The sequence below is a fragment of the Epinephelus fuscoguttatus genome, linkage group LG1, assembly GCF_011397635.1.
Source record: "Epinephelus fuscoguttatus linkage group LG1, E.fuscoguttatus.final_Chr_v1".
NCBI lineage: Eukaryota > Metazoa > Chordata > Actinopteri > Perciformes > Serranidae > Epinephelus > Epinephelus fuscoguttatus.
In genome coordinates, this window is record NC_064752.1 from 23,404,866 (window position 1) to 23,535,056 (window position 130,191).

Sequence of the window (130,191 nt, forward strand, 5' to 3'; positions counted from 1 at the left end):
TAAATGAAGAGCCGTCTTACAGAAATTACCGTTGGGAAAAGAAAGTTATGGACATTTTTCCAATTTGAGACGAGTTAAATACAACAGGACAACAACAAATGCAAATACTGAGAAGCATTGATTTTGCAAAGTTTATTACTCTGTTGTTAAAATGGCATTACATTTGGAGAGGAGTGCATTATGACTTGTTAACTCAAAGTTAAGGACTTGGGGCTTGGTTTGGGACTCAGGACTTGATTCCAAAGACTTGAGACTTACTCGTGCTTTGAAAAACAATGACCTGGTCCCATCTCTGCTTCTATGTGACCAAATCTGTCAGTATCACAGTTAAAAATACACCACGTGGACAAAGGAACACACTCACATCACACAACATCACACATGTTTCTGACCATGTTTCTGTAGCACTTATTGAGTCTGTCTGTCAAATCCATAATGTCGTTTCGTAATGTTTTGTCCCAGCTATACGCATCACCTATACTGTCTGCTCTTAATGAACAAACACCCTGCTTCCCTCGTGAAAGCCATAGCCCTAATTTAGATTTATAAAAAATTCAATTTTACAAGAAAATAAAATCAGAAGGGGCATCTAGACAAAACAAAAACTTAACTTAAGTATTTACTGTTGTCATTCACTTTATGCTGCTGTTGAATCATGTGCAAGTGGTCTTTCACTTCCTGAACATAGCATCTCTCTCACACAATGTGTCGGTGAGTAAACCACACTCACATCTGACGTCAGCCAAACAGCCAATATAAAACCCTGAAGACACAAGCTGAGCACTGGTCATAATGATTCCTCTGAGCTCTCCTCTGGCAGCCCTGTGCCTACTGATTATTTGGACTATAGGACGCGCCGCAGGCTGTCGTGATGGGCAGGATGAGGTGGATGGTCGATGCTGTGACCTGTGTCCCCCAGGTAGAACACATGATTAATATTTACAACACTTACATAGAATGTTGTATTGTTGTATGGTTTTATATCAATATGTTTATCTGTTTCATCTAATCAGATGTGAGTGAATGTTATGTATAATCTTGAGAGTGACTGATTTGATTTGTTTCTTACTTTGAAGGTAAATATATGACTGAGTTCTGCTCAGAGCACAAGCAGACCGTCTGTAGACCCTGCAAGGAGGGCTACTTCGCCGACCAATCCAACATGTTTGACAGATGTGAGAAATGCAGGACGTGTCAACAAAGTAAGGCTGAAGTTACTGATGAAAGATCTGATTTTGATGCTCTTTGAGGCTCTCTAGTGAAATAGTGGATAAAGAAGATAGAAGAAAAGCACACTGTTGTCATCTGAAAGTCCTGTGGTTTGAATTCTTGACTGTCTTTAGAATATGCTGAGAAATGTACACCGACCGCAAATGCGAACTGTTCGTGCCTCCCTGGTTTCCTGTGCTCCAACAATGTCTGTTCAAAGTGTGAGGAAAACAAATGCGTCAGCGGGGAGAAACCGATGAGAACAGGTGAGGTTTTCATATATCAAAGAAATAAAGTGTGCTTTGAAGATGAACTGCAGCTGGCACAACTCTGGTTTTAACAGATTAGTATTGCCTGTGTTTGTCTGTGGGTGTCGAGGTGCACAATGGAAATTAAATGTGGGTTAGACACAGCTATGTACTAGAACTGTGGGCTGGATTAATGCACCCAACCCATTTTTCACCTGGTAAATCTAATTCAAAGCCACATCATTAATGCAGACTTTAAAAATGACATTTGAGTATACATGCAATACTTTGAAATCTATTAATATCTCAGTTAACACAAGGTTTTACCTAACTGTTGTCACATCTGTCACTCAAACACCAATATGGGTTAAAGTGGTCCTGTGTGACTGCTTGGACTTTTAATGAGTAAAATGAGAGCTGTTCATAATGTCAGGGAAGCCCCAAGGTGTCTGTCAAAGTGTTTAGAAGTCTCAGGTAATGCAAGAAGTGTTGACTGTTCCTGCTCCATGATCACACATTAATCTCTATGTTGAGTTTTGGGAGCATTCGATAAGGGGAAGACAACACATACTTATCATCACAAGACTTTTCACCAGTTGTGTCAGCTGTGGTTTGACTTGAGCAAGAGTCCGCAGTCATGCTGGTGGCTCTTTGAGGCTGCACGAAAGGTCAAATGTTAAGGTAATAGAGTGCACAAGGAATGATGTTTTTCTATAAGTCGACCAGGAGTTACCATCGCCCTGGTTCCCCTGTCAAAAAGCCTATGTTTTGTCCAGCAAGATAATCTTTACAAATGAACTTATACAGATACTATAGATGTACTTATACTTTAGACTTATAACTTAAGACTAAATGCAATCGCCAAAAGTAAAAAGCTAACGTTGGGCTATAAACTTACTACACCATGGTCGCATGAATAACCATCCCTACCACAACAAAGCTGTAAAGCCATGTTCGGCAACCACCTTTTTTAAGACACCTAAAAGCTGAAAGTCTCTTAAGCTTGTGTTAACCACAGACCCTATTTTAGGCATCTAACCAAAAACCCATTCAAAAAACCCATTGATTCTGAGACCAGGGAACCGGAGTGCTAAAATACTCACTCATTTCTCAGTTTTAGGACTCATTCCTGGAACACTCTATGTCAGCATGCTAATGTGTTCACAATGACAATGCTAACATGCTGGAGCGCGAACAGCAGGTGAGTCAGGGAGAGCTGGCTCATCTGTGTCACTGATAATAAGGAAATACAGCAAGTGCTGGACAGAGCAGTGAGTGACAACAACCCTGCCCACATTTAATGGCAGGGCATGCAGTGGAAATGCAGATGTCTAGGTACCATGTCTGAAGGGTACTTTTGGTTCCAGAGGTACCATACCGAAAGCGTTTGGTGGAAACAGGCCTGTAGCCTGTAGCCAGACAAACATGACAGACAAGGTGCTCCCACAGATGTAAAAAAAAAAGCACACAGAGTCCGCTTATACCATTTACACACACATTTTCTTGCTGCTTTGATTGTCTTGATCTGTCTCATTAAAACAAAGGTGAATATGCTGTGATTGGGTAATCACCAGGGTGATTCTCGTTCATAACTCAGGAATAAGACAGGAGCTTCCCTATCAACATGATTTGCTAAGATTTAGGGGGTCTCCAACATATTGACAGTGTGTTATTTTTGCCATGCATTTCTATTTTCTTTGTATCTTCATTATCATGGATAATGCATAAAATTAGGCTACTATTGATGTAAAATTGGTTGATGATAATGAGTGGGAAATTATTGCTCTCATCTGTGATGAGTAAGTTTAACCATTTTTGATGAGGACTCGACTTGATTTTGATTTAATGTTCACACAAATGTGTGTTTATTGGCTGATTTCCTATTTGACCCACCCATAGGTTATTTGTGCTGATAAACATATAGTACATCACTCTGCAGACTACACTGTACCCGCTTTTAGTTGGCGATATGTATCACGCGCGTCAGCGGGGAGCTGAGATGTTTGGTTTCAATACCCATGTGGAGGTTTTATGTGATCAACTGATTATTATATGCTGACATAAAGCAATAAGGCCACATGCTTGCAGCTAATGTTTCCATGATTAATGCTTCACCCGAAAGCCCTGCTATAGTTCCCACACTGTACTGTTTAACGTATTAGCATGCAAACATTTGCCAACTAAAAACAGGGGATCATTAATTCATGCTCTGGCTACTATATTGCAAATAAACTTTAAGTCTGGAGCAAATTTGGGACAATATTACACTAAAAATGAGAATTAATTGTTGATAGAAAACATGGTGGTGGACTCATCTATCTACCTATCTATCTGTCTGACTGTTTATCTGTCTGTTGCAGCCAGTGTCCAGAGTGACGGGTTGATAGAGTATTCATATCAGTGTGAGCCTTTATGCACTGATAACACACGTTTTAATGAGAAAGAAGGAATCTGCGGTAAGTGGGTGCAAAATAAATGCTTTTGCTTGATGACAGTGTATGTAGCTGAGCTGAACTAACTTGACTCTGATTTGATGTTTCACCAGAGACACACAGAGAGGGCAGAGACTCTATTAACTTGATCCTCGGCATCAGCTTTGTTTTGCTCTCTCTCATCCTCCTTGTGTTTCTGTCTAATGCCTTTATAAAGACCCTGAGGAAGCACAAAACATGTAAGTCTGCCTTAATGGAAACACATATGATGAATATGATAAACAAATTTTCACACATCAGTGAAGGTTTTCAAAAGTATCAGATCTGTAAATAAGGATTTGTTCCTGTTTTTACAAGGCTCAACTCTTTAATGTTTGAGTAAAAACAGATCACTGCAGAGTAGCTTGTGTAGTCAAGGGTTAGGTGTAAATACACTTGCACAGTATCTGAACTTCCAGCTTTTAATCAGTTAGTATTATGATTAAGCACACACCATGAGGACAAAGGAACACACCAAGTAACTCTGTGACAAAGTGACTGAGAAGCACAACTCAGGACGAATACAAAGAAATGTCAAAGTCACTGAACCACCCTTGGTTTGCAGTTAAATAAGATATTAACAAATTAAAAAAGGGTGGCACAACTGTAAATCTGCCGTAAGTAGGTCACCGAGGAGACAATTTTGACATGTTGCATATCTGCACATTTTCCTGTTCTTCTTTGCGAAATATTATAAATATTATATATACATATATATATATATGTATATATAATATTATAATATAAATATTCTGTCTGCTCCAGATAAAACTCCGGTGGAAGCAATCTCCACCAACGCCACTGATTTTCACCTGTCGAAGGAGGAGAGCGGGGTCACGTTCATCATGCAGGATGAAACCAAGCAAAGCAACAGTTTGAGCCTCATGGATCTGGAAAAAGTCAGCAGTTGCTACTGTTCAGGTGTCCCTGAGCAAGGCACTTAACTCTTTGTTTGCTCCAGTAGAGCTACTCAGTGTCAACAGATTAGATGTCCAGGTTTGAATGTGTGTATCTGGTAATGCAGAGTGTAAAAATTGGATGTGCCCATTGTACAAAAATGTCTCAAGGAGGGCTGTGGTGTGACTGCACAGATTATTTTGTAAAACTTATTAAGTCTATGAATAAATATATCAATACTTTTCACAACACTGACATTTCTAATTCTTTTTTGTGTCTGATATTTAATAATTTATACACTCACAGATGTTTAAAGTTTGCACTATTAATAAGTTTAGTTTCATTGGGCTCATTATGGTGTTATGGTGGTCTAAAAAACATCCTCCCTGTATTAAACATTTCTGTCCATGAGCTAGTGCTATAAACAAAACTGTGCTTTACAACTACGACATTGACACCAATTCTAAAACCAACATCAAAAAGACAGTTCTTGTTGGGCCTGCATTTTATGTAGGGTAACAGGAAAACTTGCACCCTACCAAGACCACATGAAAGAATCTGCTGATGTTATCTTTATATCGAGAAAAGTTTATTGTACCAACTTCTATGAAAAATCATCTTGCCCAATGTCAGCTGTGATAAGCTGCAGCTCCTCTGCCACCCCTAACAAGATGAGCGGCCAGCTTTGCCTGCTTTGATTTAAAAAAAAATACTCACCAGAAGGCTTACTGTTATAGACAAATTTCTTAAAAGGTGATTAACAGTCTTATATTCTAACGTAAATACTGTAAAACACATGCTTTAAAGCAATGCTGTGCACTTAAAGGTCCAGTGTCTAAGATTTAGGGAGATTTAGTGGCTTCTAGTGATGAAGACTGGAGATTGCAACCAGCTGAAACTTAAGTTAGGATTCCTTCAGTGTTCATTGTTCAGGAGTTTTTTGACAGGAGCTGAATTATCCACATAGGTGTCTTCCTCTCCAAAACAAACACACCAGAGTTCTCATTATAAACACTGCATACACACATAATGAGGCCTGAAAGAGGTGTACATCACTTCCCACGGAAAAGTTTTTATCTATAAAAACAGACTTGATGGGAGAAACTTTGACCCATGCTTACAACATTTTGGAGACAGGGAATTGATGAGTTGGTGAGGTGGAAGCCTGACTGTAGAAACTGTCAAATATTTTTTGCCGCACGCCATTTTTGGCTTTTGTCTGTATGCACAAATTTAGTGTGGATCCTATGCACTGTTTTAAAAATGAGACCCGAGATGAGTGTCAGAGACGGACCCCTAGCCCAGCATCGGGTAATGTGTGCTATCTGTTCTCTGATAACTTGGTGATGTGTGCTCACATCATGTCTGATCCAGACGTCCAGGAGGTTTGGACTGTGAGCCGAATTATTAGTAGAGGTCTCCCCTTCTTCACAAATAAAAAACAGAACAGAATTGGTGATTTAAACTGGTAAGAAGATCGAATAAAGCAGTTTTACAAATAAAGCAGTTTCACAAATTTTTACAAATCTTTCTTTGACGTTGTTTGGCACATTGAAGATGGGCCGCTAGGTCAGCCCGTTAACCTGTGCTCACCTTTTTTCTCTGATAACTTAAGATCCAGATGTTCAGTAGGTTTTTACTGGGAGACACATTATCTGCAGAAGTCTCTTTCTCTTTACAAATGGACCCAGTGATTTAAACCTGTAAAAATAAAATCTTTTCACTGCTCTCATCGTGGAGGGGCTTCTGACTTCAGTGGCTGATGCAAAAATGTGACTGGCCCCTCCCTATATAGATATAAACGGTTTATTCTATGGTAACAAAAACACAACAATACAATATGTCTGATTATACACCAAAGAAAACATACTTACTATATTACAATATATTTCTTTTCTGCCAATATATCCCTTTAAATCCTACACACTGGACCTTTAAATGTCTTAACTAATCCATAATTTTTATAAAATGTTGTATCTACAAACATCTTCCAACCACTCCAAAAACAAACGGGTAGCAGTGACATCTCACTGACCGCATCCTACCCCCGCTGATCCCCTTCTCCCCATCTAACAAGCTGTGTGAGTTGTGAGAATCTGAAACCTGTCTGCACAGGACCAAAGAGAGAGCCATTTTTAAAGTCTCTGTGTGTTCAGCTCTCAGTACATTTGTAGCTTCTAACTGAATCTCTGGCATTTAGTTTCTCTCCTGCGTCCTGTTTTTACTTCAGAAATCTGCTTTATTTTACTGTTTTATGTTCGGTATCTGCCGTATTAGAGGTTTTGTGAAGTTGCTGCTAGAAAACTTAACATTTCTTTAATAAAAGTTTTTGCATAACAAAATAATGGGGGACTTTAATTGTGAAGAATGTATAGGAAATGAAATGTATTTATCACTGAGGTAGCAGAACTTTGTTAGCGGCTTTTATTCAACAAAGGCAAGTCTAATAACACCACAGGGAGGAACGTAAAAGCAGAAACAGCCACAGTGAAACGTTAGATGAGGAGGTGCAGACAACAGACTCTTACTGCTCCTCTGCAATCAGCTGACTTCCAACAGGTAAACTTCTTTTACCTGTGGAAAGATGTCATCACTCAAGCCAAGCTGTCATCAGTTAAAGACACACCTTCAAGCAGGTGGGCCTGCTGTGCTGGGCTGACGGCTCAAACTAAACCACACCAAGCCAAGCCAGCCCATGACTGTCGAAAAGGGGTATAAGTAGCCTATTTACTCTCTTGATATATTGGCTCCTTTTCCTCCAACATTTCCAGGAACTTTTAATTCCAGGAATTTATTCACCTGGGTAAAATAATTCCTGGTAATCTGTGTGGTTTGCGTTTCCACCCCACCTTAAAGTTCCAGAAAATTTACTCAAATCAGGATGATGATGATGAAGCTGGCAGGCTTGTCGGCTATTCTTCCATGGACTCGGTCGTTTCGAGTCGCCGACATAAAGTCCCGCTGATCTTGTCATCCATCCACTTCTAATGGCTCTAGCTCTCCCGGTAAAAGTCATAAACTCTGGACACATTTTCCCTGTATGTTGACATGATAATGGCTGCGTTTCCCAGATTGCTCTTATCTTAAGAAGATCTTTCACTAAGAAGGAGTTGTAAGATCGAGCTGACCCCCTCTTAACACTCTTCTTAGCCACCAAACGCTCACAGATCCAGCCGCGGCAGGCAGGTGAGCTATATATCTCACATTTTTCACGTCACTATATCACTGTTTTCTCGTAATATTATGACTTTATTCTCGAAATATTACGACTTTAATCTCGTAATATTTCGACTTTTTTCTCGTAATATTATAACTTTATTCTCGAAATATTACGACTTTAATCTCATAATATTTCGACTTTATTCTCGTAATATTATGACTTTTTCTCAGTTATGACTTTATTCTCGTAATATTACGAGTTTTTTCTCGTAATATTTCGACTTTATTCTTGAAATCTCCGATTTTTTTCCTTCAATGTGGCCCTAATACTCCGTCGTAGTTTTTCTTAATGAAAAGTGTTCTATTTCTGTATCTAATAAATGTCATGAACAAAAAGAAATCCAGGTCTTCATGCTGTGTGAAACTGGGTGTAGTTCCCCTATGTGGCCGTGGGGGCGCTGTGGCGCACGTCTCGGCAGACCGGTCATATGACAGCTGCCTTCGTCCCACTTCCCTTCCTCGCTGGAGAGACGCCACATCTGACAGGGAGGGAGAGACAGACACAACCGCAGGGGAGTGTGAACACCGACACCTCAAGATGCTGGCACTAATAAACCGGCTGCTGGACTGGTTCAAGTCTCTGTTTTGGAAGGAGGAGATGGAGCTGACGCTGGTCGGCCTCCAGTACTCGGGGAAAACTACATTTGTAAACGTGATCGCTGTAAGTCTTCAGCTGCTAGCCGCCTTGCTAGGTGTAGTGCTAATACTATTAGCGCTAATAATGGGATAAAAGTCAAGCTAATGCTAAACTGTCTGGTTTTCGGGTCCGGAAACGGTGTAAGGTGACTCTGTTGGGAGCTCAGCATCCATACAAACAAACCTGAGACTGAGTCAGGTTGTTGGACTTGTGTCAACAAGTCAGCTGAGCTAACGAGTATCCTGCTGGTGGATCCTCCTTGCCGGCTAGTCGCATACTGTGGTGTATATATATATATGTATGTATATATATATATATATATATATATATATATATATATATATATATAAATGTGGCATGCTAAACCCAAACACAGCACCACATATTAGCTTTGTTTTGAGTTAGATTATCACTTACAAACCGTGGGGTCATTTTACACTGAGCTCAGAGCTGTCAGCCACCAGGAAATGAACCTAAAAACATGCAGACCATTTACAACTGGTCACACTCAGGCAATTTCACATTACAACCCAGTGTGTGTTGTGTTCAGGTGTCCTGCAACAGGTGGAAATTCAGATTTTAGGAGGCTGTTTCAAAGAGTTAAAACTGGAGCTGGCTCACTGACAGTAAACACACACAGGGTTAAGTATTTTTAAACCTTCTACATCTAATTTTCTCAGTTATTGCCTTAATGCAGGTGGCCAGTGGCATAAAGAAGTTCAATGTTGCATATAATGTAAACAGTAGTTGATGTCTCCTGTTGCAACCATCTAACATGACTCACACTGCAGAGGCTTTGGATGCAAATTTGTGATAAAGTCTCACACACACAGGTTGCATCTTTAGCTGTGACCTCCTGTGACTGAGGCTGCAGAGCTTCTGTTTTTTTGCAAAATGTTTCTCTTGAGCAACTTTGTGCAACTTTGCAGGGATTTCTCAAAACTGGCCATTTCTGGTGGGGCAATTTGTCCTTGGCTAATCACTAGAGAGCAGCTGAGTTTTTAGCAGCAAACATGAGCTTCATGGTTTTCTTTGAAGTTGTTTATGGGGTTGTGGTTGTGATGATATGTTGCAAACATGCACCAACTATTCAAATTTCTGTTGAGACTATTGCAGTCTGTTCTGTTGTTATTCTGGCCTGAGTGATTGTTGTTTTTTCACAAGTGTGTTATAAAAAACATTGAAACAATACATTTATTAATTACCTGAATAAAATTAATTGAAAAATGATTATTGCAGCAGTTTTGTAAATCAGTTTATCATCAAAAATGCCCAAAATTCAATTATTCCAGCTTCTCATTTGATACGATCTTCTACTTTTCTGTTTCTTAAATTGAATAATTTTGTCTTATATTGTTAGTTGGACAAAGCAAGTCATCTGTAGATGTATCCATGGGCTTTAGGAAACTGCCAGGCCATTTTTATGCATTCAAAAGAACAACTAATAAAAAAATTTGTTAGTAGATTAATTGATAATTGAATTAAAGAAACACAGAATTTCAATAAAAATCTCAGGAGCAACATCTACTTTAGAAACTTGTGTTACTTTTACCAGGCGGGAGTTATTACTACCAGTGTTGATGTAAGAAAGAGCAAACCACCAGTGCATGTTTTATTGTGCATTCAGACAATGATCTCTTTATAGAAAAGTTAGCAGTTTGTCAAACTGGATTTCAGTGCACTCTGAGCATCGGGTAACAGTGCTGGCATCTGAGGAGGAAGTTGGGTTTGGGTTTGGGTTTGGGGTTGGAACATAACCCAGATCTTTCCTTTTTAAAAGATAAAAAAAAAAAATGCACCACCAGGCAGTGACACAAAAGAGTGAGTGAATGGTTGTTGGAGGGATGGTTCCTCCTTCCTTGGTCATAAGACCGCTGCACTCATTTCCACTTAGCTTCATCAGGTGACTCCGGCGAGTCATGTGCTGTAAAATGTGTGTACAGCAGACAGTGCATGATTTTGGGTTGACAAAGCAGCGCAGGGAGAAGGAAAAGACACAGCTTGAGAGTTTTGTTGTTAAAAGGGGAATGCCACTTCAGTTTGCAAAAATGAGCACTGACAAAAGCCAGAACATGTGGAGACACAGTGTTTTGCTTTCATGTTAAATGATTTATTCTGTTTATTGTTTTAGCTTAAAGAGAACAAGCCACTCTTTCATAGTTAAATTAGACTTTTTTTGGAGTCATGTATTGCAGCATATTGTCTGCAACTTTTATGAACAGATTCTGGGGACCATTAAAATCTGAAATACTGTGTAATGAGCCACTGCACAGCCACTTCATATGCTCATAAAAGTAATTAAAACTGTTAAACTAAAAGTAGAGTGTCTGCAGTCCTTTAAAAAGCCTTAAAATGTCTTAAATTTAATTTTAAAAATACTAAAACTTAAAAGTCATTAAAGTCAATAACATTACCACAAACATTTTATCTGATCTTCTTAATCTATCTTTTAATTTCTGTATGTCAAATGAATCAAGCTCTTCTGTGTAAAAGTCCACATTTGTGATGTTAAAAATATTTAAAGTCTTTACTTTATACTTGCACTTAGCTTTTGGCAAAATCTAGATTGACCTAACTCCTACAAACAAAAAAACCTTCCAAAAAACAAGGAACCTTCCTCTGCACGGGCTCACAAATACTTACCTTATTTACCTTTATTCTTACCTATGCTGCTTGATTAAGGAAAAATGATTTGTCCAAAATCCAGTCTTAAATTTGATCAAAATTATCTGGAAAATGCCTTTTAAAAGCATTAAATTTAAGTGTCCCATACCTATAGATGCTCTGAGTACAAGAGATCCTGTGCAGCATGTCATAATTATATTAATTTTTTCCTAATAATTACAAACAGCTGCGCATATGACTCTTATTGTTTCCTTGTTGGAAACTTTCTTTATACTTTAATAGGAATGTATGATACCATTAAGTGATTGGTTACACTGTTAGGTTTTGTTTTCCGTCATCTTACTGGGCTGGAACTACAATTATTATAGTGTTGTGTTTTTTTTGTGGTTTTTATTTTTGTTTCATTTTTTATTTTCATTTCATTTGAGTTTCATTTAGTTTTCAGAGTGGCTTTGCTCATTTCGGTTTAGTTTTTATTATTAAGAAATGTTTAGCTGTAGTTTAGTTTTGATTAGTTTCAGTATTGGTTTGTTTTTTTTTATAATATGGGGGTGTGTCGGGGCAGGATTTCAGAAGTTCAGAATACGTGTTACAATACAAACACAACACTTTGTGAAGGTAATTGACTCACAGTCACTTAGACATCTCTGTCTTAATGAACATATATACTAGTGCCTCCTGATGCTTGTTGTGTTGACACATCTCACCAAATTTTGAAAGACTGAAACTAAGGACATTTCCTGTACATTTTTATTTAAGTTAGTTTTGTAAGCAGTTTGCTTTTGTGTTTTTTTTTCCCCACCTAGTTTTAGTTTAAGTTGGGCAGAACATATAGTATTAATATTTTAGAATGTGAGGAGTGGCTACATGTTGCTTGATTATACTGTGAGACTCATGAATTAATTGTCTACAGGTGCTTATTAGAGCTACAACGATTAATCGATTAGTTGTCAGCAAGTAAAGTCATCGCCATCTAATTTAATAATCGTTTTATCTGTTTGAGTAAAAAAAAATAAAAAAAATAAATTCTCAGATTCCAGCATCTTAAATATGAATATTTTCTGGTTTCTTTACTCCTCTATCATAGTTACCTGAATACCTTTTGGGTTTTGGACCAAACACGACATTTGAGAAAGTCACCTGGGCTTTGGGAAACACTGATCAACATTTTTCAACAGTTTCTGGCATTTTATAGCCCAAACAACTGTTCGATTAATCGAGAAAACAATCAACAGATTAACTGACAATAAAAATAATCGTTAGTTGCAGCTCTAGTAACCCACAAAGCTCTCTGCAGTGATTTGCTGTGATACTTTCAACAATTGAAAGTCACACCATTTTATGACAAATGACTTATACTTACGTGTTTTCTTTCAGTCTGGGCATTTCAGTGAAGACATGATCCCTACAGTCGGGTTCAATATGAGGAAGGTCACCAAAGGAAACGTCACCATCAAGGTATGTAAATCTTTTTGCTGTTGTCACAGTGTAACTGCAATGAATAAAAAATTGAAAAAAGTAGCGTGCTAGTTTTACATGGAGGTGATAATGATTGAAACAAAGATACTGCGTGATAATTTGCCCCTTCACTCTGCAGATCTGGGATATAGGGGGGCAGCCGAGGTTCAGGAGCATGTGGGAGCGGTACTGTCGGGGAGTAAATGCAATCGTGTGAGTATCTCGGTTTCAATTTTCATGTTTGTCTGAAAAAACAAATGAGAGGAAATCGAGTAAGCACTTGGCGCTGAACCAGACATAGTGTACATTTCTGTAAAACACCTTTTACTAACTGTTTCGCATTTCTCGTTTTTTAGGTACATGGTTGACGCAGCAGATCGAGAAAAGGTGGAGGCTTCTAGAAACGAGCTTCATAATTTATTAGACAAACCTCAGTTGCAAGGAATTCCTGTAAGTGTTCTGCAAAAACCAGTTTGTAAGATTTGTGCGATACCTGCAGCAGCCATGCAAAACTGCGTGTGGGTACTGACGACGACTTTTTGCTGCAGTTGCAGATTTCAAGATTTCAAGTGTAATGTGTTTTTCTCTAGGTTTTGGTACTCGGTAACAAAAGGGATCTCCCCACTGCTCTAGATGAAAAACAGCTCATTGAGAAAATGTAAGTATGAGAAATGATCCTTAATGTGTTTAATTTGATTTAGTCTTTTTTTTTTTTTTTTTTTTAAGTGTGCAACAATGCACGACACACTCTCTTTCATGATGATGTTTTATGTTTAATATTCTTGTTTAGACTTTTAGTAGAAGTATAATTTGGGATTTAATTTTAGAATATTATTATTTTTATCTCTGTCTGGTCTGTGCATATTAAAACCTTGTATCTATATATTGTGCTGTTTTCTAATCCCACATCAGTTTAACCTTATTTATCCTGATGAGGGGTTTAAAAAAAATCAGTATTTTCTCTCTTTTTTGTATCAATGAAATGGCTCCCCCTAGTGTCCAGTTGGAAACATGTGCTCATAGTCATGTTATACAGTTATAATGTGCAGTTCCCCATGATGATCAGTCTGAGGGCGCACTTCTTGAATTTATTTGTTCTTGCACCTTTTTTCCCTTCAAAGGAATTTGGCAGCTATTCAGGACAGAGAGATATGCTGCTACTCTATTTCCTGCAAAGAGAAAGACAACATTGGTGAGTTGCCGTCAATGATTGTATTATCATTCTGTGTTAGCGCAGGAGCCTAATTTCCATTGGGGGAGTTTCAGTTCTCCATAATCTCTCTACACAGTCAGTGTCCTCTTCCTCTCCGGCCCCCTGAAAATCCAGATAAGAGAAGAGACTGTTGTTGTTTTTTTTTTTCTTCCTGTTTAATCTTCCTGAATTTCATGCTGCATTCCTCTTAATATCCATGAATATGAAGGTCACTGAGAGTCTAGGATTTGTTATGAATTTATAAAATGAGATCATGTGCCATCACAGTTTCACCCATGTTACACAAGGAAACTTTGAAACAACACACACTATCTGTAGCCGTCAACAGACTTTTGGTGATTTCACCTCAGGTGATTCCTTATCGTCTTTCATCCTTCCACACCTGCTGCACCTGCCAACTGGAATTCTCAGTTACATATTAATTAATGAGAACAACTCGCTCCCAAATTCCAAAGCTAGGGTGCTAAAACTTAAATTTGTAATGTCATAGGGTATAAAGTCTGCAGCTGCTCCATAGACAGTGAATTGGGGAAGATGTTCTAGATGACCCTGAGAGCACACGGGGCAATGTTCTGAGTATATGGGTTTATTTTCTGTTTCAGAACTGAGAGTAAAGCTCATTTGTGTATGAAAAAGAAAAACATTCTGTGTGACCACAAAATCAGTCTCCCATTTACTCGTCATCAGGAGTACTGTCCTCTGTAGCTTAGAGGAGCTTTCCAGAGTCTGAAAAAAAAATAATAGTAGAATTCAGTGTTTTCAGCCTGTTCTTATTCCCACGTTGTCAAATACTGATGCATTGTCACCCCCCTTGTGTGTGATGTCGATGCTAAAGGCGCCCTTTAGCGTCTTTCTGCAATGCACCAGGCCTTTAACCAGCTCAAGTGTAAACCCAAACGCAGCAATACTTGACACTGAGAGCAACTGATGTAGTATAAAAAGTGAAAAATTCTGAGTAAGGAGGGAAGGACGGGAGGTGAATGGGTCAAACAAGACTTTCACCTGACTTTCACCCACAAGACAGCAATTTGTGTCCCATGTGAAACCAAAAGTCGGTGTCATTTAAAAGTGGCTTGCATACAGTCATCACGCACTGACACCACTCACTACGTAACAAACGTACTTTCTTTAACCCTAAACATGATCTTTTTTTCTGAACAAAACCAAGTAGTTTTGTTTGCCTAAACCTAACTGCGGCCGTTTCACAGCATTGAGCAAGCGTTAGAATGTGTTTCAGCTGTACGTCGCATACATACACATACACCAAATGGTGCCCCCTGCATCACTATTACACACCGAGGGGTGTGACAAAGCGCTGGGGATGAGAACAGGTTGGCGTCTTTTGAACTTCAGCTCTCTTGTGAGTTCGCCAACTTAATTGACGTGCAGTATTAAATCACTGAAGTGGCCCTTTAACCAACAACAAGTGATTTTCTAACTTTTTTTCCCCCTGAGTTTCACCTCTTAGTCTACTGTACATACAGGTTGGGGCAGTATGCAGCCTGCAGGTAGGGCTTGGGGCTAAAGAAACACTTCTAACTCCTTTGCATGTTTTGGAGTTAAAAAAGAAATGTAATCAAATGTTTGATTCTCATGAAAAGACACTGCAATTGAACATCAGTCAAGGATGAGGCAGAAGAGAACAGTTCTCTTTGTCATTAAATTGCAAAAGCAGTTAAGTTGGTTAGTCCATTATTAATACATCAATTAATACAACATTTATTTGTTTATTACTTTTGTACCTGGGTTTTATTGTGTAACTTCTACGTCTGACACTAAACCTCCCCCCTTTTGTTACTTTGCAGTATAAGTGAGGGGAATCATTAAAGCAAGCACTTCATACGATTATACCACAGTTTTAATGGCGTTCTGTGAAGCTTCATCTGTACCAGACTTGTTTGCAATCACATCTAGTGAGTTAGAAATGCCTGAATCATAAACTGATTCTCAAATTGACCGAGTGTTTCTTTGATTCCAGACATCACACTTCAGTGGCTCATCCAGCACTCAAAGTCCAGGAGGAGCTGAAAACGCAGGCGCTGTTTTCCAACCGTGTTTGCCATGTTACTGTCATGCCACACCCTCGTCACTCTGCCATGATGTAAAGTCGTATCTTCAGTTCACATGCTGCTCTGTTCTGCTTGTGACACACAAGTTTGTTTTCTTTCCCCCCTTTTCACCTTGTGATTCTTCTCACAGACCCTGAGAATGCACTACTAAAAATGTGATACCAAATTTAAGGATTGTCATTGGCATTAATCGTCCTGTAAAGCTGTACTTTAACTTGGAGTCAGAACCTAATTTTGGATCTACCGTTTATCATTAAGGCATTACCCAGTTGATCATACCCAGTGGTTTATAACACTAATCTTGGGTATGCAACAACAGACCTGCACGTCCACCCTGATGTGGATGTGCAGGTGTTCCCATTTCTGTCAAGCTCTACTCTGTGATTCTTTAACGATGGTCTCCTTTCACTCGATCAGGTTTTCTTCTCTCAAGAACATGTCTATTGTTTTAGTAAACTGTGCATTTAAGCAAGTCAATTGATGCAGGTCTGTACAAATATCAAGCTAGTATGATTTTTACTGATGTGAGATGTGCGTGTATGAATATATGATTCTATTTAAAGTCTGAATGTACTAAAAGTAAAGCTGTACGGGGTTGTGTGGTTCATATTGGCCTCTGTTTGTAAGTAGCCTCAGTGGTATGATGTCGTTTGTGCTGCCTCGAAGCTGAGAGAGTGGCAAATTTCAAAGTGCCTAATGCAGTGTCTCTCACCTCTGAAGCAAAGCAGCATGCAAGGTGTGCCTACCTGGGAAGAGTTTAAAAAACACCAATATATTCAAGAAATAAAAAGGCATGCTTTTTAATTTAGACAGTGTCTTGTTATTTGTACACCGACTTTTGAACTCTATCCCTCTGTGTAGGTGTATGGCGACAGGATTGGCATGGTGCTGTGAAGCTACTCCTTTTTCTTGTTGCAGGACTTGTGAGAACAGTAAAGCTGTTTTGATCCATTTATTGTAGGAAGGTTTTGAAGTGATCCATTTGGTCAGTGTTACAGAGATTGTGTTGGAAGAGAAAAATTAAATACTACTAGTAGCTCTATACCACAATATTTTTTTTGTCTATAAATGTGTCTTTCTATACAGATCATTAATCACACATATCTTGCTCCCCTGCCAACTATTCCAACTAACTCTTCCCTATCTGTACTTGAGGGTTATTCCATATAGAAGAGTAAACTTGTCTATATTTATACGGCAATATTGAAAATAAGCACCACTGCTCAGTGGAAGGAATGTAGGGCATTACCTCAGGTTACCTCTATGTACTAATAACAGGTGCAGCAAAGCTTACAGGAGAGTCAGTCAAGCACAGGCTGTACAGAGTACATTGCTCAGAGTGTTTAAACAACACGTTAGTAACAGTTTGAAGCTTTATATTACAAAGAATTTTGTCCCAGACTTGTTGCTGCACCAGTACGTCCCCTAAAACTATTAAAATATTGTTTAAGCTGACCAATGCTATTGTATAACTTTTCTTACTAATCCAGGTCACTCTACACAAATGGCAACTAAATTACAAGTGAGCAAAAAATTGACATGCAATATGTGAATTTAAAAACACTTATACATTCCTGACAGGAGGTCTAATCAGGCAAAGTGACAACACCTGTGCAGGTGTAGCATGGGTCTTTAAAAATCCCATTAAAAACTGACATTCAACTGCACTTCTTAAAAGAAATTAATTCTTCATTCTGTGGAAAGGTCCATTTCAGTGTTGTGTATACATGTGGTGATGAGTATGCTATGAGATATATTAACTTTACATATGGAAATGCATTATTTCCTACTTGTGTTTTGCCTTTTTAACTCCAGTCTGCAAAGCCATTAGTAGCAATACCATTATATAAAAGTAATGCATTATGAAAGTACAACAGTAAAGTCACTAAAGTGTGTGCAGGCTACACACGTGCATTTCATCCAGTATTTTAAAATGAATTTTTAAAGACCCAAGACACATCAACACGGGTGTTTCTCCATCCATCCATTTTCTACTGCTTATCACTGGGGCAACAGGCTGAGCAAAGTATTCCAGATGTCCCTCTCCCCAGCAACACTCTCCGGCTCCTCCTGGGGGACCCCGAGGTGCAGGTGTCTCTGATTGGCCTTATTAGACCTCTTGTCAATACTGTACTTGATTGACTCTTCTGTATGGAGCCTGGTGGCCTCGTGTAATAGACCCTTTTCACAGCAGATACTCTGGCTTGTCATGGCAGGAAAAAGCACTAAGAATAGATGACATGGAAAAATAAATGCATTCCATTCAGGTGAGCTCCTGTCTTTATGTTGTGCATGCTGGCTCACAGTCACAGCTTACAGGAACACTTGGCGGAAGTGAGCCGTCTTAAAGGAAATTCGATCCACTTGGTATTTTCCTGCTATGACAAGTCAAAGTATCTGCTGTGAAAAGGATTTAAAATGTTTCTCTGAGGTGGTAAGCCACCTAGTGATATATTTATTCAGCAGATTTGGGTCCTAAACGAGAGCCACACTCATTAAATATATGACATTTACTTATTGTTTTGGCTGTGCTTGTATAAACTGTTGAGTAGATTAATATGTTACAGACCATCATACTTTATAAACGCTTTATGTATGTTTTGTGTGTAAGAATTTGAATTTGTAAAGTACCTAAAGCTGTCAGACAAATTTAGGGGAGTAAAATCACAATATTTCTCTCTGAGATGAAGTGAAGTAGCAGTTTCAAGTGGCATGAGGACAAAAAGTACCTCACATTTGTTGTTAGATAGCCCAAAGTACTTGAGTAAATGTACTAAATTACATTACATTTGACCATACTGGCCTAAACTGATCAATACAGCTTTGATAAATTATTCATTAACTGTCAATAAAGCCAGCACTTAAACTCTTAGGGGTCTTATCAGTAAGCCAATATTTTATTTGCCAATATTTCTAATTATACAGATAAATTAATGACACCTTGAAAACACTAGGAGCGCTGCAAGGGTCATGTTTTTTGCAGTACAGCCAGCACTGCTAAGGGGGAAGCTGGAGAGAGCAGGAGTGGACTGCTGCCTGGCTGTGTGGCCCATCAACTACCTCACCAACAGACCCCAGAATGTAAGGCTTCATAACTGTGTGTCTAATGTGATGGTTTACAGCATGTGGACCACAGGGTACTGTACTCATGTACATCTGTACACATCAAACTTCAGACATAACACGGACATCTGTCACCTCTAGAAAATCTCTGATGATACGGCAGCTGATGGATGTGTATCAGAAGGGAACAAACAGGAATACAGGGAGGTCAGCTAGTGTGAGCTCAACCAACACAGACACCATGTACAAAAATGGCCAAAGTTATCTCTACTTGCTGATGAGACTGACATCCTTTAGAGTGGGCAGGACGCTGTTGTTGCATGTGCAAACATCTACACAGTGGTCTGCTGGGAGCTGGAGGCATGGAGACGAACAGACAAAGACTAAACAAACTGGTTAGGTGGGCTGGCTTTGTCTTTGACTGCCCTCTTGATTCCATAGAGGAGGTGGGTGAGAGGAGGATGTAAGCCAAGCTGACATCAATCATGGACTGCACCTCTCTCACCCCCTTAACCAGCTCCTTCAGTAACAGACTGTGACACCCACAGTACAAGACAGAGCACTACCACAGGTCCTTCATTCAAACAGCAGACAGATTTATCAACAACACAGCATATCATAGCATAACATTTGTTGTCTCTGTCTCCATCACCCCCACAACAGCTAATCTGAACTATTTCTACCCTCAGGTTATAAACACATATTCTCATTACTGATAATCATATATTCAGGGGTGCCTAGTGGCTTAGTGGGTGGGGCAGGCATCCCACATACAAAGGCACTGTCCTTGCCGCAGCCTGTAGCCCCTTGCTGCATGTCATCCCCTCTCTTCCCCCCTTTACCACTTAATGTGCAACACTATAGGCTATATTTCTGTAGCTTTACAGTAAATATACGATGCACCATGTGTGTATTTTAGTTATCCTGTGCAACTTTTTACCATGGACATCCAATATCTGTATACTGAAAGGTGTAAATAGGGCTTAGAGATTTTATGTTTTTTTCTAATTAATTTTACTTCAGTTATATTTTTGTAATATTTTAATCCATTTTTTTGGCATGCTATCACTTTTTCTTTTCCCATCTCTTGCTACTGACTCTTGCGCTGCTCCCTGTTGTGGGATTTAAAGTCTTCCTTATCTTATCTTGTCTCAATCTGGAAATCCATCGGTAAAAAAAAAAAGAAATTTTTTTTTCCTCTACAATGTACATTGCAGAATCTGTTTTGAGAGATTGATCTTGTCTAAATATGTGTTATAGATTATGTGTTGTTATGCTATATTTTGTTGTGTGTAGACCCCAGGAAGAGTAGCTGTTACCTTAGTGGGGATCCAAATTAAAAATAAGAATTAACATATCTACTTTATTTCTGAACTAAGTGTGAGGATTTGAACCTTGCCAAACCATGTTTGTGTTTTAAAACTCTGTGCCCCTGAACGTCTCACTTTTGTGGCTGTTTTCTATTGGAGCAGAAGTTGAGTTAAGACACGTCAGGACTGCCACGAAACGCAACCCGGAGATTGACAGCTCTTCGACCAATCACAGGACGAGTCTGCTTCGTTATGTAGCGTGACGACACAAGAGAAGCACCAATCACAGCTCAGGATCTGGGAGGGGCTGGTCTGTTGACAGGAAGCGTACGGGGCGGAATCGCCACAACCTGTGTGCTTGTAGTTTAGCCTGACAAACAGAGGGATTCACATTCGTTCACCCGTCGGACGTGTGTGGACTTAAATTATGCGTTTAAAGACCGAGCCGGGGCAAAGATGCAATGGAGGTCAATAGTAGTTGGTCTGGTCGTATTGAGACTGTCCCTCAGCTGTGTGCTGTGGCTAGCTTTCGGACTGGGACCTAACGTTAGCTGCGGGTTCAACTTCCCACTCAGTTTCAGTTTGCACAAATTAGACTTGTTATTCAGGGACGAAAAAGGGACCGACCCGAGGGCTAACTCGTGGTCTCAGCGAATACACGGCCACAGACATGAGGAGGTGGCGACCACCTGTGCGAAGGTGGGAGAGGGGTCCCACAGGAGATCCTACCTGAGCTTCTTCGATGGCAACAAGGACGAGTACGTGCGGAGATACAGCTCCTTCCCAGATACCCTGAAAGCCAAAATGAAGGACATGGCGAAGGAAATGTTTTATTTCGGGTATGACAATTACATGAAACATGCCTTTCCCGAGGACGAGCTGAATCCCATTGACTGTGAGGGGAGGGGACCAGACGTGCAAAACCCGTGAGTCATTCAAAGCTGACTACCTGCACCTGCAGGTTAATGCTTTCTATGAAACAAGAGTGTTATTTGTTGTGCTGTCAGTGGAGTGGCACCCTGAACTGCACAGCACACCCAGGCTGCATGACAGACAGTTGCATCCTAACTGTCCTCTGCAGACTCTATTTGCATGTACTTTGTAATCATATTAGCCTGTAGTGTAATCCTACTGATGACAGTGCTGCCCGCTGCTGCTCACTGTTTCAGGCACCTTTGCATAAGACACAACACAAGGTCCAAAACTGGGATCCAGGTACCACTGAAGGAGCCTTGATGAGGGTCCAGGGGGGCTCTGTCACATTAAGGGAGTGCTGAATGTCTTCATCACATCATGCATTTGATATTTGGATAGTGAAACCTCATGGAAATATGAAATCTTATGAAGGTAGAAAAAATATAATATAAACATAATTCCATTATTAATATAGTTGCTTTAGTTGATTGTTTGGTCTATTAAATGTCAGGAAATAGTAAAAAGAAATGTCTATCTCATTTTCCCACAGCCCCAGGTAGGAAGGACTGCAACTAACAATTATTTTCAGTATTGAGTAAGGCGGCGATTATTTTCAGGATGAATCATTATAAATAAATATATGATTATAATTATATGATTCTTTATTATTATTTTATTTTATTATAAAGTATCATTATAAATAAATATGATTATAATTATATGATTCTTTATTATTATTTTATTTTATTATATTTTTATTTATTCTATTTTTTAAAATATTTTATTTGTATTTATTATATTTTAAGATATTTTATTTTATTATACTATATTTGTTTCTTATTCTTTTTTATTTTATTTATTATAATTATATCATTATGAATGAATAATTTAGTCCATATAATTTCAAAAAAAAAAATTAAAAATGCTCAAACACTTTCCTAGAGCCCAAAGTGACGACTTCACTTTGCTTTTTCTGTCCAACCAGCAGTCCAAAATCTAAAGACGCCTCATTAACGATCAAAAATGAATTAAAAAAAGCAGCAAATCCTCACATTTAAGAAGCTGGAACCAGCAAATGTTTGACAGTTTTGCCTGAAAAATGACTTAAACAATCAATCAACTACCAAAATAGTTGGCGATTCATTGTCTTTGAGTCCACCAGTCGTTGGAGCTTTATGGGTGACATCTTCAAATTACTTGTGTGCACAATCAAAACCCCATGGATAATCTGTTTTTTTTTAATTGCAAAAGTCTAAAACTGCCAGGAAATGTTCAAATTTGATAAGCTGGAGCCAGTTATTATGTGTCATTTTTGTTAAAAAATAAAAAGACTCAAAATGGCTTGAATGATTTATTGAATATTTGTCGATTAACTACTTGGTTAACCAACATCACACTCAACCAGGAATGAAAAGAGAGAAGGAAATTGAACATGCAAGAGAAGTGTTACCCAGTGTTGCATACCCAGGTCCCCAGTTTTATGTCTCGCTCAGGGGAGTAAAACGCACAGATGCTTCGTCTTTCAGTGTAGCTGAAACACCTGTGCATGTTATTCCCCTGTGCTGAACATTGAAACAGAAAGAGTAGGATTACACTACAGTATGTCAGCTATAAGATTTCCCTCCCTGTACTGTTAATTTAGACGTTTAGAGTACAAGCGTACAATGTGACACTCATGCAGTATTTGCATGAAGTGTGTAATAGACCAAAAATAAGATAACTGAGGTTAAGATATATTAGATTATTGTTTTAACAGAAGCAAATTTGACCTTACATAAAAGCAAGTCTGTATATTAATTACAGGAAAACATATTTTGTGCTCAGCCATTGTGGTATCTGACCATGCAGGTAGTTTCCAAACTCTTCTTTAGATGCAGCAGGACAGAGAGGTTTTCAGTTAAAATATGAATCTGTGTTTTTATTGTTTTATTTTATTGCTGTGTACAGTGTCCTTGAGTGTTCTGAAAGGCGCTTATAAATAAAATGTATTATTATTATTATGTGAATGATGAAATAAATCCTCATTATCTGCAGCTGTGATGTCAGCAATGTTACCCATCAACATTCTTTTCAGTCACTTGATGGAAATGTGCAACATTTTTGAGTAGAAATGAAATTGCCCTGCCACATGAGAGACACAGAGTTACAACAAAATAATGATGCCTGTGCTGGAGCTAGAATAATATATCAATATTAGATCATCAGAACATTTATCATCAGTTATTTTGATGATTTGCTTTCCAAACAAAAATGCCCAACATTTAATGAATAGAGAACATAATCATTAGATAAACTGATAATGAAGATAATTGTTAGTTGCAGTCTTAGCCTGTTTGTGAGGGGAATAACCACCTATTGTCTTCACATCAGCTGTGGCTGTTGCTTTAATAGTCTCTCAGGAGTCCTGAAGTGTTTGCGGTGTGATGTCAGATAATTCAGGAAGGAAACCCTCTACTCATGATGCTAATTACAATTTACATATATTTTAAATGTGGTGTTTCTGTTCTTCTCTCCATCCCATCTGCTAAGATAAGATTTTGCCCTCACTGCACAATGTTGTTGGATTTAAAAGGTGCGATTTCACTTGTCTGACACCAAGTCTTTTTCACTGCTTTAACTTCAGGTCGAACATCAACATAAATGACGTTTTGGGGAACTACTCCCTTACACTGATTGACACCTTAGACACCCTACTGGTAAGTTATACTCAGTTACTGTGTCTTTATGTCGCATAATGTCCTGCAAACTCAGCAGAGTTTAGAAACTTCTCTAAGAGTTAAAAAGAAAAGAATCTGTGCAGAATTTATTAAAACATGTTACCCACTGTAAGATTAGAAAGCAACTTGATCCATTTTGTGAGGTAGAAAATGTTGTTTTTTCTCCTCATGACTTTAACAGCACCTGTTTTGCAAAAGCAGCGTTTTGTACTGTATGCAGTGGCACAGTGGCAAAGTGGAACAGTGGTTAGCATTTCCTGTGTTGTAAGTTGGGTGTTTTCTGCCAAACTTAACACTTCCTGTGACATGGAGTCAGGTGGAGCAGAGTTTCTCAACTGCCTGTGTCAGTCCAGGGTGTCTCCTGAGACACCAAAATCACTTCTGCACACAAACGAACACGCACCAGACTATTTTGTGAAGTTGTAACTGGATGGCTTCAGAGCTTCTTTACAATAGTTTCTATCTATAATGGGAAGAATATAATTTGAGTCAAATACATGGAAGCCTCTCAGTGTAAATGCCAAATGAGCTTGTTGATAGAGTAAACTGTGGTTACGTAATGTGGTGTTTCTCTGCAGGTGCTCGGCAATGTGACAGAGTTCCAGAGAGCTGTCAAGCTGGTTATAGATACTGTATCTTTTGACAAGGACTCCACTGTGCAAGTTTTCGAGGCAAACATCAGGTACAAATGTCGCTACACAAGAAGAACTTTACATGAGTGATATTTTGGGCGACATTCTCTAAATTTCTGAATTATTTAAAATATGGAACATTTCAATACACAAATTATGTGAGACTTTCTCAAAAACCCTTAAACTGCTTTACTGAATGTGCTTTTACTTTCTTTATGCACTCAGTAAACTTATACTTTGGCCTCGCCCTGTCATGATAGCTACATTACTGACTTATCGAGGTCGCCATAAATTATTGTCATGTTCATATATTGTGCGGTAATGCTGTTGTGTTAACTTGCATTTTTTTGTCGTTGTTGTTTCACATTTATGAAGATTGTCGCTAATATTTTAGCCAACATGATCCTGCAATAAACTGCAGGGTTTTCCCGACTGTTGTAAGAGTTGGACGTTTTTTTTCCGCAGTGTCCAAACTGAGCGAACCATGTGAAGTAAAGATAACATCAAGGCTCATAGTTTTTGATTACCAATTCAAGTGTCTGTGCTTTTAAAATGTGTAATTGCATTGAAATGCTATTACAGTATCATTATATCAGTAGTAAACATAAAAAAAGATCTTAAAACGACAATAATATCGTTTATGGTAAATATTTCTGGGACATTATATCGTCCAGCAAAAGCAGTTTTTATGACAGGCCTATTGTCACATGAATAGAATTGCTTCAAATATCTACACTCTAAAAACACTTCAAATAAACTCATCAAAGTTTAATTGCAAAACCCAAAATCTTGATTGTGATCATTTTATGATTAGGTGTGTAGCCCTAACCTAATTGGACTTTTTAATTGTTTCTGAATTAATAAATAATGCTGGCCAAAGATGACAGTTTCAAATTGACGGGCTGTTTCCATGAGGTCCATAGTAATAAACAGTTTGACATGTGACATGTTTGACATTTTTTTTTTTGCCCGATTTTTTTCACAATCAGTCTCTGTGTTGAACCCCAGATGAATATTTCTCTCATCTTTTGAAGGATCCTGGGAAGCCTTATCTCATCTCACATCCTGCTGACAGACCCAAAACATCCATTCGGCAAGGTCAGCTTTGACGGTTACGATAATGAGCTGCTTCACTTGGCTCATGACTTGGCTGTCCGCTTACTGCCGGCCTTTGAGAACACCAGCACAGGCATTCCTTACCCCAGGGTGAGTGAGACTGTTAGAATTAGAGGTTCACTATACAAGAGTCCTGCTAAAATACAGACAAGGGTTTCAAACTGTCATAGCTCTGCTTAAAGTAGTTATGGAAGTTGCATGACTTAGCATCTTTATTGATTTGTACCTGAAATGCAGGTGAACCTAAAGACTGGAGTTCCTGCTGATAGCATCAATGAGACGTGTACCGCAGGAGCCGGGTCCCTGCTGGTGGAGTTTGGGATTTTGAGCCGCTTGATTGGAGATTCCACATTTGAGTGGGTGGCCAGACGAGCTGTCAGAGCTCTGTGGAACTTGAGGAGCAACGAAACCGGTCTGTTAGGTAAGTAAAGCTGTGTAGCTTTACCACGTGTAAGAAGATTTCTAGGGTGAACTGTCCCTTCAAGTCCACAACATATAAACGCAATACCGACAATCATCATAGCATTTAAAGCATTTTTCTCTGATACCTGTTTCTCCCTCTCCAGGGAATGTAGTAAACATCCAAACAGGCCAGTGGGTGGGCAAGCAGAGTGGTCTTGGAGCCGGTATGGACTCCTTCTATGAGTATTTGCTGAAATCGTACATCCTTTTTGGTGAGAAGGAGGACTACAGGATGTTCCAAGCTGCTTACGAGAGCATTCAGAACCACATGAGGAGAGGGTGAGTCCCACACTGAAAGAATGTGACACAGTGCGTGCACTCTGGGTGTTTTGGTGGCTTTAGGGAGCTTCACATGAAGCTGCACCTGAAACAGGGAAACTGTTGCAGCTATGTAAACCAATCTCTCTCCGGGATTGGCCAATAAAAGAGGAATTAAAACTGCCGACGTGTTTAACAGTATTGTGTTTCTTATGGAGGGATGTGGAAAGCTAGCTGAGACTTGAGGATGTCATGAGATGTCTGGTGGAACATCTGCACTCACATGTAGTCACACAGGAACGCAACACTTTGTTTCACCTTAGCAACTGCTGATAAATAGCCTTCAAGTAAGAGACAAGACCTTCAGCTGGTCAGTGTCAAACAGCAGGAGAATGTCAGGAGCACTGTGGCTGCTTTTATATGAAAATATACAAACATATAATTAGGATTATGATATAAATAGAGCAAACATACTCAGACTTTGGCTTTGTTCACATTACAAGCAAATGTGGCCTAAACATTTTTTTTGTTCTCATGTGACACAGATATCATTTCTAGTAGTAGTGAGTAGTGTGGACACAGAAATATGACTTTTATTTTCAATCTGATCAGGGCCACTTTCATGTGTGGTCTTAAATCTTATACATATATCTGATCATCTGAGAAATATCTCCACATTAGGTCACTTCTGTCCTTTTAATAACACAGAGAAAATCATACATGCTCTTATATCCTCCTTCCTTGGTTACCTTAATGCCTTGTTCACCTGCCGAAACAATCGCTTTACACACCAGCGCCAAATTGTTCAAAATTCAGCAGCTAGACTTCCAGAATGTTCCTCACACATCACACCTATTTTTGCCTCCCTGCGCTGGCTTCCAGTCTCTTTCAGAATCCATTTTAAAGTACTTTTAATCACATGTAAGGCCCTCAATGATCTGGCATAGGAGTATATAATCAAATCAAATCCAAATCTTTAATTGACTTTAATTGTCATCTCAGGAAACATACAACAGTAATGCAGGTAAAACGAAACAGTATTCATGAGGGGTCGTTCCAACACTGAATTTAAAATAGACATCAGTAAAATATAAGAAACCCCTAACTGTACAGCAGTAAATCACAAACTAAAAGCCCAGTATGACACTTGCACATCACACATCAGCTGTGACCATATAACTGAGCTTCTCAAACTGTAACATCCAAACAGGCCCCTCAAGTCTGCTAGTCTGGGTCTTCTAACTGTTCCAGAGTCCAGGTTAAAGAAAAAGGGCGATCAAGCCTTTTCATTTCTCACGTCTCAGCTTTGGAACAGCCTCCCATTGAGCATCAGATCAGCTGACTCCATTCACATCTTTAAAGCTCATCGGAAAACTTACTTTTACATATTGGCCTTCCCTGAAAGTTGATAAGACTTATTGTGTGTATGGGAGTGTGTGTATTTGCAGCCATGTGTATATGTATGCATGCTTACAGGTATATATGTTGGTATAGGCATATGTATATGCTTATGTTTTATTAGTTTCATTTTTGTTTTGTATTTTCCTTACCTTTGTGCTTTCAGCTCGAGAAGTGCACTACAAATACAGTTATTATTATCATTATCACCATGCAGCTGCTGTCAGAACAGTCATATTGGAATTTATGTGTTTTTTAAACAACAGATTTCACTGTGCATGTGCAGATAGTGTGAGAGCAGTCTGTTGAAACTGAAGAACGTTGCTAGACACTTTCTGATGGGGACAGTCTTGTTGTTAGGCACCGACAGGGATCTTGGAATGTAGTCCTGAGCATTGCTTAAGTTTTGGAGTAATGGTTTCTGTGTGAAATCTTCCACATCGCAGCCCCACTTCTATTGCACGCACACCTCTCTCCCTCTTTTCTAACCCTCATCCTCAACATATGACAGATTGACCTCAGCAGCAAATCATTCGTAAAATGAACACTTGTACCGCTATGTCATTAATTTCTTCCCAAATGCCTGTCTTGCAAACGTGATCTTTCTTGTTGTCGTTCCAAAGTGCATGTGTATGATGTTATTGGTTGCATATGAGATGTTTCAGGGCAGAGATCCATTCACACTGATGTCAGATATGGGTGAAATGTGAATGTGAACAGTCCAGGCAAAGGGAAAAAATTAGACATTGAGCATTAAGTCCTGTAGTGTGAACATGTATTTAGTCATATGACATATTGTGAACCCTCTTCTGTCTCTGTGTTTTTCCAGGAGAGAGTCGTGTAATGAAGGGGAGGGTGACCCGCCTCTCTATGTTAATGTGAACATGTTCAGCGGTGAGATAATGAACACCTGGATTGACTCCCTCCAGGCCTTCTTCCCTGGGCTGCAGGTCAGATTATGTGCATGTTGTGACAGATTTAAAATACGAGTGTAAAATATGTGTTCAACTAAAGTGGGGTGTTGTGCACTAGGTGCTGAATGGGGATGTAGATAATGCAATTTGCCTGCACGCCTTCTACTATGCCATCTGGAAGCGCTTTGGGGCTCTGCCAGAGAGATACAACTGGCAGCTCCAGGCTCCTGATGTGCTCTTCTACCCCTTAAGGCCAGAGCTGGTGGAGTCAACCTATCTGCTGTACCAGGTACCGACCTGCTAACACAACATGGCTGCTGGTGGTTCGTTATCTTTTACTCAAGAGTTACTTTTCTTCCCACAGGCGACCAAAAATCCTTTCTATTTGCATGTTGGAATGGATATTCTTCAGAGCCTTGAGAAAAATGCCAAAGTCAGGTGAGGAACATGTGAAATATACTTTTTATTGAAAGGTTCACAGAGCTTTGATGTCCCTACTCTAAACTCATCTGTGTCACTTGCAGATGTGGGTACGCCACTCTCCACCATGTCGTGGACAAATCCAAAGAGGATCGCATGGAGAGCTTCTTCCTCAGTGAGACATGCAAATATCTTTACCTGGTAAGTTACAGCCTTAGCACGTCAGATATAAAGTTATGTTACATATGTGAATGTGAAAGAATGCTGTATGTGTGGGTTTTTTGGTGTGTCATGTTCAGTGTCATGGACTGGCCAGAAAACAGGGTAGTAATCAGTAGAAAGCAGCTTGGAGCCCTGTGACAACTTCATGGAGGTTACTTCCTTTTATATATCTCTTACTTATTTAGCCTCTCTTTCAAATGATGTTTAAGTGCTGCTTGGGCGGAGATGGATGGTATTTTGTTGTGACGCGTCATTGCTTCTTGCTGGTAAACAGGCTAAAATTAGCGCACACAGCAGGGTGTTTCCATCAATGCAGATTAGAGCTGGAGCTAATAAATACCTGTGACTACTGCAGAGGCATTTGACCTGGGTGTGACTGCTGAATGTAACCTTTCCTGTTACATTAAAAAGTCAGATGTTAGACACATATATTAATCAGAAAAAGACACATATTATGCACACACACTGTTGCTAATACACTTTTAAACATGCAAATCATTCATTGAGTGAATTGTAGAAGGGCCCCTGCATCTTCCCAATCCACTGTGCTGCTTCCTCTTTGAGTAAAATCACTGCAGTTGGAAAGTGATTTATCAGTGGCTGCCATACATACGTATATGATGCTGCTCTCATTTCCCTTTTTGGAACTGAGTCTTTCCATGGGGAATACCCTGAAGATTTCTTTGTACCAATTGTGTTGCCAATAGATGTTTTTTTCTTGGATCCAATTTAAAAAAATATGCATTTTCTTGCAAGGCAGAGAAGTTTATTCAGTAACTTAGATTTTTAAGAATCTAAGACTCTTGCTTTGGAGGGCAGTCCCAATAAAAACTGCAAGGATCTTTACAGATAATACATTTCAGAATCGTACTCAGCTCTTTGATTTACATGAGCAGAGCACAAGTTTGATAAAATCTGGGATGTTCTGTGTTGTCTATGTCGTGTCTGATAATGCATTTCCTAACATCTATTACACAGAAGGAAATGAGAGGCTGATACGTTATTCCCACCTATCCCACAATTTCCTATAGCAGACTGTTCAAGCTGAGCAAAGTGTTCACTGTAACCTAATTTCACTCCATTATCATGTTGTAAATCACTGCTGAAATGAATGTTTAGTTTTCACAGATTAAGTGATGGATTTTTTTTTTCAATCACTGCATTCACTCTTAGGAGCTCAGTTATTTTTCCAAGAACTTAATGTTGCATTCTCAAATTACTTTTTTCAAGCAGCAGCTGCAAACCCAGACATATTTCATTTACAATGACATAAAACAGATAAAAGCAGCAAACTGATTGTTAGTGTCTCTTAGAAACATCATTAGATCCCCTTTAAATGTCGTCACATTATTAATATGTCAAGATACTCAATCAAAAATATAATCTCATCTGATTTTGTCAGTGTCACACAGCCATTGTCAGAATACAATTCAGACTAGGGATGTACGCGATTGGTTGACTGGATGCATCCTTTGCTCGTTGCCACCAGAAATACTAGTCTGAAAAACTTGTTATTAAAATGATCATTATTTTATGTCATTTTGTTTCCTCAATGAAAATGCCTTTTTAATAATCAGGCACGTTTCCTAAAGATTAATTCTCTTAAATAATATTATTTTAAATAAATGTTATTGTTAGCTTTTAGTTAGTGAGTTGTTGTTTTGTTATGTAGGATAATGCAGAGTGTTCATAAACCACTGCGCAAAGTGCCACACATTTCAGCTTTATTTAAAATACGATTTGAAAAAAGTAATTTCGAATGGCTCATATAGGCAATATATTTTTATTTATACTTTAAATTGTGCTCAATTTTGACTTTTCTGAGTGTTTTTCTCACTTTTAGGACTAGTAGACTATTTTAATAATAATAATAATACATTTTATTTATAGAGTGCTTTTCATGGTACTCAAAGACACTTTGCATTAGTTAAAACAATTATAAAATAGAACACATAAAATACACACATCATTCACACATTTAAAGACATTTTGAAAAGATAAGTTTTGATGAGTGATGTGAACTGGAAGAGGTCAGTGCAGTCTTAAATTTGTTTTGGGGAACTTCCATCTAAATGTCAGAGAAATCAGTCATTAGGCACATTCCCAATTCAGAACCACTTTTGGCTCAACTCTCTCCACACTGTCATATACACAAAAAATGTCTCTTGCATTGCAGCTGTTTGATGAGGACAACCCACTTCACAAATCCGATAACAAGTACATCTTCACGACAGAGGGCCACGTTGTGCCTATAGATGAGCGTTTCAGGGAGAAACAGTGGAATGACTTGTCTCCTTGTGAAGAGGGAGTGCTGGCAGCACGAGAGCCAAACAACAGGCCACCACCGAGCAACGACAGCAACGTAAGGCTTTCGTCCTTGCTCACTGTTCACCATTTTCATGTGCTACTTACAGCGTGATAATATTTCTCAAAATCGATTTTCTTAAAATTCACTTACATCGCCTTCATATACATTCTTTGTGCCTTTTCTCTCTCTCACAGTGTGACAGGATTCCTGAGGAGCGACGGTACACTCTGCCATTAAAGAGCGTCTACATGAGGCAGATCGATCACATGGTGGGACTTTTCTGAGTAAGAGGATGCATGTGGTGATATTGACATGAACAACAGACCTTCAGTACACACACCCCTCAGGTGCAGATGTGGATCCACTGTCGGTCAAAATCCTTGTCCCGTCTGCTCTGCTGCTCAGGATCCAGACAGGAAACTGACACTAAAGGAAACCTGAGAAAGCAGCTTGATTGCTTGCTGTATTAATTAAACGTGTGTGTGGCTGTTTTCGCTCTTTGATGGGTGAGCATGTGGTCAACTAAGGTGAACAACTTTTCCTCTGGAAAACGAGTAGTTGTGCTCCAGTACTTATTGCCCGGTGACAAATTGAGACTGTGTGAGTGGATTTTAGAATCGCTGGTGTGTTTCTGTCTGTTAAGGTGTTGGTTCAGGTGTGAGTGTACCAATGTGTGTTTTTTGTGTGTATGCTTATTTGAAATTACAGCTGAGCTGTGAATCATATTGTGTTTATGGGAACAGTGCCATCTAGCCACACATATGTACAATGTATTGCCTATAAAAACACTTGCCTCTGTATAAACATGATGATTAGTGCCTCTCTGCAGTTGATTCACTCGACTAGATCAGTGCTTTTAAACAAGGGCTCCATATTAACAGTTGATGACAGTGAGACAGAGGCTCAGGCTCTCGCTGTTTTAAAGTGCCTTTATTTTTTCTCGGTCTTTCTGGAAACTGTACAGTGCATATTAGCTGTGGATAACATAGTCAAGTATTTGTTTCTTTTGAGGCCACTGTCAATATTGCACAATAGATGTCATTCCATGTGTATGTACAGTTTTACACTGATCATGACATTGAGCTCCTGTTTTTTTTTTAGACATAACGAAACAAGCCATAAAGTATATTTTTTTAATGTCAATGAGCAAAAACGTTTGTTTTCCATCATTTTTCTGTCTGACGTATTTAATACACAGACTCTCCTGCGTAGTTTATTCTTGTTAAGAGTTGATGGAAGTTGCCATTTGCAGTTTCTTTTCTGTTTCTCTGTCACATACTTGCACATCATCATACCTATTATTGTCATGTGGTGAGAACTCAGGGTTTAAAAGAAAAACAAATATCAATTAATTCTTTCATAAAAAAATAAAACTTTCTTAAAATGTTGCCTACAATGTCTTAGGATAGTCTTAGGTATTTATATTGCAAATCTTCCAACTTGGTTATGTGCGGTCAAAGAATAACCACACTGAACTTAAGTACAGTCGTACTGTGAATACACGTTATTGTTCCACACAGACACAAACTGTGTGTGGTGTCTCCTTGACTGTGATGTTGGATTCATGTACAGTTTAACCGAGGTGTCTCCTCTTTTTACCAAACATCCCAAGTGTCTGTAAAGCTCAGCAGAGCTTCAGGCTGCACGGCTCCATGACATCACAGCATCGGCATCTTCTTTGGCTTCGGGAGACAGCTGTTCGTATTCTCAAGTGTTGTCTGAACTGCTTTAGGCCATAGAAATGATAACTCTGAGTTTTCAAATTGGCTGACATCACTTCAGCGCTTTGTCTCAGATTATCTTTGAAGAAATTGTATTACATTTTGGGAAATATGCTTGTTCACTTGATGCTGAGAGTTAAAGATTGATATTACTTGAAGCCATTTCCCAAATATGAGTGCAGCAGATCACAAATGTTTGTCACTCGAAAATTGCAGTCCTGCAGGACCCTTGCGTGCTTATAAAGTGGTCAGGAGTATGGTGTTAGTTTTGATGAGTTCAAAACATCCCAATTAATTCGCTAGAAATCGATCTCATATTGCAAATTTGGTGACATTGGCTGCATATAGTAAACATAAAGCTACCAACAGCAGCTGATTAGGTTAGTTTAGCACAAAGACAGAAAATAGGGGTACAGCTAGCTGAAATTGAACAAGATGTAACCTCTTAATGTGAACTGTAGAGATGCTCGTAGGTAAATTTTGTACATGGGCAGAGCCAGGCTAGCTGTTTACCTCTGTCCGCTGTCTTTGTGCTAAGCTATGCTAACTGGCTTCTAGCTGTAGCTTCGTATTTCCCCTTCAGGCATAAGAGTGGTATCGATCTCCTTGTCTATCTTTTGGCAAGACAGCAATTTCCCGAAATGTTGAACTGTTCCTTTAATCAGTCTGAAATTACTGGTAAAGGCTGTTAAATTCTCAACATGAGTGGTTTCATAATGCCAGAAATGGAACGTGAAATATCCTGTGAAATTAATAAATGACATATTATGAACAAGACAGGAGCTGTGTTGGTTTTTATTTGTGAAAAATGGGAAAGTACTCAGTTTTCTACAGAAGCTTTAATAGGTTTACTCAAGGTTTACAATCATGGGTTTCTGTACAGGATAGTTGGCTCAATGGCCCGTGGATTCAGTGAACTTTTACACAAGGGCTTTTCAATTGAAGTATATTACATCTATCACTCAGCAGCGTTACAGATCCACATGGTATCACCACACTTCATAAACTGTCCAATAGAAAACACTTTAAATATTTACACTGGCCCTTTTTAACTATTGCAAAAAGTTACATTTTCTAATGCTTAACTTAAAAGTTCTGTTTGTTACCTCTTTGACTTGCGGCTTAATTTGTGCTGTAGAGTTCTTGTACATAAATGCCATTTCTAGTGACGAGTTCTTTTTATTACACATTTTCAATAAAAGTTGAAGTGCGTCTGCAGGTGGTGAGGCCCCCTTGTTTGCTTCATAGCTGTACACTGACCAGTTACTGGAGCAAATATACATTATTAGCCTGACATCTATTCACATTAGTGAATGTGAGAAGAAATCACGTTATGCTGACAAAGCTTTTGATGTCTTACCTATAGATTGCATAGCCCTCCAAACGAGAAGTTAGCTCGACTAAAATTCAACTCATCTGAAATCTGCACAGGATTTTCTGACTGAGGAGCTGTCTCCTGGTCTCAGGTGACCCGAAGTATTTTGTCAAAGCTACAACTTATTTTTGAACACAACAAACTGATATTTAATTCTTGCGTTCGCCGGTGTGAGGACGGCTGTTTGAGGGGACGGTTTTCATCTTCAGTCCTCAGCTTGAATTGAGAGGGGATTTTTGGAATGTGACAGGGCTACAACATCACCCTGCAAGAGACAGAAAACAAGTCTTATTAGCTGGTTGAATTTGAGTCATCATTACAATACTGTGCAAACTTCACTCACCTTAATCGGGTTTCTCAGCATGGCTCTTAGAAGAGACCACAATCTTTGAGGTTTTCTTTGATGATAATGTCGGTTACGGCGTCAAACACAAACTTGACGTTCTCTGTGTCTGTGGCACAGGTCATGTGAGAGTAGATTTCTTTGACATCTCTGCGCAAGTTCAGGTCCAAGAACTGTACTTTGATGTAGTTACCAGCATCCTCATAAGTGTTGGGGCCTTAACCAAAAAAATATCAAAGAAAAGGTTGTTTTTTTAATCAACATGTCACTTTTTAAAGTCTTCAAATGTGCTGCAGTTTGTGTGCTCTGATAAACCTCACCATCGTATTCAGGGAAGCACATGCTGAGATGAGCTTTCTTGATCTTCTCAAGGAACACGTCTTTCTTGTTGAGGAAGAGTACAATGGAGGTGGTGGCGAAGTAGCGGTGGTTGCAGATACTGTTGAACAAGTGCAGACTCTCATGCATTCGGTTCTGAAATAAAGGATTTGTGTATTTTATGAAGTCCCAAAGAAAGGCCTTTTAAATGAACCAACTGTTGATTGTCCAAAAAAGATGAGACGCAAATAGTATAAGCATGAAATATCACTGAAATCATACCACTTCATCGTCCTCCACCAGCACCATGTCGTAGGCGCTCAAAGCAGCAATGAAGATGATACAGGTCACACCTTCGAAACAATGGATCCACTTCTTCCTCTCGGACCTCTGGCCACCCACATCAAACATTCTGCATGGAAACAGAAGCACATTATCGTCATGATTGAGATTCAGTACAGTGGGAGCATTGATGATAAGTTATTGGTCCCATCTCTCTTGAGAAATACCGTAGAATAAAATTCTATTTTCTTCTTCAAACCACGGGTATGTAACATTTGTACAGTTGATGCGTATGACATAGTTCTGATTACATCTGTAAGAGCTGAGTTTCTTATCAGGACCACAGTTCAAGACCAACATAAGTAGGTATTTTTTAAGAAGTAGGGACATTTCCAGCTGTGATTATAGTGAAAAAACTGAGTACTTTTAATGAGAGGTCAGGACATTTCCAGCCTTGTTTGTGGCAACAAAATCAGGTATTTTTTAACAAAAGGTCGGGACATTTTTAGCCGTGTTTGTGGCATCAAAATCAATTTTTTTTAAACAAAAGCTCAGGACATTTCCAGCTGTGCTTGTTATGTCAAAATTGGGTATTTCTTAATGACAGGTCAGGACATTTCCAGCCTTGTTTGTGGCAACAAAATCAGGTATTTTTTAACAAAAGGTCGGGACATTTTTAGCCGTGTTTGTGGCATCAAAATCAATTTTTTTTAAACAAAAGCTCAGGACATTTCCAGCTGTGCTTGTTATGTCAAAATTGGGTATTTCTTAATGACAGGTCAGGACATTTCCAGCCTTGTTGGTGGCAACAAAATCAGGTATTTTTTTAACAAAAGTTCGGGACATTTTTAGCCGTGTTTGTGGCATCAAAATCAATTTTTTTAAACAAAAGCTGAGGACATTTCCAGCTGTGATTGTTATGTCAAAATCAGGTATTTCTTAATGAGAGGTCAGGACATGTCCAGCCTTGTTTCTGGCAACAAAATTGGGTATTTTTTTAACAAAAGGTTGGGACATTTTTAGCTGTGTTTGTGGCATCAAAATCTATTTTTTCAAACAAAAGCTCAGTACATTTCCAGCTGTGCTTGTTGTGTCACAATCAAGCATTTTTAGTGAGAGGTTGGGACATTTCCAGCTGTGTTTGTGGCGACCAAACTGGGTATTTTAAGCCAAAACATGATGTTTCCTAACCCTAACTAAATGGTTTTTGTGCCTAAACCCTAACAACAAGTGAACCACAGCACATTCACAACATAAATTGAAAACTGAAATGTAAAGAACCACAAAGGTTCATAATATCTGCTACATAAGAAACGTACAAATTTAGAATATCCATTGTTTGCAGAAGTGTGCAACACCACCATTTATACCGGCGACTGGGTCACTGATTCACCTGAAGTGGAGATCTTTGAAGGAAAACTGGGTCTCGATGATACCAGTGGTCTTCACTCTTGATCGCAGCACATCCTGCTCAGTGGGCACATAGCCTGGTTGGATCAGTCGCTCCAAGTCATTCAAGTAGCTGAGGGAAAATCAAATTCATTTAATGACAAACACTAATGTGACTATTTTAATTCTTAGTTCGGGTAATTTCTTACTATCCAGCAGAGTCGTTGAGTTGGTACTCCGAGGCCCTGTCAAAGCACGCCTGGATGCCAGAGTCCTTCCACAGGCGCAAAATGATGTCTGACATCTCCTTGGGCATGGTGCCCTCCTCAATGGTGTCTGCAAGATGCATGAGTTTACGGGCATCATCCTGCAGGGTGGATTTAAGAGGACAGGGACACATACGATCCATGTTTAATAGTCTGCTGGAAACCTAAAATCAATTCATGCAAAACACATTAAAATCAACATCTCAGGTGTCACCTGCTGATCAGTGTGTCCGTAGTTAATATTGAGTGTGTTCATGGCCTTCACGATGGCCATGATGGACTGCAGGGTGTTGCTGTAGATGATGACAATGAACTCCAAGCACTCTTCAAGTGAGTAACCATCTTTGTGGATAATTCTGATGAGAGACACAGCATTAATTTGTGATTTACAGTCAGTCAAAGAGGAAAATAGTTGAAATATCAAATATCTTACTTCATCTGTTTGACGATAGTGCTTTTGCCTGATTCTCCAGCACCTGTATGAAAGTAGAAAAAAGATGTTTGTATTCCAAACTTTATTTCAAAGTTTTCCACATTTATGAGGATTTTAAAAGAATATGACTTCTTCTGATTCATAGTGTTTGTGCTTTAATTTATGTTTTGGGTTTCATGCATGTGAGCGGAAAATGACATTAACTGCAGGTAATGGCTTTCATCAGACAGAGGATCACAGCAGGTCATAATACTTCTTACTTCAGGTCTAATCGCATTCAAAGCTGATGTCAGAAAGAACTTTCCCCATCCCTGACCCACAATGTCATGAGGAGACGATTAATCTGAGTGTGAAACAATATCTATAATAACCTTAGAGACATTATAGAAAATTATATACCGAGCTGCATCTGTATAATCTTGGAAACGCTTTTGCTTTTAAATCCAACATTGGTCTATACAGATTTCGTTGGCCCTTAAATTAAAAAATATTTAATGTAACTTGAAAATTTGTGCTAAATTTTTCATCCCAATCAGCTACTTACATTGTGCATGTTATGTATTTAGGTTATTGTATTTGACAGCCACAGGTCCTAGTGTATCTATGTCCTTCAGGGATAAGCCCTTTGTGATGGAGGACCTGCTGTTTTAGGATTAACAAGGGATTGGGTTGAGTGATTATCAAAGGGTCTGAACAATTCAATGACACGTGTTATTAAGCCTTTACTCAAACATGTTGCTTGTCTTAATCACAGTTAATATAAATGAACACGCTTTTAAATTATGTAATCAAAAGATTATTTAGATTAATTTCGTCCGTCCTTAACAAACTCCAGTCAATAAGATCTGTCTGTGTTGATAACTTAGAAATAAGGTGACATGTACGAATGATTTAATCAAACTTTTTATAAGAGATAAAGTAATGCACCAGCTATAATTATGTCTCAGATATGGCTTGTGGGATTTAAGGTAAAAAATAGCCGCACCATGGAGCCTTATGGGGCCCTTAATTATGTGTCACCATGGTGATGAAGTTTCCTGTTATTTAGTGTCTTTACCTAGCAGCAGCAGCTTGACAGTTCTCGCATCCTTGTCGGCATCCTCCTTCAGCTTCTTCTCCAGCTCTCTGGAGTGCTTCTCCTCTGCGCTCGCTCCAGCCCCCATCCTACTTCTCCCGGCTTGGGCCCCTCTGCTCAAAAGCCAAGTGTCAGGAAAATGGAAGTAGGTCCTAGCCGATCACCTGCTCTCTGACTAACCGTGCAGCTGATGCGTCAACCGCCTGCAGCAAACACTGGAGAATGTTGGAGTATTTTCCTGTCTTAGGAGAGGATTTCGGGCATCCTCTGCCCACCTGACCGAGGCGGGCCAATGGAGCACAAGGACAGGAGCGTTTTAGGGCAGAGCCAAAGGTGTGAGGAGAGGCAGACATACATCAGTGTAGGAGAGATCTAACCTTTAGGGGGACTTTGCTGTGCTCAGCGGAAGATGAACATCGGCTCAAGTGCTTATCTCTCTATGCTGTTCTTAGGGTGCCTTTAAAAGAGAAGCATGCAAAGCTGAATAACTTGGTGCTGAGCACTGAGTGTGCCTATAGCTGTTACCACAAACTAGATTCATCTCACATCCGGACCAGAATGAAAAATACACCAGATGTGAGAGTAAGTGTGATCTTGAATGTATCATGTTTGCAAAACGGTCAACTAGACGTAAAACATCACAGTCTCTACTCCACACAGTACAACAATCACAGCAAATGGGCCAACTGAAATAAATAACCACACCACTCATGTCTCACGCAGAAACATGAAGAAACACAGACTGACATTTCTTCTAGGATACTGCAGACTGAAGTGTGAGCTCTGAAGTGCTTAAAGAGCTTTGCAGTTTCACCTGACAAATCTCATTGACCTCAATCTGAGGCTGGTTAAGGATCCTAATCTACTCACTTTCAATTATGCATGCATGCATGTACAGTATGAGTGTGTGTGTGAGCACTGCACTGCGTTTCCCTCCTTTTCACTTCTGTTTGGAAAAGTGCGCTGAGAATAAACTTTATTATTATCACTTTAGCTTTATCATGGTCTTGCGTGTAGGCAACATTGTTTAAGTAGAGATGGGACACTCATTTTTTAATCTGGCGTGGTATCATGTGAAATCAGACAATCTAACATCCGTTGGTACCAACCTTGTCAGCATGACAAGATCAAAATCACTATATATACCAGTATGCAAAATGTTATACTACCTGTGAATATAATCCACTTAATCATACTTCCACATGTATTTTGTATCTACTCTGTGTGAAGACCTTATAATTTGAAGAACAAAGGCAGTCACATGTGTCCCGGGCTGAAAAAATGCCATCCAATGAATGATTGGAGACAAGTCAAATCAAACACTGATTGAAGAAATTACTGCAAGATATTGAATCATAAGATCAAATCATAAGTGAATATATAGGCCTAATATTTTCTCCTCATTTATTCATTCAATCATGTGGCTTACTTTAATCATATATTGGTCAAATTGTGTGCAGAACTGAAAAGGTGTAAAGAATACATGGCTGTAAATCAGGGGTGTCCAAACTTTTTTGAATGGAGGCTAGATAAAACAACGTGATTCTCGCATTACATGGGTTTAAAAAAAAAGTGAGACAAATGCAGCCATTTCTATCTTTTAATGAAGTATTACAACATGATGCCTGTCTACAAACTGTACAGTAGTCCTATCATTGTGAGGTGAAGGGTAAAGGTGGGAAGTGATCTTGCTTGATTAACCATTATTGTGTAAAGGGCCACATATGGTATATTTTGAAAGTCAAACCGAGGGCCGATTAAAATTGGTCTGCGGACCAGACATTGGACATGCCTGCTGTAAACTCTCAGTTTTCCAGTCATACCCAATGTATGTTATTCCAAGACTGTTTATAGACCCCAGTATTCAGAACTATTTAAATATGCCATTTCAAAAAATGACAATGATCCCTTTTTCCCTCGCCAAAATATAAGGTAACTTTGGAGCATAATTTGGCCCACTTTCTGACAACATAGCATAACATGGTTGGTACCGATGGATGCTTTAGGTTGTCACTGTAGCTTTAAAATTCAGCCCACAGCAGGTTTTATTTGCTAACATAAGTCTGCCTCACTCCTCACCATCAGCTCTGCCTGTCATACCTGCTGCTTCTTTACTTTTGTTTTTGGACAGACATTTGGTCACCACCTCTCTTCTTCTTTCATTGTATTATTCTTTCTGTACCCTGGCTTTTAATTATAGGAGCCCCTGAATTTTGGTGAGGCATTCTGACTGAGCTCATCAGGCTGCAGTCTGCCTCACATATTTACATTAGCAGCACTTGTGATTTCTGCACATGGCGACCTGACCCCTCTCTGTTAGATGGGCCGAACCATTTCACAATACCTCCCAATTTAATGTTATATATTTAATGCCATTTTTCTGCAGTGTATCCTACATCTACCTGGATATCTAGGTACATTTTGATGATAATACTTTTAAATTTTATTTACAGCAACACTTTCAATGCAGGACCATTACTTGCAATGGTTTTTAGAGTGGTATTGCTACTTTTACTTAAGTAAAGAACGTGTATACCTCCTTCACCGCTGCAGATCAGTAACACAAGAAGCGCACCCTGCAGATGACTGTATGTGCTCACCAAGTGCAAACAGAACAGAACCTCTGTTATTATAAAATATAGAGCTTTAATTTATTAGTCAGCAACATTGATGAGGAAGAAAAGATAGTAATTTTTTTACAAGTCATTACAATAACATCAACTGTGCATTATATCATACATTACTTTACCTCAGTGACCCAGAGCAAAGTCTGCCAAACGGAGAAAATAAAATAGATGCACGTTTGAAATATATGCAAATATCTGAGACCAGAAGAGGAAAAGAATAGAGACCAAGAGACATAGATAGATAGATAGATAGATAGATAGATAGATAGATAGATAGATAGATAGATAGATAGAGACTGAGAGAGAGGATTTAAAATCACAATCTGACCTTTCTGTACTTTCAGCATCTTCCTTGCACTGACAGTATTTCCATATTCCCACGACAAGAAAGACATTCACTGACATCCACAGCAACGTAGCATTTTAGACAAATACCATATACATTACACTGTACATGCCATGCACAATGAAAAGCCACCTTCTGAAGATTTTGGTACATTTTTCTCTTCAGGTGTGGTGGTGATCAGCTTGTTAGTGGTTGTACTTGTGACATTTTTTTTTTTTTTTTTTTTTTAACTGTATGGAAGTTTTATATGACGTCTGTGGCACCACATTGGACTGGCTAAAGTAGCTGTGAAACCTCTGTGGTTATAGCTGAAACAGAAAATACAGAACCAATTCCCGAGCATTGCAATCAGCACATTTGTCGCTGTGATCTAATGGAAGTGTAGACCGATTATATGATTGATGTCCCCTTAGTAAAACTGGCAGGAATGCAAACTTTGGATTCATTGAGAGCTAAAAAAACCCCCAGCTTGTATGAATATGCTGCATGTGCCACAGATGCATGTGAAGTATTTACTGTTTTATCTAGATTACCAAATTTGGCAACAGAAGGTGCTTTGTCTCTAATATATATATATATATATTTTTTTTATCACAAACTGTCACAAACTCACATATAGCTGCCTGCTGGAATTTCTTATCTCATGAGAGAAAAGAGAAGGCAATGTTATATTTTCAGCTTTTGTGTCGTTAAAGGACCCTTTCCCCCCGAAAAACAGCTTATCACAAAGATCACGTCTGTTAAGGATACAACATTGAGATGTGATATTCACATATAAACAAAAACAAACACTTGGCAGCAACTGATTTTGGAAGAATTTGTGTGGGTGATGCAACATCATTACTTGAGGCCAGGCTGGACCACAAACAAAGGAGAGACCTGCCATTAACATGTGACCGTGTGACCATGACATGTCACAGGTGCAGTCTGTGGGCATTTCTTTCATCCTCGCGTGTCCCAAGAAATGCGATCGTGATCCTGTCAACAGCTTGTATCTTACAGTAAGAAAAAAAAACTGTCCGATAAACAGTAGAGAGTTCTGGTGAAGAAGTTTTGGGAAGTTCGAGAGTCTCGACTTCCAGCTTAGACACTGAATACTGCCAGCAGTCAAGTGATCCAACATGGTCGCCTGTAACAGTTTCTGAATACGTGTTCATCATCGGTCCTCGTCCATGTGTGGATACTCCCAAAGTCCTGGGTTATTGTTGCTGTTTCTCAAAAACACCAAACATAAAGATATTCTCAACATAATAACACATTGTAATAAACAATAACACTAACAATATTATAATAACAACAATATTTGCACAAATTTACCTATTCACAAAAAAAAAAACAAAAAAAAACATGTTTTCTAGATAGGTACAAAGAATTACTTTTTACAACCTACAATAAATATTGTGTATTTTTTCCAACAGTTACATAGAAACTGTTTGATGCTGTTGCTTTGGGTTGCAGTATCTGTCTTGTCCGCTCTGATAATTTCATCTTTCTACCTGGAGTCATTCCCCTTCAATGGAGGGTTGCAGTGTTTAGGAGGTGGTGTGAAAAGGTAGACTGGGGGGAGTACGATGAAGTGTGTAACCAGCTCCTCATGTCTCAGCTGGAGTTGTTTGCTCATCATGATGCCGGCGGTTGCGAGGCTTCTTCTGTTCTTTCAGCTCCTTCAGGCTTTTGGCTTTGTTGTCTCCCAGGCCGCTGTCTCCGAGCTGCCAGTAATCCTGGCAGTACTGGTTGATCAGGCCCATCTCCGGCTGGCTTAGGATGGTCAGCAGGTCTTTATACTGACCGGCGCTGGGAGTCCAGGCGCTGGACTGCAGAGGAGGGAGGGCGGGGCTGCCGGTTTCCACCAACACGTTGTTGACCGTGCGACTGGAAAGGACCACAAGCTGCAGTTTGACGAGCGTGTGTTTGAAGTTTTTCTCTGTGGATGTGCACTGGTAGATGCCGCTGTCGGAGGACTGCAGTGAGCGGATCAGGAGACCCTGTTCTGTTTTTAGGATGCGGCCCTCTGAGCGAATCTGGAGGGAAACACAGTCAGGGGACAATCAAAAACTCTGATTCTGGAGATGTTAGACATAAAATTTTAACACACTTGGGTTGGGCCGTTGCAAAAATGATCGAACCAGTTTGGTATTTAGCCAAACACCAGATGGGACCGGTTTACGCAGCTTTAACACAAGGTGTCACACTTGACTCAGCAGTTGCTCCAGAGTGGAACATAATGACAGCATCCCCTTAACAGGAAATGATCGTCAGACTATCGCATTACATCATGTAGAATTGGAGCTCTCTGTCCACATTGAATCCATTAAATATGCACCTTTGTAATGTCATGTAAACAAACCACATAAATACCAGCTGTGTGCAGGAGGTCATACTGAAGATTTTAAACAGAAAACATACACTGCACAAAAATATAAACGCACCACTTTTGTTTTTGCTCCCATTTTTCATGAGCTGAACTCAGAGATCTAAAACATTTTCTATCCACACTAAAGACCATTTCCTCACAAATATTGTTCACAAATCTGTCTAAATCTGTGTTAGTGAGCACTTCTCCTTTGCCGAGATAATCCATCCCACCTCACAGGTGTGGCATATCAAGATGCTGATTAGACAGCATGAATATTGCACAGGTGTGCCTTAGGCTGGCTACAATAAAAGGCCACTCTGAAATGTGCAGTTTTGCTTTATGGGGGGGGGTTCAGAAAACCAGTCAGTATCTGGTGTGACCACCATTTGCCTCACACAGTGCAACGCATCTCCTTCACATAGAGTTGAAAAGGTTGTTGATTGTGGCCTGTGGAATGTTGGTCCACTCCTCTTCAATGGCTGCGCGCAGTTGCTGGATATTGGCAGGAACTGGAACATGCTGTCGTATACGCCGATCCAGAGCATCCCAAACATGCTCAATGGGTGACATGTCCGGTGAGTATGCTGACCATGCAAGAACTGGGATGTTTTCAGCTTCCAGGAATTGTGTACAGATCCTTGCAACATGGGGCCGTGCATTATCATGCTGCAACATGAGGTGATGGTCGTGGATGAATGGCACAACAATGGGCCTCAGGATCTCGTCACGATATCTCTGTACATTCAAAATGCCATCAATAAAATGCACCTGTGTTCGTTGTCCATAACATACGCCTGCCCATACCATAACCCCACCGCCACCATGGGCCACTCAATCCACAGCGTTGACATCAGCAAACCGCCCCCCCACACGACGCCTCACATGCTGTCTGCCATCTGCCCTGAACAGTGAAAACTGGGATTCATCCATGAAGAGAACACCTCTCCAACGTGCCAGACGCCATGGAATGTGAGCATTTGCCCACTCAAGTTGGTTACGACAACGAACTGCAGTGAGGTCGAGACCCCGATGAGGACGACGAGCATGCAGATGAGCTTCCCTGAGACGGTTTCTGACAGTTTGTGCAGAAATTCTTTGGTTATGCAAACCGATTGTTGCAGCAGCTGTCCGGGTGGCTGGTCTCAGATGATCTTGGAGGTGAACATGCTGGATGTGGAGGTCCTGGGCTGGTGTGGTTACACGTGGTCTGTGGTTGTGAGGCCGGTTGGATGTACTGCCAAACTGTCTGAAACGCCTTTGGAGATGGCTTATGGTAGAGAAATGAACATTCAATTCACAGGCAACAGCTCTGGTGGACATTCCTGCAATCAGCATGCCAATTGCACGCTCCCTCAAAACTTGCGACATCTGTGGCATTGTGCGGTGTGATAAAACTGCACATTTCAGAGTGGCCTTTTATTGTGGCCAGCCTAAGGCACACCTGTGCAATATTCATGCTGTCTAATCAGCATCTTGATATGCCACACCTGTGAGGTGGGATGGATTATCTCGGCAAAGGAGAAGTGCTCACTAACACAGATTTAGACAGATTTGTGAACAATATTTGTGAGGAAATGGTCTTTAGTGTGGATAGAAAATTTTTTAGATCTTTGAGTTCAGCTCATGAAAAATGGGAGCAAAAACAAAAGTGGTGCGTTTATATTTTTGTTCAGTGTATATTCTATATCGTGATATTTACAACAGCAAGTAGATTGTCGTATGTGATGGTAATTTACCAGAAACTTTCAGCTCCCTGGCGATCTCCCTCCAGGCAGCTGCCAAATTATTTTGGGTTTATAGTGAAATAAAATTCTCAAATCAGCTGCAGCAATTTCAAAGTGAGCGACAGGAATAAATAGAAGCAGGGCATCAGACAAAAGTTCAGCTCCAAACAGTGCACTGTGTCACTCATGGCCAGTTAGGACACCTCTTTTGTCAGCTTCAAAACCAAAATGTCGCCATATTGGCATTTAGTTTTCCTGAGAAACTAACTCTGCCTTGTTTTGTCTTGGCCCCCTCCAAAAAACACATGAGTATTCAAACACCACATTCACTGCTCTACTGAAATTTGGTGTCCTTCATGTTGCCTTGCTCGGTTCACAGCCTGTCAGACACTAGTGGCTCCAGTAGTCCGTTTATAAACAAAAATAATATCCTGTTAATCACACTGTCACATTGCTTATCAATAATGACTATGATTACTAAGGCAATATGAGTTGGATTTAGGGGCTGTGACACCATCAGCACAGGTTGCTGATGTAGGCCATTTTATTCAATTTGCCAGAATATGTTACAATGACAAAGGCCGGTTCAGCTGGTTTACATAAAATTTAATTTAAGCTCACGTCTAAAACACTACATGTAACTCAAGACACAGACATCAGATATCTTCCATGGACATGATTATAAAGACAGCTTCAAACGACTGTGGAAACAACTGTAACTACATAACAATGAAGGCTTTGCTCACCTCTTTTCTCCTGTCGCTGTTTTCCTTCTGCAGGTGCCACTTCAGAGACACATGAGGAGACCTGGCCTGGCACTCCAGGAACGTAGTGCTGCCCTCCACCCCGTACTGCACAGTCTCCAGAGTATTCTTATTGGCTATAAAATAGTACGTAGAATAGATTTGATGTATTATTCTTGAGGAAATGTACACAGTATATGAAACAGATAGATGGATAGGTAGAGTGCACTGATAAGAAATAAAGTAGAGTAACCATCCAAAGGCACAATGATGATAAAAACACATGTTTCTATTTCCATTTTAGTTTTATTTTTGTTTACAAAGTTGGCCTGATACTCACTGTTAGAGTTGTAACCTCTGCACTGGCGAATCGGGTTGCCATACTTTACATCCTGCCGACGGCTCCGTCTAGAGGGGTCAGATCAACAATCCAAAATAAAAAGCTTAACTTCAACATATTTTGAAAATATTATGAGCTTAAGTCAAAAAAGAAAATGTTCTGAACACATAAACAAGCACTGTACCCACTGCCTGTGTATACTATCTTAATCCTCACCTCTTCTGTGAGGATGAATATCTGGAGCAGGATTTGCCGTCCCAGGCGCAGTACGGGTCTCTGGCCAGGCAGCAGTCAGCGCAGACCTCCCCGTACACATCACAGCGATGCAGAGCCAGGTGGGTCACCCCCAAGACTGATCCCACATACAGTTGTTGCTATTAAAGAAAGAGAGGTGAAGATCATAAAATCATCAGATAAAAAGATTTTGGATACCACTTCATTATACAAAGTCACAGTCATACTTGTTGTGCTACACTTTACTTATTTAACCATTGGGTGTAAGCCACATCACAGTAACGTACCCGTTTTGATGAAATCTTCATGGTGGTAATCGGTGTGGGAACCTGCAGTGGCACATTAATAACAGCTTTAACTGAGCACACAAGGGATATTTACTGTTTTATTTATTGTCTCAAATAACAAACACAACGTATATTAACACTGTTGAGAGGACACATAGAGAAGAAGTAAACAGAGTAAGATCAGAAGACCGACCTTGAAGACCTCCACTTCCTCTAAGACCAGCTCCTCTGTCTGCAAGTCGTCTCTTGGCAGGACAATCACTTTCTGGACCGTCCCCCGATCTGCAAAACACAAGAGAGAAAGAAGTTTAAGTCCTGTTGACATTTTGATCCATGGACCTGTGACCTCAGCTGTACATGTCATCCATCCACTTCATAGACATTCTGCCAAAATGTTCCTTTAAATACCTGTTTTCTTAGTGTGGAACATAATATATGGTATTATTTGTCAGCCTGCTGGCACTAAGGTTGATCTCAGTTAACTCAATTGGAAACAAAGAACTTCATCAACACATTCCCCTCTCTTTCTTAATTCCTTTAATGCTATGCATGATTGTTGTTATATACATTGTTTGTAGATATGTATGTGTGTATATATGTGTCAAGTTTTATATGTACGATACAATATTACTGTGAGACCATAAAGAAGTTATTAAAAAAACAGAAAACTGCTTTTAAATTATTTATGATTAGGAGGCAAGGCAGCTCCTCTACTTGTATGCGAACTTGGCGGACAGCGCCAAGGCTGGAGGACTTGACACTGAACTTCAAAGTGATGACTGGATTATCAGATAATGTCAGTGAGGGCCCTCGAGCACTGACCTGTGCCCAGGAAGAGCACCTCGTAGCTCCCGTCTGCGGCTGTCACCTGGTCCACTGCAATTGTAGTGAACTCATAGTCCACGTTGGTTCTGACCACCAGGGGGCGCTTGTGTACTGGGTATACAGCATTGTACATGGTGGGGTGGTTTCTCATGAAGTTGATCACCTCGTCTGGGTAATCCTTTGTGGATTTCATGTTGGGGGTGAAAGTGCCTCCAGGACACTGTTGACAAAAAAAGATAGTGTCAAACCTGTTATTTCCTTTAGCGGTAAAAACATGTTCTTATATCAAGGATGACAGACAGTTTTGTTTGTAATGGGAGGAGGCGTGTATTCATGGTTCTGTTATTGTTTACAACTCACAGTGCCAGGTCGTGGGTAGGGGATCTTCCCAGTGTACGCCACCCACTGGTAGTTGGGCCCCTCCTTGTGGGCAAAAGGTCCGTTGAAGACCATACGGATGTCGGCCATGGAGTAGACGCACACAGCCGAGCCTTTAAACACAGCTCTGGAGGGGGGCAGGAGAAAAAAGGGTGAACACACAGAGACAACAGCCAGAGGATCCAGATAGACTCACTCCCTGAGATAATTACTACGGGTGCTCTCTGTGGCTGGTAGAATCTACTTCCTTCCCACGTACTCAGCCGGCCTCTTACAGGAACGCACTGAAACATTATGACGCACAAACACACTCTCAAACCGACTCAACTAGAGTCAAGCTGTCTGACACACTGACATACAAAACACCCACGTACTGCAGAGAATCGCCAGAGCTCAGGCTCTCGCTGCTGCGTGGTGGGTGTACTATGTTTGTAACTCCTGTCATGGGCCTCTATCATTAGCGCCGCGTGTGTTTTTATCAGCTGGGCTTAAACGTGCCTGATGCCTGAGGAGAGGATGGAAACAATAACAGTATTTGTTTCTCAAATACATTAATCAAGACATGTTTATTATGACTCGGAGCGTGCCTCTTCCCGCTTGCGCGCAGTCGGAATCTCAATTTACATGTCAGGTTGGTACCCTTGAATTTTAATGCTGTGTGCAGAATGACAACTCGTTATCAAACCTGACCTATGAGGAACTATAGGCTCAGTGAGTGTCTCAGAAGAGTGTGACTCCCTCTGGGCTCTGGATTCACAGCCTGTTTTGTCTTTGTAGCCTGAATCTGACAGGCCATACGCAACACAGCATTTCAATATCAGAGAGAGAGCTGACACCTTCAGGCTGACTGAACATGAAGAAAAACTGCAGGAGGAAAACCAAAATACACCTTCCCTCCTAACTGCATGAAAGTTAGAGAGTTTGAGAGAGCTGTCAGTCACTCACCCTGAGACTGAGAAGACTCCGTAGATGACAGGGTTCTTGGTGTCTTGAGTCGGCTGGATATACACATCCCCTAAAAGATAAAGACATCATTTATAGTAATTAGTCATAAACCATCAGAAAATACATTACAAGTAAAAGCCCTGCATTCAAAATGTCACTTAAAGGAATACTTCACCCCAAAATGACCATTTGTATATTAATTACTCCCTACAGTGTCCTTCTCAGTCAGTTCCGCCACTTGCTACGGTACACAAGTGATGTGTTTTCATGATCTACTTGAATCAGAAACAAGTAAACAAGTCGCAGGCTCAACTATGTCATAAGTGGAGTCTTCATCAGACAGATTAACCCTTTACATGCTTTTTCCCTGCAGTGTTATTGCTGGGACTTTCCCTGAAATTAAGTTTTAAGGTGAGAAACTGGCGGTGCAAATTTCCCTGAATATTGATCCCTGCCCCCGTTTGCACGACTTCATGCAGAGAACGTTTCAGCAACTAAAAGCAAAAGCTGTGTTTTCCAGGACAGGGGTCTGAAGTCTCGTGTATTTTCCCAGTCACAATGTGCAGTGAGGCATTAAAATTTTTAGCCACAAAACATCAATGCTAAGCCACAAATCCCCCTCTTGAGATTACTGTTAAAAACTTTGTTTTCTCACATGCCACCGGTGAACAAAGAATCCAAAAACAGAGGAAATTTTTGATGAACTGAAGTGAGAGTGGTCCATGTTTAACAACAGTAAAAGTATATTAACACATCTGATTACTCTCACACAGCATAATCCAGGTCTCAATTATCCAGTCCTATGCTCAGTACTTCCTATACCCTATATGACGGGAAACTAAACTGAAAGTGAAACTTTTCTACACTCTCTTCAGCGCCAGACTCCATTAACAAAAAATGTAATTTTACCTCACTGAACACTGGAGCTGCTTGTCTACCTGTTGTTAAATGTGGGCCCCAATGACTTCAATTCAGTAAGAGTTTTCTCCGGTTTTGTACCCCCAGTTTACTGAAGGCGTGCAAGAAAAACAGTTTTTTTTTTCCAGGAATTCACCGTAACACAAGTGAGTAATTGATATACAAATGGTCCACTGGGGGTAAAGCATTCCTTTAAGTAAAAGTACATAAGTAAAAAATACTAATTTTGCGGAAAAATGCCCTCTGTGAAACATTACCCTATAAGACTTTGTTAGACATCAGTGCAGTTGTAGTTATTTGTAGCTACTCTTAATAACTTCACAGTTAATCTAGTCAAGTGGTTCCCCACCACGGGGTCAGGATAGATAAATCTGAAGGGTCAAGAGATGATTAATGAGCGGCAAAAAATAAAAAACAAAGTTCTTCCTCACAATTGTGCTCATATTTTAGACTTTTTGTCTATTCTTTTTCAGGTGGCACAGTGGTACAGTGGTTAGCACAGCAAGAGGGCTCCTGATTCTAACCCAAGGTGGAGGGTTTGAACCCGGGGTGGGGGAGCCCTTCTGTGCGGAGTTTGCATGTTCTCCCCTTGTTTTCTCCGGGTACCTCGGGTACTCCGGAAAAAAATGGAGACCCTAAATTGCCCATAGGTGTGAATGTGAGCATGAATGGTTGTCTGTCTCTATGTGTCAGCCCTGTGATAGTCTGGCCACCTGTCCAGGGTGTACCCCGCCTCTCGCCCAATGTCAGCTGGGATAGGCTACACCCCCCCCCGCGACCCCTAACACGATAGGTGGTTATGGAAATATTAAATAATTTGACCACTTTAGACCTTGGACAATTATTGAAATTAAACTATTTAGAGTTAGGAGGGAATATAACTTTGTGATACATGTCTAAATCATGTGATGAGCCAAAGCAAAACAGGTTGGGAGCCACTGGTGTAATTGTAACCATACAACTATAACTATACTATTATATTTAACAAGATTTTAATGTGTATTGTGTGTAAAATCTTGATCTGCAAAGCTAAAGCTGTCAAATAAATGCAGTGGAGTAATAAGTACAATATTTCCCTTTGAAATGTGGTGAAGTAGTGACGTAAATGTGGCGCAGTATAAATATAAGTAAATATTATCAGTTACATAGCACCACTGATGAAAAAATGCAGCCATTCTGTAGAAGCACAATAAATGTCATGATAAATGGTCCGACAAAGAACGCTAGGTGCGTTGAGTAAATATTAGTGTCTGTGTCTTAATGTATCAAATCATCCCAGTGCTTTATTAGTTCCCAGATTCCACCTGGTTCCAACCCAGCGTAATTGTAACTGTGACATATGGAGACTTCTTACTTCCTAGGAGGGGGAGTTAAGGGAGACTTCCTCATGAATTGCGGTTACCAGAACCTAAATGAGATCCTGAATCCAAACTCTTCCAATGCTGAAACTACACATCCTGAGCCTCAGCGGGGAATATAAATGAAATAGAGATCTCTGGTGAAACATGACTTTAATAGGAGCCATATGCATCCAATGACTGTGGGGGTGACGCAGTTGTGAACCCTGCATATCCTCTTGATGGCTTAATGAGAGAAAAGTGCAAGGAAAAACAATAAGGAAGAAAACTGGAATAAATTTAGAGGAGACGGGTAGAGTAGAATAACACATAGGAACGCACAGGTCCATTTAACACTGTGCATGAATGGGAAACGAAAAAAAATGGCCTTGAAAAGACAAGGACAACATTAGAAATCTTTAGAAAACACCTATTATAATAAAGAGGCATTAAAACCTATCCTCTCTTTTATAATCAGAGATCTTTTTCATTGTCAGCCAGAAGCAAGACATTAATCTGCCACATGTCAGCATGAACTGTCTGCACTAGTGTTGTCATGATACCAAAATCTTTGTTTCGGTACCAATACCAATATGAATTTCGATACTTTCGATACTCTTCGGTACTTTTCCTAAGGAAAAGTCCTTTTGGATACAAACCTTTAGAACAATAAATAGGGTAGGGTTGTAACGGTACCCAAAAAAATCATGGTTCGGTAAGTACCTCGGTACGGACGTCATGGTTTGGTAACTCAAATGTCCCACCAAGTTTGTGTTGTCTCGTGTTGTCTCCCTTTGCGAGGCAGACTTTCTCTTGTCTTTTTTCACATGTGCCAGCTGCGAATGTTGATACAGGTGTTGTCATACACACCAACTGTGCAATCTGTGCTCGAATAGGAACAAGAAAGGCGTTTGTGTGCATAAATGAGTAAAATAAATTAACTAAATTAATGAATTGAATCAATTTCAAAGTACCGGTATTTTCCAAATGCAGTATAGTACCGTTTGGAATACTCTAGTACTGCGGTACTATTTTAGTACCGGTATACCGTGCAACACTAGTCTGCACAGATTTATCCTTCAATTATCACCTGAAGGAATGTGAGAAGCTGCATGTAAAGAACAAAATGTTAAGCCACAGTAACACATGTGGAATTGAGAATGCAATGTAACAACACATGGTTTGACCCTTGTGCTCTTGGCCTTATCAAGTGTGCGAAAATAAACACCAGAAAGCTTGAATTAAACAAAGCCTGTGTAAAAACATCAATTCTGGATCTGCAAAGTTGCAAAATCAAAAAAAATTCTCCTTTGATCAGGAGTTTGAAATCATTTCAGAAAAAGACCTCCTTACATGCCATGGTATGAAAATGTCAGGTAATGGCTGCACACTAAAGCAAAAATTAACTTTTGGCAGACAAAGTAGAAATTCATAACCCATCTGACGCCAGTTCGACAGATCTCCTGGCTGCAGAGCGAGCGCATGTGGAAGAGAAAAGAAATAAATCAGCAGAGAACTAGAACAAGTTGCGTCACTGCAACTTTTGTTTCTGATGTGTCGGATCAGAAAGACTCTTTGAGGCACTCTCAGCGTCACATTAGCAGAGAAACGTCTCTGAGTGCTGTAAGCATAGCAAGAACACAAAGAGACAGGATAAATAAGGGTGTTTTTTTGAAGAGTAAAAACAAGAGAAAGTGTGTGATGCACTCTGTGAAGAGTCACTGGATGGAAGGGAGACTGTCAGATAGTATGTCATTAGCTCCTTGATACGCACTCTAAAGCACGCGCACCTAAAATATGCTGTTGAAATGTCCGCTTAGAATAATTACAGAGGAAATTGAAAAACAAACAAAAAGCAGCAACAGAAAGGACCCACGTCTTCACATACAGTAAAGTGGTTTGGGGACTACAGTGACATAAAAAATAACTCAATAAAAAAACAGTGTTTCGCTCCATAATTACATCTCAGAAAAGGCAATAAAACTTTATCGCCCACACATTCATTCTCGTTTTTGTCTGGCAGACGTTTTCATCTCTCTTGCGTCTGTGTGTCTCTTTCCCCTCCCGTCTTTATACTCCTCCTCTCCCTCGGCACAACACTGAATGCCTTCTCTTCTGTTAGCCTCGCCATCTGAATCTACTTCACTCTCTCCCCCGAGTCCTCGTACAACCACCCTGATGCCTCTGCTGGGCTCCATCAGGACCAGCAGGACTGGAGACAGAATACATTTCTACCAGACTGTCTGTGGTTGTGGGAAGACTGACCACAGAGCTGTGGGATGTTATGCTGCACCTCAGGACTCACAATGACCTCACCGTGAGTGCTCGTCTGCGCTGAGACTACAACTGACCTGCTGTGCTGCGGATAGACGACTAAAAGTGCAGCAACGCTGACGGTGGAGCGCTTTTCTGTCGCTGACACTGAGTCCTCTTAATGCATAACACACATTTGCAACTGGCAAAGCCTCATCACAGCAGGAATGAGAGATGTTACTCTACATTCAGCTCATAGCTGTGCTTGATGTGCTGTGCAGTTACTGGGTGAATTATTCAACACTGTCACAATATGTGGGGAAAACCTGAATGGAAAAAAAGCAATATGACTGAGAGAGAAATGAAATGTATGTTGCTGACTATCAGCTGTCTCTATGGTGTGTTCAAGTGCAACCTAAACACATGAAATCCTACAGGTCACATGATGCATTTCATTACGTTAATTCTTTGATAATTAAAGTAAAAAAAGAACAGGATCAATTTCTTCACTTCATTTAAGATGCATTTTGAGACACTTGGCTGACATTTAGTGCCACGAAACATTTTGATAGATGACACAAACTTCTATCTGCATTATGGATGGGATGATATACATTTTGTCAGGAACACTCTCATCATAGCTTTAACCATTTATTGCGACAAATACAGTTATGCTTGGAGCTGATGGCTCCACTCTTAAGAGTCTCCCTGGATCAGCCTAGCAGAATGCCAAACCAAAACAGGGAGGGCAATGCAGAAAACCCCCCTAGGTGTACAAGAGTGGCCCCAAGCAAGACATAAAATACCTTTTTGACCTTTACGCCATGTTAGGACTTTGAATTAGAAAGGTGGAGGCTGGCGTGATGGAGGTAAAGTTTTGCCAGCGGCGGCAGCCGTGGTGTGTAGCAGCATTAGTGTAGCAGATCAGTGACTAGGAAGCCATATTTTAATGGCCTGCCTTGTTGTGAGAATGGGCTGTGATTGGTGTGTGACTGATAAGGAGCAATGATCCAATCAGTCCATGTCCTGCATGAAGTAACGCGAAGCTTCATTTATCACAGATCACAATAAAAAATAAAGTTGATCGTGATGAATTTCAGTTATCAGAATAATCATGAATATTCTAATCACTGTAAATATCAGTAAGAAAAAACAGACTCACAATGTTTCCATTTTTTAGATTCATTTATCCTGTATTCATGCAAGGGGAGCATATGCTTATGAGAGATGTGTGTCCAGTCTGTGATGCAAGACAAATGTTTGTTTCCTAACGAAATGTAAGGTAAAGTGATTCCACTATGTTTTAGTGCCATTTTTAGAGTTTTAAGATACTTTGAAGACTATAAGGACAATAATCTATATTAATTGTGAATCACAATTATTTGGCCAAGATAATCATGACATAGAATTTTCATATCATGCCATGCCTTATTTGCATTACATTGTAGTTCTTTCAAATTAATTTCTTCTTTACATGGCATGAAATGTACTCTGTGGCATTAAGGCCCAGACACACCAAACCAACAGCAAAACACTAGTGGAGATGAAAGCTGACTGTTGTGTCATCTCACGTTGCCTGTGTCTCGGACTATTTGTGAAGCTAAAAATGTTGCACTGCACACACCGCAAACACCACAGCCAAAAGCTAGTACGTATGTTCTACGCCTGCATGGGAGGAAGGAAGGATCCTTAAATGGCTGAATTTCAAAGACGCTACATCATCGAATCCTTTCAAAGGACCGTTCCAGTGTCAGGGATCTTTCGAAATTCTACTGAGGACTGAGTCTTTCCTTCAGAGAATATTCAAGGATGCATGCGTGTATCCTCAGCGGACATGAAGTACCCACAATTCATTGCATACGATTTGCCATAATTGACCCGAAGGACCCGTCTTACCAAGGAGGCATCTTTGACTTTGAGAAGCACCATCTGTCTCATTCAAAAAGGGAAACCGGAAGACTGATAGGACAAACTCAAGATGCTAGTTAGCCAGTTATCACATTAACAACACACGAATCATTTCAGCTAAAAAGCTCAATAATGGCTACAAACATAATCTTACTGTATATAACTAGTATGTTTCAATCTCACTCCCGCTTGACTTTCGCAATCGATTTGCTTTTGTCACTTCCTTTCTCCTCTCATGCACTGAGCTGAACAGCCAATCAGAGGATGTCATTCACTGCTATGCCATCTCTGACGCAAAGTCAACTTGCTGAATCAGCTGCAAAAAGCTGACAAGGGCTGAATAGTGCCAACAATGCAGGACACACCGGAAAAACTATGGCGACAGACTCTCACCAACGACCTGGCATTGACCAACGGCCAACCGTCAGCTCAGTGAGTCAGGGCGCTTAAAGATGACTGTTGCCTGTCAATGATGTCACACAGAAGGCTCCACAGAAGGTAGCCTGTGCTTCAAAGAAGACTTGAAACTTGATTGTGCATTATCAATTTGAGTTTAACTTGAGTCCATCTTGTCAGCTGGATTCAGGAAATGTGACATGGCTCAAATTAAATTAAAGCTTGCACTTGAATCCACAATGAATTGTAAAGTGTTGGAGTGTTTTATTTCCAGTGAGATCACTGTTTTCTACTAAAATTGAGCAAAAACAAGTGGAAAGTAGTGAAAGATTTGCTGCTCATACCACCAGTCATTATAATTTCAAGGATACTACAAATCCCTCGTTAATCCTGTCAGTCATGTGAATGACGGACAGGCCGGGATGATCCACAGGAGGTCGGCCTGATCCCAGCTGCTCATTACTTTGATTACTCTGTATGCGTGTGTGTAGTTGCTTTTCTATCTCTTTTTCTTTAAGTACAAATTCTCTGCAAAACATGTTGATGGTGCTCGAAAGCAGAAGGATCACCGTCTTACAGTAAGGGTGTTACCTTTCAGGATGTGGCCTACAGGAGCCATGTTCAAAGGAATAGACATGTCAGGCTTAACATGTATGAGTCAGTGATACTTTAATCTAAAGCTGCAGCTTCCCTGGGATTCTTCCCAGCGTTGCTGCACATACACAGACACATGCTGCTGTAAACGCTGGTGTGTCGAGTATGTGTCCCTCCAGTGCAGTGAGCTGTTGGCTCACACACTGCGGCAAAATCTGAGTAGACGCTAATGCTGAAGGCCTGAAAACTGTACATCATGTTGAAAGTATGCAAAGCAAATGGGGGGCAAAATGTGAAGAGAACCCTGAAAATGAGAAAGTTGTTGACACTGAATCTGTCAGCGAGAGGTCCATCTGGAGACCCTTGTTTTGAGTTGTAGTTACACGGTCACGTAACAATTCTCACTTTTCCATCTGCCATGTATTCATTACGTGCTTCACACCAGCTCTAAGCAGATGCAATATATGTTCCCTGAGTTGTGGAATATGATCTGTAAAAAGTATTCAAGATGTTTAGTTTGGTTTAAGATCAAGAACACTGACTAAATGATAACAGGTGCTGGACACAGGACACACCTGGTGGTGAGGGGACAGGGCGTATTAATGTCAAGAGATGAAAGAAAGCGATGGAGGGAGAATCTTAAACAGGGAAATAATAATAATTCAAACTCACTTAGTTCATCAAAGTGTGTCTCGATGCCGTCAGCTCCAGGTACCGAGCAGATGAGCCGAGCTTTCAGGAACGTGCTCCACTTGTTGACCAGACAGCAGTGTCCACCGTCATCGTTCTGTAGGGAAAAGACAGTAGTCATCCAGCCACCTCTACGGAAAGAGTCTGACCAACGTCTGACTAACAGCTGTTTGAAACAGCCGTCCAAACTAACTGCACCGACTCTGTTGTTATTGGGCCTGTATGAATAAAGATCAGCTCTGTGCTTCAGCTTGGCCCATCTGCACAGGAAGTCAGCCAACTTTCTACTGCTGAGGTACAGATTCAAAGCCTTGGGGGAATGATTCATGGGCTGGAACTCAACACGTTTTTATAGAGTCCAAATGATTTGCAGGGCTGGAGGACGTACATTTATTGTCTGTCTGTACCTACTGTAACACAGAATAGGGAAGAATCCTGTTTTAAAGGTTTCGTGTGGTCTTTGTATAAAAGGATAACATGTTTTCATATATTCCAAAAACAGACAGATATGTTTTACAGTGTTTTTATTAGCCCTCATAGTGGCATGGCTCCAAGGATGGTGATGTCGGTCAGCTGGTCCACTGCTTTGGTCCAGACTGAAATATCTCAACGACTATTGGATGCTGTCTGCAGACATTCATGGCAACCAGAGGATGAACTCTACTGAATTAAATGATCCTTGACTTTTCTCCTACTGCCACTGGCAGGTTGAATCTTGTGGTACAGAGTTAAAGGTACATTCAGAGTATTAATAAAGCAGATACACAGATACAGTGGAGTAACAACATCCTGAGCAGAGGATGAAGTCACACAACCTCTCTGTGCTGTAATCTGAGCTTCTCTGTGGTTTGTTGTGGTAAACCGGATCAATTACGTGTGCATGCTAATGCTAGTGAGTCCCTGGGTGTATCCCACTGGCTAGCTCACCAGCCGCCGGTCACCACTGATATTGGGACAGCGTTGTCCTTTGGTTCCCCCCGATTAACACTGTTAGCTCTGTTAGCGCTGTTGTTGATGTTTAACCCTGTTTATGGAGTTAGCCTCATTACTGCTAGCTGCTGGCTCAGCCACCTCCAAATTCACAACCCTGTCAAAACAACTCATGTGTTCTGAATTTGGCATGAAGCCCCTCTAAATATCTTGACAGCTGTCTGATGGATTGCCATGAAATTCACTAAAGTTCCCTCAAGGATAAATTTAAATGACTTCGGTGATTCTCTAGCGCCAACAGCAGTTCAGAACTTTTGGCTTTGTCAGTGAAATATTGCAATATCTACTTGATGGATTGGCAACAAATTTTGCACAGATATTCACGGTTTATTCACAGAGTTGGGACCAAGTCATTGTTTTGCAAGACACAAGCGTCTTAAATCTTGGCACCCAAGTCCAAAGTAATGAACTTTGAGCTTCTTGTTCTAAACAAGTACAAATGTAATGCCCTTTTTAAAACAGAGTAAAAGTATAATTAATTTACAAAAATCATGAATGCTTTTTAAAATGTATATTCATTTGTATTTATTTACACATTTTTTGGAAGTTGTTGCATCTCTGTCTGTAATTTTTGACCCACATGTTTGCATAGTTTTGTATGTGAACAAAAATATTTTTGGTGTCATTTTTTCCAACTGGCCCTCAGTAATGTAACATTAGTTCTCTCCTGCAACTTCACTGGAGGCTGTCGGTTTGGTTAAAAAAACAGTCAGACTGGGGAAGTGTAGACTTGCTGGGAATGAATAGGGTTAATGTTGACTGAGGAAATGAAGGGAAATTAATTAAATTGTGGCACACTTTTTAAATAACCTATCTTATTTTCTTAATATTTGGGGTTGGGGGAGGTATCAAGAATTTTCAAGTCAAAAGGCTCAAGTCTAAGTGAATTCACGAGTTATTGGTGTCAAAGTCCAAGTTGATTTGTCATTATTGATTTTGTCGAGTCTAAATTAATCAAATTTGAAACTTAGGTCTGACTCTGACCCTGACAACAACAGCAATAAAAAGAAAAATCCATAGGAGAGGTAGAGAGGGAAACAGTCCACTGAAGTACACTGAATTTAGTGGTTGTAGCCAGTTTTGAAAAGGTGTGTTTTGAGGGTTTTCTTGAAGGGTGAGGGGGAGTCTCTGATGTCTTTAGGGAGTGAGTTCAAGAGGGTGGGAGCAGCACTTGAGTCCACACCTGTGGTTATTAAAATAGATTCCACAAATATGATGGACTTAGTGTTAATTGAAAATATTGGCATGCTCACGCGCAAAAGATTCATGCTCTCATATTGTCACAGAGAGACAAAGCCCCTCCCCTTCCGTTGGACCACCGTGGGACTTAATTTCGGAAAAAATACGTACGATAATCCCATTTGAATTATGCTGTGAATTACACATATGATGTTTGTCAATTTAAAATCTAAGTTTGCAGGTTAAGAAAGTTGCAGTTTGTTGTAAAACTGTCAAAGTATAAGACTGTGAAAATGTACTTAGAAAGACTATACAAGTGAAGTGATGTCCTAACTTTCTCTCCCACTGAAGCTACAATGCCTGTGTGTTCTATACAGGGATGCGCTCACACAAGCAATGGTCTTGCTTGTTCTTTTCTTCACTGCTGCAGGAGTTAGGGTTAGGCTTAGGGTTAGGGTAACGAGTCACGGCATATAACACCTCCAACAGTTTTGCCAAGATAGCGGCCATGATGGTGTTGGTGACGTATATTGTGCGAGTCGAGAGATATATTTCAAACTAAATAGTACTCTGACAAACCTATGACAAACTGTGACTTTCTTGAGCTGCAAAATCAAGTTTTGGATTCACAGACATTAGTGTAATTCATTGCACAATTCAAATGGGATCAACAAATTATTTGTCTCTTGCCACTGATTACTGTACTGTACATATTTTTGCAGAAATAAGGTCCCATGGGGGATATGGGAAGAGGAGGGACTTCGCCTCTCTATTGTGAGCATGCTGACACCGCTGTGCCTAAGTACAACCTCACAGAGCCACAAAACAAAAACCCTCATAGAGCCACGAGCATAGCTGTAGACTGTTATTCAATATATATCTAATAAATCACGTTCTTTAGGGATGCATCTTGCAAACACAAGAGTGTCTTGAGAGACATTTTTCTAAAGTCCAGATGGTTGAAACATTTTGGACGCTGTGTCATTATCTGTCCGTCTTCAGTGAAAAACAACACTGCAGGCCGCAGCACATAGCTGAGGCACACTTACATAGCTGCGTAAACACAGCTCTGGCTTTGTATGGATGTATATGCATGTATACAGATGTGGACTAAAGTAAACTCTGCCGCTCAAACATTTCGTGCGGAGGAACAAAAATAGAGACACTTTCCAAACTTAGCTGCTGAGGCAAACGGCAAAGATTTAGTTTTCTGACTGGTAATTGGTGTGCGTTACTGTTCCATGCTCAGCAATTACTGATGATCATGGGGAAGTTTTTTATGGGCCTCTGAGAGACTAAGAGACAGGCAGCAGACTATAACTAACCATTACAGAGACATAAAAACCCTTCAGTTGAGATGATCAACATGAGGTTTGCTGAGTGGTGTGATAACTCACCAGGCAGATCCGCCCTATCCTGGACTGGGTCATGGGACTCTGGCCCATCTCAGAGGCTTTTTCGCGGAAGAAGAAGTAGAGCTTGTCATCATTCTTTTCAGCACTGTCTGGGATGAGGTGTGCGTGGACGAATGTGGGATCTGTGGGAAGAAAAAGAAGAGACGGAGAAAAATAAATCAGACCTGTCGTGATGTGACGATCCCCAGCTGAGCCTTTGGTGTGAATATAACATTAGAAGTGTTAAACAACTGAAGTATTTAAAGCGGTGCATATCAACCTCAGGCTTTATCCTGTTTTAATCATCATGTAAAAGGATGGTTTTATATTTTCAAGTCTGTTTGAAAACAATGCTCACATGCTCAGATGTACACAGGTTCAGAGATCCCTTCTTTACATGCTTCACTTTAAATTACGGGGGACAAAATCCACTCCCTTGTTTACTCTGAAGCTCAGTTAAAGCTAATATAAGGCTTCAGCAGTCTGTGTCAGACACATGAGATGAATATCCTCCAAAGTGACAGTCTTTATAGTTCAAATTCCCTCTTTGTGTTTTCTCGCTGAGCCTCAGTGCAGGGGCAGAAAAGGACATTTTTCAGTAAAAAGAATACATTTGTATGTTTAACCTGGCTAACTCAGACTCAGATGTTAGTTTTAACTGAACTGTAATATGCATTTTTACACAGAATTAGGGGTATTACACTCCATCACTTACATTGATTATAGCAAGGAAAAACTTTTTCAGTGACTGCTGCTTTCAGACAGACTTGAAAAAAATGTGAACCTATCCTTTAAAGCTGTGGTTCTCAACCTTTTTTGTGTCAAGGTCCCCTAAATGTGATACACATCAGATTACAGACCCCAAATTGATCATTGATCATCATTTGACAGGATTTTGGTTGTTAAATAAGATTAAGACCAGATTTCTACATTCGACAAATGTAGTTGAGGAGATAACCGTGAAGGGAGTGAAACGTGATTATTCTTATGACTGCTATTCATAATGGGCTCAGTTCTACAGTAAAGTAAATAGTGAATGAATCCCCATTTTTCTGAGGACCCCCTGGAACTCCCTCAAGGACCCCCGGTTGAGAACCACTGCGTTTTTTGTTTTTTTTTGTGTGTGTGTGTGTGTGTGTGTGTGTGTGTGTGTGTGTTTTTTTTTAAAGATTTTTGGCTTTTTGTCTTTATTAGAGAGGACAGCCCAAGCGTGGAAGGGGCCGGGAGAGGGAGGATGACATGCAGCAAAGGGCCGCAGGCTGGAATCGAGCCCACAGCCGCTGCGGCAATGACACTGCTTTTGTACATGGGACGTTGACTCCACCCCAGAACTATGGCTTTAAAGGTATATTATGCAGGAATTAACAGTCACTGTTTGTAAGCACGCCAGCAAAAGTAAGTGAAAGCCAACCCCTGATTCACTCATGTTTTGGAACAAGCTCTGTCTGCTTGGCGTTTGGCCTTGCTATATGTGTGTTTTTTAAGCACTGCGTCCCTGATTTTCATAGTGTCTTCTTGGATGCGTGCTGCTTACAGTCTGGCACGTTTCTATCTTTTTATAAAGTCCTGACCTCACCTGCATGCTGTGCCCAGGAATGTCCTGAACACAGCATAAAAGAGTTGAGAGTCTCTGCAGATAAATACACTGTTGCACACTTCTTGTGGGTCATAAGTGACAAGTGAGAGGGATTACATTTGAAAAAGACTATTTTTTTAGGAAAATTCTGCACAGTATACCTTTAACTTTCCATGACAGCAGTCGATCGTGAAGAAAAATATTTTGAGATGGGTTACACAGTCGGAAACTTGGAGTCATATCCACAGAAACAAGTGAGGTCTTAAGTCTTGTTTCATAGCGCAGTCTAGCCTCTCAGGGCCAAACACCTTCACTAACTTGATGACAGAACACATCGCAGTATGTATGACCGAAGTCTGCGAGGGCTCACAGAGAAACTGGATGAGGTAGAGGTCTTTTGAGAGTAATTACTGCTAACCTAAATAATCGCAGCCTGTAGCCCAGAATAGCACTCTGACTGTCCTAAACCCACGCCTTTATTTCTTCCTAGTGACAATGCTCAATATGGCATCACAGCGTGCTCCCACTGGCTGACTTACTGGGTCACCGCTGGGTGCCCCTCCCCACTGTGACTGACCAGGGTCCCAAATGAGGACAGACAAAACCAGGAGGAAGGGGGGTAACCAGGAGCCATGTAATTGGGGGAGGGGGAATATCCGAGGGATTCCACATGGCTGATTAGCAGGACTCAGGTGTCCCGATTCAGCGTACCACTACCAGGGGACTGTTGTCAGGGCAACAGGGTCAGAGGAAAATCTGGGAGCCAGCAACGCTGGGGGAGGCCGTGATTGATTTGGCAACATCAACCCAAAGCTCCCGACCAGCATTTATATCGCTGTGACAATCACGGTTCATTAGAGAGCGGAGGCTACTCTGACTCATTATTGACATCCAGTAATTTCCCACTGCTACTACACTACTGACCTTGTGGTCAGGCTCTGCAGGCATGCAGTCAACAATTAGCGTAGTGCATTTTATGCTCCGAGTCAAATGATCGTGTGGTCATGTGTAGCAGGCTGGAAAGATCAACAATCTCATTCCTAGATGACACAGCTCCAGGAACAGAAGATACGCAGAACGCTGTTTAAGCTACATATGGGAAGTTGCGTGAAACAGTGCAGCAGTGTACCTCAGGAGCTGAGGAATAAATTAAAAACAGTCTGGAAAGAGATGAGTGAGAGAAATAATGCTGGCTGCAGAACAAGCCGTGAGTCGAGACATTACCGTTTAACCATCTGGAGTTGTACTGATCCGTCCTCATGGCTGTCTGCTTCCCCAGCGTACGGAAGATAGCAGAGTCTGTTCCCATGAAATCGATGTAGACTCCTGCGTACAGCTCTCCATCTGTCAGTCACAGAGAAAGAAGGAAGGGTGTTGCAGAGGTGAAGTCATGACCAATGAAATTCTTTAGGATACAGTAAAGAACACGTTGTCTTCCACCACGTCTGATTGAAACTTCATACATAGCTGCGTCATCTAGGGTTCATCAAAATCAGAATAGTGGCATGTACAGCACCTGTGGCCATTCACATTCATCAGTGTTTACTCTCCATGATGATTATAATGTCTTTGTAATTTTCAAAAACCACAGCACAGCGCCAAAATACATCATTCTTAAAAAATGTCATCAAGCCCGGTCTAGTCGTGTCAGAAGTGTCACATCTGGGTTGAAAACACTGACCTCACAATCACATCGCAATCATACTTACATCACACTCATTAGGCCAATCAGTGAGATTCAAAAACACAGATGGATTTACACGATTTCATCAAAGTCATTTTCCATACATGAGAAAGGTAAACCCTTGTGACGGGCAAAATGGAACCACTCCTTGTAGTGTTCGCGTCGTACCGGGTCAGCCTATCAAACGTGTAGTGCTCATGAATCCCTGACTTTTCCCACTCGCCCACTCTCTGCTATCTCAGGGCACTGCTCACACTGCCTGCTGCAGTGAGTGAATGAGAAGCGATTAAATCAGACTGGAGTCAAGACCTCCATCAGCAAAGGCCAATGGTGCATTTATGTGCTCCTCAGATGGTCGTTCTTCCTACTTGTGTGTTCATGAGTTTTAAATTTTAACGTGGAAAAAAATGGATGCTACAAATACAATGTGCTAAATTGTATTGCTTAGAGCATTAAATAGCAAATTGGTAAAAAAGAGCAAAGGAAACAGATCAGGTAAGCCATAATCTCATTTTTTGAGATTATTTCGACACCACCTGAATGCAGCACCAGGTTGTGGTGGTAACTTTTATGTCTGCTACTTGCCTCTCAAAGAACGACAGTTTATTGGTCAGTGACATATCTGTAACATCACGTACCTAAAAGTGGGAAGCTGAATCAATACATTTAAATAAATATTTTATCTTTATCAATGTAAACCTATAAAATTCAACTGCTAATGCATTTAAGAGAAGCCTTATGGGGCAGGCAGTCGAACATGCATGTACTATAATCGTACCCTTCGAAACCTCAAGGGTTCGAAATGTTCAATGCATTTACATGTCTCAACTTGAAAGAACTGTCACTGCAACAATAATCAGTGCACCCAACATGAGTAAAACTCGGACTGGCTACTGTCTATTTACTGTAGTTTTATTTTAAGGTCCTGGGTGGTAAGAAAAGTAGTAAGCGTAACGCCTAAACCATGGGAATTCCAGATTCCTCCATGTGGTATGTCTCTGCCCTGCCAGCTATGCAAGACAACCTGTAGCTGATTTTCTTGGTGTTACAGTTTTGCCCAGATCAGCTGGAATGGAGCTGACTCTCTCTTTGTCTCTCACACACTCACATGCGTGTGCACGCAGGGCACAGGAGGTCACTGATCAGCAGCCATGTCTGACCACCTGTAAGCTGCTGACAACAAAAGACCACCCACCGACACGGAAGCACACACAGCCATCAGTCTGACGAAACAAGTGAACGTATTGATAAAACTGTAACTGTACTTGAGCTGGGACGATTAGCACAAAATGCCAAACATTTTATGGTTGCAGCTTCCCAAATGTGAGGATTTGCGGATTTCCTCTGTCTCATATGATCGTAAAGTAGCTGTATGTGGGCTCTTGGACTGTTGAGCAAACTAAACGAGGGATTCAAAAACCTTGCCTCTGGCTCAGAAAATGTTACAGGGCAATTTATTTTTATGTCATATAGAAAATTATTATGATTATTAGCAACAATATCGGGCAGACTGAAGTGGAAACAGACAACTTTTCAACTTGAACATTACCAAGTGGTATTACTGTTAGTGCTGCTGTCACAAAGACAACCGGATCATACTCAGTTTTCCTCGGAGCCTAGCAACTACCACACTTTACATAGTTATTTTAGTTGTTTCATTATCCGCCAGCTGGGGATAACTGGGGATGGCTCCCCGGGAAAAAACTAAAAACTCTGTCAACTTCCTGTTTTGGTTGAGCAATGGTTGATGCACTTCCTTTGTGCCAAAAATCAAGCCTTTATTTTCCCCGGAGATCGCACCCGGTGATAGACAGAATTGCTGAGTGAATGTGAGGCTCATAGTGAACCAATCTAGCCACCAGTGGTCCATTTATTCTGTAACTATTACACTGTGAAATCAACATTTACTTCATAATTATAAATCAAAGCAAAAAAAACCTGGTGTATTTCCACTTTAATTGATAAAGAAATTAGTTGCAACCCCAAACTGTACATTGCTGCAATCTGATGCACAGTAAGAAAATGTTAAATCATCACCCATAATCAGAGAAGCTTTTTTATCTTAAAGGGGCAGATACTATCACAACCAACTGAGATTTTCTTTAAATACATGCTATCAAAAACTGAAGAAATAATGTAGAGTTTCACAGAGTTCATGTGGTTACAAACAATCCTTTGGAGGCATGCACGGACTAAAACCAAAGACATATTGCAGAACTTCTTTGTTTTCCACAGATCGCTATTTAAAGCTGCCTGTACACGTAGGAAGGGAAAAAAGAAAAACAAGCAGAGACTTACTGATCAAAGAGGAGACGCTGTTCAGTTTGGGGTCATAAGGACATTTTCCTTTCCCAGAATCCACTTTACCAGGTTCAAGTCGGAAAATGTATTCCTGTAACGGGAAAGAATTAGGAAAAGCATGTTTAATGATAATTTCCCTGTTTTCCGTTCTCATTTAATAAAAGATTTATTGTGTTTACGGAAAAACTTCTTGTGTGGGCGGAAGGTTATTCTCTGCATGTGCAAGGCACTTTGAGGTATACTTAGATGTTAAAGGCAGTTTAAAATTGCATCAAACTAATAATGTGATCAGTTTAGAAAAAAAAATACAGTAACAATGACGAGCTGTGACCCTACAGGCACTGAAAAACAGACTCTCTCACTGCACTACTGGATCTGCTGAGGGGAACAAAAAGCACACAAAGCCAGTTATCTGTGAGATGGAGAGGTGGAGGAAAATGCTGAGAGCAATCCAAAACTCATCCACCATGCTTCTGATGTTAGTGGCTCAAACAAGAATTCATTATTCCACAGTGCAAGAGGACATCTTGAACATCTGTGTCAACACTGGGTATGTGTCTACATGGAGATTTGTCGGGTATTTCAAAGCCGACTGATGATTTCTGACAGGTTGGAAATATGTAAGGGAAAGCAGAGTAATGCCAAAGCCATTTTTTTTATCTTGTTCTTAGACATATTTTTTCAGTAACAAGATACAGGATGACTCAGAAATATGTGTGAGGATAAAAGCTCTACAATGTGAAAACAACAATAAATCAAGGTGATAATAGCTACTGATGAACTGATAGCTACTATCTGCAGACTTAAGGCCTTGAGAAAGTTAGTTTCAAATCTAAAGTATTTTTCTAAAACAGTTATTTTCATCCCCAAATCAGAGTCTTGCATGGGTCTAATCTTTAACACCCACACATGCCCTGCCACCTGCACACATGACCAATTAGCTCCACAACTTGACCCGACCCGCTGCCAAAAGATCCGTGGCCTGACCTGCAACCACCAATCCTATGGTAACTATGTGCTGTTCAAATAATTCAGTCAGGCAGCACATTTATAGTGTTCATTTTGGGAAATTTCATGCATGTTTAACTAAGATATTGTACTATAAATTAAGGTAATTCAGGACATACAGTTTAAGTAAATGTTTTTCGCTTATTTTCATATCATTGAGCAGAACATTTTCAACTTTAATGTGCCTATTAGTAATGCAGCTGATTAAAGCGGTTCTCAAATAGCAGCTGGTGCATATAAGAGAGCCAACACAAAGTCAGCAGTCGGAGGATTAAAATGTTAAAACATTTAATTAATATGGGTTGAATTAAAAAAAAATGTATTATTATAATTTTATTTTAATATATTTATCATCCAACACGGGCCATCCGATTCGCATGATCTTTTTCCACCCAGTGCCAATAAAAGGGGGAATACCCAACCTTATGCCGAACTTTGGGCTGAATAAGCATCATTATAATCTATTGAATTTTTTTAGTACTTTTGCTAAACTTAGATTGGTGCATGAAAGTATGTGACATGACCTTCTGGAAATTAAGATCCACCCATCTCAAACCTATGCAAAACAAAACACAAAACCCTCCCCGCAAATACAGAAATTTATCATGTGGGGAAAAAAATTGTTCCGACACAGGAAGAAAATTTTATATTCACGTTGGAGTCCATCGCTCAGTAAGAATCTAATGGAGAAAATGTGTTTTCAGGGAAAGGCACATTTACAAAGCATTCTTTTGTGTTGAGTGTTATTGGAGGGAAGCTTGTTTTCTATATTTGCAAAAAAAAAACAAAAAAAACAGAAACACTAATATATATATATTTTTTAATACTTTTTGGAGATTCTGCAGTTCAGTGAGCTGATTTTGTTGCTCCATAGAATTGTTCAGATACCAATACCAGTATCCAACATACCTCTGATATTGCCTAAAATGTTGGATTGGGAATTGGTGAGTGTGCAAATCTATGCACCGATCCAATACCACGTAATTACCTTACTTACTTATTAACTTTAAAGTAGTTTCACACCTGGAAAGAACAGCAGTTTTCCTGGAAATCAATTCTTTGCTACTCTGAAACAATAGCCTACAAAAGCTGCACCGTGTAGCCACTGGTAATTACTGTTTTAGAGTGGCAAAGGAGGACTGATCTAATAGTGTAGTGTTAGTCATTAGCAATCAGTCAGCAATCCTGCAATATTTTACACTGGATCGATACCGATATGCAAGTTTAAGTATTAGAATCACTTTCATGAAGGAAAAATTGTATGGGAACATCCAAGATCTGTAAAAAACAGTTTCTTTTCAGACAGAAGAAAAAGAAAAAGTACTCCAGGTGGGCACCAAACCTAAGAGCCTTTACAAAACTCCCTCCAGCCCACCTTCGCCTCCAAAGGCTCTGATGTAGTGCTGAAGTCTGCTGCCCGACTTGTTCTCCCTCCAGATTGGGGTGCCTGAAGGTAGTGGGACCCCTAAAACAAGAGACATGGCACAGTGCGCCGCCTCATTACGTCATTCGACAGCCCAGAACAACGTGAATTTAACTTGATAACATTAACAGAAGAGGAAAAAAGGAAAAGTGCAAAAACGAAGAACCGGTAAAAACATGTAGACGTGACGAAGATGAGCAACTCTTAAAAAAAAAGTGAAGAAAAATGTCAAAGTTGAGGTCAAAGTAAAGTGAAGAGAGCCTGGTGGGTGACATTCATCATTTAGTAACCATGTTGGATGAGATTCATGCAAACACAGCTGCAAACTCCGTGCATGAACCATGCAGTGCCAGGAAAGAAAACAGAGAAGGAAATGCAACAAGATGAGACAAGCAACAATTTTAAAAACCACATTAAAACCAGCATATCGAATAAAGAAGGATAGAAATAATTAAAACAAATACAGGAATATAGATAGTAAGATTTCATCAAGTGAGATTGTTATTAGCAATTACTGAATCACGCTCCTAAATTAAACAGCCTAGTTTGGGTTCTTCCCAGAGTGTGTCGGTGTTTTTTTGTAGGACTCGACAGGTTGACACAAATCCTGCAAAAGGCGCTCTGAGACAGCATCAGAGAGAGCCGGAAGAGTGATGCACTTAAAGGAAAAGTTATCAGCTGAGGGAAAAAGTTGAGACTCAATTGAGGACTGAAAATGTGTGAAGCCCTCTGTGTACCAAGCGGAAGAATTTCAGAACAATTGGTTTCTGTTTACACCGACGCTCTCGCCGGAGAAAATCTTTATAGTGTGAAGTAACATAGCATTTGGGCCTCGGGGGGGAGAAGCGAATGACAAGAGGCTGGACTGACCTTTACATTGAAATCCGAACCCTCCATTTGAACAGTGAGACTAAACAGGCAGAGTGGTGAATGTAAGTGTGCGGACTGTAGCCGGGGCCGGCAGCTGCTGCAGCTCTGCGTGGCCGTCGTGCTGAGAGCGAGGGAGGGATGGAGGGAGGGCTGAGCTACAAGGCTGATGATGGATGAGACGCTCCATCAGTAATGATGGCCTTTCAGTGGCTCTCAGGCAGAGAGAGAGACAGGCCACAGGCTCTGCTGTGTATAAACAGGTGAGGGGGGAGCCTACAAGGAAGGGTATTTGCTATAGATATACTGTCAACATGCTATTCCCTGTGGTAAGAGAAGATTGGCGTCTCAACCATCTCTAAGAGGTGGCAGTTAGGTGCCTCAACAACAGCAATACTGCGATAACAATAGAGCTCTAGATAGAACTGGCCATGAGCTTTTATCTTCGAGTCTTCCAGAGCGTGAAACAGCACGAATCGATGAAAAGTAAGCGGCAGAAAATGATGGAAGAGAAGCAGAGCCCATGAAACCGAGGAGCGAGAGGAGAAGGAGAATCTCTAACCCGAGATTGATTGACACATATGCTCCTCAAAAGAAGCGAAGAGTAAAGGTCAAAATGTCTCCACGGCTGCCCGGCCGCGTCTTTGGTTACCTGTGACCTGCGTCCTCGGTCCACGTAGGTGCAGATGGGGTTGTACGCGCCTGTTCCGCACACATACAGGTGGGTCCGGTTCCACGGCTCGATCAGACGGATGAAGTTTCCACATTCTCCCTGTGGGAGAGCAAAAAGCTAACAGGATTAGAAACTTAGGTAACAAAATGCAATGGAGAAAAATAGGGTTACATAATACATAATGTCCCACTGATGGTTAATAACCCCTCTGTCTGGCTTAAAACCATCACATCTATCATTTCCGTTGTTGGCTGGCTTGTGTTTGGCAGCTCTGTTCCCTGGCTCTGTGTTGGCCTGGCCCAGGCTTCACATCAGACCACACTGTCAGAGGGAAAAATGTTTCCAAACACCATATAACAGTGTGGCAGAAACCGAGGAAAGCAGTGTATCTCAGCTGTGAAGTGTGTTTGCTATGGGGAACGAGGGCAGATGCAATTCAATGTTCTGTCAGACTCGACAACTGAAAAACATTTTGGTTAGACCAAACAAGACTGTTGAGGGAAAATTGTGGTTTTTAGAAAATAGAGATTCGAAAATCCAATTAGGGTTTTTGTAGAAGACATAAAAACGTGCCTGTTGTTGTGAGCTTTTTAAAATCTCACCACTGATGTGGTTTGGTTTAAATTTTAATCGTCCAAGTGCTGCGAATTTAGACGAGCACAACACTTTTTCTTTTTGGAATGCAGACAAAGAGGTGCTGCTGCCGAGAGCGGCTCTGCACTTTCGAGGTCTGCAGCTTTCTAATCTCTATTTGTCCAACCAGCTGTCTGCCTTCCTGGGCTCAATCCACCCAAATCAAAACTCATCAACTACAGAAATGTACAGGCTGATGATATCTGTTCAGATTTGTCCGTCATGTCGGCTGCTAGTGACAGCTGGCAAAAAGAAAGGATGTACCAAGCATAAAAAAAAAAGATTGTATGCAGGATGGGGGATGAGGCATTTTGGCAGATCTTAGCAACACGACAGATGCACAAGTCAGAGGTTTGAGAGGATGTGTTTTTGTGTGTGTGTGTTTACGCATGTGGGCCTGTGTGTATTATTCAGCGCACAGTTGTGCTCCCCCACAGAGAGCACAGTGGGGATGATTGCCTTTGACCTCCTGCCTGAACCGACATCCCCTCTGAATTGCTTTTGAATTGTCATCATCTGTCATTCCCTAAAGAGCGAGCCGCGATTGCCAAGATGTCTCCCGGTAGCCAATTTTATTTCTTATTTTAGTGATGAAATATCAAACCCACCTCTGACACACACACATACACATAAACAGAGGCTCACACACGCACACAGGAACATACAGAGGCCAATGCGATGTAGCCAGAGGCGGTGAGAGGCGCGGGTCACCAAACACGCATAAATGAACATTCCAGTTGGATAAACAGCATCCTGCGCTCTCTACCAGCAGGGGGGAGCAGGGTTATTAGCCAGAGCCTCATCACCCAGTCGCTACTCACCGCTCCTGCCGGCGCTCACCCCTCACACGGGCGAGACGAGTGTGTACGTGTGTGTGTTTCGGGGGGGGGGTCAGAATGTGTGAACAAAATCAAAAGAGAAGGATCTGGTTTTTATATGAATTTCAATGATGAGTTTCCTTGCGGGGGCTGCGCCGGCGGTGGCTGTGTTTGAACGTCTGAATCGTATTAACACTTCAGACAGTGGCGGATACATTTTGTCTGCCTGCCTGGACAACACAGGGTAAAAATAATTATCATGCAAAAAAGAAAATTAGATTATGTTAAAAGAAAATTAGAAATATTTTTAATATGTATGAGGTACGTGGGGTGGTGCACGGAATGTGTTTTCAGCTCCTAACAGAGACGACTGAATGTCACACGTTCCAAGTTCCTGCGAGGGCTTAATTGGTGGCAGCTGTACGCAATCAGCAATCAGGGATGCAGAGACAGTAAATAAGAGCTTCACAGCAAGTCACACATTCGAAGGAGCTTTAAAAATGTCCTCCACTGACCTCAGTGCCATATTCAAATCCTGAGTGTTGCCCAAAAAGACAAGCTGAAAACACGCTGGTGATTTTTAACACAAGGGTATCACCAGATCAAATGATGTTTAAATGTGCAGCATGTCAAAAGGGACGCCGGTTTACAGCTGTGTTTTCATTAGCTGGTACGCTGGGGGGTCTGTTGCTCCTACAGCATTTGGTCTTGGGGGTTGATGAATTGCTTGTATTAAAATGTACAAAATATTCAGGAGGTCACCAGCATGGGACTTGAAATTAGGGCTGCAACTCATGATTGCTTTTATTATTCATTAATCTGTCCATTATTTTTTTGGCTAGTTGATTAATCATTTAGCAGGGGTAGGCAACCTGCGGCTCCGGACCTGCATGTGACTCTTTTACCCCTCTCCAGTAGCTCCCTGTGGCTCTGACAAAAAATTATATGGAAATGAGTAATGGTGATTTTTTTTGTCATTTTAATTTTCATTTATTATTGCTGCACAACTAAAGTGAATTAACATTCTCCAACTGTGAAAATGTGTAGCCTTTACACTGGATAGACAAAAAAAGTTTCAACATTTCGTCAACTAAAGTGTGTGTCATACATCCATGGCCTGGTGCCTTCTCCTCTAAATTTCGCCAAACCTTAACAGTGAGGCTTGTCTTAAATCTCCTCAGCTTGGCTAGCTATGAATCCCAAATCCAAAAAATGTTAAAGTTAAGGTACCAAATGATCCTAAATTGGTAAATTGTCTTGTACTTCTACAGTGCCTTTCTAGACTTCTAGACACTAAATGTCACATCCACACACAGATTCATACACCAGTGGCTGAGGCAACCATACAAGGTGCCATGTGAACCAATCTGGGGTTCATGCTGCATTCAAATGGACCTCGTAAACTTCAATTTGTGAACTCAGAGCTGTCTGAAAATTTCTCCTTCTGAGGTTGTGAGTAACACAAGAAGGGGCTTTCATATGGACTCATCTTGTGAGCACAGACTCCTGGTTTATTCCATAAAATGTCAGAAAACACTAATAAATAAATAACATTGAGCACAATCTCGTAGAGCAGTGGTTCCCAACTGGTGGGTCGTGGTCCAAAAGTGGTTCACGGGTCCATTCTGAATGGACTGCAAGTGACTCGCAAACGGGTCCTTTAACTTCATATCACGTTATTTGAGTACTTACATTTGTGTCTTTCCCTGACAGCACACACTCAGTCTTCCTCTGTGGGGCAACAGGCCAGTGGATCTGATGGAGACATCAACAAGCTGGTTAGATGTAAACCTGTGCGGAGCTCTGCCAACGTTATTGTTTGTGTGGCACATTTCTTACTATGAGTGGCTCCTTGTTGATGTCGTGCAAGTCCAGAGAGAGGATGTAATCTTTGCTGCCCACATACATGCGGTCGTGGTCCTCGTCCATGCGAAGAATCCGATAGTCAGTCGAGTTCAGCAAGAAGGAGAAGTGGTGAGCGGTGCCGGTGGACTTTAACTCTGAAAAGGCAAAAAAGAGCGGAGAAATAAATGTTTTTTCTTCAAGCTGTGTCTATAATGCTGTAGTAGGAAAACATACGATGCAACTGGGAAACACAAACCACAGACATGGTCGCTGGAGAAGTGTGTAGGCTGCTCGTTTTTTTGGCACAGAGATGCCCTTTGGTTTGCCAAAGTTATTTCATTCTTTCTGTGTACTTAGAGGTGATCTTCTCTCTGTTTACTTTGCAAATCTAAACCACACCGCGCGCGCACACACACACACACACACAGTATGCTAATGGTGTGCCAAATCTTCCCTCAGACTCCCTTAAATTAATTTACAGAAGCTGCATTTTTTCGCCAGTGCTGCAATTACACCCTGCCATTATGGGGTTATGGATGGGCCAAATCTGGTTATGGCAGGTCTGACAAAAGCAAGGATGTGCACAGTAAATCTTACAAGAGCCAGAGCTGAATGGCAACAGACAAACAATAAATCACTCCCTGATGTATAGCAGCATTAAGGTGTCAAGAAAACTCTAAATGACCGTCCGTTTTGGCCTCTGCTGGTCTTTTCACACTGGATCCCTCTATGCTTCATCGTTACTGGTATCCTGAGCTGCACCATCACATGATAAGGCTTCCATTAAAAAAGCCAAATAGCAGATAATGTTCAGGACCTGGCAGTCTGACCCGTTCCATCACCTTTTTTTTGGATTCTATCGAGCTGTGGTGGAGATGCTGGCCTTCACCTCAATCTCTTCTTGTAACTCTCCATTTCAACCGCAGCAGTGAAGATGCCGACCACTCCCCGGCTTAGTCACACATCGTATCACACATAATACTGCCGCATCCTTTTCTCCATATCACTGTGAAAACTATTCTGACATAAAACTTCTCTCAAATGGCTCACATACTGCTCGGGGCAGATTGCTGGTGTGCGAGTGTGAGTTTAGGTTACACTCGGGGTGTGAGGGGAGATAAGTGGAGATCTGGTGTACAGAAAGCAGCTTTTTCTCCTGGTCCTCCCATTACCTCCCGAGCTGTAAGAGAATCTGATAGCAGCTCTTTCACTCTTTCTCTTGCTCTCTTTCAAAAGTACGCTTGGGAAAGTGGAGCTTGAGAAAGTTGAGCCTGCACTTGTGCTGTTCTATTTGCAGAGAAAACTAGAGGACCAGATAGAGGACCTGTTCATGTTCCACTTCAATGGGACCAGACAAACACCCCTACTGTTCTCCTCGGCCAAGTCTGAGACTCTGACGCTGAGAAAGACTCTCTAAAACAGCTTTCCTTGACCCGCAGAAAGCAGAATGTCTTGTTACTTTGCTGGTAATAAAAGGCAGTGTGATGTTCCCACCTGCGCAGGACATTTTGAAATACTGACATGAATCCTCTGCCAGAAAGCTTCTCAGCTGCTTGTGTTCTGAGCTCCTTCAGGAACTGTGAAATGCTGCCGTCACACTGCAGCATCACAGCACGCAGTCGGGTGGATAAGGTAGTAAATAGGAATAGACATGGCTGTCACCCGTGTAATTCTTATAAGTTGCCTCCAAACACACATACGCCTTAATACTGTCACTGTCACAGACAGAGAATTGTAGTAAGCCTGGGTATTTATATACTTTCAGTAGAAACAGATTGTGGTGATACAAACATATCAGCGTACTGTTTTACAGAATGCTGTGCATATATTTAAATATAAAATTAAATACCATGAATATTACTCACATATGAAGTTTGTTTAACACAAGTTTTTTCTGTCTGCTTAAATGCATTGAAAACAATTTTCAAGATTTAAAGCTGTCATCCTTAAAATTTTCATAAAAATCAAACTACATTTTTGGCGCTATTTTCGGCCAGAACTTTTTCAGCAATATCCATTCAATGGATTTTAAATTCTCTAATTCCCTCTCTTTATAGTGTATGTCATTGTTAGTGGCGGAGTCCGCCATTCCCATGCAGGATTCATATTACTTACAATTGTCTACATACAATCAATACATGCATGCAGCTTTACTGTTTGTCATTTTATCTCATTTAATATCAGCCTCACTGTTCACTGTATTGTGTACTGTATGATGTTACTGCTAACTTTTCCCACTGCTGCTAGTTCACATTGAAAGCACTCAACTAGCAAAACATGGGGTGGCTTTTATCATGAAACAGTCACAGGAAATGCAATGTATTTGTCATGGCTGTTAACACTGAAAGCGATCATTAATCAAAAATTCCACCACAACACAAGACATGGTCATTTTCAGCTGTTGGAAAGTGGCCAATCATTGTCTGACTTCTTTGTTAAAAAGTCGCTCTTCTGTTTCTGACAGTCGCTGCTCAAGAAGTGCTTGCTATAATACAGTAAACCACACTTGTTGATACCACCAGGAATGAAGGTGTCACAAAAATCATTCAAAACTAAAATTTTCAGGATCTGACTTTAGTTGATATTAGGGCTGTCAAAATAGCACATTAATTTTGATTAATTAATCACAGAGGAAGTACGTTAAGCACGTTGAAAAAATGAATGCTGTTCCGTGGTGCCTTTTGACCCGGTGTGACATTGAAGGCCACAGTGGCTTTGTCACATGACGGAGGCAGACGAGACATTGCTGCTTGGCCCCATTATTGGAACATTTACATTTAAAAATGCCCAAATGAAACTGTTGATAGGAGCACTGTTCTCGGCTATTTGTGAAGTTAGAAATTTTCATACCATTGGAGTACTACAAGCTTGAAATATCACCTCAACGCAAAGCATTTAGCAATGAGCCCACAGGTCCGAGCTAGCACAGCCTCTGATGCTAGCGCTAGCAGCCAGCTTCGTCAAGCCACGCTCAACCAGGCGTTCAGATGCAAACTAAGTAAGTCTACCTCAGACCGACTGACTACACCAGTTTCAGTATGAGAGAACAAGGCGACAACTGTGTCCAAAATACAGCAACTTTACTACGACACATCTGCCGAAATTCATTTGAATTGAATTTCTGAAAATACTTTCACAGCAAAAGTTGATGTATGTGATTACTTTTGATTAATTCATCACAGAGCATGTAATTAATTATTTTTTTTAATCCCTTGACAGCCCTGGTTGATATTGATTACGTCACCCAACCCCAGATCAGAGCACATGCAGGAGTACAGTAAAGTAGGGCATGGGTGCAGGCGGTGACAGCAACATTATGATGAATCACAGCCCAACTGCATGCCCTATGTTAAACATGTATGCTCATGCAAAAACAGCACACACACACACAGACATAGAGAACATCCTGAAACAGGACATCTCCATTCTTTCTCCATAATCGTCCCGTCTCGTTTTCCATCCTTGTCTGCTTGTCAACCACCCACACTCAGCCAGCTAGCTGCCCTGGCAGGCCCGGCAGTCCAACGATACTGGAGCTTCAGGGACACCAGACGTCACCAGCTGACATCCCACATTTATCACCTCTGCACTCAGATTCACACTCAGGGGCATCTGAATGGGAGCCTGCTGGTGGTGACTGGCTGTCACAAGTCTGACAGCAGTTGGGTCACCCAAAAGTTCAGACAGACGAGACAGGCAGACAGACAGATAACCTCCCACATTACTAATAAACATTAATCAAATCACATTATCAGTGAGCAGCAACTGACTTTGATTGTCTGACAGCCTTTCATCTCTCTCCCTCTCCTCTGGTCTAGTTCCAGTCAGCATCACTGGATCAACATATATCAGCTTTGAAGCAGACCTGATGTCATCCTGGAAAAAAAATGACCTGAATGATCCACATTTCATATAGGATAAAAAAAACCCAGCAGTAAGTGAGGTCCAAACTAAACTCTTTATCAAAACTGAATACTAACAAACATGAAATAATTTTCAATTTGAGAAGATTATTTTGCAGCAGTGACCCCCTTCTCATAAAACCTTTCTTTGCAGTTAACAAAATAAAAAATGAAACACACCACCAGGTTCTAAATTACATCAAAATAAACCGTGAGACACTTTCAAAATAGGATAATTACCTTGTTTCTGAAAATTTGCAGCAAATTATATCCAATTATGGTTTGAACGACTAAATCATTCAACAACCACATTAGAAATGCACCGTTCCTGCCTTTTCAAAATCTAATTGCTGCTGAGAGACCACTGACACATAATGGAAAAAGATGTTTGGCGAAAATTACATAAAAACGAAGCAATCTTTTCATGATGGTCTGCATCTCTCACAACTACTGGTAATGCATTGGTAATCTAAAGAGCAAGGTCAGTGGGTGATGCGTGTATGCACACGCTTAGCCCCATCACAGCATGGTTTTTTTTGTTCGACGCCCTGTATTTAAACTACACAAAATTGCATTGTAGGAGGTCATAATGTATGAGACATAATGGGCGGGAACCGTGAGTTAACCAGGACTGCATTTACAGCACACGGGAGTCATTCAAACGCACGTTTAATGCCTACATAAAGACTCCACATCCCTTCAGCTACAATACAATGATTCTTTTATAGCTATATTGCACATTAACTCTGTTCATCGTGCCATTTTGATCTGTGAAAACGAACGGGCAATCTTGCACTCAGCAGAAATGCTACACTTAGCGAGATGAGACATGCTAAAACACATTTTCTTTGAAATAATGCCTGTGGCGTGGTGAGATAAGGAGTAAGGTATGATAACAGTCCACCTCAAAGCGCTCATATGCTCTATTGTCAGCACAAATTCAGGCTCTCAGAAGCATTCCTGTGCATTACAGCTCAGCCTAAATTGGGCATGCCTCTGAAGCCAAGACAAATGTTATAAAACAAAACACAGCCTTGACATCGTGTTAAATGGTTGAATTTATAACCAGCTGGTAAATTCAGCAATGATAGGGTACAAGTGTCTGTCTCTAAAGACCACAGGATCTGGTGTATATCACTGAGTTTCCCAGCAAGGTCTTTGTAATCACTACCAGACACAGAGGCAGACAGAAGTAATTGTCCTTTTCGTTTTAGTAAGTGCATGTGGGATTGTCTTCGGTTTGTCGAAGATCTTTTTTTTTTTTTTGTTGGACAAAACCCAGTCTGTTCCTGCCACTGCCCCAGAATATGAATGACATCTGCTGGTAAACTGAGCCTGTAGTCTGTCCACCTGTTGATGTGATCCCTCTGCACTGTGGTCACTCTCGGCTTTGTTTCGCAGCCAAAGTATGTAGCCCCTCTCAGCCAAGATTTGTACCTTGGCGTGGTTTTCCTGGGTCACTCTTAAAGGGACATAAGGGACCTCTGTTTTGGATCTGTAAGGAGATGTTGAGAGCGCTTAGACACCGCTGCCACTTCTTTTCAAACCACTATCAGCCCTGCAGATCTCCCCTTCTTTCCCATCACTGTGTGTGTGTGTGTGTGTGTGTGTGTGTGTGTTATGGGTGAAAGAGACGGGGGGAGTCTGAGGAAGCAAGCCGCAGAAAAACCCACATACCTGCCCAGGCATCCCCGGCATGTTGTCTGAATTCCCCGATCTACTCATGCTCACATTCTCATAAAATAGAGGTGTGGCCCCACCTTGCTGCAGCTTGTCTGCAGTCATGCGTGCACAGATGTGTCCCTGTGTGGATTTTCTTTATCAAGTGAGGGACACATATAGCTTATATATCAGGACTGTCCCCAACAGAATACAGATTCAATCTATCCAATCAACAAGAGGCCTCATGGTGCAAGTAATGACTGTTTGTCCGTAGTAAACGTAGAGGTAACCTGACCTTGTTATATCATTGGAAAATTGTTAAGAGGGAGGTCAGGTTGATTGATTAGATCAATAAAGTGTGTGACATAAACATAGTTGACCTCAGTCTCATTTGATGTACTAACAGCCAAACCTGAAGTCTTTAACTACGATAGTGTTGTTTTCCAAACCTTAAAGAAATAGGTCAACATTTTGGCAAACACGCCTATTCACTCATTACCAGGAATTAGACTGTTAGACCAATACTACTCTCATGTCTGTACAGTATGGAGCAAAAGCCAGGAGGTGATTAGCCTAGCTCAGCATAATAGCTTGAAGCAGGGGAAAACAGACAGCCTGGATCTCTCAAAAGTCTACTGGTATCTCTAACGCTCATCAATTGACTCATGCAACTTACTGTATCTCATTTGTTTAATATGCACACAAACATAAATGTAAAAAAAGACAAGATGGGTTTTACAGGGAGGAGGCCACTACACCAAAAATTTGGTTCCTGTTCAGACTGACTTTTTGCAAAATGCCAAATGACGGGTAACTCATTGACTGGACAGTTTTGGTGTTCGTCATCCTGCATCGTCAGGACCCATGTGGGGAAATCACAGACTGACTGACATATGTTTATGCAGCAACATTGTAATGCTTATAAAGTGTTTATATCTATGTTCTTTGTTATGAACAGTGACTCACATAGAGACAGGATGAAAAGACGTCATCTTGTACAGTAATGATTTGGGGCTTAATACTGTGAGATCACTGTCACACCCTTTAATGGACCTAATGAACACAAAGCACACAGTCAAATAAAATAATGGCAGTTTTAACAGCTTTTTAATTAGGGGAAATACCCTCACTGATGTGCATGTGTTACCATGGTTACCTGTATGTATTAGCATCAACAGATTATGAGCTAGACATGGCCTTTATCAGGATCAATCATGAGATCTCGGACAGATTTCACCATCAGCAGACTGATTTATTATTGGTTAGCTGTTGAAATCATGTTAAAATTGCCTATCTGCTGTCATAAAAGTTTTCTTTCACAACACAAACAAACCACACCAGAGCCTGTTTGGAAGCAGACCAAGACCCACCTTTTGGAGCAGTCTCAGTTCGGCTGTTTGGTCTGCATCAGGGTTCAGTTGACAGCTTTCACACCAGCCCTAACGAGCCATACTAACCGTGCTAATGGACCTGAGTTCATTTTAACTGAACCCTTGGACATTGACAGTTGCTTTTATACTGAGCCAAGTATACTAAGTTTCTGGATTCTAGATCCATACACACACAAGAGTAATCTCTTTGAAGAGATATCATCATATGGATGCAGATCTGTAGGCAATGGGATAAGATTTTTGGAATTGAAAGCATTCTGGTGTCAGTCTGTAGTCCTTGTAGTATCAACAAATCATGTTTGAACAGCAGGTAAACAATCCATGTGGAGAGCAATAGAGGCAGAACACACTGGCCAAAGCGCTTGGATCCCACTGGCTATTGTCTGATGGCAACTTAGCTTTTTTTATACAGATATGTGTTTACAAAGACTAACTGAAATGTTGTCTGGATGTGGACCCACTTCATTCTCATGTCTCAAGCTGCTAATCAGACTGTAAACAATGGCTGGCCCAGGTAAGAGGAAGTCATGGCCCAGATATCCACTGGCACACCAGAACCCTTGAAATACTGCCCGGTCCTCCAAATGGCTGAATGGACTCAGATCGATTACCGATGGGTTCTGAGTTTTACACAAGAGTGGTCTTGATCTTCTTATCTGACTCTCTGCATGAAAATGAACAAGCGTATTTCCCAAAATATCAAAGTACCACTTAAACCATAATTACAATCTTTCCCTAACCGCATCAATGAAGTTCAAGTTGTCTAAAGTTGTCTAAAGACCTTACACCTCAGTTGTTTAGGTATGAGGACTTTTGGACTCATTGGTGTACTGTAAATGCATACAATAAAGCATTGAAAATATGTGTGTTCAGCGCAAATCCCAACCGCATACTGAGTGTCTGACACCAGTGTATCTCTGTAACTGTGAGCACACAGGACGAAGAGGTCATTGCAGATATCAGAGGGCCTGAAAAGCAACGGGAAGCCTTATCAGCCCAACCTGTCGCAGCTTTGTGTTTGCCTCCGTTCAGCACCTCATAATCAGCCTCTCACCACCCACTGGGGCCAGGACTATTGACTCAGAACACATGTCACTGGAGCTGATTGCTGCTTACCTGTGCCTGTCAAGGACAAATAATTGGCACCAGATTACGTCTTATCTCTGAGCTTCCGGATGCTGTCACTCAGATGCTCTTCACGCTTGTCTGCCACTGAAACACAGTGTGTGTGTGTCTGTGTCTCTGTGTGTGTGTGTACATAGGAATAGAAGTAGAGCATTCTTGATCCTCACATCAAATCAGGGACACCTGTCTCCCACTGCACAAATCAAGCGCAGAGACAGATTGATTTAAGTAGTGAGTTTGCTTCCTGAGTGGCAACGAGAGATTATAACAAATCTATTTCTGCTGTTTCGGATGACAGGAAAGGTTAATTAAAGCACAAGGGAGCAGAGGGGGGAACTCTGGTTCGACTGACAAGAAAGGTCATTTAGTTTTGCCAGTTGTCTCTGGTCTGCAAACCCAACCTTCCTTATGTTCATGTTTTACCGTGTATTCAGTAATCAGAGGTGGATACAGTGAGATTACATGCAGTGAGGGGAAATACAAGATATGTGCAAGGTTTTTTTTTTTTTTTTTAAATGTGATTCCAGCTCTTTCATCTATTATACAAAACAATGACGAAGATCAAACGAAGACCAGTGAAGAAACAGAGACAAACATTCACTTAAACCCTGCCAAAACCAATGCAGTTTGACTACCAAAAGCCTGAGGTGTCTCACATGAATACTATGAATGCATTTTCCCTCAGCACACACTGCCACAGACAGCTGCCCTCAATAGCCCTGCAGGGCCGCAGGTGAAAGGTTAAAGGACACCAGGGGTCTGGGGTGAAAGCTCATCCCTGGCCTCCTTACACACTTCGGCATAATCAGGATTATCTCTGGGAGGGGTCAGGCCGGGTGCCTGCTCCAAGTTGGGGTAGGAGAAAGCAGGGTGGTCATGATACTCGGGGTACTGGGGTGGGATAGTGTGAGGAGAGGAGGAGAATAGGGGGAGATTGGAAAAATGCAGCTTCTAAGAAATGTCTGAAAAGAGGGAGGAACACTGCTGGAGCTGATGTTGTTTAAAGCAAAATACAGCAAATAAAATACTTGAGATATGATAACTGTTGTTGCCTGAGAAAATGACAAAAAAGCGATGCATTCAAGCTGCAGAAAATGTATACTTCTTAAGCACACATTCACATTTCACAGGAAATAAAACTTGAGGTGCCAAGGAAAATGAGACATCCATATTTACACTGAGTTGTAAACACTATAAAGCTGTGCCTCTTAGGAAATCCGTGTTCAGGTCTGCCTGCCCCTCTTCCTCAACAACACTAATCTCTGGATTTTGGAAAGCATGAAAAACACTGGTTGGCTTCGTACATTGTTTATAAAATGCTCTATCCCAAGGTGCTGTCTGGGCCCGTGGCTGGCCGTTGTATGCACAAGTGTTTGTGTGTGTGGGATTTGGGGTGGTGTAGATGCTGCAAGCCGCTGTAATGATGATGAAGCTGTGTTTGTTGTTGTAGCTGTGCTGTCGCTTGCAGCGAGCTGGTCAAGGCGGCGGCGGTGGTCAGCGGTGACAACACAGGTTAGAGGGATTATGGAAAGGGCTGAATAATGAGACAGTGCTGGTGTGAATGAGTGAAAAACCCTCCACTCCCTGGCCGACCTCTGACCTGGCACTCAGAACAAATAGTCTCCCTCTCTGTCAGCTGCACCAACACACACCCAGATGCATAATGCTTTCTGTGAGGAGTCTGTTCATTCTTATTTATTGAATTTTGCCTAATCCTGTTCTATTGGGAGAGTTATAATCTGCGTAGTTCCTGAGCCAAGCTGTCGATAAATCAGTTCTCGTCCCCTTGATTTTAACCAGAACTGAAAGGCATCATTTTAAGCATGCCCACTTGCGACTTTGTCTATCAAGGTCACGGCCAGTGTGTTGCTAGCTGGGGGCAATAAGAGAGGGGTAATTAGGAGGCGAATTTAGAGAGACCATTAGCAGCAAGTGTTGACTCAGGGTCCACTGGGGACAACTGCCACCTCTACCCTCTTTGGGTGTTCCACTCTCCGGTCCAGCACTGAGAATCCACTATATTCCCTGAGGTCATTTTTCACCCACAACAGCAAATGGCATGGTGGAGGAGTGAGAATGAAGGGAGGAGTCCCAGAGGGAGAGGAGCCTGACAGCGAACCTAAGAACGTCCATTTATCAAAGCAGGCAGGAGAGAGCCATGGAAACTCTGAGTCGAACTCTGGGAGAGCGCTTCTGTGCAGCCAACACAGAGCAGCAGAGATCCTCTCAACTGCTGCTGAAGGGGCAAAAAACACAGCTCACAAAGGCACTGAGAGGCTCTCCAATGGGTATTGTAATCATGAGTTGGACGGAGGACAAAATGCCATGATTGTGTGCCCAAGTACACAAAAACACTGATTGAGATCTCAGCTGCCAGCTTAGGTAGAGGGGGCAGGAGTGGAATTAGAGGAGAGACAAGGTCTCAAGAATCATGTTTACCCCCAGAGAGGAGAGGGTTGGAAGGAGTAATGAGGAAGCAAGATTTGGCGGTCAGCGCTGTTTTATATCCAACAACTAAATTCACATGTAACAGCACATACTTCAATTTAAGAGTGTTCCCTTTTCACTACTTGTAAAGGTCAAATAAGCAAATAAGCAGTATTCTAACCTGATTACTACTATTTTCTGATATTTTATTGACAAAAGAGTTAATTGATAATGAAAATAAACATTAGTTGTGGCCCTAATTGGCTCTCTATTTTTGTAAATGCCACAGATGCACAGAATGACACATGTTGTTGTTGTTCAGACCAGGCCTGTTAAGAGTCAAGTTCAAACGATGATGAAGGGGAGTGCTGAGGACTCTAATGGCCTTTGGGAAGGAACTATGACCTGGTGGTACTGGTTCAGATGCTCTGGAAATCATCTCCCTGATGGGATGTGGGTGGGAGGGGTGAGTGCAACGCCAATGTAGCATTTATGGTGGACACCCTGGACAGAATATCGTTGGAGCAAATGCCCAAAAACCAGCCATGGGAATTATGGCTCTAAGTAAATGAGAAAGTAGTGTTATAGGATGTTGTTATAAAGCCACAAAGTCTGCAGAGGGAGGCAGTTGGGGTGGATGGATGGGTCAACAGATTGCTGGACTTTGACATCAGAGACATTCAATGTCTTTTAACCATGACCAAGATGTTTACCTAACCCTGGCCAAGCCTTTTTGTACCTAAACCTTACTAAATCGCAACCATAGCAGTATCAGAATAAGAAAGATAAACCAGTCTACATTGCTGACCAACAAACATTCCCACTAGTGATCTGCAGGTCAGGGTTCTTCAATACCCTCACCTGCCTAACCCATTATGAGAGCCCATCTGCACCACCCAACTGCAAAAATACCCATTAATCAACCACACAAACCGGACCCGACCCACAAACTGCCAACTTTATGCACCATAGTAGCACAACTGCTGTCTGTCTTAGAGTGAAAGAGTGACGGATAGAGAAAAGGGAAGAGAAGGTTGAGGGTGGACTATTTTCAGCAATGTTTCTGTAGGTTATTCGTAACTAACTTACTCAGAATGCTGCTTTGCCACTGTCTGACCTACTCGCCGTAACCCTTGATACATTTTAGCAAGCTTACCCGAACCAGCCCAGCCCGTGAATTGTGGGTCATGGCGGGGGCGTAACACAGACGACAGAACCACAATGAAACCTTAGAAGTTTGTGCCACTGTTTCAGTCTCGGTTTCAGAATGATTATACCCCTATAAATTACGCATTTTAATTTGGCAGGCGTATTGTTTTGAATGAGTAGTCAGAGGAAGTGCACTTCCTATTCCAGACAGTGATGCAGCTGATCTGGATAATCTCTATGGTCCCAGCAATGTGAAGATGGAGTAAAGGAAACTGTAAGTAAGTAAGGACACCACTGTGCTTTTATGTGTAAAAGTTCAATCCTCCAAGCACGACTTGTCCAGATAAGTCTGCACATCATCTGATACGTAGATGAGACTGCAGTTAAGACCAAAGCTCTCTAAAAATTAAACAGGGCAAAACATTTTCTTCCGTTTCGCAATCAACCATTCATTTGGATGATTTTATTTACAGCGGACGATGGCCAAAGTCCGATAACCAAAGATGCACCTTCCCTTATTTTCCAAAACAAAATTGAATTATCTCTCAGTGAGGAGTGACGAGGAAACAAATATCACAACAATCATTTATCACCCTCCTGTCCTGCATCAACCTCTTCAGATTTGTTTGAGCATTTCTGCCAGCCTCGCACACCATCCAGAACATTGTAAGGATTCTTTAAGCCATGCACGCAGCTCCATCAAAAAGAGCACAGCATCCCCACATATCTTAAATCTCCCTCTCTATGCCTGGTTAATGCTGTTTTGATTTATCACCTAGCCTCCTCTGACACCTTTCCTCTTCCTCAGCTTGTCTGATCCTGCCAGTATCCACTAGCCCCTGTCTGCATACCAACCTATTGAGATAACACACGCTCCTTTCTTTAACACCCAGCATGCCGCAGGTGGAAGAAGCAGGGCGATGGGGGAAATGCGTGCATGACGTGTTCAGTGATGATATATTTTCCTATGACTGTCTGGCTTGTGCTTAATCCATTAAAAGCATTTAACTCTAGCATGAATAAAGGCTTCGACATGCACCGCTACAAGTCACGTCTACTGAGATTCAACAGTTATGCTTCCTTCGAAATGTTGTTGCGCATAGACCAGTAACTCTCAGGGCATTTCATTGATTGTTCCGAGCTACGATGGAATTTATGTTATTTTAATGAATGACTTTGTCTCCTCTGTGCACACACACCATGTGGCGTTATTGTCAGCTGCCCTGGAGACAGAGATGGGATGACAAGCAACAAAGGCCACTGGCTGGAGCTGACCTGGGGGTGTTTTGTAGTACATGTCTTGAGCTAACAGGCCACCTGGAGAGAAGGGGCAATTCTTTTTAAAGTTAGTCAAGAGACATAAAGTTCTGTTTTTTTTGCAAACATGCATTAAAACAGTTGGATGGAAATGCACTCAATAAACTCGGCTGGCGTTGGATTAAATGTGCTAATGGAAAATGTGGTGTCTTTGTCAAATGCTTTGAATTGCTCAGGACATGCCTTGTATATGCCTTATCCTATACTGGCTGTGAAATGCGATGGTCAATTAGAGGTTTGTGATGTGACTAGAAATGTGCCCAGCCAGGGCAGCTAGTCGAGCTCCGGGGTCACCAGTGTCTGTGGCGTTATCACACCACAAGCCACCAATGGGCAAGTGCCAGAAGCCCATCTGCCTCTTCACGGTCGACATAATACTGCTCTGCTGCTGCACACATCCACTTGACCCAACGTGGCTGCTAGACAAAGGCAGGGTCACCCCCAACCAGGTACGTGTCAGCGCAGATCCCGAGTTGAGCCTCGTGCACTAATGCCTTATGACAAGCAGGGGACAACCAGATAATGCTCAACAATCAGGCGGCTGGTTGTTGAGCAGCGTGGCATGGTCCTCAGATGGGGTGTCGGAGTCTGAGCCTGCAGCGAGGACCTGCTTATTTGTCTGACAGGCTTTGTGCTCCGTTAACAGCGAGTGGGAGTTTTGCCACAAAGACTGAGGCAGGCATGCATAACCATAAGACATCAATGTCCTCCTTGGACCAGCTGTCTGTAGGTTGGTCCACCACATTAATCAAGACTGGAATATCTCAATGACTATAAGATGGATTCCCACAAAATTCGGTCCAGACATTCGTGGTCACTAGAGGATGAATTTTAGTAACTTTGGTGATCCCCTGACTTTTCTTGATACTGCCATGAGAAGGTCAAATTGGTTGCATGGTTGTACTTACCCTGTGATATATGCCAACGACTACTAGATGGATTGAGACAAAATTTTGCACAGACATTCATGGTTCCCAGAGGATGTACACTAATGAAAACAGGGTGATTCCCGAACTCAAGCACTATGATGAGGTTCACATTTAGGGTTTTAGTGAAATTGCCCAAGAACTATTGGATGGATTATCACAAAATTGAATTTAGACATTCATGCTACCTTCAGGATGAATTGTAATACCTTCAGGTATCCCTTAACTTTCCTTCTAGCACTATCATCAGGTTGGAATGTTCATTACTTTGATTTATGACCAAAAAACTGCAAAATTAATAACACTCCCATCAACTTCTGTGGTTCGGCTTCAGTGCTAATTGGCAAATGTTCGAATACTAACATCAGTGTTTCCCCTAAGTTTTCAGCTTTACAGGTTTAACAACTGAACAATTACTTGAACTGTACATTGAACTAAACTTCGGAACATTTCTTCTCCATCTTCACCACCCTGGGAGCATTTAAAAAGCGCAGATATTTTTGTCTGCTTTTCAGGTGGTTGACACAAATTTTGCCCGGAGTGAATTTGCATCTACTGTGTCTCTGCGTTGACTTGTAATCTCGCTGCATGAAACACTTGCTTCACATTTGGTGTGAACAAACCATAAGTCCTGTGTTATCATTTCTGGCGAAACACACTTCATACTTCAGCAGTACTACAGATACACACAGGTTGACTGACACTTATATGAAGGCAGAAGGTCAAGATTTTTCAAAAAAACACTCCCTACAGAGAAGTTCTTTGCAAACAAATCAAACACAACATTCCTCCAGTAATCCATTCCATTAGTGGCCGATTGTGCACCAGTGAACCAACAGATCAATATGGCATTGACCTCAGCAGATAATTCTGAAGGTAATTACACTCGGAGCACAAACTCTGCCTTTACAGTCTCTTAAGCTCTGCAACCACAAGCTTGTCTAAGAAAAATAAATTAACCAGCACCGTACGCAGACGATTCTCGAGTAATTTCTCCAACAAAAAAACACAGATATTCCCTGACAAGTTATTGCAGGTAACTCCTGAGCTGTTATTACTTGGGAGCAGCCCAGAAACAATATTATGTTATGGCCTCGGAGAGCAGCTTGAGCCCCACAAATGTGAGATGTTATTTGCTAGCGTTTTACTTCTTGGGGATCGGGCCCAACACTGGCTGTGCTTACACTAATTGTCCTCTATCACTGACTCGTTCACAGAACAGGCAGCAGCTGTATCTGTATGTCTCTGAGTCTGTCCTTGCGTGATTCTTTGGTTGCGTGATGATTTTCATGGTCAAGTGTGCAAACCGATACTGTGACCAGACTGCTGAAGAGAGCATCCCACTGCCTCTTTCATCACAGCCATCATCCGATGTGCCTCCATCAACAGTTAACGGTTTTTATTTTTGTACATTTGCAAGCATGACATTTAATACAGCCTCATGCCAATACACCCACATGAAAGACCCATGAACACACAGAGAGATTTGATCCAAACATTCAATGAAACACAGCAGGAAAGTTTGGTGAGAGCTGTGGGAAGAAAAGAGAGTAGGGAGACCAACTGGTGAGAAAAAGCGGACTGGAAGCTGTGAGTGACACAGAGTCCATGTTAACTTGTCCATTTGCTGTCTGTCTGTATGTTTGGCATAAAAGAGAGCAGAGGAGTGGAGAAAACAGAGTGGGGGATGACGACCGTCAGTCAAGGGCATTCATCTTTTCTGAGTGGAAGAGTGGCTGTATGATGGGAGATGATGGTAGTGGGAATGGCGGGAGTTGGAGCAGAAGGAGAAGGGGCTGAAGTGGGGAAGAGGTGGCAGAAAGAAAAGCTATGGACCATTGTTATGGAAATAGTTTGGTTAGGGAACATATTTGAACTGTAATGACTGCAGTAAGGGAACATTAGCAAGTCATATCGTTGTTGCAATGATGCATGAATCTTTAAAGGTCGAGGGTGTAGGATTTAGAGGGACATAGTGGCAGAAATGGAATATGATATAATATGTGTGTTTTCTTAAAGGTAAAATCACCTGAAAATAAGCATCACTGTGTTTTCAGTAATTAGAATGAGCTGTTTATGTCTATGTGGGGAGCAGGTCCTCATCCGTGGAGATTTCCATGTTGTGCCGCCTTGTTTCTATAGTACTCCAGAACAGACATACCAAACACTGGCTCTGGAAAGGGTCATTCATGTCTTGCGCCCACAGTAATTAGTAGCCCCATCGCGACAAGCCAAACAGCACTGGAAAAACACTGATTTTTAACTTGACTGGCTTTATTAAGTGTTTTAACTGGTTTCAATCACTGGGTCTGTTTGTTTTGAAGAGGAGGAAACCTCTGCGGATAATTCGGCTCCTGCTAAAAACCCCCTGAATGTCTGGATCTTAAGTTAGCAGAGAGAAAAGGTGAGCACACATTATCAAGTGCTGGGCTAGCTGGCTGTCTGCGATGAGCCAAAAAGCATCAGAGAAACACTGATTTATAATGTGAAACTGCTCAGTCTTTTAACTGATTAAAATCACCAGGTCTGCTCGTTTTGAAGAGGAAGAGACTTCACCAACTTATTTTTCCTGGTAACCTACCCATCTAGGTGTACATCTGCCTCATCAACTACCACTACACCACTGCTCTGTGGATGATTCAGCTCACAATAAAAACCACCTGAACAATAAACGCTGAAGGAATCCCATCCAGAAGGCACATGGGAGAAGTTTCAGCTGGTTGCAATCTGCATCGTCACCCCTAGATGCCACTTAATCATACACTGCTTTAAGCTTTCGCATCGCAACATGCTAAATATTCCATTCCATACTTTTCATTTCTGTTTTGTTCTTATTTTTGCAACTCCATCACCATATGCCACCTGTTTCATTTCTAGGTCAAAGGGTCACTGTGATAATTTGACACGGTGATAGCTGAGGTGTGAAGAAGGACGTACATCATGCAGCTGCAAAAAAAACAGCAAACAGGTGCAGCACTGAAGTGGAATCTCAAAGGGCAACAGTCAGCTTAGACCACCTTGGTGCCATCAACTTTGGAGTTATGTTTACTCAAGCATCCTCTGAAAAAAAGGGAAGCATTAACTTCAGTATGTGACCAGAGGAATGTTGCATGTGATGGTGGTTTCCCAGCAGGGATAGCCTGCATTACTTAAAAATGAGGGGGGCTTCACAGAAAATAATTACAGGCTGAAACCACCATTTACATTCCAATAGGTTAAATATCTGCTTTGAAAGCAAAAAAAAAAATGTCATTCAAGATGAAACATGTTGGCAACCATTACAACTTAAATGGATAATGTGAATTGTCTGCTAAAGGCGGGCCCCACTCCCTCATCCCAGTCTGCAATTAAAGCAAAGCTACCCAAGGTCAGGCTGACTGACAGGCTGACAGACCTATAGATTACTGTCTGTCTGTGTAATCCGCGGCCTTTTTACTCCCTGCGCTGAGTGACGCTCTCACCCCTCCCATTTAAAACACCAGCCCCTGTTGATTTGGCTGCTTTTATGTTTGATGGACAGATGGGACATCCTACCCCATGACCCTGTGACCTTCTTCTCACCCGTGACCAGAAGGGTCGGTGTGCACAGTTGCGGCTGCTTAGGGGCAGTGGGGAGAGGATATCTGAATGGCTCCAGTTAGGCAGAAATTCATATTAATAAGGACACATTTCCCTGGGGTTGAACACTGAGGTTTTGCTGACAAAGGAGGCACACGTTGCAAAACTAAGAAGCCTTCTAGAAGAGAGCAAAAGGTGGATAAACTATAAAAACACAATGCAAGATAATATGCCTGACGCAAACCGCATCAAGGCTTTTGATTCTTGTAAAACCCTTCATGTCAATACTACATAGCAATTACTGCACACCAGGCATGAAATGGGCAAATAAGATTGCCCCCTGTTCAGATTAAAGGCTATGCAGCCAAAAACCAGCAGCGAATCAGAAAAAGACTGTGATCTCTCTGGTATGTTATTGTTGGCTGTTCTGCTCAGTGGGATTTAGTATGCACACAAATGGAGTTAGATAAGAAACGTTGAAATGACCTTCCCAACAGTTTAACAGTCGTGATGCAACACATTCAAAACCAAAGCGGTAGTGTCTAATAACCACTTTTTACAGCAAGATCCAACACAGCTATTTGGCTTCAGGCTTGCACTTGCACTTCAGGCTTCCACTTGCACTGAAAGCAACAAGTCTGTACTTAAACATCCAGGTGGGAAATGCTCAGACAGTTTTGACAAAAGAAAGTATTAGCTTGAAGTACCTGTTTTGATTGGAGAATGAGAGGGAGATCGCAAGATATGGGAGAAAAAGCGGAGAGGAAGGCATGGGTCTTATCAGTTGGGAGGCAACATGCGTGACAGAGGGAAATCTTAGTCACAGTTCCTCCATCCGTCCTCACATGGGGTGTTGAAGGAGGCCAGTGATTGCACGGACACATGGAGGCTAAAACCCCTCTTATCTTACACTGTCATACCTTCTCATAAATCAGTGCTTAGCCATCCGCTCTGCACTGATAAGGCAACCAAACACAGATCCACACCAGGAATGGAGAGAGAGTTTTTTTCTTTTATGAGTGGCCTCTCCCGCTCTCTCTCACACTCCCATCTTCTATCATCGTTATCTGTTTTTCATTCATCAGATCTGAACAGCAGACAAGTTTTTTTCTGCCAGTGGTTTGTTTGTTTGCAGCATGCCATATTTTTCCCTTGTAGCTTTTCCAGCAGTCTGATTCCGATCATCTGAAGAACTAGTGACTCATTCCCAACATTCACACAAGAAAGAATTGGGAGTGCTGAGAAATGATCTTTTCATCGTCACGCGATCAGGCCAGATCGCCAGATCGAAAATGTTTTTCAAAAATGTGACAACAAGGCTTTTATCTGAAGTGAATGTGCCAGGTGGATCTCACTGCCACAGGACTACTTTGATACCACAAGTGTGTCAAGGACTTTTCATCTCATGATACAAAACAGCGTTCCGATGATGACATTTCTACAGCAAAGTTCTGCAGCTCTTATCTTATTAGTTTATGTCATTTTGTGGATTGATGGTGAAAGTAGTCTGTGTGTTTATTAAAAAATTATGATATTCAGCATTGAGATAACCTTTACAAACTGCCAATCCAAATTCTGTAGAAACAAATTTTCTGTTTTAAACAGAGTTGAATTTTAAGACTGATGTAAATCAGACACAACAACATGGTACCGGTTTGTCCATCGTAACATAAAAACTGGATGTGGTTTAGAGGAGCTAACTTAGATTCCTTGCTGTACCTTGTATTTTACTTGCTTGTGTATAGAATGTCATGAACAACATGACCATTTAGGCTTTAGGAGCAATTACCCATTGCCCATCCACTTCATAACAGGTGTGCTAGAGAGGAAAAAATTTGCACATAAACTCCGTCACTCTGTAAACTACAAATTTATTGTGCCATTTTGGTACAAGACCCTCATTAGCAGAGGTGGGAGTAAGTCACAGGTACGCAAGTCACAAACAAACCTCTCGTCTCTAAGTGTCAAGTAAATCCCAAGTTACTGTGAAGAGAATGAAGCAAGACATGTCAAGCTATTGATCGATGATTGATGATAGTCAAGCAAGTCACAAGTCAAGTAATACGAAATTCTGATGATTCAATAAGCCAACAACAGCTAAAAAGATACAGTGGTGTACCTTTCTTAATGGGGGTTTTTTGGTGACGAATGACGGATGTTGGGGTGGTCATGTCACTGATTTTTGAGCTGCAGACCTTGCATACCGCTGTTCTCTTCTTGCCACGACCATCAACAGTATAAGCCTTGAATCCAAATTTTATTATTTATGATAACTGCATCGCGCATTGGTCTCTGCTGGTCTACAGTGTCCTTGTGGGTTGCCAGGTTGGTGCACACTGCACTAGAAATCAAATCACCCAATCATGTTTTAAAAACCAAGATGTAACTTCTCAATATTTAGAAAACGCACATATTTAATAAAACAGGTCAAATCCTTTCAGGTCCTTTCTAAGTGAAGTTTCAAGTAATGAATACCAAGTCAAAGTCAAGTGGAATGTTTTGTGTGTTAGTCAAGCAGGTCTCAAGTCCTTAAAATTTGCGAATCAAGTCTGACTCAAGACTGTAGTCACCCACCTCTTCATCAGTTTTGCCTAGTGAAGGTCTTGCACTGAAACCGAAATAGATGTTTTTATTTTACAAGTTTGAGTGAGTGCAGGAGTTTGCAAATTTTGTCCAAAAGCATTTAACTCTATCATCAAAAAACCCAGTTAACTGCACACCTACTGCACCTGGAAATGCTGAGCAGCAATGCCAGGCATATGAGTATACTGGTAGTTTGTCAAGACACAACTACAAGACACAAGCATGAGCATAGGCTGAACTAATCTGCAGAATTTGGGCATGCATCACTGTATGCACTTTGCATATAACAATATTTTTGCAACTGAAAAAACACTATGGCTCTCAGTGACACAGAACCATCCTGTGAAGCACCACATAACACAGTGTGGTGTGGTTCCTGCTGCTTTTATGGTCTAATTTGCTCAAAATGCATTGCAATGCTTTGTGACTAATTAATCATGCATAGATGGTTTAATGGGACAGTGTAATCTGGCCACGGTGGTGAAAAGTTACATTTCACGCTGTGCACCAATCCTTTATGCAAGTGACACTGGTATAATCAAAAGCCGCAGACTAATGAATTCCGAGCTTTTTTATACTTTCTAAACGCGATTACACTTGAACAAAGCATTATTTAGGTTGGAGATCTTCCCGATGTCAAAAGACACTTTTTGTTTCCTCTGTGTGATTCTCAGTTGAGTCGACCACATTAAAACTCGATCTGTCAGCCGTAGGAAAAAAAAAAAGTTTGCGTCTCTGTGTGTTTGTGCCAGGAGGTGCTGCTTCCTATAAGCTCTCTGAGGGGCTGTCTGTGGTCTTCCATCATTGTAGTGCGGCGGAGCACATGGTCCAGAGGAGCACATCAATTCATCTAACATGAAATCCTGCCGAACATGAAAGCCCAGGATCACAGCCAAGCTTTGAGTGATGACTGTTTCAGCATTTGTGCCAAGAAGGAGGAAAAGTGAGAGACGAGAATGATGAGAGACAGAAAGAGAGAGCGAGCAGAGGGAGGAAGAGGACGGGCAGAGATGCTTTGAGCGCTAATGCCGTGCCAGTGTTGTATGCCACTCCCCCTCCGCTTCCCCAGGGACATGAATGAAGTAAATGAATGATGGACCCAGCCCACACAAACGCCCCTCTTCTATTGAGACCAAGCGGTCCATTCACGGGGATGAGTGAGGCGTCGACACCAACAACAACAATAACAACAGCGACATAGGAGGCCCGTACTCCTATTTCTCATTCATACATATGTATGCAGTCACACAGACACACACATATGGCACAGATACCATGGACAACACTGCCAACATACCATTAAGGACACCTAGAGAGGGTTCCTGAGAACAGGGCTGGCTAACAAAGCATGGAGGCAAAGGGGCGTGAACGGGGGCAGGCATGGAAAAAAAAATCTTGGCATCACGTCAATGCAACCGCCACAATGATCAGGGATGAGAGGCCATCTCCTCCCCTCCACAATCAGCACATTATCAGGAAGCCCATCAGTGCATGAACCCAGAAAACAAGGCCTGGAAACCTCATGTTCCACCACATTTTGCCCTTCCTCCTCCGCCTCGGCTCTTCTCTGTTGTTCCTCCAGCACGGGGAAGGGTTCAGAGGGTTTTCGCCCACACAAGGGTGATCTCACTCAGAGGTCTGACCTTCAAACTCAGGCATTACTTGCCTGAAGCCACAGCAGCTAATGGAACATGGGGGATACAAATCCGATTGAAGCGAGATCATTCTGACAAGGGAGGCTTCGCTATTTACCAAGCATTTACATCTCGAACCTTGAAGGTGGGCTTTGTAATGATGTTAGCATCTGACTGAGTGCTCAGTTTTCACCAATTATGCGTCCTGCAGAGAGAATGTATGTGGAGTGTACGAACGCAGCAGAGGGCCGAAGCTAAAGGATGAAATACAGCTCTGACAGGAGCAGGAGGAAAAAGAGGAATGTTCCGGCTTTTTAAATCCAATAGTGAGACACCACTACTGCAGCCTCCCACAGGATCATGGTCAGGCTCAACCACAGGCCTAATTTCTCCCATAATCACATGGACAGCTTCTTGGTCTCCCTCCAACATATACTGTACACGGCACAGAGAGGCTTGATGGACGATTAGTCTGAAACTCCCACACCTGAAAAATTTCACTAGGTTGTGGGTGTTTGAGGTTGCCCCGTTTCTGCCTGAACACACTTTGACCTTCCATTTATGAAAGGAAGCATTTCCCATCAAAGTTTGCCAAACTGGCACGGAGCGAGCTGCAGTACTTTGATCATATAAACACTCTGCAAAAAGAAATATTTGTACTTCGGTTTCACATCATTTTGTAATGTCGTGTGGGTCAGAGCATACTTTAGGGGCTTTAGTCCAAATATTCCCAGGTGCCAAAAACACTTCTTCTGAGACAATCTGTGTGACAATTTGTAAGTGTGAATAAAGTCAGCACTTTTCATTGACGGCGAGGTTACTGCCGGGGCATTGGCACGGAGCTGAACAGTCCGATGCAGTCGGCGGCTGAGGTAAACCATCTCAACCGACACTCATACACCGCTAATGGGAAGCAGACACACAATTTGTCCCAGAGTACGCCTTTGTGCACCCACACTCCTCTCCTCCTTCTCATTCTCAAATCCCTCCATCTATCCACGCTCTGGCTGAGATAGCAAACCTGACACTGATGCCCTGCAGTCCATTAGCACTCACAGAGAGCCCCGTCTGAGTCGGCTCTATTGCTCCCTTCACATTTCCCTCCACTCTGCCTATCTTCCTGACAGTCCTCACTTCGTCTCGTGCACTCCTTATCTGACTCTCTCTGTCTTTCTGTCTCTCTGTCTCCTTCCCTTCCTCCTCTCCTCCTGCATGATGTCCGAGCTGAAACTAGACGAGCCCCTCCAGTTCAACATGTCAGTCTCTGTCTATGGGGAGGAGAGCAAGTCCGTAGTCACTCATGTCAAATTCAGATAACATTAATGTGATGGGGCTGCCGAAAATCCCCGAAGACATGTGATACCAACAATAGCTGCGCAGATAACCGTCCTCTAGTCTGTCTCCTCTAATGTAACGTCACTCTCCTTCAGACACACCTGTTATCACTGATAGGACAAACAAACGGCTGTCCTTTCCTGCAGTGTGACCTCTCTACCTCAACAATTACTCCCTGTCCAGCAGGGCTGCACCTAATGATAAGTTTCTATCATCAAATGATTGTTTCTTAAATGAGTCAGTGAATGATTTTGTCTATTTATACGGCTGCATGATGATGATGTGATTTTTGCTGGGATCTGTACTGCACAAGTATGATTCCTTATGTCTGGAATATGATTTATAAGCCGTGGCATCTCTGTAGCACCACAATGTGTCATTTATAAAGGTGAGCTGTGACATATTTTACCTTTATCAAAGAATTGCAGCTCATAATTGTGAAGCCCTACTTTTCCGCAACCACATGGTATCTAATTTGCAATCATGTAAAAGTAACATTTGAGAGGCTCGAACCAGGAAATGTTTTGTGTTCTTGCTTGATAAACCACTTTGAGAAACCACTTATGCATCTTAAAAAATACTGGCTGACTGATCAACTTGTCAACTAATTATTTCAGAACCACTGACCTAATTTCTGTCTTAATTTGGAGACAAAACAAAAGCCAGTGACCTTCTTCACACAGTAGCCAGCTCTGAACTCCCGGGTTAATGGACAAAAGCAAATACAGCTTTGCATTTTTTTAATATCATCTACAAAAATACATTTACAATACATTTCCATTATCACTGGGCATTTTCTGACAATAGGAACTTTTTCATAGATTCAGGAACCTGCACCACAAGAACTCAGAACAATCCTAGTTCTTACAACGCCTTTTTGGGGAGCTGTTTTTTTAGCTTCTATATCAGAGTAATGACTCTCCCAGCACAAGAAGAACCTTCACTAACGTAACTGTTAGGTGACTGGTTGAACACCAGGCTGTTCTTACAAACTGTTTATATGTTTTCCTTAGAAAAGTGATGCACCCAAATTTATAGATCTATTTTGAAAGGCTGTGATCATGTGACCAGCGTGTTGATGGGGAAAAGACAAGGCGGCGTCCCCGAGCTGTCTTCTTAGTTTGGGGTGGCGGATGGGTCACAAAAACCTGGATTTCCCCCCAGGACTTTCCCCTGGAGTCGCATGATTAGAACCAGGCAAACTTTGAGTCATTTTAAGGAACGTCCTCACCATGTTATTTTTCCTAACCCTAACCTCAGTAACTTTACTTGCCTAAAGCTAACCTCCATAACTTTGTGTTAATTACATAACTGTATGTTCAAGACATTATTTGTGGGGCGCTAATTTGTAGAACATCATATGAACTGACTTTAGTAGAATATACAAACAGCTCCATGAGAGCATGCTGAACACATGAGCCAATGCAGCACCAGCAACACCCTTTTTTTAAAAAAAAAACAAAAAAACCCAAACAAACCCTGGAGCCGTATTAACAATGAAGTCCAGGCTTTACTGAGCACATATGCAACACCAGAAATGCAATGCAATTTTGACCCACCAAAATGAAAAAGGTGTAGGCTGGCTTACATTAACTCAACGTGCATATTAGTGGCGTAAATGCAAACAGAACAAAACCCTTGAAGGTATGTGTTGTAGTTCTCAGGGGAGCTCCACAGTCGGCGGTAACTCTCATGGAGTCCCCAGAACTGTTTGGTCAGAAAACGCCTGTTTAATCTATTAATGGTGGTGTCTTCAAACTGCTTGTTTAGTCTGACCACCAGTCCAAATCCCCAAAGTATTTAATTTACAATGTTGTAACAGAGAACCACAGCAGATCCTTTAAATTTAGAAGACAGAAACAGCAAATGCTTTGTATAATTTATTGATAAGTATATTGAATGATTAATCAGTGGTTGCCAGTGGTACAAAGTGTCAAGAATCTGAATCACTGGGCCAGAGTTTTGATTGACAATGTTTTGTTTGGTTAAAATTGCCCATAATCTTTCTTACAAATCAGTTAATGGATCCAGAATTCAAGCACTACAATATTTTTCTTTGATGCCAGACATATTTCTTGCAGCTTCAATTCTGCATACTGAGCATTGTTTGTAAAGAAAATTACAAACTTCTACATTAACCTTGGACCAGAAACTAAGCTGGCACAACAGAATCTTTGTAAGCTGATCCGATTTCCTCCTAAGGTGTTAAAGTAACACTGGATTTAAACTCACACAACACACACATACTGTATATGTAGCTATGTATGACAGTGTGTGTCCCGAGTAGTTTTCCAACCCCAAGTGTTCACAATAGCCACCATATGAAAAAGGTCAATGGCACCACAGTAACAGGATCCCAACACTGACAGACAAATGATAATGAATGATAGCTGTCTGAGTAAACAAGCAGAGAGGTGCCCTTGACCCGCTGTCTCCTTAATTTTAGTCTGGCCTGCAAACCCCTGCAACACCCCCCCTCCCCCACAACCCCAAGAGAGCTCCCACATCTGGAAAGCACGTCCAATCCTTCACTTATTCGCCCACTAAACTCCCCGACACTTTCACAAGACCACATCGCAGCCTTATAAAAATCTATTGTTTTAGCAAATTTATTTTCTCGCCCGTCTTGCCTAAGCCTCGAAGCCTCCACGCTGCTTTCCTTCAGGATTTCCAGAGAGGAGACGAGACAGCAGATATCAGGGGAAATAAGCACAATGCTGTGATTACATCCCGCCTCTCCTCTGTGGAGACAATCATTTGAACCCAATTCGGTTTGTGAGGAGTGACAGGTAGACGCTGCTATGGCAACCAAACTGAAGCAGTGTCATATATAGCTCTTTACAGAAGCTCTGCGAGCATGTGAGAAGACAAACACGCAAACAATGCAGACATAACCACATGGACTTGACATGAATATTAAAAGACTCTCTCCTGTTCCTCTCTGTCACTTTGAATCTTTAGAAAACCACCTCTGGTAAAAACCATTTTGTGCTCTAACTCTGTCTCTGACCACAATAACTGTCGTCCTCTTCATCCCCCCTCCTCACCCTCCTGCTCTTCTTCTGCAGATTGATCACAGCCTTCATAATAATCTGCCTCTAATAATGATTGAAAATCCCACCTTGAGAATTATGAGCTCTGTGAAGTGCTCAGGAGTCGGACACAGAACAACCACAAACACCACACTAACCACTTTAACTACACAAGCCAATCAAGTTCCTCAAACACCAGAGAGAAATGACATCGGCCTGATCCACCACTGTGACCTATTTTTATCCTGTCTGCCACATTTCGATCCCAAAAAAATTGGCTGCAGCAGGAATGCAAGAGACACACACACACACATACACACACCAGGATGTACTCATGCATGCACTGTCTATCACACGCTCACCTACACACACACCCACGTCCATCATAGTGTCTTTCACCCCCTGCTGAGTGTTGCCCCCCTTTACACAGTAAACAGAAAACTGGAAGGGCTATTTATCGAGGCTGCAAATGTGTCCCCTGTGTGCAGTACACTACCATTTACATACAGAAGATCTCTGACAAAGTATTAACTCAGAATGTTCTTAAAGCAAAATCCTGACTTTTTGTATAGACAATGTTAGATGACTGTGGTTAGTTGAAGCACTACTAAGACTTGGATGGGACCCTCTATCACAGTTTCTCAAAGTGCGTCCCACGAGCCAACGGCAGCCCTCGGAAACATTTTGTGCGTCCCCGAACATTACATGAAATTCATGCATTATGCTTTAAGTAATCGTTTAATAGCTTACATACAATACCAAAGGAGACGGCACCAAACTGTGACCTCTAACAAGCGTCTGCCAAGCGTCTGCAACGAGTGGCACCTCACAAGTGACGCGGGAATCATGTTCTGTCATCAGTGCTGGTGGTGCTGGCGATTTCAGAGGAAAACTCGCAACTGCTCTTTTCCTATGCAGCTTTCAATCATATGCTGGCTCCCCAAACTGGCTATTAATCATAAAAACTTTGAGAACCCTGCTCTATCATCAGTGCAAAAGATGAAACAGTTCTGAAATTGTTGAAAAGTTCTGCATAGATGATAAAGAGGTAAGTCCAGTCTTTCAGTTAGAAAAAAACGCAATCACCAAGCTTAAAATGCGGTTGTGTGAGACAGCAACAGGAAGCTAAAAAATCATGGTCCGTGGAAACCTGGTGAAACATTCAGCAGTTTAAATCAGTTTATATGCAGACTCTACGTCAATGTCAGATGTAATAAGCAACCGTGGCAAAGTGTGGTATTCTCCAGCTCCATGGATGAAGCCACTTCTTCTCTATATCAATGCTGACTGATGCTCATGGGCACTGTATGACTTAAAAGCCATCTGCCGTTTCTTACATCAAAGTGATGTAAGAAACAAGATTTCTCAATTCAAACTAACCACCCATGACGTTCTCAATCAGAACTTGTCAAACAAAGCAGCTTGGTCAGTTGCCGTACGCTTCAAACTATGACACTCTAGGAGCACCTCTAGTGTCAATTTTGGATGTGTCACTTTTTGTGTCAATTTCTGCCTCTTACATGCTGCAGTGTCTTTCAAAATAAACTTCTTTCTCCACAGGAATTGAAGTTTTGCCACCAAAACTTCTTCAGATTTAAGCAACAAAAGTATTTGGTTAAGTTTAGAAAAACAATAATGGTTTGGATTAAAATAACTAGGCTTGTGGTGCGCCCAGTAGCTCAGTGGGTAGAGTGGGCATCCCACGTACAAAGGCAGTGTCCTTGCCGCAGCGGCTGCGGATTCAATTCTACCTTATGGCCCTTTGCTGCATGTCAACCTCCCCTTTCACACTAATCATATGCCCTGTCAAATAAAGGCAAAAGCCAGAAAAAATAATCATAAAAAAATAACTAGGGCTGTTACAATAACTTCATATCTATGTCAGCTGCCGACTATGTTATATGACGACTATGCTAGTAACTTTGGTACCTGGCTGGAAATTTCAAGTTGACTTTGGTTACACATGGGACACGAACACTGGTGTCCTGGGTGAAAGTCTGGTGTGTGTTTGACCTGTCCATCACCCCCTTCTCCCGGCCTACTCTAACTTTCTTGCTTAATCTACATATTTGCCATGGACGGAATAACTTAAGAGTTAGGTGAAAGCCTGGGGCGTCTCATACAGACGCTGTAAGGTGCCTTGCATGTCGGTAACTGAAGCCAAAGGCCACTGACCAGGCTGCCATATTTGACACTGTGGGAATGAGAACAGGTTGGACGAATGATAAACATTTAGTATTGGTAACTCTTTTCTTTTAGTGTAAGGTGTTATTAAAAGTATACAAATGGTAAAGTAGACAATCCAAATCTACAGGCTTCTACCACTCGATTGCATATTATGTGTTTTGTTGCTCACCTGGGTTGCGACAAAATAATTTAAAAAAGACACAAAAAAAGTAAAAAAAATAAAATAAATAAAAAATAAAAAAGTTCATCAGTGCCAGTGCAAGGTAATGCTGAGAAAATTAAGATTAAATATGAGGGTGTATTGTAGTCAGGGAGTTACTCGCATCAACAGTAAACCTCATGTCATCTGTTGGCAGCTCCCTGTTATTACTTACAGTATGTCATTGCCTTCACAACACTTGTGATTCAAAAGGTTAAGGTTTCAGCTTTAGTGATGACACAAACTTCTACAGTGTTGTCAGACTAAATCATTGGAAATATACTGGCGTTGTGCTCCAACTATACGTGTCTGTTTGGAACTTCCCCGCGTCACCAAGGAAGACAATATCATTCTAAGGAGGCTGGGTGAGTGGATCTGCTCCTCCCCAGTACAAATAATTAAATCTATGATTAAAATGCCTAATAGCTAAAGACTGGAATAATAAATAGCAGAGTGATTACGGTTTCATTTGGATGTTGTGCATTTTTATCACCACGGGGGGAGATTCCAGCATTAATAAGTGCTTAGGCAGGGGCTCTGCCTGCCAGCTCAAAAGAAATATTCAAATCGCAGCAAACTGTTTTCAATCTGGAGCTTTTCACTGGGAGCAATGATTTGTATGTGTATTTCTCTCGGTGACACCATTAAAGGGTGGGGAGCCGGCCATTTATTGAGCGAAAATGACTAAAAAGGGCTACACAATGGAGACACATTATTTCCTTTCATGTCTGCGATCTAAGTTAGCTGTGCACTTACTGCACGTTCGCTGAACTTGTATGCAAAACCTTTCTGTATATACATCCACCCACTCCTCCCTTATACATTCCCCTGCTCCCTTACCATTGTGCCTTCCTCTCAAGGAAAGTCTGGGCACTTTAGAGACCCCCTCCCCTTCTCCTTTTGAATGTACTAAAACAGTGCGCTCCTGCTGTGGGCGGCATACCAGGTGCCCTCCTCCCTCACCTCACACTGCCATCCTCTTATCAACAAGCAAATAGAGAGGGTGTGAGTGTAGAGTAAAGGCAGAGGAGGAGGACGACGAGGCAGCGGAGGAGAGGGAGATAAAAAGAGAAGGAAACAGACAGGAAGGACACTATATTTAGCACTGGAGCTGTCGCCTTCTGTTTTTCTCTCCTGAATAATCATAGTTTGACAGCATGTATCCTGCAGAGCAGAGGTTGCTGGGATGCACTACCACCATCCCCTCCTCCACCAGCAGCATCTCTGGAGACAAAGTAGCAAAGTATTGTAATAATTGCTGCAGGCTTGCGTGCCACAGCCACCACACATTACTCTGTGGAAACATTTTGCAGCGCCCTGACATTCTCTAATGGAGATAATAGGGAAGGGAGGTGGCTTTGGACTACTTTGCCAACAGGTACGGTGTTGCATACGTGATGCATACCACGAGAGCAAACTGTATCCAAGTAATGTGTGTAAGCATGAGCAGCAACGTGACCAAAACACATTCATGAAAAGCACCATCCATAATTTCTAAGAATTTGAAGGCATGTAAGACAGGGACAGTAAAAGGCTGTGACAAACTTGTTACCGTCATGTACTGATGATGATTATCTGCTGAGAAAGACGTAAACAAGCACAGCTGGTAGGTAGAGGGGCAGAGAGGATGGGAATTTGATAACGCTGTATGTGAGTGGTTCAAATGGTGCACAGTGGACTTGAGCCAGTGCAAAAAGCTTATTTGGTTTTGTAGAAAAACTAGCAAGACAACACTGCTGCTGGTTTTCTACAAAAACATCCCTCTGTTTATAAGACATGTTGCTCCTGCATGTCATTTAGTTAGCTAAATCTCTAACTTCTTATACTACTTTTCTTTCAAGGCCCCAGCATTGCTTGTTGCTATCGTCTCTTATCAACAAAAATTCAGACAACAGCAGAAGATTGTCTATTTCCTCCATATTTAGGCACGATGATCACCTCTACTAGGGTTGGGCGTTATTGAAATTTTCCAACCAACCACTGTCAGAGTGATTGCTGTAATAGTCATGCAAGTATGTGCCCCAAGCAGCAACCTCCAGAGCTGAAAAATGAAGCCAACGCAGCAGTGCCAAATGCAGTTCCTCCAATGGCCACTTGAGGCTGGCTCCAGCAGGAAGTCAATCCCCACAGACCCCAATGTTAAAATGCCCAACTTTACAGCAGAAATAAACATGTCTAGCAGATGTCTCTAGTTTTGGTCTCTACCACTGATTTCTCTATGCATAACTGTACGGGGGTGAATTTGTATATAACTTCCTCACTGTTTAAATTATATCAAAGCTTAAAGTTATTCATAATTAAAGGCACGGCTGCTTTGAGTGACAGGCTGTCTGAGAGGCCTCACCAAAGTCTGAGTCAGATGCACCCCTCATTTCGCCTCAGCTCCACCCTCTCATCCAAATACAGTCACTTCCGGCTCCAAAAATCCAAGCCAGTCAAATAACAACAACCTAACAACAGGAGTCCACAAACCAACGAGTGACTTCATGGTGGCTACGTCCATTACTTTTACAGTCCATGTAAAACATACTTCATACAAACTCGACAGAAACAAAATAAAACTCACCACAACCGTCCCAGTTCCAGTGTTCCAACAATCACAAACTCTGGTTGGGTTGAAATAAACCCTTAATTCACTGAGTTAGATATTTAAATATGCTGCTCCTACACCCTGTCTTCCCCCAGTGGCTCTCACTTGCTCTTTAGTGGCAGAAAATTCAATTGGCAAAATAAAATGACAAAAATCCCCCCCAAAAAACAGAGAGATGTATTCCAATTGGCCATTCTATCCTCTACATAAATGTTCATCAGCTAAAGCAATTACAGTACCTCACACTGTAGCTGATTATTATAACTGCATATTATCAATAAATTAATGATCACATTGTGGCAATCTGCTGAGGATGTTTCGCTGTGCATGTCTTGTTATGTTTAACATCTCAGATGATGCATGTAACATAATGCACTGTAATGTGTAATGTGGTGTGATGATCGGATGGCTAATTAATGACATTACTTTTGTAGCTGAACAGCAGGAGGGTTTCTGGGTTATGGGAACGAGGAAATCTCCCTGGTGATTAGCCAATCACAGCATGTTCACCGTTGTTTGAAGGAGACAGATCGAGACAATTAAAGCAGCAAGAAAATGTATGTCTGAATGGCATAAGGTGACTTTGTATGGTGTTTGCGGCAGCACCTTTTCTGTCATGATTGTCTGGCCACACTAAAGATCCATCCAGAGTAGCCAGGGGTCACGTGCTAGCAGACAGGTTAGCTGTGCTTTCAGCAGCCCATCGATTGCTGAGACTTGATTGCAGCAAGGCTTAGCTGAGGCACTTTGCTCTGTCTCCAGCATATATACGGTTGGATGAGGTGCAAGAACATAGTTTGCTTTGGTATCCTGCTAACGATCTGAAGAAAGGCGTAATATAATGCGGCAGGAAAAAAATGATAATGACTAAAATACTTTCTCTCTCTCACCAGAGAAGTCAAAAGGACACCAACAGCACAGGACCACCTACACTGAGGAACGTCACACTGACATAACTTTAGGAAGACAAAGAGCTTTTCATGCACTATATATAATACATAAATCTGCCTATTGCACATAATCTGTGGAAGATGAGGTCTATTGTTGTAGAGAGCATGCAGCAAAGTTCAAACTCAGTAGCAGCTCCTAATTATTCAAAGAATAAAGAGGTGGAGGACATCTCGCCGTTTCTGATCTTAACCCTGAAAACTGTCGGGAGAGATGAGCCGATAGTGAAGCCTGTTCTGGAGTGACAATCACTGACGCATTACGTGGGACAAAAAGACTGTCGGGGGAAAGTGCAGAGGCTGGAGTAACCTTAAGATTGTCCCTGAGAATTACAGGACTGCCTGCCTTTTGTCTGGCTTTCTTCCCAGAGCTAACCTTGCACCCAGGTGTTCCACCGAGGTGAAAGAGGCCGAAGAAAAACAAAGTTAAACACTTTCAAATGGGCCCGAGGATTAGCGGAACAAGCTATTACTTGTTAATATGGTGCCATTCTCCCACAGTTTGAGGGCAGTTAACCTCGGGTGTGACTGGCTTCTGTTTGAAGGGTCACAACCTCGCAGAGCCCCACGCACTAAAATAGCACGTGATTATAGGCCTTGTTTAAAAGTAAATATAGGAGTTCTCAGCAGCTGATCTAAGCCAGCCTCAGACAGTGTTTTATGAGAGACAATACACCTTCGAAACTGCACAACTCTGACCTTTTGTTCATGTTATATCACCTTCTACTTTTTTTGGGAAAACACACAATGTTTAGTTTCAGAGATTCATTGCAGCCTGGTGTTTTGTAAGTGTATGCGTGTGTGTGCAGCTCTTTTGAAGTCTGGGTTGATGATCTATCCCCACCAGCTCTGAATGGACATTCCTTTGGTCTTAGCCTCTGTTTGCTCCCTTGGTCCTTATCACAGTTAATAACTCAGCTTGCACAAACACACTCAGTAGCTACTTTGGGAGCTTCAAAAGACAAAATTATCAGCTTAGGTTGCTTATGGTTGTTTACAATGTAAACCTGAAGTTTAGTTTACCTACTAGATTGTTGATGTTTTTTTGTAAATTTGGCAGACATGGAGCTTGAATGCTGAACAAGAAAGAACATACTACATGTGCATAAAATTAATTCAGAGTATATTCATTCATTCATTCATCTTCTAACCGCTTCATCCTCTTGAGGGTCGCAGGGGGGCTGGAGCCTATCCCAGCTGACATCGGGTGAGAGGCAGGGTACAGACTATCACAGGGCTGACACATAGAGACAAACAACCATTCACGCTCACATTCACACCTATGGACAATTTAGAGTTATCAATTAACCTAGTCCCCAATCTGCATGTCTTTGGACTGGGAGGAAGCCGGAGTGCCCGGAGAGAACCCACACTGACACGGGGAGAACATGCAAACTCCGCACAGAAGGGCTCCCACACCCGGGATCGAACCGGCAACCCTCTTGCTGTGAGGCGAGAGTGCTAACCACCACACCACCGTGCCGCCTAATTCAGAGTATGCTCTATTTAAATTATTGAAAAAAGGGAAACAATTAAAGATTTATATCAATTAAAAAAATGCAAAAACTGCCAAGTTATTACTAGTTCAAGTACATAAGTCGGAGCCGAATACCAAAGTGCAGGATTAAATTAAACTTTAAGCGACAGTTCCCATCCCATCCCAAAATCATTACGAAAATACATATTTTTCCTCTCACTTGGAGCGCTATTTATCAGTCTAGATTGTTTTAACGATGTCTGCCTTCTCTTGAATATGATGGAACTAGATGGCACTTGGCTTGTGGTGCTCAAAGCATCCAAAAACACATGTGAAAAACTCAACAGCAATGTCTCTTTCCAGAACTCATGACACAGATATTTAAGATAATCCACAGACCTTGTTGTGAGCAGTTTCACGTAGGAACTATTTTCTCTCTACTGAACTACATCCACCAACCGAGTGCAATCTGGTTCTATTATATTGGAAAGTAGGCAGACATCTGTACAGCCGATATCTCCAACACTCAGCAACTCACACCAAAACAATCTAGATAGAGAAATAGAGCTACAGGTAAGAGGACAAATATGTATTTTTGATTTTGCGATAAACTGTTCTTTTAACCTGCTGTGTCACTGTGATGTTACATGTGAACTGATTTGTTCAGGCTTTCACACGTGAAAATCCGTTAGCTTTGAGTCATGCAGATGTACAAGAAAACTGAACAAACTACACACAGCTGAAAAATAGTGATAAATAAAAGGCAGTGTATGTACAGTAGAACTTAAAGTGTTAAAAGCAAATGGTCACAGTGAAATTCAGTACTAACACTGTATATATACCATACAGGATATTATCTTTTTATGGAGAAATGTGTGTGTATCTGCTGTATGTATATAACCCTGTGCCTGTTTCTTTGATAGAGGGCAAAGAATTGAAGTGTTGGTTCTCTTGTGTGTCAAAGTTTTGGATTTCAGCCAAAAGCAGCAACGTCTTCCCTACCAGCTTCATAAAATGCAAATAATCAGTGGAAAGTGATACTGCGTAACCTTTACGAATAAACATGTGAAGCAGGGTCACAGACAGAAGCAAACTCAACAGCTCAGTGAAAAATAAAGACTCTTTTAGCTGCTATAGTTGGCAGCCTGCATTTGTAGCTCATCTCCTTGTTTTGTTTTAGAATCAAAATTGAAATGCTTATTAAAAATTAGCCTGAAATACGTTATCAGAAGGCACTTCTGTATTCCAGCACTAGACAGATATCATGGAACCTAAAGCTAATTATTTGGTTAAGTACACTGGCACATAGAAAATTAATAAAAGCACATTACGGAGCTATTCCCAGCAGTACGGTGCAAAACCAATACAATTAGGGAGCGCACATCTTAGGGTGCATTTCCAGTCTCCAGCTATCTGAAGTTGCTCTGTGAGGCATAAAGTAACCTCCGAAACTAATTAAAAACAAAAAGGAACTCAATTAAAAGAAGTAGAAAAATAAATGAACTCTGTTCTACCAAGTAAATGTGAGACCAGTGGAGGGTGAAATCCAACTCGATTAGAGACAGAGAGGAAGAGATGGGATTCAAGGGATGGTGAGAGAGAAAACAAACAGGTAAGCAAAATATAGGAGCAAGAGGGAGGAAGTGGGAGAAGACAAAGCTTCACTGCCAAAGCTTTTCAGTTTTAAGTTTTAACCATCTTAGCAAAAGACCACGACATGAGGTAGCAACAAAATTAACGTAGATAAGTTCTGCTGTTACAGGACTGACTAGAAACACTTGACAAATTGTAGATGTCATGAAGAAACCATGGTGTTCCACAACTAGTCATTTTTCATATGTGATTTTAATGCCATGATTAGCAGAGAAACCACCAGCTCCTACTCAGCATTCTCAAACTGGACACAGAGCTGAGATCTGAAGCGTGGTGACCTCATGACAGATGCTTATAAAAGCCTCCCTCAGACGTAGAGGAACTATAAAACCTCGAGAGCTTTACATGGGCACGACGGCCACGCCGGCGCTGGAATGACAAAGCACCGGAGACTGCACCGCTGAGACCTATTTTAACAGGACAGTTCAACACACAGGGTCTCATGTGGCACTGGCAAACATTCATAACATGCTGGATCTGCGCCTCGAGTGTGGACCCAGCCAAGTGTTAAATCTGACTTGATTTCAGAAGGGGGCCGAGGTCGCACAAAGGCCTGTTTTGGGGAACTAGTGGCAGCCAGGCGATTAAATGAAGACATATTCTCTGGTCCTGAATAGTCCGGACAATCAGCAGCACATCTCCTCATCCCTGTCATCACGCCTCTCTCACACCTACACACAATCAAACTCTCTGTTCGGCAGTGGAGGAATAAATGCCAAGCTTGCCAAGCCCTGAATTCAGCTAGTGCCAATAGTTTACCCATAACAAGACCAAGACATAAAAGACTGATGACAGGAGCAGCCGTTACACTGACGATCGAATCTACATGTCTGTAGAGAAACACAGAAATAAACAAACTGGGTCACACACACAACAAGTATTTTCAGTGCCTTACCTTTGAAGGACAGGAAGATCCTGGGAGCGGAGAGGGGCTCGTTGGAGGGGGGGAACGCCCCGAACGATAAGGCCAGCAGGGCCAGCAGCCAGCACAGTTTGTCCCACAACATTGTCCCTCTGTTTGTTAACAGAGGAGAAGGAGAGTCCAGGAGCTGAGGGACACAGAGGGACGAGCGTCAGACACTAAGCCTACACTTTCACCTCACAAACCAAATGCAGGAACCAATTCTCTATCGCTGAGCTACACAGTGTAGGTAGTCCTAGTCATAGGCATAGATTTTAAGGGGGACGCATGGGACACATGTGGATTCATCCCCGAATAAAGACAAGAAAGTGGTAGAGGACATTTATTTTGAAGAGATTAAAGACATTTCCACCATTAATTGATGCAGGAAAGGTTGTATCTTTTTGGTACTCAAGTCATACACTAACACAGAACATAAAAAGGGACTGAAACACAAGGCTAAAAACTGGATCTACTTTTATTTCACCTTCTGTATCTGCTATGCTTTGGTTATTGGTTGGGTATCTTATGGAGGAATCAAAATGCATGGCCAGATAACTGCATTAGGGTGTGCAAGTAACTTAACCTGACCCATAAAACCTAATGGTTGTCAGAGCAAAGAAACTCGGCATTGATTTTCCATCATTGCAACTAGATTTCCTGATGAATCTCTCATTGTAATGCTCCTCTCCAACCCACCCACAGTTATTCTTGCCCGTGTCTGCTTCTGTGTGCTGTGAGGGGCAACAGTGTGAATGGACGGAGTCTCCTTCCAGCTGGGAGAGCCAGAAGGAGCCACCGCTGCTTTCAACACCTCACCACCCTCTGCCGATCCTCACTTTCCACGCACAAGAAGAAATTTCTTATTACTATCATGCAGAAAGAGCTGGATTTCACCTCTCGTACATGGAGTGGCTCGTTAAGCCTGGTGCGCACTGGCAGAGCTCAAATCACAAAGCGCATCAACATGCTGCTGATATCAGCCACAAAGGGAGCTCAAGTTAATAATATCCCCATAAAAGGATCTGAAGACGCTCCAAGTTATCAGCGTGCGGACGAGGTGGGAAAAAACTGTACAAAGAACTGGAGACAATAAAACAATTTTAGCAAAGGGTGCTCTGCTGTAATTATCCATGCATGATGGCACTGATCTACTCGTAAACGTGGATCTGAGTCTGAGGTCAAACTGTCAGCCAGGGTTTAAGATCAAGTTCCACATTGAGCCCTGAAGGCACAACTCCAAAGCAGACCGTTAACCAAAATAAAGCGTGACTGGGCTTTGAGTTATGAGGACATGAACATGAACCACGTGTCATTTATGAGAGGGTTTTATAATTGTGAGAAGTAGCGCTGAGGAGGAGTAGTTGCATTCATCCTATCAATGGAAATAACAAATTATAAAGATAGGCTACAACATCACATGCAGCAAAAAACTTTCAGTCTGTCTGACACACACACACACACACACACACACACACACACACACTGCACTTTGCTCTTGCAGTATTTGACATTTGTCTTTGCGCGTATTGCTCATTTTTTACTACCTCCCACGCGCCAGAGAGGACACACCAAAAACATAAATATAGGCGTGCTGAAATCGCCTTAAATATTCAGATCCAGATATTCAAGACGAAATTATCATACAGAACTTTTAAAAACACATTTTAGATATCAGAGCCCTGATCTTGCACATGCAGCACGCATCACTCCCTTTGCGCGACTCCACCAAATGTGGCTTCCCACTGATTTCTGTGCACATCTGTCTCAGTACAAATAATTAATCTGACTTGTATCAAAACAGCACTTGCATTATGACCTACCTTCTATATCCGTCCAGTGAATATTGTGATAAAGCTGGTCAACATTTAAAACCATCCACCCCAGATCCTTTGAGCTCCTCTGTCCGCACGCAGGAGTATCAGTGTATCCGCGGCAGATCCTGCACGATTATCCCCAGAGCCAAACAAAGCTTGGATTTAAATTAACTTGACGCGGCCGCCTTAACTTGAAGTGAGCTCTAAATCGCATCAACAGATTCTGTATTTTCCACAGAAGGAGGTTAGAAACAAAGAGTTGTTCCTGGAGAAGAGTGGCGGAGTGAGGCGACAACCGTGCGCAGCGGCGCTCAAGTGTGTAGTGCAGGGAAGCGGCTTCTGCAGGTGGATACACTGAGGTCTCCCGGCAGTGGACACACCCATGGGGGAGGGAACCTACCTTAGCATCCCTGCGCTGCGTCCCGCCCCAAAATTTAGCACAAAACAAGTCTGCTGTGCATCTTGTTACACCCCAGAGAGGCTTCAGAGGTAAACACACATGGAAAGATGAAGAAAAAACTGCACAAGTGAGGTAAAGGGCAGCTGGAAGAGATGAGGAGATGTCACGTTTCTTTCAACAGTAGGGGGAGTTGTCCAAAATGTTAAACCACTTTCCCTTAAAAAATGAAAACATTTAGTTTAAAGTCTAATTTTAAAGTCTCAGTGAGTAGGATTTAGGGACATCTATAGGCAGAAATTATGTAATTGACATTATACCTTATATTTTGATTATCTTATAATCACTGGAAAAAATAATCATTGCATTTTTATCAGCTTAAAATCAGCCTTTTGTATCTACAAAGGGAGCAGGCCCTCTTCCACTGACCCAGTGATGGCGGTGTCGGCCAGCTGATTTGGCCCGATTCTGGAGCATCCTTCATTACGAGTCTCAGCCAAGTCAGGCAACCAGATGTGACCCGGCTAATTTCATCCGGCATGCCAAGTTTGGGCCGGTGCTGGGCCAGGTCATTTCTGGTAACAGCCCAGCGATGGCATTGTCGGCAGCTAGAATCAGCCCAGCTGATTTGGCTTGATTTTCGGGCATCATTCATATCGAGTCTCAGCCGAGTCAGACATCCGAATGCGATCCGGTTAATTTCATCCGGCAGGCTGAGTTTGGGCCGGTGCTGGGCCAGGTCATTTCTGATAATGGCCCAGTGATGGCACTGTCAGTGGCTAGATTTGGGCCAGCTGATTTGGCCCAATTCTGGGACATCATTCATACAGAGGCTCAGCCGAGTCAGGCAACCGGATGCAGCCTAGCTAATTTCATCCGTCATGCCGAGTTTGGCCCGATGCTGGGCCAGGTCAATTCTGATAACGGCCCAGTGGTGGTAGTGTAAGCAGCCAGAATGGGGCCAGCTGATTTGGCCCTAATCTGGAACATCATTCTTGCCGAGATTTCATCCAGCATGCTGAGTTCAGGCCGATTCTGTGCCAGGTCATTTTGGCTACCTGAGGAGTATTAATGTTGTTTTACGGAAGCCCAGAACGGACAAACCAAACATGGAGTTTGCCAATGGCCACTGTAGTTCCCCAAACAATCTGCGATGCCACTGCTAGATGCCACTAAATCCTACACTAGACCTTTAATGACTTTAATAGCGTTTGGCAAAAGGTAGTGCGCATCCTTAGTATTTCAAACTGACCAGTAATTATGACATCACATCTCTCATATAATTAGACTTGAAATTTTGGCTTTTCCTTTTTTCTTTCAAGTGTGGGAACACAGTCACATTCAGGCTCTTTCTGCACTTATATTTTGACAGTGTGATTTGTTCCCCTGAAGTTGATTCATGGTGTTGAAATGAAATACTGAAATGAAACCTAAAGCCTTTCATAGGATAGAATTATGAAGTTTGTTTTCATTGCCATTAGCATTTGTCTTTGTCACCAACAGCCCCCCATATTAAGATCAAGATTAAGATAAAGACAGATTAAGATAAAACAAGTGAAGGCATGCATTTTTGTGGCGTTCTCAAACAGCAAACCATTTCCAATTAAAATATCCCCATAATGACTTTATTGCAGAATAAACAATGCAAAGTACACATGTTAACTGTAACACAGGACATGTGGGAACTTGTGTTAGTGTCATGTAGGCTTTATTTTGAATATTTAGCTATGATAGATTCACAGCCATGCAACATGTATCCAAACTGCATGCAGCAATAAGGTCGTAAACACTGAACTCAGATGTTTCAGTTCTATGGCTGATGTTTAGAGCTCTTCCACTAAATGTCCAGAGGATGCTTTTTTACTTCAAAATAGGACAGAGGTAATTTCACAACTTGATCAGTCTGTGACTGCCAGCTACTGATTTTTATTTGCTGACCGATGCCAACGTTGAGTTGTGCTGAGAAGCTTTCAGATGCCAGGTCTGAGCCAAACAATTGTTCACTATCTGTTGGTATTGGCAGTCTCACAGTATGGAACAGTGTTTGCTTTTTGAATGAGACATGAATCACTTACTATATTTTGACTCAGGCTGAGAAGAAAGAATAACCGAGCTGCCGGCAGTGATTTCAGATGAGAAGAAACATTTTTATTTGATGCAAACAGCTGCTGCGTGACTCTCCGGCACAACAGGAATGTGGCCGCACACTCACGTAAGAAACAGTTGAAAAGTGGCCAGATGGAGATGAGGTAGATTTCCTCCGACACCTCAACGACCTGACAGAGGATCACTGGCGCTCGCCTCAGATAGGCATCAGATATTCATGGGCAAATGGAGCCTTAAATCTTTTAATCTCACTCGATCCCTCCCCTGATCACACTGGCTTATTTTGCTTCTTATCCAGTCAACGCACAACACAGCTGACACCCAGTGTGCATGCTTATTATTCTATAAATGATAAATACAGTAGCATATATGTTTAATGCTGTCGTGGAGTCATTACTGTTGCAGAAATGTATAAAACCAGAAAGGAATTTGGAGGATACAATTACTTTCCTTCATTGAATCATGACTGTGGGGCTGATTTACTGCTTCCTTTGTGTTGGCTACATCACAGGAAAGGTAATGTTACACTGAAATGTATTTGTCTGTTCCATTTAAAATAGCCTGTTCTGGTGCTGAATGACTTTGCACATTTATTTTGTAAAAAATACTTTCCATCTTTTTATAACCTTTGTGTTGAGGGGAATAAATTAGATTCATAACAAAAAGGCACATTAAGCACCTTTATGCTTAATGAGAACAAAAAGATATCGGATCTCTGGTGACTTTGAGTTTTCTGTCCTTTGAAAGATGTCTTGGAAAGACAATCATTACATTAGTCTATGCAAAAGAGGCTTCACAGTGTGGCTCTAGGCTTTGATGCTCACAGCAGAAAAAAGGAAGAGAGCTCCGCATCAGCATTTGCCATTAAAAGTGTTAAATTTCCCTTGATACTGGCAAAGAGCTCTGGGAAACAATTACCCCCCACACTTACGAGCTCACGCACACAAGGTGGAAGATATTGATATGTCTCAGTCCATCTGAATCTTGGACGATCTTGAAAACCCAGAGATTTTTTTCACACATATTTTAAACAGGAACTCATTTTCAGGTTCATATTTGTATTTTAGGCTCCTACTAGCACATGTTTAAATTCTTTAATGGTCAAAAAATACTTAATTGTCATCATTCTGTTTGTGCTGGAACACTGGATTCATCTTCTGTCTGAAATGCTCCATTTAAGTGCATGTCCCTTCAGTCTGCTTTGATTGGTCAGCATTTCCAGGTCTTATGTATCTGCACTCTCTGCACCTCTCCACTATCATTACAGCCGGGGGAATGACTGTGGTGGAGTATAGCAGCACTTTCTACAATGAAAAAAATGTAAACCAAAATCTTCACAATCGGACATGTTCCAGTAGCAATATGATCAGAAACTGGGGAGAAATTAACAACATCGACAACCGAGATTACATGTTTTCTTGATATTAGCATGTCGCTACATGTAGCATGGTACTTGCAGGTGGGGAATGACTGTAATGGAGGATAACTTTATCTTGTTAAAAATCACCTATATAAACACAATCAGACATGTTCCAATAGGAACCAGACATGTTCCAATAGGAAAATGATGCAAACTGGGGAGAAATTAACAACATCAGCAACTAAGATGAGGTGTTTCCCTGATCTAAGCATGTAGCTACATGTAACATGGTACTTGCAGCTGGGGAATGACTGTAGCAGAGTAGCAGCACTTTCTCCTGTTAAAAATCATCAATATAAACACAACTTGATATGTTCAAGCATATGAGCTGAAATCAGGGAGAAATTAACAACATCCACAACCAAGATTGCAAGTTTCCCTGATGTTAGTATGTAGCTACAAGTAGCATGGTACTTGCAGCCTGGGAATGACTGTAACTTGTAACTCTCTTGTAAAAATCACGAACATAAACACAACTGGACATTATTTCAGCAGGAAAGTGATCCAAAACTGGGAAGATATTAACAATACTGGCAACCAAGATTAGATGTTTCAATGATGTTAGCATGTAGCTACATGTAACAGTATACTTGCAGCAGAGCAACGACTGTAATGGAGAATAGTGGCACTTTCTTTTATTACAAATCACCAGTAAAAGCTCATACACCTATCCAGACAAGTCACAGCAGGAATATAGGCCAAAATAAGGGAGAAAATAATAACATCCACAACCAAGATTGCATGTTTCCCTGATGTTAGCATGTAGCTACATGTAGCAGTATACTTGCAGCAGGGCAACGACTGTAACGGAGAATGGTGGCTCTTTCACTCATTACAAATCACCAATAAAAGCTCCTAAACACATCCATACATGTCCCAGCAGGAATATAGGCTGAAATAAGGGAGAAATTAACAACATCCACAACCAAGATTACATGTTTCCCTGACGTTAGCATGTAGCTACATGTGGCAGTTAACACTTGCAGTGCCTGGAGCACATATAAAGAAATCCATCACAAGCTGACGTCAGTGTTTTCCAGAAAGTAGAAAACACTGTTTGAGTGTTCAGAATAGTCTTAAGAGGTTTTTGCTGACAGGGACTTACTTTTATGTATGTTTACCTCATTGTTTGAAACTTTGGCCATGGTTAATATGAAAAACTGACATATGACAGAACATAAGGAAAAGCACAATAGGTCCCCTCTAACACACGCAGGTGGGCGTTCCTGTTCGAAGGGTGGTCTCAGCAGGAGACTGTATAGAGCCAAATAAATAACAACTTTCATAAATATCTGGAACACAACTCCCAATCCCTCGGGACTCACCAAGAATAAATCAGTCAAACAATAAAACCTCTTTCCCCAAACTTCACATATCGGCAGTTCAAACAATCTCCAATCAAAATGTGTGTGGACCGGCCAAGTTTAATTGTGTCATTAGCAATAATTTTTTTGTTTCCCTGCACCATGTATTCAGATTTTCTCTCTTTCTCTCTTCCTTTTTTGCCTTTCCCTTCTCCGTCTTGTAGCCAACAGCTGCATGTTGTTTCCTATATTTCTTTTTAATCAACAATATTATTCCCATCTTCAGGCCTCTGGTGGCCTCACCATCTGTCACTTGCGTGAGACAAGAGGAAAGCAATTATTGAATCCTGGCTTTGAGGAGTGCCCGCCTTCATAAAAGTCCCTCATGCTTTCCAGTTTTTTCCTCTAGCATTGCTTTCTCTAGCAGATATCTGAGGAGTACATTGTGAAAGATAATGTTGAAACCAAAGATCATCGTTGGGTGCCAGACCACAGAGGCAACACATTTAGAGGGATTCTGCAAAAAAGTGACGTTAAGGCCTTTTCTCTGCAGACGCCAGGTTTATAAATCTGAGTTTGAATACTGTGGGTGGGAGACTTTATTCTTCTTTCTCTTGGGAAATTTTATGTTTGTTACAGATATTACATCACTCAGCCTCTAACTTCACTTTTGTCAGCCAGACTAAACCTGCCAGTTTTAACAATGTGAGTTTGACTTCAAGTTGAATGTTTCTATTTAAGAATGCTGTCATTTTCCTGGAGGACATGAACGCAACGCTGCATAGATTATTGTTATCATTCTGACAGAGTTGTCTGAGGATTGCTCATAAGAAGCACTTTACATTTATCCACTGCAACTCTGTAACAAGAAAATAATACACTACATTAATGTTTACTTACTGTAGAAGACACTGGTGGTTTTCATGGAAACAGGTGCCAGAGGGGGAATACAACTTCAGGCAGTATGAGAGCAGAGGTTACTCTCTCATATGAGTTTCATTTCATTCAATGAATTTTCCTCCAACCTTTTGCCATCAATGACTCCACCAGCCACGGAAAGTAATTATTAACAGGCTGTGACAACCTTAACCTCTGTCTGCTGGCTCCACCACATGATGGGGAGGCAATTAACAGCTGTTCATTACTGATGAGGTGAAGAAACAAGTGCAACCACACACTGCTGTGCACATCTGCATGTGCGCACACATCTAAATGACACGGGCAGATGTGAGTGCACACAATTGACCATTCGCATTACGCTGGCAAAACACACACACACACACACACACACACACACACACACACACACACACACACACAGAGCTGAGGATGCCGTGACACACAGAATGGCCCTCGGCACTCTCTGAGGGACACATCGTTTGTGTAGAATTTAATGAGGGAACATGTACTCATCCCTCCACCTCACCGGGAGAGCTGTTACCTTTTGGTGTGATAAGATATTAAAAATTCACACTGTTTCTGCAGCGCTTTGACTAGTACGGCAGCACGCTCATTAGCATTTAAATGGGAAAAAGATAACGCCGCACTTCGCAGAGTCATACCTCCATCACAAAGCTGGCAGACAGAGGGAGAAAACTTGAATTAGGCCCTGAAAACTTTGCCTGTTTTTAGACACGAGAGTGGAAATAGTAAAATTTTATTACTCACGTTGTGTCATTGTTTTACTTTTCTTTTGGACCTCATATATAATATTGGCCTATCTAACTTTAGACATAGATTTAGACAAGAAATTAAAGGGAAAATTCACCACCTGTTATGTGGATGTCCAGTCAGTGTTGATTCTACCAGGATGCATTGCACACAAGCATCTGACGCCCAACCAAAACATAGCGCTGACAACGGTCATCTGAACTCTCAGCCTTGCTCGGTTGTCTTTTCCAGTTTATCTTCAGGATGTGGAAGACACACGTGGGATCTCTCGGGGTTTGGCGTTGGTGACAGCATCCATAAAACTGCCCACGCTAATATTCATTGCAGCAGAGTGATTCCGTTTCTGTTGGCATCGGAGGGTAATTTGAGCGAAGGCACCACCAGTCGGTGCTCAATCTCGGCAGCTCAGGTCCTGGAGGATCCCTTGCGGCCATATCCTCTTGCATGGCAACCGCAGCCTTGGCTTCTCTCCGCTGCATTTACTTGGCCGTGTACTCTGGCTCGAATAAAAACGGCTGAATATTTAAGTCAGCCAAAGCAATGTGAAATATATCCTCGCCCCCTACACATCCCCTGCACTCATATTTTGGGATGCCATTTTCACTTTTGGAAATGTGGCTAATTTGCAGCAAAAGTGAAGAGAACACAGAAGTTCTGTTTTTTAGCAGCATCTAGAGCATGTTGCACTGGCCACCCAGAGGTGAAATCCAGCCTGTGCTTCTTCATGCCTTCAACTCAGCGTATCAGTAAGAGATCTAATGAAAATCCAAGAGTCCATATAATATAATAATAGTTCACAATAGTTTAGTCTGTGCCACCTCTCTTCCCTTACAAATGCTTCCTTGTTGCTAAATTTAACATTTTGATCGGTTAGCTGACGTGACAAGATTACACAAGGACAGCAAGTTTTTTTAGTAAAGGTTGAACAGTGCTCATTGCATGGACAGGGCTAGCTTGCTGTTCTGTGTCCAAGCCGGAGATGGCAACCCAGCGGAGTTGCCTTCACTGATGTAAATGGCTGTATGTTCAGTACTCACAGCAATGGAAGATTCCTTGTCGTGTGAAGTGATTTCCACCCATGCACATCCAGACAGATTAGCCTAGCTTACGTCGGAAGTCGAAAGCACGACAGTACTTCATGCAAAGTTACTTAGGTTGGGTTAAGGCAAGTAAAGTTACATAGGCTAGGTTAAGGAAAAGAAACATGGTGATGACATTCCTTAAAATAACTTACAGTTGACAGGATATCGAAGACTGGTGTCCTGGGGGAAAGTCCTGTGTTTTATGACTCATCCACCACCCTAAGTTGCCTCCCTATACAGACTTCCACTTCTCTGACTACGTCCTTCTTTACTCTTGTCACAGCATTGGTCACATGATCACAGCCTTTCTGATTACTTGGGTTATATACAGTTTACTAGCTCATGATTGCCTGGGATATATGTAAAATGTCCATTATTTTGTGTGAGTATACGTATGAACCAGTGGCAGCTGCTAGTCTTTCAAACAGGGGAAGCTCACTCCAAGTTTACATCATAAAATTTGTTGGGTTTACAAACGGTGAAACTAAGCTATATGGCTTATGGAAATAAGGAACTCTGGACGGCACTCTGTCATAAGGCTCCACTCACAAATATCCTCAGGGGGCTGAGCTCGAAATGCGACGATGCAGGTGTGTATTTCCAAAGCGCTGTCAATCACAAAGGGGTTCAGCCTTTTAGACAATTCCTCCAATCATCATGCATACACAGAGCGTCCTCTCCTGCCTACTGCTCCATTAGGTCCCAGGGAAGCTGAGCCTCCCTGGAAGTGATGGTTTTGTCGCATTTATCCAATGACTGTTTCGCTTTGCTGCATGAAAAAACCTGCTCAGCACTGTCTCATAGGAATGCTTGGAGGCTCCGTGTCCACCGTGCTGACACAAGAATGTATGACAGGGAGGTCGCGTTTGAAAACTGGTGATAAACAACTGACATTTGAACATCATAGTCATGACGTTAAACGCATCCTAGCGCATGTTTAATGCAATGCAAATTCTTATTTTAATGTCAATTCAATAGTGCATATTTGACCATTTCTTCTAAGTTCAGCCTCCCTTGTTGTCTCAGAGCAATCGCCCCTGGTACGAACAGTGCATGAGAACAGCCTGTCCAGCTAAATCACTGTCATGTCAAGCGACGGCATCGGATGCAGGAAGAACAACATATTTTGCAGCTGTGAACTCACTGAATTTATTGCTTGAATTGACACGGATTGGACATCCACATAAAAGGTGGGGAATTTTCCCCTTTAATTGTTTTTAAGGGAAACCTAAATCATCACAGCTGGAGAAGCTTTAAAATCCCACATCAAATGACATGTGACACGTATTAGCAGTGATTCATTAGGAATTAGAGGACAGTGTCCTTTATGAACTCAGCAGCCAAACAGTACAAAAGTTAACGGAATGTAAAAACTCAAACAGAAATGCTGACTCCGAGGTCAGGCTCTTGTTGTTGGAGCCATTCCAGAGATTCTGTCTTGTTAGTGTAATATTAGAGCCACAAGTCTGTGTTTTCAGAAATTTTTGTCTCTTATTCTTCACATATGTTCATGCCTGCACATGAGACATTCACCTCGTGTTTGGAGATTCAAATTCGGATCACATACTGTTAGTTTGTGTAGATTTTTGCTGTTTTTGTTGGCCTGGCGTGATGCTGGTAATGCTGACTTAAGCAATTAAATAGTCAAGACACTGTAAAGCTACAATAACAGCATTTCTGTAATGCTAATAAATATAGAAGACAATGTTATTGCCTGCTTGTGAATCTGTATTCAGCCAAACATTTCTGCTGTTTAGCGAGTGCTTCTCTCCCTTTGATTACTCACACATGACATGCCTTTTGAGCTGCGCTCTTAAGATTAATGGCACTCTTTTCTTTGTGCATCATTTTTCTCATCCAGATCTCACTGTGTTTGGCTCGATTGTCATTTTTCTGCTCGTATTTGTCTCTCAGTCTTTTGTCACAGGAGCTGACTGTGACTCAGCTGGAGCTTTGCGGGGCTAAAAATGGGACAGCTGCCTTTTTTTTTTTTTTTTTTTTTTGTGAAATGACACAAGTTTGTCTCATTGTATCTGGCTCACACGTCTCCTGCCTGGGAAACAGAGGGAGGAGGAGGGCAGCTGTGGTGGGATGATTTGGTATGAATTAAAGCTGTTTCCTAACAGGCTCCACAGGGTCTGATCCTGTCCCCTGCTTGTCTGGTGGATTCCCTCCACCAGTATCAACCAGAGGAGAGCATGTATTATGTTACATCAGCTCTTTTTTGCCCCCTTGTCTTTTTGTTCTTGACAGTAAAATGTACTGCAAACAATAACAGTGGTTTTATATTTAGCATGACTATGTGGTTGAAGGTGCCCCGGCCATGCTACCTGTGGTCGGTTGAGGGAGGTTTGTGTAATAGTTTTCCCATGCAGCGTTGTTGGCGTTGGCCTCCTGAGGGTCCGGTCTGTCAGTGTCATTCTTCATCGGCATCCAGCCGCAGGTCTCTAGCCAGAGGGAGAGACTGAAGGCAGCTAGAGGAAATGACTGCGCTTTTTGTTCTACGCTGCACACATACGTGGTCAGCCTTTGTAGTTGAACTCGGTCTGATCTAGTCTGTGGTCTGATAGGGGAATACATGGGACTTTTGTGTGTTTTTGCCACAGCCTGCTTCTTTAATTGTTTAAATAGAGTGGAAACCTTCTCGGTAGTTTCTGGCTTATTTTCTTGCATGATATTTGTTTTTTCAGCTACTGAAAGACTGAGAAAGGAAGTGTTGGCTTACAAGGGGGCACGCCGCTGTTTTCCACACTGCACCACGGACATCCTCACATTCTTCTTCTCTTTTTTTCCTCTTCCCTTCCTCTTTTTCTCATGATTTGTATGGAAAGAAACTCGTGTTAAATATGACCAAGAACAATTAAGGAGGTTTGTGTGACAATGCAGATTTTTCTGGTGTAATATCCCCTACTAGGTCACACCTTATTTCCATGGCTCTATAGGAATGGCAATGTCGTTCCACCACTTTAAAATATCTCAGCAACTGTTGGATTCAGGCGTGGCAGATATGACCAACATCTTCTATCACAGTGTAATTTTATATCACAGTATATATCACAATACAGTAGTTGTTCTTTGATATTCAGTTAAGAAAGTGTTTAAAATAGCCACACGAAACGTCATCATGTTTGATTTTTTTTCTCTTTTTATTTGGGACTTCCATACAAACAAATAAACAAAATTCTTTCAAGATAGAAGCTTTAAGGTTCTTGCGAACAATAATTTCAGGTGTTTTGTTTTTTGACTATACTCCTCTATGTCTGCCCAAATCATGCTACCTCATGCAAGATCACACAATTACGCAATCATGTGAGGATCCAGCCCTGATTGGCTACATAGCCTGCAATGAATAGCTCCCTTGGTAGAGACAATATTGCCAAATCTCTACAGGTTGACACATTTCTACTGTCACACGTTATACGAGCTGATTGCCCAACTGTGGTTGGATGGATTTACATAAAGTTTTTTTACAGTCATTCATGGTTTCCAGGGAGTGAATCGAATAACTTTGGTGATATCCTGACTTTTCTTCTATAGCGCCATCATGAGTTCCATATTTGTGGTTTTGAGCGAAATGTCTAAACAACTTTTGGGGAGACTGTTATGGAATTTGGTACACACATTCATGTTCCCCTTCAGGATGAATAATATTAACTTTAGTGATCTCTGACTTTTCATCCGGTGTCATCGTCAGGTCAGACTTAAAATTTCTCCTTTGTGTTTATTGTTAATCAGCTAACATTAGCATGCTTCAGTAAAGTATGATTGACTTAGTGGCTTAAATATTAGACCTGCATCAGCATGTTGTCATCATTAAGCTGATGTTACAGTAGTGGTAGCTCAAAGCACTGCTGTCACTAACTTGGATGTACGAAGAGAACTGGATACACAGTTGGAGGTGGGGCTCTATTCATTCTTATGAAAATTGCTCAGTGGTGCATGAAGCCAAAAATATAGACTTTCTGGGTGTAATATCACCCAAATCTTTTGCGTGATTGGTTTCACAGAGGAAGCACACTAGTGACTTCACTGGCTGAGCAGCCAACTTCAGCTTGCCGAGCCAGCCAGGGTTTAGCCGTCTGCTAACTTGAATGGGGATAAAGTGATTTGTTGGTGCAGCTCTTATAGACTTTAGAAATGTTATCAGATCCAGTTAATCAAATCCTGATAGTGAAACGAGTCAGGGATTTTGATGCTCAAAAAAATATATCCACTGATTTACAAACGACTCTTTTCCAGTGTAAGTCTTTGGGAAAAAATCTTTTTGAGTCCAATGGCATCACATGACGGACTCAGAAGTTATAATTCGACTGGCTACTATGTCAAATTGGCTTCAAAGTCCAGCACACTTCCTGGGGGCCTGGTGCCTAAGTACAGCCTCACAGAGCTGTTAGCATGGCTGCAGAATCATCTTACATCCAAAATGGTATATTATGCACTATTCATTACGTGTGCAATCGTTCAACATTTGTGTGAACAAAGAGTAGTGTGTATCTTTTTGGATGCACTGAGTTAAAATGACCATCACATCCTGAGAGCATCCTTGCTGGATAGCAATGTGTGACCATGGTCACAACCAACCTGAGATCTACCACTAATTTAAAAATAATTAAATAAATATATTAGACTTAAATCGAAGTCTTATTGACATTACAGAGCTGTCTTGGCTTGCTGTCTGCCATTGTCGGTTGTGAACACTGTTGTCTGCTGCATGTATTGTGGGGATTTTAAGCTAGTGTAGTGTCCAGTGTTTGTATACTTTGATATATCACCAGGAATAGTATGCAATTCACATACTGTTGGTTTAATGCTAAGGTTACGGTCATGCTAAAAGAAATCTTACAAACTATTATAGCGTACTTAATAGCCTATTAGTATGGAATTTTGGAGCCTTGTTTTCAATCTAAAACCAGCAAAGACAGGGTTCTGTGTACTCACACAGGGTATAACACTTTAGCATACAGAGTTTAAAATATATATTTACGATGCCTGTCATTTATTTACCCTCCCTTTGCGTCAACTCTGGCTGGACTATGCCCAGTCCCTTGTCCTTCACCCTTCCCCTCGCTCCTCCCCCTCTCTCCACATCTCATCCTCCTGTCATCACTCGCTCTGATGAGGCCATGAAACAGGTGGCTCGAGAATTCAAAATGACATAGGAGGGATGGAGACCAAACAGTTGTGTGTGTGTGTGTGTGTGTGTGTGTGTGTGTGTGTGTGTGTGTGTGAGAGAGAGAGAGAATGATTTTGCCTGTGTGCGTGTCTGTGTTCATAAAAGAGAGCGGAGGAAAGTAAGGGATTTCCCAAAAACAACAATAGCAAACAAAATAGAAATTTGGTTACTTTTTGTTTTTGCTGATAATTTCTGCAGCGCCTGCACTTCTCTCAGTTCTCCCTCAGAGTTATTTCAGATTCCTCCGTCTCCCTAAGCTGTCAGCCTATTGCCAGAACACACCTAAATTAAATTAAAGTTAATGAAATCCATCTTGATGCAACCCTGGACTCTAAAGTAACACAGATGAAGAGCTGGAAGCAGTGACAGATTGGATGGTTTATACAAGACATTCCTGACTGTGGCTTTGTAATGCAGTTGAAACAGATACAGTGACTTGCAACGATAAGAAAAAAAATGCTTCCTGTGTAACATGAAAAATCTTACAATAGCGTAAATGAAAAAAAAAAAGTTCTCAGCTCTGCAGAAAGAAAGTAAATCTCCCTGGACATCTGTTCCCAGAATTCCCAGCAGCAGTTGTGTTGTAAAGGATCTTGTAGTAAGTTGTCTGGAGACAGTATGGCACATCAAGCGCATATTCTAAAGTGTGTCTTTCTCTGTGGCTTAGTCCTCAATTTAATTAACTGTGAAAATGTTGTAGGGGGGAAGTCACAACTGTCGGAGGCTCCCCAGTCAATCCCAGTAGAAAGTCTCTCAGTCTTATCGCCGTCTGCTTTCCCATCAGCACTCCCTCCTCCTCCTACCGATCGGTTTCACACGTTTCGCAAAAATTCTGTAGGCGCTGCAGGATTGTTGTGTTGTTAGTCACTCATGTCCAAATTATGGGTTTTATTACATGTGAGCTGTGGGTGATTTAGTTTTGATTGCAACACAGACAAAAATGTCACAAATTATTAATACACGGGTCAGTTGTGTGAATTTGTTTTTACAGTGCATCTGACGTGAAAACTTTTAAAATAGTACACCAGTTGTTTCACCAACATTACACCCATTACACCACATGTTGACAGTTTAATGGTCAATCGCTGGGGACAGTGTCCTGCTTCAAACAGCTGCCAGTAAATGGCACATCTGGCTCCTAATTCTGCAGCAAGAAGCAGAGCCCTCAGTCGAACCGGTCGTGCCAGCCGTCTCCAGCCAAAGTAAGCTACCCTCGTCTTGTTCTCTGTGTGGAGTTGACAGAGAGATAATTTGCCTCTGTATTTTCAGACCTGCTGCTATTGTCCGCTGTAATGAAGTGGAGTGAGACTGTGTTTGTGTGCAGTTTATATGCATTTGTGGGAGTGGAGGTTCCTTCGCTTTGTTGTTTGTAACTCACACAGTGCCGACAGATATTTTATTGTCTCAGACCACATGGATACCAGCTTTCATGTTGTGTAATAATTACTGAGAAAAAAAAGGGCAATTACGGAGGAGCCAGGATTCCATGTGTCCCTCCTCTGCTAGCTCGCGTAGATATTTCATTGTTTCAATCTCAGCCTCTAAATCTGAGGATTTTTTTTAAAAGATGTGTGGCAGAGGTTGCACAACCTCCCAGCGAGATGTGTTTCTGATACAAACCAACAGGCCAAGTCAGTTCAGCCAAAGCTTAGATGCTCCAGCAGTCTTCTCCTGGGCGTATGATGGATGTTGGCCTGTGCACACAAATTCCACATTAGCACATGCACTCTACAGCGAGGTTGACAGATTCAACTGTTGAATAAATACCCCTCGCCTCTGCTAACGTGGGGCACATTTTTCACCCTTACACAATGTAAACCGTTCAGCATCTCTGGTCTGTGTGTGAATTCTGCACCGGCTGTAAGGCCATGAACGCGTGCTGTCGTACGAAGCTGACAGGCTAATTTTCAAATTAAAATGAGCTGTTACTGAAAACAATATTATACTCGAAGGCTGGCGTCTGACAGAAGCGGCTGACAGGCCTGTGTTGAGTTTGACATGTTCATTCAGTTTTTGTTGGAGGTCTCCACATCGCTTCCTTTCTGAGACATTTTAACAGACATACTGAGCGGCTAACCCTCAACACACACACAGACAGACTCACTCTGTACGTAAAGCAGCAACACATGTAGTCAGCTATCTGATTGGAACAGAGGAGGCCGTCAGACAGACAGCCCAGGGAGAGGTGGCGCCTGTCATGCGGAATGGATCTCATTAAAAGTATGCCCCAGGTCACACTTTGATGGACAGGGAGACGTCAGTCATCTGCCAGCTAGATTAGCAGGGACAGAAGCCCCCCGTCCTTCCTCTCTGCCCCATGAGAGCCCGCAGCATACCAAGTGGGTCCAAGCAGACTCTTATGTGTGCCCCGCAGCCTCCGTCAAACCTCTCACCTCTGGCTTGCCAATCACGGAAACAAACGAGCACATCCACCTCAAATACGAAGGAAAAAAACCCACCTGCTGTGTCAAAAGGCAGGTGATAGCAGACCTTTTCTTTTCCAGCTTTTCCCTGGTGTTTCAGGTTGTTGTGCAGCTTCAAAGGCCAAGTCCTCTCTGAACCTGCGCTGCTATATTTGTATGAAGAAGAGTCTGCACAATCAAACACGTTGCAGGGATGTTGAACAGGCTTTTGTCTAACACCTGATATCGTAATTCTAAAGTCTAAAGTTTCCTTTACACAGGAAAACTAACTAAATTTAGGTAATGCAGTGACCAGCAACATTTTTGTGTGGAGTCAATCTCTGCAGACTCTATCAGTGAAATATAATAAAACATATTCAGCTCACACACAGTTTAATAGATTCTGGTGAGGTCTTCTCTGTGACTCATCTGCACATAGGAAGTGATGCATTTTACATTTGTGGCACCAGTAATAGAAGTTGATGTAAAACAAATACAGAAGCCACAGAACAGAGGGGAGCCTGAGCATAACATCATGACTTTGGCTCTCTCTATATACAGTATAGTGGGAGCCTGTAGCTAACAGTTAACTTAGCTTAGCATTAAAATTGGAAACTGCTAGCCTGGCTCTGTATCAATAAAGTATACTTCTAATGATTAAAACAGTGAGATGTTGCTTTATGGCGGCTTGTGTGAAAGACTGTTTCTTGGCCGGAAGAAGTGACTTCCTGTTGTGCTTTTGAATTGTACTTTTGGCCATGCTGAGTCAAACCATACCCCATTGATTTGCGTCTCCATCCGCTCACCAGTTTAAAAGCACAGCGATGACCTCGTCATCATTCAGTGATGATTCAGTGTCATGTATCATGTCCTACGAATTGGCGCTCCACGAAAGATGTTACGTCCTTAACACGCAGTTGGGTAATTAATGTTAAGTTATGGAGGTTAGGCTTAGGAAAGAAACACAGTGAGGATGCACCTTTAAATGACTTAAAATTCTCTCAAAGTTCACATCGTTGCGAACATGTGACTCTAGGAGAAAGTCCAAGGAAGGAAAATCCGAGTTTTTCCGACCTATCCACCACCCCAACCTGCCTCCTCACAAGATCCCTTGGGACTGCTTGCTTATTAACTTCCGTCAGCGCATTAGTCATATGATCAAAGCCTTTCAAAATACAAGGGACATGCAAATTTGGGTGCATTACTTTTCATAGGAAAACATACTAACAGTTTGTGAGAACAGCCTGTTTTAAATAGCCTCTGCTGCTATTGCCATATGTCATCCTACCTCCGTTTTCAAGCATTATGAGATTCAAGACAGCGTGGCATTAAAAGACACACCTTTAAAACAGGTAGCCCTGTTGTGTGGGGATGCAAATCCCTGTTGCGCTGGTCTGACACACAGCGTCATCTCAAGTTAAGCCAAGTCAGCACGTGTGTATGGAAGAGGGCCACCGTGTCTCCACTCCACAAAACCCAAAAATTGTTTTTACGATTCAGTTTTTGTACAGATTAAACAAATGTGACAGTTTGTTAGCTTTGGATTGTTTCCTGTGAACAAAGCCAGGCTAACTGTTTCCTCACTTCTAGTCATTATGCTTAACTCAGTGGTCCTAGCTTTGTATCAGCAAAAAGACAAGAGAGTGGTATCCATCTTCTCATCTTAGTCTTAGCAAGAAAGCACATTTAGGCACATTCCCCTAAAGGTTAAACTTTTCCCCTAAAGAGGTCAGTACATGCAGATTCATGGTAATATACAGTAACTATGAATATGCAAATCACTGCTGGGATTCAATTAATTAAAACTTGCTAAAACAGGCTATGAGTGACTTTTTTTCTTTTTTGAAAAATGAATGGATTTCAGGCCAACATTGATTGATTGCAACATACTGTAAGATATAAATACACTCGATTTGAATGCTATTAATACACAGTGTACTCTTGCTGCCAGTGCCTTTGTCCTTGTTCAGTCTCTTCCTCTTTTCGGTCTCGTTGTCTTACAGGAGAAAGAACGCTGCGCTGTAATCATACAGTGACCTACTGTTTATCCCAACATTCCCAAGAGTTCATGTCTCCAGCAATAGACCTGTGGCATGATGCCCAGGACAGGGGCCATGGATGGCTCACTTTGACAAGCATGCTAGTCAAGGCTGTGCTAGCTTCACTCAAAGCATATCAGGATTCCCAACAATCTCTGATACGCCGCCTGACGTAATACAAAGTCCATTTGAATTACGTCTAAATCTGGGGACGGTAAAATTGAGAAATAGTTTTGGCAAAAGATGGAAATAATCCGGGCTATTTACAGAGCTGAGGAGGGGCACTGGGAAATGTATCAGTGTTTAATAACCCTCATCAGCAATTCGATTTGTGACAACCCACAGAGATATACGAAGTATCCCACATTTAATCCATGCCGGAGTCTGATCGGCATGCAGTGTGTCATACTCAATGCATCTGTGGGGATAAAGGCCAAGGGTAGTCAAGACAGATATGAGGCGATGTCGTCTCGGTCCACTGTGCCCAGCAGCTCCACTCTTGAGCATGAA

At 41.5% G+C, this 130,191-nt stretch overlaps 5 protein-coding genes across 8 annotated transcripts; 3 read left to right on the forward strand and 2 right to left on the reverse strand.

Moving 5' to 3' along the window:
- Positions 1-792: 792 nt before the first annotated feature.
- Positions 793-5,039, forward strand: LOC125892414 (tumor necrosis factor receptor superfamily member 5-like). Of its 2 annotated transcripts, XM_049582430.1 has the most exons (6): positions 793-919; positions 1,077-1,202; positions 1,344-1,475; positions 3,818-3,913; positions 4,003-4,128; positions 4,694-5,038. In XM_049582430.1, the coding sequence occupies exons 1-6, from the start codon at positions 793-795 to the stop codon at positions 4,870-4,872; spliced, it is 786 nt and encodes a 261-aa protein (XP_049438387.1). In that variant the 3' UTR covers positions 4,873-5,038. The 2 variants fall into 2 exon arrangements, with proteins under 2 accessions (XP_049438387.1, XP_049438391.1); XM_049582434.1 differs by lacking the exon at positions 4,003-4,128 and having other exon boundaries at positions 4,694-5,039.
- Positions 5,040-8,479: 3,440 nt separating this feature from the next.
- arl8ba (ADP-ribosylation factor-like 8Ba) lies at positions 8,480-16,854 on the forward strand. Its single transcript, XM_049582446.1, has 7 exons — positions 8,480-8,705; positions 12,684-12,764; positions 12,904-12,977; positions 13,121-13,214; positions 13,355-13,422; positions 13,886-13,956; positions 15,956-16,854. The coding sequence occupies exons 1-7, from the start codon at positions 8,583-8,585 to the stop codon at positions 16,003-16,005; spliced, it is 561 nt and encodes a 186-aa protein (XP_049438403.1). The 5' UTR covers positions 8,480-8,582; the 3' UTR covers positions 16,006-16,854.
- A 3,883-nt stretch (positions 16,855-20,737) lies between these two features.
- Positions 20,738-34,277, forward strand: edem1 (ER degradation enhancer, mannosidase alpha-like 1). The gene is made up of 12 exons (XM_049576533.1): positions 20,738-21,345; positions 23,958-24,030; positions 24,630-24,733; positions 25,718-25,889; positions 26,037-26,220; positions 26,366-26,540; positions 28,747-28,867; positions 28,950-29,120; positions 29,196-29,269; positions 29,356-29,452; positions 31,650-31,835; positions 31,976-34,277. The coding sequence occupies exons 1-12, from the start codon at positions 20,876-20,878 to the stop codon at positions 32,063-32,065; spliced, it is 1,917 nt and encodes a 638-aa protein (XP_049432490.1). The 5' UTR covers positions 20,738-20,875; the 3' UTR covers positions 32,066-34,277.
- Positions 34,278-34,322: 45 nt separating this feature from the next.
- gnat1 (guanine nucleotide binding protein (G protein), alpha transducing activity polypeptide 1) lies at positions 34,323-39,186 on the reverse strand. Its single transcript, XM_049576545.1, has 9 exons — positions 38,966-39,186; positions 37,909-37,951; positions 37,690-37,831; positions 37,419-37,576; positions 37,214-37,342; positions 35,821-35,950; positions 35,541-35,694; positions 35,221-35,437; positions 34,323-35,142 (listed from the first exon to the last, which is right to left on the reverse strand). The coding sequence occupies exons 1-8, from the start codon at positions 39,069-39,071 to the stop codon at positions 35,247-35,249; spliced, it is 1,053 nt and encodes a 350-aa protein (XP_049432502.1). The 5' UTR covers positions 39,072-39,186; the 3' UTR covers positions 34,323-35,142; positions 35,221-35,246.
- A 2,443-nt stretch (positions 39,187-41,629) lies between these two features.
- On the reverse strand, positions 41,630-112,626 carry sema3fa (sema domain, immunoglobulin domain (Ig), short basic domain, secreted, (semaphorin) 3Fa). 3 transcript variants are annotated; one of them, XM_049580296.1, is made up of 19 exons: positions 112,488-112,626; positions 110,265-110,418; positions 74,270-74,430; positions 74,123-74,185; positions 70,959-71,078; positions 69,392-69,481; positions 67,006-67,099; positions 64,248-64,367; positions 61,451-61,590; positions 57,867-57,981; positions 49,789-49,858; positions 48,826-48,970; positions 48,463-48,685; positions 47,834-47,922; positions 47,641-47,682; positions 47,336-47,493; positions 47,120-47,187; positions 46,783-46,916; positions 41,630-43,977 (listed from the first exon to the last, which is right to left on the reverse strand). In XM_049580296.1, the coding sequence occupies exons 2-19, from the start codon at positions 110,374-110,376 to the stop codon at positions 43,549-43,551; spliced, it is 2,373 nt and encodes a 790-aa protein (XP_049436253.1). In that variant the 5' UTR covers positions 110,377-110,418; positions 112,488-112,626; the 3' UTR covers positions 41,630-43,548. The 3 variants fall into 3 exon arrangements, with proteins under 3 accessions (XP_049436253.1, XP_049436262.1, XP_049436245.1); XM_049580305.1 differs by lacking the exon at positions 112,488-112,626 and adding an exon at positions 112,094-112,425 and having other exon boundaries at positions 69,398-69,481; XM_049580288.1 differs by lacking the exon at positions 112,488-112,626 and adding an exon at positions 112,094-112,425.
- Between the last annotated feature and the right edge of the window lie 17,565 nt (positions 112,627-130,191).

What these genes read in the sequence shown, in the direction of transcription:
- LOC125892414 (XM_049582430.1), top strand. Translation starts at nt 793, where the DNA reads ATGATTCCTCTGAGCTCTCCTCTGGCAGCCCTGTGCCTACTGATTATT. An exon ending in CTGTGACCTGTGTCCCCCAG is followed by an intron (nt 920 to 1,076) that starts GTAGAACACATG and finishes CTTACTTTGAAG; the next exon opens with GTAAATATATGACTGAGTTC. An exon ending in ATGCAGGACGTGTCAACAAA is followed by an intron (nt 1,203 to 1,343) that starts GTAAGGCTGAAG and finishes GACTGTCTTTAG; the next exon opens with AATATGCTGAGAAATGTACA.
- arl8ba (XM_049582446.1), top strand. Translation starts at nt 8,583, where the DNA reads ATGCTGGCACTAATAAACCGGCTGCTGGACTGGTTCAAGTCTCTGTTT. An exon ending in CATTTGTAAACGTGATCGCT is followed by an intron (nt 8,706 to 12,683) that starts GTAAGTCTTCAG and finishes GTTTTCTTTCAG; the next exon opens with TCTGGGCATTTCAGTGAAGA. An exon ending in CAAAGAGAAAGACAACATTG is followed by an intron (nt 13,957 to 15,955) that starts GTGAGTTGCCGT and finishes CTTTGATTCCAG; the next exon opens with ACATCACACTTCAGTGGCTC.
- edem1 (XM_049576533.1), top strand. Translation starts at nt 20,876, where the DNA reads ATGCAATGGAGGTCAATAGTAGTTGGTCTGGTCGTATTGAGACTGTCC. An exon ending in GGACCAGACGTGCAAAACCC is followed by an intron (nt 21,346 to 23,957) that starts GTGAGTCATTCA and finishes CTTTAACTTCAG; the next exon opens with GTCGAACATCAACATAAATG. An exon ending in CAGAACCACATGAGGAGAGG is followed by an intron (nt 26,541 to 28,746) that starts GTGAGTCCCACA and finishes GTGTTTTTCCAG; the next exon opens with GAGAGAGTCGTGTAATGAAG.
- gnat1 (XM_049576545.1), bottom strand. Translation starts at nt 39,071, where the DNA reads ATGGGGGCTGGAGCGAGCGCAGAGGAGAAGCACTCCAGAGAGCTGGAG. An exon ending in CTCAACGACTCTGCTGGATA is followed by an intron (nt 37,343 to 37,418) that starts GTAAGAAATTAC and finishes ATTTTCCCTCAG; the next exon opens with CTACTTGAATGACTTGGAGC. An exon ending in GTGCTTCCCTGAATACGATG is followed by an intron (nt 35,438 to 35,540) that starts GTGAGGTTTATC and finishes TTTTTGGTTAAG; the next exon opens with GCCCCAACACTTATGAGGAT.
- sema3fa (XM_049580296.1), bottom strand. Translation starts at nt 110,376, where the DNA reads ATGTTGTGGGACAAACTGTGCTGGCTGCTGGCCCTGCTGGCCTTATCG. An exon ending in TGAAGATTTCATCAAAACGG is followed by an intron (nt 47,494 to 47,640) that starts GTACGTTACTGT and finishes TTTCTTTAATAG; the next exon opens with CAACAACTGTATGTGGGATC. An exon ending in ACAGCGACAGGAGAAAAGAG is followed by an intron (nt 43,978 to 46,782) that starts GTGAGCAAAGCC and finishes GTTTCCCTCCAG; the next exon opens with ATTCGCTCAGAGGGCCGCAT.